This window comes from Moschus berezovskii, chromosome 24 (genome assembly GCF_049115385.1).
Source record: "Moschus berezovskii isolate FMDL1 chromosome 24, NW_MosBer_1.0, whole genome shotgun sequence".
Classification (NCBI taxonomy): Eukaryota; Metazoa; Chordata; class Mammalia; order Artiodactyla; family Moschidae; genus Moschus; species Moschus berezovskii.
In genome coordinates this window covers 53,480,726-53,624,904 of record NC_142483.1, presented here as the reverse complement: position 1 = coordinate 53,624,904, position 144,179 = coordinate 53,480,726, and the positions used below count along the sequence as shown (strand labels likewise).

Here is a 144,179-nt window from a genome sequence, read left to right as displayed (position 1 = left end):
GTGTGGGTCTGTAAAGACCTTTAATAAAATCTTTTTAAAAGAAAAAAAAAAAAAAAAGAATGAAACTAGAACACTTCCTAACACCAAACACAAAAGTAAACTCAAAATGGATTAAAGATCTAAAAAAAAAAAAAAAAGACTACAAAGGAAATCCCCTGATGGTCCAGTGATTAGGGCTTGATGCTTCCACTGCAAGGTGCCCAGGCTCAGGGAACTGAGGTCTTGAAAGCTGTGTGGCAAAAAAAAAAAAAGACTGCAGAGTATTTTCTATTAGTTATTACACCAATACCCTATTCATATCCTATTAATTGCAATTTGACTATTTCCAGGTTTGTTTTTTTTTTGCAACTATAAATGATGCTTTATTAAACACCTGTATACATCCTATCTTGATGAACTTTGGCAGGTATGACCTTATGGAATATTTCTAGTAGTGAGCTTGACAGACCAAGCGTATGTGCATTCTCTACTGACAGCAACCCTAAATCATTTACACAAAAGTCCAACTAGTTTTAATACCACCAATCCTACGTGAACATCCCCACCTTCCTACACTTTTGTTAGAACTAGATACCATTAAACTTACCAATTTTGCCAATCCAAAAGGTGTTAAATATCTTCCATTGTTTAGATTTGCATTTCTTTAACTGTGGCTGAAGTTAAGCCTTTCTTTATGAGTTTATTGATCGTTAGTATTTCTTTTTCTCTGAACGATCTGCAGTATAACAGCTCTTTGCAATTTGGACATTAGCTTGTCAAATATGTTGCTAATATTTTTCCTAGTCATTTGACCTTTGACTTTGTTTATGATTTATGGTTTTTGGACTTTAGGTACTACTTAGTAAGGCTTTCTTTATTCTACAATAGCAAATATATGCTCCCATGCTTTCTTCTAGAAGTTTCTGTTTTTTATTGGTTGCATAACATTTTTGCTCCCTCTGGAACTTATTTTGGGTTCAGTTCAGTTCAGTTCAGTAGCTCAGTCATGATTCAGTACTTCTCCCCCCAATATATATAGTAATCTAGTTGTTTTGATGCAATATATATAATTTCTCATTCCTCCTCAATTTGACATGATACCTTTATGACAAACTAACTCTCCGTGTGTATTTGGATCTATTTTGCACCCTTTTTTTCTGTTCCATAGATCTGCCTATTTCTTTTCAAGTTTTTAAGTACTTTCATTATTATAGTTCCAATTTGTGGTTGGACCAGTTCCCATCCAGACTTTGTTTTGAGTGTTCCTGGTTACCATGAATTATAGAATTATTTTTCAAGATTAAAAAAAAATCCACTGTATTTTAATTGGGATTGGATTGAATTGGGATGACAATTTAGAAAGAATTTCTATATTTAACATATTTAGTCCTTTGATCCAAAAAATGTTATGTCTTTCAATTTACTTATCTTTTTTTAAAATTTTTATTTAATAAATGGTACAAAGCACAATGCCATAAACATTAACAGTTAAAATTTCACCAAATGAAAAAAATACTGCAGAATACACAGTTGCAAAAAGCTACATTAAGTTATTTTACAACTGCCTCAAGCTGCAAAAAGAAAAAAAACCCAATGCCATACCTAAGTTATCCCTCTCTCAAAATAATGCCATTTATATTATAAACCACGAGCTCCCCATCAAAAGATGGGAACTGCTTTTGTTAATTCATATATATACATATATATGACTGTATCACTTTGCTATACACCTGAAACAAACACAACACTGTAAATAAAATATAGTACAATATAAAATAAAAATAAGTAACAGATCTTTGGGGCTTTACAATGAGTTAGAGTTCCTATCAGAGGGATAACAGCACCATAGCCGCACTGAATCCTCATGAAGGAGGCACACGAATGACTGGGTTACCAGAGTTACAGGAATGAGAGCTGCTCATTTCCCAGAAACTACAGCTCACAGAAAACCAACAAAGGCACGAGATACAGACCATTCACTTATGAATGTGTAAAGCTCAGGAAAATCCACATCACTCCTACGGCATTTAGAAAGAATTTCTATATTTAACATATTTAGTCCCTTGATCCAAAAAATGTTATGTCTTTCAATTTACTTATCTTCTTTCATGCCCCCAAATAGAATTTTGAAGTTTTCTTCACTCAAGTTTGTACATTTTTTATTTGTGAATGCTAAGACAGTTGATCAGTTTATAGTTTTTAAAATAAAATGGCTTCTTCCACTAAATTTTCTCAGAGTTATTGATTAGGGATATGTTGCTCATTTTTATATACAAAGTGTATAAACTTCCATTTTCATGAATTCTACAGTTGCTTCTAATAGTTTTTAGCAATTCTCTAAGTTTTTTTTTTCCTTCTAGATATATATTGTAATCATTGTTTTTAAAATATATTCATTTATTTGGTTGCACTGGGTCTTAGATGTGGCATTCAGGATGTAGTTCTCTGATCAGGGACTGAATCTGCCCCCTTCCCGTCCCCAATGCCCCCGCACAGGGAGCATGAACTCTTAACCACTGGATCATCAGGGAAGTCTCTGTCAACACTATTGGTGTCCCACTCAGATTCCCTTTACAAGTCCAGCACACTCACCCCCCGGGCTGTGAACGTTGATTACTAACTACTGACAGTTGGCCCCTTCTGTGGAGAACTGGGGGTTCCCAGGTGGCTTAATGGGTAAATAACCTGTCTGCCGATGCAGGAAACACAGGTTTGACCCCTGAGTCAGGAAGATCCACCAGAGGAGGGCTTGGCAACCCACTCCAGTACTCATGCTTGGAAAATTCCATGGACAGAGGAGCCTGACAAGCTACAGTGCATAGGGTCACAAAGGGTTGGACACAACTGAAGTCGGATGGGAATTGAGTTGCCTGGGAGATAACATTCTCTTCCACCTCAACCAAGCAGCTCATAGTCAATAACTAATGACTTCAATTCGGGTGAAAAATATAAGCTTACTCCCTTGTTTCAAAATGGTACCAACTCTGTGGTGCCATTTATGCGCCAGAGCTCTCCAGGGCAGGCCAAGTCTAGACTTCAGCTGAGACCACATCCCTCCTGAGTTCCTCTCCCTGCCTTACCCTGCTGCCCACATTACCTTTCTCCAAAGAGCATGCCTTCAATAAATAACATGCTTGTGCATCCCTGTCTCAGGATTTTCTTCTAGAAAACTTTATTGAAGACCATATACAATTCTATGGATTAAACAAATTTTTATTAAACCAATATTAATGGGCATTTGTAATGTGCTAGAACTTCTAGACAGGCATCTGAACAGACCAAGTTCCCTGTCTCAGGGAGCTTATATTTTGGTGGGAGACATTGACAGTGAACAAGTAAACGAAGATATAAATATATAACAAGGAGGATCAGGGTGCCTGTGATAGGGTAGGGGCACTATTTTTAAAAGAACAATGAAAGAAGTTGTATCAGTTATTTTACTTTTGGCACAAGTAAACAGAAAACCCAACTCAGTGTGATTGAAGCAAAAAAGGAAATTTATTATACCACATAACAAAAATTCTAGAGGCATGAGGGCTCCAAAGTTAGTGAAATAAAGACATCACCAAGGAACCAGGTTCCTTCTGTCTTCTTGCTATGCCATCCTCAGTGTACCACTTTTGACCTGCCCACCAAAGAAACGAACAGGGACTTCCCTGGCAGTCCAGTGGTTAAGACTTAGCTTTCCAATGCAGAGGGGAGGGGTTCAATCCCTAGTTGGGGAGCTAAGATGCCACATGCCTAGTGGCCAAAAAAAAAAACCCCAAACATTAAAAAAAAAGAAACAATACTGTAACTGTAATACTGTAATAAAGACTTTTAAAAAATTGTTTTAAAAAATGAAACAAAGATCCTGAGGCAGAGTGAAGTGTTCATACTTCAAAAATACTTTGGAGACAAATTTAGCATGAAGTCTTCAGGACTTACTCATTTAACAGGTATAAAAGGGAAAAAACAACTTTCTGAGACAGGGTCCCTTATCTCTCAGGGGCAAGGGCAGGACCTATAAAGGCAGAAGTCACAAGTTTTCACAGAGAATAATGGTTTCTTGGTTTCAACAACTCCTTTGATTGCAAGTTCTAACTTGGTTAGTTACAATAGAGCTTGGCACAGCTGATTGTTATGCCCCAAGTCAGTTTGTTGAGTTTAGATAGTACAGTCACAAATTCCTCACAAGGTAGCTTTTCTACTGATAGACTAGTTTTCTGAAAAACAGTTGCTCTGGTTCCTTTTTCTGGGGAAGCAGTTGCTCTGATTCCTTGCTAATATTACAGGCTCAGGGTCACACAGTGAGCAAGTCTGAATACATATATTCAAGATTCAACAAAAAAAAAAATTTTTTTTAAATCCCTTTCCTCATGATCACAAGATGGCTGCAGCAGTTCCAGAGGTCAGATCCAGGCATACAATATTAAAAGACTGTCTTAGTCATGCTGCAGCACAGCAATTTATCAAGCCTTCAATAACTTGTTTTAGTAGTATACTAGATAAAATGTGCTGGATTCACAATGCAATACTCATTTACCTCCAAGCAATGAAGCAGAAAAATGCTGGTCAGAATGAGAATCATGGTGACTCAGTTTTAAAAGGGCAGGTTGAATCATGAAAGGACCAAAGATTCTAAATAAATTGCTCAAAGAAACACCCAATTCTGTTTGCATCAGATTACCTTCTTGACTAAGTAAATGTTTTTGGAGCTGTTGATTACATATTGAAAAATCCCTGAACTCAAAGACTTCTTGTATGCCTGAACATTTTAAAGAGCTATCCTTCTCTGTGCTGCCTCCCTTAACCAATCCTTGTCAAGCTCTAACTACACTACCTAAGGAGGAAGCTGGGCTTTCAACAAGCAAACTTCTGGAAAACAGAGCAGGAAATAAAGGCCAGAAACCCCATCTCTTCTAGGAAAAATACTGGATTTTATTTCAAATCATTGGTGATGCATTCACGTTGATAGCCTGGGAAATCTGTCCTGAAGCCACTGCAATACAGGAATCAGAGGTATTTGGGAAGCTAATTTCTACCTACCACCACTGTATTTTCCTTGAAATGTAAAAAAAAGGGGGGGGGGTAGGGAGTGGAGAAAACTTGAGGGGATTGTCAGCCTGGAAAAGGGCTGAAGGAAAGAGCGGAGGTCTAGGGATCACACAGACAGACCAATCCAGTTTCACAATCTTTCCTGGGGCCAAGTCAAAATGGTTTACTTCAAAGCTCCTGAAACTAGCTGAACTACCTCTTCTCTGTCTTAACTCCATAATTTCTTTGGCTATAAACTTCATTCATAATTACCATGTGGCTTGTCATTAACTAATTTAATTGTTAAACTTTTTTTTTTAAACTTCTTAAAAGTTTCTTACCACCTCTACCTTCCTAGTTTGGTTCATGTTTTTGTCTTCTTTTCACATAAACAACACTATTTTTTCAAAAGATATAAGAGCTTTCCAGTCCAGTTCCAATGCTGGTTAACTAGTTACGGAGACTCCCCTGCTGGCTCAGACACTAAAGAATCCCTCTGCAGTGCAGGAGACCTGTGTTTGATCCCTGGGTTGGGAAGATCCCTTGGAGAAGGGCACGGCCACCTACTCCAGTATTCTTGCCTGGAGAATCCACCTGGACAGAGAAGCCTTGCGAGCTTTAGTCTACAGGATCTCAAAGAGTCGGACACTACTGAGTGACTAAGCACAGCATAGCTCGGAACAGTTACGGAGACTGTACTGGCAGAGCAGAAGAAATACCTGACCTAACATTTATTCATTCAAGAAATGTTTGCTGAGTGCCTGCTGTGTGTCAGCAGGGAATGAGATGAAGACAGCCTTTTCTTTAAAGAGTTTAGTGATTATTCTTTATAACTACTGGCTTCCCAGGTGGTACTAGTGGTAAAGAACCTGCCTGCCAATGCAGGGGATGTAAGAGATGTGGGTTTGATCCCTGGGTGGGGAAGATCCCCTGGAGTTGGCCATGGCAACCCACTCCAGTATTCTTTCCTGGAGAATCCCATGGACAGAGGAACGGGGCTATAGTCTATAGGATTGCAAAGAGTCAGACTTGACTGAGCTATTCAGCACACCTGAGAATTTATAGATACTAAATCATTTAGGTGACACCATTTCATAGTCAGTATCCATCCATTAATAAACTTCATTGTTTGGGGGCTAGAATTCAAAAGAAGAAACATAATGCCACCTCTTCAGTTTTCCAGGAGAACATGATACTTTTTCCCGAGGTATTCATCATCATACAGATGGGGCATAGCATCAGGAAGCTTGGGTCTGAATGGAAAGGCATCAGGCTGATATCCTGAAGAAGTCCCTATACATACCCTTGCTTGACTCAGTCTCCCACCAAATAACATAAAAACTTCAGTTCATATGTGGACACTTTCATTCATTATTTATTCATCTAAAAATAAATATTAAGCACCATTTGTAGATGGATGAGAACTATCAGGATTGTTCCCAAGATAGAGGCTTTGGGAAACTGATCATTTCATTCTGGTTCCTCCACAGGCTGACTGGCTTTAGCTTGAGAGGCTGTTTGCAATAAATGTCATCTCGGCAGGTCTGAGACTTGGGGTGGGTCCCCTCAGCTTCCCGCAAATGAGGACTATGGTTGTAGAGAGGAAAATGGGGTGTATCTGATGAAATCTTGAAAATAGGAGGACAATATATCTCTCACAACTACAAAGACATTCATAAGAAAGAAATGATGTGCTGGTTGTTGTGTATTTTCAGATATTGTCCCTTTTTAAAAATATTTATTTATTTGGCTACACCGGCTCTTAGTTGTGGCAGTTGGGATCTTCAGTCTTCATTGGGATCTAGTTCTCTGAAACGCTGTAACAGAAATGAAGAGTGCCTTTGATGGGCCCATTAGTGGACTGGACAGGGCTGAGGAAAGACTCTGAGCTTGAAAGAAAGTGAAAGTGAAAGTTGCTTCATCGTGTCCAACTCTTTGCGACCCCAAGGACCATACAGTCCATGGAATTCTCCAGGCCAGAATACTGGAGTCGGTAGCCTTTCCCTTCTCTGGGGGATCTTCCCAACCCAGGGATCGAACCCAGGCCTTTACCAGCTGAGCCACAATGGAAGACTAGGAACTAGTTCCCTGACCAAGGATCAAATCTAGACTAGGGCCCCCTCCATTGGGAGCATGGAGTCTTGGCCACTGGACCACCAGGGAAGTCCCTCAGGTATTACCTCTTGACTATGATGGACCTGGTGTCCTCCAAAGACCATTTTCCTTGATTACAACACCCCAAGACCGAAGCTACCAGGTGCTATGGAGACTTTCTGCCATATCTTCCTTCTATCTCTCCTTAGTGTAAAAACCTTTGATGATCAACCATCTTCCTCACTCCTGCTGACCACCATCCGAAAGACACAGATGGCCAAACTGTGCATTGTAACCAATCGGCATCCAAGCTCAGACCAAAAAAATAAAAAGGATTTATTCACTTAATTGTTTTCTTTTTAGGTTGTAAGAGTGAATCTTTATCTATTCAATTAATTATTGAGCATCTTGATGTATAAGGCAGAATGCTCTGCCTTTAGAAGCAGTTTCACTGTTAAAAGCATCTCTTCAGAACATTTACTCCTGTATGTGTGGGAGGGTAGCAAGCATTGAAGATGGCCTTCCAGTAATGCTCACCTCCAGGTATTCTCCCCTTTGTGTTGCCCCCTCCCACAATGTATCAGGCTTGGTCTGAATACAGAAGAAGTGATGGTACGTGATTCCCAAGCCTCAATCATAAAAAAAACCATGGTGACTCTTCCTGGCCACCCATAGGAACTGTAACATAATCAATTTAATTGTTTCAAGTCACTATATTTGGGGGTAATTTGTTATGCAGCAATAGTTACATCAATATGGTATGTGAGGCCAGGATTAATCCATCTGAAGCTTTAAAACAGGGTTTAGTGGACCAATATGATTTGTCAGAATAACAAGTTGATAATTGCTTATCACAAAAGTAGTTTAGCAAACTATAGCTTTGAAAAGGTAATTTACCTCTTAATGCTAAAGATATCATGAAAAAATATTTTTTCTCATAATAATCAATATACAGGAAGTACATAATGAAATTATATATGCCAATTTTATAGGAAAAATTACCTGAAGATTTTAGAAATTGTAATTAATGGATCCTCCTTTAATGGATTTTAAAAAGATTTTTAAAGCAGTTAATAGTAAATATGAAAGACCATCAAAAAAGAAAATTTAATTAAAGTGATTTTCAATTTTTCAAGATTTAAGAATCTATTTTCTTCTCTTAATAATAGCTGTCATTTTAATTAAGTCCTTAAAATAGTCTTGTGAGGAAAGTATTTCTATGCTCAAATTTTAGCTGAGGAAACTAAGGCTTGGACAACTTAAATAAAACCTGTTTAAAGTCACCCAGATAGTAGATAACTGAGTTGGAATTTGAACACAATTTTGCCTGTCTCCTAATCCTACACTTTTTTCATTATAAAGACATTTTTCTATGATTAGGTTTAAGGTTCAATATGTGCTGAGTATCATCTAGGCTACCACTACATATGGAAAATGAGTAGACTTAATTTCTTGTAATTTGGGTTTTTAAGAAAGTCTTTACTCTTAAATGAAAAGAAAGGGGTTGGTCTTTTCAGTTATTCAAAATGTTTCCATTTTTTATCCATTCCTTCCACTGGTTAATAGATTATTTTCTTGTTCACTATGGACAACTGCAAAAGTGATAAGAACTTGTCACATAGAGAGGAATTACCCCCTAATTAACATTCAGTTGATATTCTCTTATATAACATACATAACAAATGGCCTATAAGTAACAAGCAATTATTTCCCAGCTAACGTTTAGTTGATACAGTCACGCTATCTGCTTTTTTTTTTTTTTGATAGTAGATGTGATCTTTCGATGCTTGGTAATCCATGCACAAGGAAACCTCAGAAGTGGCCACCTTAACCATGACATATTCATGTAAAGTAACAAACTTTCTCTTACTTTATTAGTTTTTCTACTCTGAATATAATAAAACAATGTCCATTCTGTAAGTATTTTTGTCAGTAAAACTGTCTATTTAATAAATATAGCAAGACCATAGTATATATTTTGTGATTCTATTTCTACAGAGATCTTCTCCTCTTTCGATATGATGAAAACCCCCGGAAGATGATGTGCTTTGCTGAAATGTTTTGGTTTGTGCTCACGAATTAGCCTTTACTTTCTCTCAGTGTGTGGCACAGTCTTCTGTATATTTTCCCCACACTACTTTCTCTAGGAAGAGGGTTTATTTTTGTTTTTTTTAACATCAACCACAAGTAAGTACTTTGAAGTACAATATTATAACATAATGTTAGTATAGTTTAGAGAAATAAATGCATTTTCAAAGTGTATGAGACAATAAAATGTAATTTAAAGATTTTGTGTTGAATAATTAGAATGTTCATTTAACATGAAACTCTTTTTTTCTTCCTTCCTGCATACTTGATCCATGCCTTTCTGCGTGTTTGCTCAACACACAGATCTTTGTGCTTGGCCTCCCTTCTCCCTGTAGACTTTGGTTCATCAATTACTCCTTTCATTCCTTTGGCCTCCTTTTCTCTCTCTCTGCTAACTTTTGGTCTGCTGCTTATAGCTGAGCTCAAAATTCCCAGCCTGATATCAAAATCAAAACCCTCTCCAAAAATTAACCCAAGAAGATGTAAAAAAACATTAACAGGTCAATAACTAACAAAAGAAATGGAAAAAACCATTAAAGGAAAAAAATCATTAATTGATCATTAACGACAGTAACGACATTTAACGCCTTGCTAAACATTTACTATATTTACGTGCCATGCTGAACAGTTAACATAAATTATCTTATTTATTCCTCAACAACAGTATGAGTTAGATATTAACGCCGTTTTACAGAAAGGGAACTTGAGGTTCAAAGAAGTCATGTTTGTGCACTTCAGAGCCTGCACACCCCAACCAGAGAGTCTGTGCACCACAATGAAGACCCCGTGTGCCACAACCAAGACCCGAAGCAGCCAAATATACACATATAAATATACAAAAGAGGTAACGTTGCCCGGTGTCATACAGCTGTATGTATCTCAGTTACTGTGAAAGAGCTGGAGTAGGACTCAAGTTTGGTGGATTCTCTAAACTATTTCTTCACTCGGTCATCCAGTTTAATGAAAGATAACTTGGCACCTTTGTGTATCTTTTGAACATGTGTTGCTATTGCTCAGTTGCTCAGTTGTGTCCGACTCTTTGCTATCCCATGTCCTTCACCATCTCCCAGAGCTTGCCCAAACTCACACCCATTGAGTGGGCGATGCCATCCAACCATCCCATCCTCTGTTGCCCGCTTCTTCTCTTGTCCTCAATCTTTCTCAGCCTCTGCGTCTTTTCCAGTGAGTCGGCTCTTCACATCAGCTTCAGCTTCAGCTTCAGCATCAGTCCTTCCAATGAATATTCAGGGTTGATTTCCTTTAGGACTGACTGGTTTGATCTCCTTGCTGTCCAGGGGACTCAAGAGTCATCTCCAGCACCACATTTTGAAAGCATCAATTCTCTGGCGCTCAGCCTTCTTTGTAGTCCAACTCTTGTATCTGTACACAACTACAGGGAAAACCATAGCTTTGACTACACAGACCTTTGTCGGTAAAGTGATGTCTCTGCTTTTTAATATGTTGTCTAGGTTGATCACAGATTTTCATCCAAGAGCAAGAGTCTTTTAATTTCATGGCTGAAGTCACCATCCACAGTGATTTTGGAGCCCAAGAAAATGGAGTCTGTCACTGTTGTCATTTTTTCCCCATCTATTTGACACATAGTGTTGGGACCGGATGCCATGATGTTAGTTTTTTTGAAGTCTGAGTTTTAAGGCAACTTTTTCACTCTCCTTTTTCACCTTCCTCAAGAGGCTTTTTAGTTCCTCTTGGCTTTCTGCCATAAGGGTGGTGTCATTTGCATATCTAAGGTTGTTGTTGATATTTCTCCTGGCAATCTTGATTTCAGCTTGAGCTTCATCCAACCTGGCATTTCGTATGATGTAAATAAACAGGGTGACAATATACAGCCTGGACATGCTCCTTTCCCAATTTTGAACCAGTCCATTTTTCCGTGTCTGGTTCTAACTGTTGCTTCTTGACTTGCATATAGGTTTCTCAGGAGGCAGGTAAGGTGGTCCTGTATTCCCATCTCTTGAAGAATTTTCCACAGTTTGTTGTGATCCACACAGTCAAAGGCTTTAGTGTAGTCAAAGAAGCAGAAGTAGATGTTTTTCTGGAATTCCCTTGCTTTTGCTATGATCCAATGGATGTTGGCAATTTGATCTCTGGTTCCTCTGCCTTTTCTAAATACAGTTTGTATATCTGAAAGTTCTCTTTTGAACATAGAGGATAATAAATACATTTCTAATTTTCTTGGGAAAATTAGCTTATTTGTCCAAACCTATAGTATACATAGATGCAAAAAATATAAAATTTAACAAATTAAATATATTAAATTTATATTATTAATTTTAAAACAGAGGGTCATATTAAACGATTGTATGTGCATGCTAAGTCACTCAGTCATGTATGACTCTTTGTGACCCTATGGATCATAGCCTGCCAGGCTTCTCTGTCCATGGGATTTCACAGCCAAGAACACTGGAGTGGGTTGCCATGCCCTCCTCCAGGGATCTTCCCAATCCAGGGATTGAACCCACATCTCTTATGTCTCCTGCATTGGCAGGCGAGTTCTTTACCACTAGTGCCACCTGGGAAGTCTATTTTAGGCATGTGGGTGTGCATGCTAAGTTGCTTCAGTTGCATCCAATTCTTTGTAACCCTGTGGACTTAGCCGTCAGGGATGTCTATGGGATTACAAAATATCTCAAAATATGTATCTTGGTGTCTGCCCCCATTTCCTGACATGGAATTCCTAAAACTGTTGTAATTTCCTAAGTGGTAAGAACACTGGGAAATCCTAAAGGATTCATTGGAAGGACTGATGCTGAAGCTGAAATTCCAATACTTTGGCCACCTGATGCGAAGAGCTGACTCATTTGAAAAGACCCGGATGCTGGGAAAGATTGAAGGCAGGAGGAGAAGGGGATGACAGAGGATGAGATGGTTGGACGGCATCAGTGACTCAAAGGACGTGAGTTTGAGCAGGCTCCAGGAGTTGGTGATGGACCAGGAAGCCTGGTGTGCTGCAGTCCATGGGGTCGTAAAGAGTTGGACACGACTGAGCGACTGAACTGAAAAAGACTGGAAGCATCACTTTTGTTTTAAATTTTTTGGCCTCACAGCATCTTTGTTGCATTATGTGGGATCTTTTGTTGCAGCGCATGGATTTTCTAGTTGCGGCAAGCAGTCTTAGTTGCGCTGTGGCATGTGAGACAGTTCCCCAACCAGGGATCAAATCCATGTCCCCTCCATTGGAAGGTAGATTCTTCAGGATTTGAAACTTGTAATTTCCAGCCTCACCCCTCGGCCTCCAAAGAGGAGAACATAGCTAAAAACAATTATTTATTGATTATGCCTATAATATACATCAAGGCTGTATATTGTCACCCAGTTTAACTTAAATGTAGAGTACATCATGAGGAAAGCTCGGCTGAATGTAGCACAGGCTGGAATCAAGATTGCCAGGAGAAATATCAATAACCTCAGATATGCAGATGATACCACCCTTATGGCAGAAAGTGAAGAAGAACTAAAGAACTTCATGATGAAAGTGCAAGAAGAGAGTGAAAAAGTTGGCTTAAAGCTCAACATTCAGAAAATTAAGATCATGGCATCTGGTCCCATCACTTCATGGCAAACAGATAGGAAACAATGGAAACAAGGAAACAATGGAAACAGTGAGAGACTTAATTTTCTTGGGCTCCAAAATCACTGCAAATGATGAATGCAGCCATGAAATTAAAAGATGTTGCTCCTTGGAAGAAAAGCTATGACCAACCTAGATAGCATATTAAAAGCAGAGACATTACTTTGCCAACAAAGGTCCGTCTAGTCAAGGCTATGGTTTTTCCAGGGGTCATGTATGGCTGTGAGAGGTGGACTACAAAGAAAGCTGAGCACCAAAGAACTGATGCTTTTGAACTGTGGTGTTGGAGAAGACTCTTGAGAGTCCCTTGGATTGCAAGGAGATCCAACCAGTCCACCCTAAAGGAGATCAGTCCTGAATATTCATTGGAAGGACTGATGCTGAAGCTGAAACCCCAATACTTCGGTTATCTAATGTGAAAAACTGACTCATTTAAAAAGACCCTTATGCTGGGAAAGATTGACAGCAGGAGGAGAAGGGGATGACAGAGGATGAGATGGTTGGATGGCATCACTGAGTCGATAGACATGAGTTTGAGTAAGCTCTAGGAGTTGGTGATGGACAGGGAGGCCTGGCGTGCTGCAGTCCATGGGGTCACAAAGAGTTGGACATGACTGAGCAACTGAACTAATTGATGCCTACTTGAGAAAACCTCCATAAAATCCTGACAGTATGGGATTCAGAGAGCTTCCATGTTGGCAAACACATGTATACCTGGAGGATGACACATCCCAACTCCATGAAGACAGAAGGTGCTATGTTCTGGACCCTCTCAGACCGCATGTATAGCTCTTCATCTGCCTGTTCATCTGTATCCTTCATCATATCCTTTAATAAACTGGTAAAATTGTCTCCCTGATTTCTGGGACTTGCTGTGTCAAATTGATTGAACCCAAGGAGGGGATCATTGGAATCTCTGATCTACAGCTGGTTGGTCTGAAGAACTGGTGACTCTGTGGGCCTGCCCTGGTGTCTGAAGCGTGGGAATAGTGAAACGGGTAGGTGGTATGATTTTGTTGCTAAGCAAGCCTGCTTGGTTTTGTGATTAAGCAAACCTGCTTTCTTGAGTAATCCTTAACTCACAGGGGTCTCCCATATTTTCTTCTATGCACAATCCCCTAGTGGGATTAACTGTTTAATCACCTACTTTGTCCCTTTACTCTGTCCCTATTAATGGGACCAGTCTTATGGGACTGAGCCCTTGATATGTAGGATCTGACGCTATCTTCAGATAGATAGTGTTAGACCTAAGCTGTAGGACATACAGCTGTTGAAGACTGGCTTGTGGTGGGGAAAAGAACTCACATATCTGACGATCACAAGTGTCAGAAGTGAAGTGTTCTCTCTGAAGGTAAAGATGATGCAAGGAATAAGGACACGGTAGGGAAGAACTGGGTTTTCCCCTACATAGGAAAGAAAACAAGGCCGGAGTTTTTCCTTTTCAATACTACAAAAGCTTATGACAAAAATACAGCCCTTTTCCCATCTCTCTCTAGTTTCTTCATTCCTCTTCTCTAGGAGCAACTAATTTTTACCCCTTTAGCTGTCTTCTCTGCATTTAGGTCTGTACCTATTGGTAATAACATGCACGTTCCATTTTAATTTTTTAAAGATTTTTGTCAAGATTTAAAAAAAAATTTATATGGCTTTAAAAAAGACATTTTTAAAGTCTTTATTGAATTCGTTACAATATTACTTTTATGTTTTGTTTTTTTGGCCGAGAGGCATGTGGGATCTCAGCTCCCCAACCAGGGGTCAAACCCCTACTATCTGCATTGGAAGCAGAGTTGTAAGCACTGAACCGCCAGGGAAGTCCCTGAATGCTATTTTAGATATAATCTACCAAGTTCCATCTACTATGGTACATGCAAATTTATTCTCTGATAGTGTTATTCCCTTTCTTACTATCCTTCATCTTCTGAATATAGTTATAATATTTGGTCAAATCAACATTCAGTGTTTGTATTATTAGATATACACAAATGTAACTCCCAGCAGAGTGTTGTCATGTTTTATGATTAGGTTTTTAACATATCTTCCAGTTTATCTGCTTGTAAACACATTCATCTTAAATTTGTATTTTTCTCTTGTCAGATTTTATTTGGTTCTTTTATAAATGTGGCTTGTAACTTTTTAGAGTTTCCTGTTGAAAATTTCCGGTGTGGGTTTTGCATTCTTTAGCAGGTACACTTGTTTAGGAAGTACACTTGTTTCACTGTTTGTGTTTTTTGTTGTTTTTATTTTTGTCTTCATTTTAATATTTATTTTTATGTATTTATTTATTTGGCTGTGCCGGGTCTTAGTTGTGGTATTTGGGATCTTCAGTTGTGGCACTTGAGATCTAGTTCCCTAACCAGGAATCGAACACATGTTGCCTGCATTTGGAGCGAGGAGTCTTAGCCACTGGACCACCAGGGATGTCCCTTTGTTTTGATAATTCCAATATTTGGAAGCCTTGAGGGATGTGTCTGATGTCAGTTATTTCTGTTTGTTCTTGTCCATTTTATTTTGGCTCCTTTCACGTTGTTATATTTGATTGTGTGCTGAACAATGTATTTCAAAAATTAGTTATAGAAATAACATCAGGATTATGTTATCTAAGAGGATTTTCACTTGCTTCTTCAGGCTTCTGGTACCCCTGAGTAAACTAGGATCACTTTAATCTGACTTTAAAGCTATCAATTTGGTGTGTGTGTGTGCTCAGTCATGTCCCACTTTGTACGATCCCATGGACTGTAGCCTGCCAGGCTCCTCTGCCCATGGAATTCTCCAGGCAAGAGTACTGGAGTGGGTTGCCATTTCCTTTGATTGGGGGCCACCCATAATTAGAAGCTCATGACAAGCTGTTTGAAGGCTGGTTTATTGTCAATTTACTCTGACCTCTAGGGTGCAATCCTTTGAGGTCTTAATCCAAAGCAGGAGATTGTTTACCAGGGTACCTCACCCTCAATGGGTGGCCTCTAGTTCTGGGAAGCTTTCAAAAATGCAAAAACTTAGCCACTCCTTTAGATGAGCAAACGCCCACAATGTAAGTGACATAAATACTATGCTCACCTTCCAGGTTCCATTCTCTCCTGTGTCCTACCTTGGTATCTTGTTAGCTCATTAGTGCCCTAAGAAGAGTTGTTCAATATTCTGTGCAGCTGTTTTGTCTTTGGTGGTAGGGTTGGTCTGAATAAGCCAGTTCCATACTATCAGACAGTGAAGTTCTCATCTGGTTTCCCTTCTTTGCTTGTTTGTTTTGGCTGCGCCCCATGATTTTCAGGAACTTAGTTCCCCAATCCTGGGCCCCCAGCAGTGAAATCCCAGAATACCAACCACTGGACTACCAGGGAATTCCCTCTAGGTTTTTTTGTTGGATATGTTAATTGCTTGGAAATGTATTAGTTTCAGTCTTTTGGGAAATGTTTCCTCAAAACTTCCTTTTCTTGTCTCTGTTGGTTGCTCTCTGGATGTTCTGTACAACCATTATCCTAGGACTTTCTTCTGATGTCAGTCTTGGAAATCTTTTTCTTTTGGGTTAGAGTCCCTCGGCCCTTGACCTGTATTTCTATATTTAGATGTATTCTCTGCTTAGTGAAGTAGATCCTCTAGAAGTTCCATCCATTTAAAAGTAAGCTACATTGGCAGAACCATGGTGAGGACCACCATTGGTCCACCCGTCTCTCCTGTCATTGTGTCAATAGGTCTCTTGTGCACTTATCTGGACATTGTGGATTTATCATCATCACGGAGACTCCTTTCCTTTGCCATCCTCTGTTGAATCTCTTATTTCCTGTATTCCATGTCTTCCTCTTTCCCAGATTACTCCCTCATTTTAGTGGAAACAAGGTGATTGGTATAGTAGACAGAATAATGCTCCTCCCCCCAGATGACCACATTCTTATTATATATAAATGGAATGTTACCCAGACATATAAAAGAAGGAAATCTTGCCATCTGTGACAACATGGATGGACCTCAAGGACATTATCCTAAGTGGGGCAACTAAGACTGAAAAGGACCAATACTGCATGGAACCACTTTTATGTAGAATCTAATGCTGCTCTTCTCACCATGTCCTTTTGGTGCGAGGAGTTTGAAGGCTGAAGAGAAAGGGTCAGCAAATTTCCCCGAAGACTAAGGACTCTTCTGGGGAGGAAGTTACTGAGATCCTGACGCTGATTCTTTGGGAGGATCAGTTTTACTATTTCACCTCCGATGCTCTGAAGCATCCCCGACCTGGGATGGCAGCAAAAGACACCAGGGCCTACCCAGAAGAAATTCACCATGAAGGATGGGGAACCTGGGCCACTCACTTGTGCTTAACTTTGCTGGCTAGGAGGACAGGTTCTAGCTCCGCCCTTATACATTTCCCTGAAGCATCAGAGGTGTGTCCTAGGAAAAAGAGCCCTCTGAGTTTGCCACCTCAAACTATTAGAGCAAGTCAGGTTTTAGTAACTCCATCTTGTGACCAGTTGTGAGATAGCAGATCGTCTGTGTTTCAATAGTAACACCTTGTGGGGCAGAGGTAGGAGACTGGGGTCTGTGGGCACTGCAGCAGTTTTCTTTTATTCTGTTCTTTTAAAAACAAACAAACAAATTATTTATTGTTGGCTGTGCTGTGTCTTTGCTGCTGCACAGCCTTTTCTCCAGTTGCAGGGTGTGGGTTTCTCCTGTTGCTGAGCCCGGACTCTAGGGTGTCCGGGCTTCGGTGACTGCAGCATGTGGGCTCAGGTGCAGCCCCTGGGCTCCAGAGCACAGGCTCACCAGTTGTGGTGCATGGGGCTTAGTTGATCTGTGGCACGTGCGATCTTCAAGGACCAGGGATCCAACCTGTGTCTCCTGCATTGGCAGGCAGATACTTTTACCAGGGAAGCCCAATTCTGTCTTTTTTCATCTCCTACTTGTCAGTGTTTCCAGCCTTATTGAAAAATAATGACCAAATTCTAGTATTTTTAAAGTGTACAGTTTTATATACATATACACTGTGAGAAGTTTTTCACCATCTAGTTAATGAACAGTCATCTTTTTTTGCAGGGGGTGGGGGGGTGGCGTGAACACCTTAATTTTTACTCTCTTGACAGATTTCAATCATATAATACCATACAATTAACTGTAGTCACCATGCTGCACATGAGACCCTCAGGCCTTACTTTATAACTGAAATTTGCATCCTTTACCAATCTGTTCCTACTGGCCCCTTCTCTCTTAGCAATTGCCATTCTATTTTATGAGCCCAGCTCCTGTTAAATTTTTTAAATTTACATTTCACATAGAAGTGGTTCCGCGTAGTATTTGTGTTTGTCTGGCTTATTTTACCCTGCTTGGCTATTCAGGGTTTTTCGTGGTTCCACATTTTAGGATTTTCCATTTCTGTGAAAAATGCCACTGGAATTGCACTGAATCTATATCTCACTTTGGGCAGTATGGGCATTTTAGCAGTGTTAATTGTCCAACCCATGAACACCAAATATGTTTCCATTTATTTGTATCTTCCTATGCCTGGAAAATCCCATGGACAGAGGAGCCTGGTAGATTGCAGTTCATGGGGTCGCAAAGAGTCGGACATGACTGAGTGACTTCACTTAAGCTTTTTTTTATCAATGTTTAGTAGCTTTTAGTGTACAGATTATTCATCTTCTTCATTAAATTTATTTCCTAAGTATTTGTCTTTATGATAATCATAAAATGAGATTCTTAACCCATAGTTCATTGTTAGTGTACAGAAATGCAACTGATTTTTATATACTGATTTTGTATTTGCAACTTTGATGAATTTATCCATCTTCCATTATTAAAGTCAGTGATAAGCAAGATTAAACCTTTGGACTCTCTTCCTGAGCCTACCATGAAAGTGAAAGTTGCTCAGTGGTATCCGACTCTTTGTGACCCCATGGATTGTAGACTGCCAGGCTCCTCTGTCCATGGAATTTTCCAGACAAGAATACTGGAGTGGGTTGCCATTTCCTTCTCCAGGGGATCATCCCAGCCCAGGGATTGAACCCAGGTCTCCTGCATTTGCAGGAGAATTCTTTACCATCTGTGACACCAGTATACATAATTACTGTGTACATCTGCTTTATATGTGTATTATTAAAGGCCACAGTACTGGGCTTCCCTGGTGGCTGATCGGTAAAGAATCCACCTGTCAGTGCAGGAGACACAGGTTCAATCCCTGGTCTGGGATGATCCTGAGGCTCAACTAAGCCCGTGTGCCACATCTACTGAGCCTGTGCTTTAGAGCCTGGGAGCCAAAACTACTGAGCGCACGGGCTGCAACTGAAGCCCACATGCTCTAGAGCCCACGCTCTGCAACAAGAGAAGTCACCACAATGAGAAGCCCACCCATGGCAACTGGAGAGCAGCCCTTGCTCACTGCAACTCGAGAGAAGCCAGTGAAGCAGCGAAGACCCAGCACAGCCAATTAAAAAAAAATACAAGTATTAAAAAAAAATCTATAGTACCAGACATTCCCATGCATGAAGTGACCAGGCCCAACCCTGCTTAGCTTCTGAGATCAGGGCTGTGTGGCCAAAGACACACCAGGTTAATTTGAATATTAAAAACAGAGAAACATACCAAAAGACAAAATGATAATGCAAAACATACAACAAAAGAATGACTTTCTTAATAAACAAAGAATCATCATGTCAATAAAGAAAAAGATGAATAATTCAATAGAAAAATGGTCAAAGGATAAAAATCAGTATCTAACTTAGTTTTAATTTTACTTATTAAACACAAAAGACTAAAAGCGTAATGAATGAATGCTACTTTTCATTTAACAGGTTAATAAATATTTAAAAGTTGGATAAAACTTAGTGTTAGTGATGGTGTGAAGAAATTCTCATAAACTGTTAGTGGAAATAAACGTTAAAGTAAAATTTTGGAAGGTAATTTATTAACATACATCCACATGTAAAATGCACATACCCTGTAATCTAGTAATTCCATTGTTAAGAATTTAGGAATATTTTTCAATTATTTTTGTTTATACATAATTTTGGATGCATTTCTTTGTAAGTAACATGAAATTCAGTTTAAAGACTCCTGGGGGTTTACTAGGCCATGGACCTAGATCTCAAGACACAGGGTGGGCTTAGCTCTGGTTTGACTCAGCATCTCAGTGACATCACTGTTGACCGTTTCCCTCTAGCTCTCCTTTCTGATTTCTGGCAGGTCAGTTTCATCTGAAGGTTGATTCTCCATCAAGGCCATAAGATGGTTGCCAACAGCTTCCAAGGTATAGTGGACACATGCATTCTTTTTGGCTGCAAGGCACCTTTGAAACCTTTCCTGGGGTTGGCAGGAATTTCTCCATCTCTTGATTCCTGCTTCACCAATGCAGAATTCAGAAATTCTGTTTCCCAGCCTTTCTTGTAGCTCTGCCAATATATTCAAATGGTTCTTGGTGACATGAAGATGCAAAACCATGCAGAGACTCTTCTGGCAGAGGTGACAGCACTACCTTCAGAGGCAGCAGTGGGGGGGTTCAGGTGGGATCCCTAACAGCGCCACATTCTCTACCAGCAGGGTTGCGCACAGTGGGGAAGTAGTAGTGTTTCTCTGGAGCAATAGGACATATTCTGCCTTGTGTCCTAGGACTCTGGCTTTCTCAGAGATTCCATGAAGGTCCTGATATTCTTAAAAAAAAAATTATGTATTTGGCTGCACTGTGTCTTAGTTGCTGTCGGGACTGAACCCAGACCCCCTGCATTGGGAGTGTTAGCCACTGGATGTATCCTTCAATATATCTCGTAGAAAACAATAGAATGGGAAAGACTAGAGATCTCTTCAAGAAAATTAGAGATGACAAGGGAACATTTCACGCAAAGATGGGCACAATAAAGGACAGAAATAGTATGGACCCAACAGAAGTAGGAGATATTAAGAAGAGGTGGCAAGAATACACAGAAGAACTGTACAAAAAAGATCTTCACGACCCAGATAATCACGATGGTGTGATCATCAGATACAGAGGGTTGACTGCATGACCACACACTTTTCAGGAGTGACTCTCACCCTGGGTACAGCTGACATTTTGGGCAGGACACCTCTGTCGTGTGATGCTGTCTTGTGTGTTGGAGGTAACATCCCTGGCCTCCACCCACTATCCGGCAGTAGCACTCCCCTACCCTGAAAGTTGTGACAACCAAAAATGTGTCCAGACATTGCTAAACGTCTCCTGGGGGCAAAACTACCCGAAGTTGAGAACCACAGGGCTAGAGGAAGACCCTGGGAGGGAGTGTGGTGCGTGAGCGCAGGGTGGGGAACTTGGACTATTCAGATCCTACAAAGTACAAGGTAGGGGAATTAACTCGAGGTTACTCCAAGTTGTAGATGAGATTCTTTTTGTTTCTGTGAAAGGTGCTACAGGGGACTGTTGAATCACCATCTCCCAAAGGCAAATATTAATTTTTATAGAGAATACAGCCTAACCACAAAGTGGAAAATATATACTTTTTCATCTGCCCTATAATTTTCAAGGCCACATCTCTTATAATGAGGTTACTTTACATTACATAGTATTACATATTATTCAGAGTGGATTTAACCCACTTACCTTGCTTCCAAATGTATCTTTTTTTGCATCATCGCCGAGTGATGTTCCTTTCAATTCTCTTAACTTCTCAAGCATTTGACCAAAAGATTGGAATTTATTAGTTCGATACATAGATATTTTGGGCTACCTGATACACAGGTATTAAAAAGCTATATTGTAATTTTAGGTACTTTTTTTTTCTAGACAATTTTATCCTTTAGCATTATGAAGTGTCCTTAATCATATTTAAACCTTTTTTTTTTTGGCTTCAATTGTCTGATATCAAGATAAGAACTTCTGCATTCTTATTGTTTCCATGTGGCTGGTGTATCTTTGTCTATTTCTATTTATCCTTTCTGAACTACTTTGTTTCAGGTGTATTGCTTGTATGTGGCATGTTGGTGTATCAGTTAGCTTTTGCTGCACAACAAACTGTAATGAAACTTGGTAGCTTAAAACAAGAGTCATTTGTTTAGCTCATGGTTCTGTGGGTTGGGTATTTGCTGTCCAGGCTGGCTCAGCAAAACTGATGGGCTTGGTCTCCTAACTAAGATCAGCTGGGGGTTGGCTGGTGGCCAAATGATCTAAAATACCCTAATTCACCAGGTGGCGCTAATTGTAAAGAACCCAACTGTCAAAGCAGGAGATGTAAGAGACTTGGGTAAAATCCCTGGGTCGGAAAGATCCCCCGGAGGAGGAAAGGGCAACCTACTTCAGTACTCTTGCCTGGAGAATCCTATGGACAGAGGAGTTTGGCAGGTTACAGTCCACGGAGTAGCAGAGTCAGACAAAACTGAAGTGACTTAGCACACCACACCTGGTGATTAGCAGACCATTGGTGAGGGCTAGGGGATGACCGGGCCAACCTCTCATAATCCAGCAGGTTAGCCTACACACAGGGAGAACACTGTTTTTAGTGCAGTCAGAAAGGACAAACTCTGAGGGCTGATGTGTCTGTTTGCATCACAATTACTAATGCTCTATTGGCTGAAGCAATTTACATCAACAACCCAGACTTAAGGATAGAGAAGTGAAGAGAAAGTTGCTGAGTCATGTCCGACTCTTTGCAACCCCATGGACTATACAGTCCATGGAATTCTCCAGGCCAGAATACTGGAGTGGGTAGCCTTTTCCTTCTCCAGAAGGATGGAGAAACAGACTCCAGTTCTTGATGAGATGATCTATAACATCACCCCGTAGAGTCATAGCCGAAGGGAGAAGAAGTTGTAGCCAGTTTTTACAATCTATCAAATTTGGGTTTTCCTTTTAATTCAATCTATAAGTTTTTTCGTTCAATGTCGATTTAAACCCAATTACATTTATACATGACTGTTAGGTTTGATCTCAATTTGCCATATCATTCTGTGCTATATTTATTCTGTTGTTATTTTTATTATGTTCTGCTTGTGTGGTTGGTTTGCTCTTTTAACTTATTAATTTTTTTAGTTTTAGGAAAAATAAAATATTTTTTGGTCATGCCACGGGGCTTGTGGGATCTTAGTTCCCTGACCAGGGATCGAACTTATGCCCCCTGAAGTGGAAGTGATAAGTCTTTAACCTCCGGACTGCCAGGGAAGTTCCCTCCATCCTTAATGTTACTGATTTCAGCAAGTCTATTTGAACGTTTCTATTCCATGCCTCCTTCCCTCTAAGTTAACTCCTGTGACCCCCCCCCACCCCCCACAAAGCTTTTAAGTTTACCCTGAGAGTGTTGAGTAAGGAAGTGAGGACACCTCATTTACCTTCTGTCCTTCAATTTCTTAGATTCTTCCTCTCAGCAACAAAAAGGGCTTTCTCTTTCTTGCATTGCATGGACTTTCCTTACATCAAATCCTTGTCCTATTTACTCTCTCATTTACTGTAAAAACTCTTTCTTACAGTCTTCTGGGCTTGGCTTTTATAAGCTGCTTTTCTCCTCCACAAGGCTTCCACTTCTTCCAAAAACCACAAGCACTTACTTTCAGGCTATTGTTTCAGCATGGACTTGAAAGACTCTATTTTGAAACTCAAAGCTTTTTTCAGCAGGATTCTGTCGATCCAGAGGATGATTTCCGTTAGTTCAGCAGTGGGGGTAATGATGGGCCAGACCAGAACCAGGGATTATCAGGGAGGAAAAATTTATTGATTTAATATTCCCCAAAATGTTACACTGTGGATACACGGTAAGAAATTTTATGGAGTTTCATTACATAGAGGGCTTCCCAGGTGGCCCTAGTGGTAAAGAACCTGCCTGCCAATGCACGCAACATTAGAGACAACAGGTTCGATCCCTGGGTTGGGAAGATCCCCTGGAGGAGGGCATGGCAAGCCACTCCAGTATTCTTGCCTGGAGAATCCCATGGACAGAGGAGCCTGGCAGGCTACAGTCCAGTGGTTGCCAAGAGTCGGACATGACTGAAGCGACCTAGCATTACACAGATGGAAAATCAGTGTTATCATAAGCGAGTTTGGAAGCAGAGAAACATCTTCGGAAAGCATCACTAGGGCTCCCTAACATTCTGGGCCCTCATGGGCATGCAGAAGACCACCAGTCCTGGTGTGATGGAGTCATGTGAGGAGTTCTAACCAGTGAAAGGTAATGGAAGTGAAAGGGCTGAGGCAGTGAACAACTGCTGATGTGACAGGTTCCCTCTGCCTCTTTGAAACTGGAGTTTTATGATGAGACGGATGAGCTGCAGGATCAAGCTAGTCTGAACTATAGAGACACTGCTTAGAAGACAGCTACCTACCCTGGAGAGTTGCTGGTCCCACAGAAGACTCCACATGAGCAAGGAACAAATGTTTATTATGTTAAGATGCTGAGATTTTTGAAATTGTTTATTATCAGATCATGAGCTGGCCTATCCTTATATACCCTCCTTCTTTGGCCACTGGCCTAATGCCTAATAAATGAGGGTACAAGCTATTGAGGGGAAAGTGTGTGTGTGTGTGTTTAATCGTTTTCTAAGTCTTTACTGAATTTGTTAAAATATTGTTTCTGTTTTATGTTCTGGTTCTTTGGCCAAGAGGCATGTCAGAATCTTAGTTCTCAGATCAGGGATCAAACTTGCACTCCCTGCATTGGAAGATGAAGTCCCATCTTGTTCACTCATTCAAAAATATTCACTGAGTTGCCTACCAAGTGCTAAGAGCTGAAGATTAATAGTACACAAACAAACACAAAAATTTTTTCTCTTAAAGAGCTTATATAATAGAAAAAATTAAATTAACAAAATACTTGCTATGAGGTAAGTGTTAGGAAGCAAATAAACGATGGCTGAGTTGGACGTTAACAAGGGGTGCGGGTTCTACTTTAGATGGCATGCTGGAGAGAAGACATTTCTTCCAGAATATGAAGAAAGGGGTCAAGTATTCCAGGTCATATGAGGAAAGAAAGATCTTAGAGTCTGAGGAACTAAGACCAATGTGACCGGGCAGGAATAAATGAGGACCGAGAAGCAAACATGAAGTTGGAGAGATACACGGAGATAGATCAGGTTCTATCAGATAAGACCACTTTAATCTCCCTGGGATCAATGCCAGACAACCGCACCAACGTTCATTTCCTTTTTCCCTCCATCTGCCTCAACGAAGGACACATCCCTCATCTTTCTGAGAGTTAATCCCTCTTCTTAGACCCTCCCTGCTCTGGTCACACTTCCCTCTCCTCTTTTCATGCACTTGGCTCCTTTGGTCATCCTCAGCTCTTCCGAATCTTCATCCTCTCCCCAGTGCATCAGTCCTGTCAGCCAGCGTACAAAATACTCTATTTCTGTCTTAAGAAAATCATAATTTGGTATTATATTTCCTGACAGGTTCTGATCTATTTTGATTTCTTTTGTGTTCCTTCCTGGGCTTGCCTGGTTTCTCAGACAGTAAAGAATCCACCTGCAATGCAGGAGACCTGGGTTCAGTCCCTGGGTTGGGGAGATCCCCTGGAGGAGGGCATAGCAACCCACTCCAGTATTCTTGGCAGGAGAATTCCCATAGACAGAGGAGTGTATTGAGCTACAGTTCATGGGGTCTCAAAGAGTTGGACATGACTGAGCGACTAAGCACAGCCCAGCACAGCTTCCAATCTATTTCAATTTCTTTGTGTTCCTTTCTAGTCCCAGAGGTTTACAATTAATTGGTATGTTGTTGATTCCCAAATAAGATGTCTTCTTGGAGCTCAAATCTCATATACCCAATTGTCAGTTTAGGGACTCCATTTGAAGGCTTGATATAAACACTTAACCATTTTCTGAGCCCATCAGTGGATTATCCATCAGTTTTTTATTTGTTTTTCTCTTTGGTCACGTCATGGGGTTTCTGGGATCTTCCTTCTCTGACCAGGGAAAGAACTCGGGACCTAGGCAGTGAGAGCAGAGTACTAACCACGGGACTGCCAAGAAATTTCTCACTTGTTTTTTAATATATCAGGCAATAATCCCACTGACAGTTCAGAGGTTCAGGCCCCAAATCTGGGAGCCTGGCTGACTACTGCTAATGCTAGTTCTCATTATCTCGTGCCTGAATTTCTGAAATGGTCTTATGATTTGGCTCCCTGCTTCTATCGTGCCTTCCTCTAATGCATTATCTACATGGCTATTTTATTTTAACCTGGAACATTTTAACTGAAATACATTTAAAAAAATTAAAATACTGTGGCCAAACAAACTTCTATAACAAAAGCAGTATTTATGTTGTAAAATTTATACAAACAGGGACTTGCCTGGTGGTACAGTGACTGGAAGGAAAATTTCCTTGGAAGGAAAGTTTTGACCAACCTAGATAGCATATTAAAAAGCAGAGACATTACTTTGTCAACAAAGGTCTGTCTAGTCAAGGCTATGGTTTTTCCAGTAGTCATGTATGGATGTGAGAGTTGGGCTATAAAGAAAGCTGAGCGCAGAAAAATCGATGCTTTTGAACTGTGATGTTGGAGAAGACTCTTGAGAGTCCCTTGGACTGCAAGGAGATCCAACCAGTCCATCCTAAAGGAGATCAGTCCTGGGTGTTCATTGGAAGGACTGATGTTGAAGCTGAAACTCTAATATTTTGGCCACCTGATGCAAAAAGCTGACTCATTTGAAAAGACCCTGATGCTGGGAAAGATTGAGGGCGGGAGGAGAAGGGGATGACAGAGGATGAGATGGTTGGATGGCATCACTGACTCGATTGACATGAGTTTGGGTGGACTCTGGGAGTTGTGATGGACAGTGAGGCCTGGTGTGCTGTGGTTCATGGGGTTGCAAAGAGTCGGACATGACTGAGCGACTGAATTGAACAGGGACTGAAACTGTGCTTCCAGTGCATGGTGCCCGGGTTTGATCCCTGGTCAGGAAACTAGATCCCACATGTCACAACTAAAACTATGGATGCCACAGCTAAAGATCCCAAAATAAGACCCAGCACAATCAGATAAATCAATGACTTTAAAAATATTACACAAAAAGACAGGCAAAAATACAGAAAAAAAATAAACAAAAATATACATACATTTTCACTTCCAAAGAGTACAGCTGCTAATGAAATCATGTACAAGCCCTTGCATCGTTTTCTTTTGAAGTAAAAGGCTGACTCAAGAGTTAATGATTGGGAAACGTGACGATGTAGAAACAAAGAATAGCTACTGGGCTGAGGAACGGGTCACAATTTAGACTATAATTCAGCCACATGACAAAATCACTCAACTCACAGTTTCCTGAAAAATATAGATAAAGGCCTGACACATATTCCTAAGTTTTGTAACAGGAAGCAGACCCCCTCCAGATGAAACTGCCGATCACAAGAACATGGACTCTAGACTGATGATGCTTGAAATTTCACCTTGATGTCAACTAGTCCAAGAACTATCCATGAGCTGATCACACCCTGCTCCCTGACCACTATGAAGTTCCTCACTACTCCCTCCACAGTGTGTCACACAGTCTTGATGGCAGAAACCCACTTTGGCTCCTTCTGCCTGGCAAAGCAATAAAAGCTACTCTACTTCACCCAACACTCTGTCTCCCTGTCTCTGTGAAGAGATGGCCAAGTTTTGGCAACACTAACAACTTAGGTAAAATCCTTCTAGATCTTTTTTCACACTACATAAATATACATATGTACATTTTGTAATCAAAATGAGGTGTTGTAACATACGTATTGTTTTGTGACCTGCCCTTTTCAGTTAACAAACTCCACCTTTCCATGGCACTGTGTTTCCAGCTCATGTTCAATCCATCCATATTCACATTTCTTCAGTTGTCCTGAAAAGAAATTTCATAGGTAGTCTGTCCAAATCAGGATTCAATCGAGACTCTATGTCCCTCACGTTGTTTTTTTTTTTAAAGAGCAGGGGCTTTTTCCCCTCAACGCTAAATTTTTAAAAGAGATGGGACCAGTTTTTCTGCACAATGTTCCACCTTCTGGATTTGCTTGGTTACTTCGTATGGTATCATTTAGTTTGCTCTTTTATCCCCTGCATTTCTCATAAATTGTGTTAGATGCAAAGAACTGACAGAGTCAAGTTAAACATTTTTGACTGGACTAGATCACAGATGATGATATTGTATGCTTCATACGATACCCCACGAGGTTGATGCACAGGGTGGTCTTTTAAACATGAACAGTATCAGTTGCTGCTGCTGCTGCTAAGTCACTTCAGTCGTGTCCGACTCTGTGTGACCCCATAGACGGAAGCCCACCAGGCTCATGTTACCATTGCTTAAATGCCATTTATAGCTTCCTATTTATTCTACATTGCCAACTCTTCGACTTGGCTTACAATGGTCTAAGAGATTTGATGCCTTACTCTTTCAATTTCATTTCATCCAGTCTCTACTTGCTTTTTAAAATTTTTCCCTGAACACGGGAAGTGGAAGTGCTTGTCTTCTAAGGCCTTTCCCCCTTAGTCTGGGAGACTCTCCCCATGCACTACTTTCTCCGCTTCTCTTCCTTCCTCCTAACGTCAAGTATCTTATCAGACTGCAGGTCTTTTATTTTTTTTAAATATAATTTATATAACTATTATTAACTTTTTTTTGCCACTTGGCTTGGCATCTTCCATCCAACCTGAGCCCCCTGTAGTGGAAGCATGCAGTCTTTAACCACCGGACCACCAGGGAAGTGCCTCAAACTGCAGGTCTTTTAAAGTTCACTTCCTCAGAAAAGCTGTCTCTAATTATTTAATAATTGTAATTATTTAATCTAGCTTCGTTGGAGGGACCCTCATACGCTACATCCCAAGCACCCTGCTTTTTTGTACCAAGATACTTTTTTCGCATTGACAGGTGATTCTTTACCACTAGCGCCACCTGGGAAGACCCCCAAGATACTTTTGGTCCACCTAAGTATCTGTGTCCATACCTGACAGAACGCTGCACAAGAGCAGGGGCCTTGCCTGTTCGACTCACTGTGAACACAGCATCTGTGCACAGCACCCCGCCTAATGAATCACCATAGGTCACAATAACCCTGAAGCAGCCAGGATCTTGGGCAGGTGGCTGCAGACTTGCGCCAGTGCCAGTAATGGGAGTACTTCCCTGGGAAATTGTTTGAGTGCAGGAAGTTATTTTTACGCAAGCGCTCGGTCCAACTGCCGATTTGCCGAAGCGGTAGAAGGAAAGAGAAAATTCCACAGGTGGAGCAGACTGCCACCTCAAGGTTCAGCCCGGGGCGCGTGTGGCCCAGGTGAGCAGCCCGCTCCTCGACTGCCTCACGTGACCGCGGGCGGCGCGCCGAGTGCGCCTGCGCCGGGGCTCCCGGAAGTGGCCGGACCCGAAACGCCAGCGGAGCGCGCGTCCGTCAGCCCGTCAGTCCGCCCGTCCGCCTGCCCGGTACTCCGCGCGCCTCGGCCCTCGTCGCCGTCCCGTGGTGTCTTCGGCCCGAAGGGCGGCCGAGGCGCTCGCCATGGCGACGTTCATCTCAGTACAGCTGAAAAAGACCTCGGAGGTGGACCTGGCCAAGCCGCTGGTGAAGTTCATCCAGCAGACGTACCCGAGCGGCGGGGAGGAGCAGGCCCAGTACTGCCGCGCGGCGGAGGAGCTCAGCAAGCTGCGGCGCGCCGCGCTCGGCCGCCCGCTGGACAAGCACGAGGGCGCGCTCGAGACGCTGCTGAGGTGGGCCCGGGGCCGGGTGCGGGAGGCGGTCGGCGGCCGGCCGCTTGCCTTGCTCCCTCCGCCCTTCCTGACTGCTTCACACGCGCGGCCGGGCAGCCCGCCCCACCCCGGCTTGGCCCGGCGCGTAGGTGTGGTCTGCATTCCTTCCTGCTGCAGGCCCCGGTGACCCTACCCGCTTCCCCTGGCTGCCCGCCGCGGTCCGCGGTCCTCCGGGGCCCGGTCGACCGGCCACCTGGGAGGGACGGTCCACCACGTATTCGATCTCTCTTGCCACATTTACCCAGAACTAGTTTTTTTCACTTGTCTTTTTTTTTTTTTTTGGGGGGGGGGTCTGTCTGTGAGACTCCTCCCTTCCTCCATTTTTGCACCACGGCAAAACTTTGTTGGGCAAGTTGGAATTTCATAATGGTAATTGATTGAGGGAAGTGGCAGAATTGGGGCTCTAGAACACATGTTTGTTACTTACTCCATACTGTCCACTTTGAAATGAACCCTCTTCCTAAGTTCATCGCAACCTAACGACAGATGGAGAATTCCATTGGTTAGGATCTGCCATTATTTAAAATTTAAACTTGATTGACAGAATGTTCCAGATAGGTTCCTTTTAATCAGTTTGTTCGCAAACAGGTATGCACATAATGGAGTAAATTTGTTATCTTAGTAAATGTTTATTGAACTCAGGATGTATTTAATGAGAGTTTCTTCTGTAGTACTTTCCAGTTAGGATGGCAGGACATTTTTATAGCACTTTATAGTTAAAAAAAATTCTTTCGCCCACCTTTTTAATGATCACATTTCCTGTAGACTCATTTCACAGGGAAAACAGCTATATTAGGATGCAAGTAGGAGCTGCTCAGGTTAAACTCACTAACTGAAAAGGCAATGAATATTGCTTCCTTAATTTTAGGCATTCCTGGAGATGATTCTGCCTCCAGGATGTTTCCCTCTTGGGAGAGCTTTGTTCCTGTAATCCAGAGAGATGGCCACTGGCTCTCCTGTAATTCCGGTGGTCTTAACAGTCAGGATCTTACCCAAGAGTGCTTTTCTCCTGCGCCCTGGCAAAGGTCCACGGAAGCCTCTGATTGGATTGGCTTGTGCCCATGTGCAGTGGTGGCAATGGCCTAATCGCCCTCCTCTGAGTCACTCTGCTGGTTTAACTTCTCCGTGCAGCATGGATTAAAGTAGCATTAGTATGGAGTCAGTTTTCCAGAAGGAGGATACTGAATAGATTACGACCCCCTTGGTGGTAAATTTTAAAAGATAAGACTTGGGTTTCGAAGATCATTAGCTTGATACTTAGTATAAGCTTTTTGAAAAGTTAACCTATGAATACTTAGACATTCTTTTTATTAACGTACTTAAGACTATTTCCAAAGCAATTCTTACCTAGACCTGAGTAGCGTTCAGTGAAGATTTTTCACTAGTAGTATTTAAAAAGCATGAGTCATGGTATAATGAAAACAAGAATGCATTAGGTTTGCTCTCAACACTTAAGAAGCAGTGGAGTCTTCAGAGACTTGATCGACAAGAAGGGATAGTGAATACTGGTAATGTGAGGTTTAAAACTTTTTTTTTTATTTGTGCATTCTTTTAGTAGTTTCCCAGGCGTAAATGTGAGAACTGTTCCTAGGTTTTAGGGCTCTTGCAGAGATAGTTTGTTTGAAACTGTTTCTTTAGTCGTCACTGCATTATCCTCACGTAAGCACATTCTTACTTTTGAGTGGAGTTAGGGTAAGCTGATTAGTAGAGTGTATTATATTTTATGGGCTTCCCTGGTGGCTCAGAGGTTAAATCGTCTGCCTCCAATGCGGGAGACCCGGGTTCGATCCCTGGGTTGGGAAGATCCCCTGGAGAAGGAGATGGTAACCCACTCCAGTATTCTTGCCTGGAGAATCCCATGGACGGAGAAGCCTGGTAGGCTACAGTCCATGGGGTCGCAAAGAGTCGGACACGACTGAGCGACTGAACAGAACGGAACGGAATTATATTTTATAATGGAGGTGTGTACAAAAGTATCTTTGGTATGCATCCTGTTATGGGGAGGGGTTCATCCAATTATGCAGAATGTTTTACTTTTAATAATTACATTTCGATAATTGTATAAACTGAGCATTAGTTTACATATTTTAACTTAATGAACTTTCTGAAAAAGAAGATTTAAGTTAATTCCTAAAAAGAATAGAAACTAGCTTGGTAAGTACTGGCACACAGCTCTACATATATAGGCCAGTGATGGACTTGCCATTTTGTTTTTAGACAAACTCTTAAAATTTCCTGAAATACACGTTTATGTGTTGTAATATTAAAAGTGAATGTTATCCTTTGTAAAGTGACTTTACAAATTGGTTAGGAGTGCCTCAGTAACTATTGAATCTTACACTAGGTGATCAGATGGGATGGTTTTTTGGGCAGGGAAGCTCCAGATAACCAGCTTATACCAGTCTTTTGTGGTGATTAATTTCTTTGTAGAGAAAGCTTACAGTCTCCTTCCATGAAAAAGCCTGGTTGGCAGCTTTCTGAAATTTGATCAAAAAAATGGAGGGTGAGCAGCATTCATGTATGGAGTTTTCTGTGTCAGCCTATTTTAGCTTTATATCATCTTTGTTGCTGTGAAGTGAAGTCACTTAGTCGTGTGCGACTCTTTGCGACCCCATGGCCTGTAGCCTACTAGGCTTCTCGGTCCATGGAATTTTCCAGGCAAGAATACTGGAGTGGGATACCATTTCCTTCTCCAGTGTTGCTGTATGATGGTTGAATTTAGCTGTATGTAGGATATTTCAGATTATCAGTGAGTTAAATTATGATTTTAGTCTTGTGTAAAAAGTTGGTAGAGGGGTAGTTTAGATAGCTTAGGGATGGTATGGGCTTCCCGGGTAGCTCAGCAATTCAGGAGACCCCGGTTTGATTCATGGGGCAGGAAGATCCCCTGGAGAAGGGATCGGATACCCACTCCAGTATCCTTGGGCTTCCCTTGTGGCTCAGACTGTACTGAATCCACCTGCAATGCAGGAGACTAGGTTTTGATTCCTGGGTTGGGACGATCCCGTGGAGGAGGGCACTACTCCAGGATTCTTGGCTGGAGAATCCCCAAGAACAGAAGAACCTGTCAGGCTACAGTCCGTGGGGTCACAAAGAGTCAGACATGACTGAAGGACTAAGTACAGCACAGCATAGGGATGGTGCTGTGAAATTCACCAGGCTCAGGCTCCTTTCAGCTCCCTGCTCTGTAAAAGCTAGAGTCCTTGTTCCCAGGGTCCAGATAGCAGTTATACTCAACTTTTAGACAAGAGAATGGAGGGAGGGAGGGGGGAGGCAGAAGGCTCAGCCTTTAGGATGTTACCTGAAAACTGCCCCACAACACCCTGCTCATATCTTATTAGCCATTATGTATGTCCACATCTCAGAAGGGTAGGAGAGGTAAAGGAATTTTTATTAAGGGCTTGCATATACCCAGCTAAAATATGTGACTTTCTTAGGAAGGAAGGAGAGGTAATAATGTAGGTGGTTAGCACCATCAATAGGCTCTCTGGTGGCTTAGCCGGTAAAGAATCTGCCTGCAATATGGGAGACCTGGGTTCAGTCTGTGGGTCAGGAAGATCCCCTGGAGAAGGGAATGGCAACCCACTCCAGTATTCTTGCCTGGAGAATCCCATGGATAGAGGACCTAAGAGAACACGTTTGAGAAGCTAACACTTTGACTTCACTTTCAATAGGCTCTCAGTTCCTTTGTCCTCACCTAGCTGTGCTCAGTGCCCCACTGAGCTGTGCTTGCTGTCCTGAACATTTTCCTGAGGGTGAGCCTATCCTCATAGAGGAGAGTCTGGGAGCCTCAAGATTTCTTCCAAAGATCTTCAAATGACCAGGGATGGAACCCACATCCCCTACAGTGGAGCAAAGTCTTAACCACTGGGCCACCAAGGAAGTCCCCTCAAGTTTCCTGTCTGGCTTCTTTGCACAATTTGCCTGCTTTCTCTCTAGGTAGTTAGATTTTCAGCTTTTTCTGCTTCATTTATTCACTGTTCTTTCACCTTTTAGAAAATTTCATTGGAACTTCTTGTATGCTGTTGTGCCCTTTCCCATTCTTTTTGTCCTAGTGCAGTTACATCTTTTTAATTTTTATTGCCTTTCCAGTGGAAGTTTGAGAGAGGGAGCAGAGAAGGTTGTTTATTCAGTTCTCTTTGTTTAACAAATAGGATATTTGCATTTTCAGCTTTCTTCTGTGTTTATATCAATATGTAGTCTCCTTGGCAAGTAATTTTTTTCCCTCCAAATCTTCAGGAATACTCACTGATTAATAATTTAAATAAGTTGCTTTTTGCTGAATTGATGGGTTGGAAATGATACTCAGTTTTAGGTTGCATTGCCTTGATATCTCTTAGGTCCAGCATTTTCTGTTTGCTGGCTGGCCACTTTCTTTTTCTGTAAATTGCATGTCCTTTTTTTTGGCCCATTTTCTACAGTGTGTTTTCCTTACTGATTTTTAAGAGTTGTGTACATTTTCTGGCAGTTTATCCTTTTTCTATTATTTATAGTACAAATATCATCTTTAAATCTGGCTTTTGTCTCTTACGTTTATGGTATCTTTTGTCACACAAAAGTCCTTACAATTTTTTTTTTTTTGGTCTTGCCTCCTGTCATGTGGGATCTTAGTTCCCCAAACGGGGATCAACCCTCACCCTCTGCAGTGGAAGCTCAGTTTTAAAGAGTAATGAAATCCTGAAAAGTGTTTTATTCTCCTCAGAATATATTGTTACAATTCTTTTCTTATTTCTGATGTTGCATATGATTACCCCCCACCCCCCAGTCAGATCTCTTGAAAGTTCAGAGCCATCTTTTTTTTTTTTAACCACGTCTGCTTAATTTTTTGGTTTTCTGCTGTCATTCATTTGTTTCTTTTTGTATGGAATGATTAACTTCTCATCTTTTTTTGTTTTTCTAATACATCTGTTTTAGGACTATATGTTTTTTCTGAATCTGCTTTCAGTTGCATCAAGCTGGTTTTGGTATGCAGTATTCTTGTTGACATTTTCTTAATAATTTGTTATTTTAGTTTTCTTTAATGTGAGTCTTTTATATAGATTTTGTAAAATTTCTAAATTTGTGTGTCACTTTTTTGTGGGTTAATAGTAGTTTGCTGCATTATAGTACTGTCTTTTTCTTTGTAAAATAAAGTTGATGGAACTAGTTTCATAATTTCTGGAAATTTTCCCAAGCACTAGTGTTTTATAAATCAAGAAAGAAAATATTGCTGTTCCATTTAACTTCTCAGCTGTTGCTTTCATTCTGATTGGTGGTGAAGATATTGAGATAATATTAGCCCTAGTGACATTGCTGCTGCTGCTGCTGCTACAATTTGTTAATCAAATAGAGTATGGTGGATATAAAGATAAATAATACTTGACCTTTGATCTCAAGGAGTACCTGTAGTTGCCAGACCTGAGTTTGGCTGAGTTAATGTTATTTATTCTACATAAATGAATAAACATAAATTTAATAGGAAGAGTTAAAATCTTTGTTTGATAAATAAAATGACTTATCAGGACTGTCTTCATTTTTTGTAATCCTGGAGGGAATTTGCTGCCATACTCTACTGCAGCACTCCTTCTGTGAGTGATTCTTCATGAGATAGATTGGGCAAAGAAGGAAGTGTGAAAATAAGGTGTCCAGCTCTCTGGTCTCCTGTCTCTGGTTGGTGGGCTTGGAGTTGCCCAGCCCTAGTACTGACTGGAACTGGATGGCTTACGTGAGTTTGTGCTGCAGTGTCACTTTCCTAATGTGGATTGGTTGTTCTTGGTCTCCATACCATCCCCCTAAAATTTTTTTTTTAATTAGAATTTTTGGAGAAGACTCTTAAGAGTCCCTTGGACTGCAAGGAGATTCAGCCAGTCCATCCTAAAGGAGATCAGTCCTGGGTGTTCATTGGAACAACTGATGTTGAAGCTGAAACTCCAATACTTTGGCCACCTGATGCGAAGAGCTGACTTGTTTGAAAAGACCCTGATGAAGGCAGGAGGAGAAGGGGATAACAGATGAGATGGTTGGATGGCATCACCGACTCAACGGACATGAGTTTGAGTAAACTCTGGGAGTTGGTGATGGACAGGGAGGCCTGGTGTGCTGAAGTCCATGGGGTCGCAGAGTCGGACACGACGGAGCGACTGAATTGAACTGAATGGAAATTTGTTTTATCTTTGGTATATTAAAAGATATATACTCATTTGCTATTTTTTTTTAATCCCCATGAGATTTAAAAAGTTGAGTTCTTAGATATTTGCTGTAGAGCTATTGAGTTTTTAAAGTACTGGAGACTGTAAAAAACACTTCTGCACGTTTGCAAAATAAGAATCTGTAGCTCCTGTTTTTCCAACATGTGCTGTGTGTCTGAAACCATTTATCTCAGGCTGGGACTAGAACCCATGTGCTGGGCCTCGAACCCAGCCAAAATCCACACTGCCTGGTTTCAGTGCCTAGTGAAGTTGAGATTCTTGATGTGTCATTGCAGAAAAAATACAGTGAGAGACAAAGTGACAGGTAAGAAATGGATTTTCTTGGATTCAGAGAGAAGCACACTCCACAGACAGAGTGTAGGCCTTTGAAGAGAGCAAGTGCCGCAAAATGTAGCGTGGTTAGTTTTTGATAGGCTGGGTAATTTCATATACTAATGAGTAATCTCATATCCTAAAAGATGACGCTGTGAAAGTGCTGCACTCAATATGTCAGCAAATTTGGAAAACTCAGCAGTGGCCACAGAACTGGAAAAGGTCAGTTTTCATTCCAATCCCAAAGGAAGGCAATGTCAAAAAATGCTCAAACTAACACATACTTGCAATCATCTCACACGCTTGCAAAGTAACACTCAAAATTCTCCAAATGAGACTCCAACGATATGTGAACTAAGAACTTCCAGATGTTCAAGTTGGATTTAGAAAAGGCAGAGGAACCAGAGATCAAATTGCCAACATCTGTTGGATCATAGAAGAAGCAAAGGAATTCCAAAAAAACATGTACTTCTACATTATTGACTACACCAAAACCTTTGACTGTGTGGATCACAACAAACTGTGGAAAATTCTTAAAGAGATGGGAATACCAGACCACGTTACCTCCCTCCTGAAAAATCTGTATGCAGGTCAAGAAGCAACAGTTAGAACCAGACATGGAACAGCAGACTGGTTCCAGATCAGGAAAGGAGTACATCAAGGTTGTATATTGTCATCCTGCTTATTTAACTTATATGCAGAGTACATCATGAGGAATGCTGGGCTGGAAGAAGCACAAGCTGGAATCAAGATTGCTGGGAGAAATATCAATAACCTCAGATATGCAGATGACACCACCCTTATGGCAGAAAGTGAAGAACTAAACAGCCTCTTGATGAAAGTGAAAGGGGAGAGTGAAAAAGTTGGCTTGAAACTCAGCATTCAGAAAACTAAGATCATGGCATCCAGTCCCATCACTTCATGGCAAATAGATGGGGAAACAATGGAAACAGAGATTTTATTTTTTGGGGCTCCCAAATCACTGCAGATGGTGACTGCAGCCATGACATTAAAAGACACTTGCACCTTGGAAGAAAAGTTATGACCAACCTAGACAACATATTAAAAAGCAGTGACATTACCTTGCCAACATAGGTGCATCTAGTCAAAGCTATGGTTTTTCCAGTAGTCATGTATGGATGTGAGAGTTGGACTATAAAGAAAGCTGAGTGCCGAAGAATTGATGCTTTTGAACTGTGCTGTTGGAGAAGACTCTAGAGAGTCCCTTGGACAGCAAGGAGATCCAACCAGTCCATCCTAAAGGAAATCAGTTCTGAATATTCATTTGAAGGACTGATGTTGAAGCTGAAACTCCAATACTTTGGCCACCTGATACGAAGAACTGACTCATTGGAAAAGACCCTGATGCTGGGAAAGATTGAAGGCTGGAGGAGAAGGGGACAACAGAGGATGAGATGATTGGATAGTATCACCGAGTCAATGGACATGAGTTTGAGTAAGCTCTGGGCTTTGGTGATGGACAGGGAAGCCTGGCCTGCTGCATTCCTTGGGGTCCCAAAGAGTTGGATACAACAGCAACTGAACTGAACCTGTTTTTAGCAGTGTCTCCTTTCTTTTGAAAAGAGTTAGTTTCTTTGTGGAGTTTGCTCCATACTATGAAATCAGGTATTAATGATTTCCAGTGACTGCTGTACTTATGTTTCATTTTTTCATACTTATATTTCATGTTATATAACCTATCCTAAAGTGAAAGTTGCTCAGTCATGTCCGAGTCTTTGTGACCCCATGGACTATACAGTCCATGGAATTCTCCACGTCAGAATACTGAAGTGGGTAGGTCTCCAGGGGAATCTCCCCAACCCAGGGATCGAACCCAGGTCTCCTGCATTACAGGTGGATTCTTTACCAGCTGAGCCACCAGGGAAGCCCTTCCTCCCTTGCCAGAGAGTCCAGCCATCTCAACCTGGACAGCTGGTAGGAGATAAGGCAACTTTCTGAGTCACCAGTTCCTGATTCAAGTCAGAGTCATGTCACTGTCTGTGACACCATGGACTTTATCTTGCCAGGCTCCTCTGTCCATGGAATTTTCTAAACAAGAAAACTGGAGTGGATTGTCATTTCCTTTTCCAGGGGATCTTCCCCACCCAAGGATCGAACCTGGGTCTCCTGTATTGCAGGCAGATTCTTTACCATCTCAACCACAAAGGAAGCCAACCTGTCCTAAGACACTTATTTTACTTTGAGAAATCCATCTCGTAGCTTTTAGGCATTTAAATGTAGGATATAAATGTACTGTTACCCCACAACAAGTAAAATTTTGAGAGTTAACCCCAAAAGCTTTGGAGTAAATAGGATAAATATAAAAAAATTTGGTACGTTCTGTATAGCCTTTCTTTTCCTTGATTCATTTGCAGAGCGAGTATTTTCGTCTCCTCCTACTTCCTTCCTGTTCAGAGCAGAGGTCAGCAAACGAAGGCCTGGCCAGCTGCCTGCTTTTGTATGGTCTGGGGACTCTCTAGCGGGTTGGTACTAGGTGCCTTGGAGAGCTGGCTGGGGTGCTCCCCTCTGACCCATCCTCCCTTTTATTTTCAGTGTCCGCCTCCCTGGCTGGTAGCCAGGCCTCGCTGCTGCCCAGGACTTGCTTAGGTGTCACTACACACTGGGTGTTCTGCTTGGCAGTGGCTGATGTAATCTCGAACCAGGAATTGGTGACTCAGCAAGTTGCCTTATCTCTTGCCAGCTGTCCAGGTTGAGATGGCTGTACTCTCTGGCAAGGGAGGAAGGCGTGCCAGAATTTGAGTGTCACTGGGGCAGAGAGCGAAACTGACTGCATTGACTACTACCCACCTCCATCTCGTGGGCTTCTCACCGCCTGACCAAATACTCTTCCTTCGGAGACCTTCAGCTGGTGGTAGTTTGGTAACTGTCCCTAGAGTTCCCTTCATCTGAGGTGGCCCAGCCAGGTAGAAAGGGTACAGGGCAGGGCAGATGTTTTCTCTTTTGTTATGTTGTAACAGGTACCTGCATATTATCCTTGATTTTTGCCTTTTTTCTGGCAAGGCCTAGGATGTGCTCAGTCATGTCCAACTCTTTGCAACCCCGTGGACTGCAGCCCGCCACGCTCCTCTCTCTGTGGAATTCTCCAGGCAAGAATACCTGAGAGGGTTGCCATGTCCTCCTCCATGGGATCTTCCCTACTCAGGGATCGAACTCACGTCTCTTGCACTGGCAGGTGGATTCTTTACCGCTGAGCCACCTGGGAAGCCCAAAGACAAAATGTGGGGATCCCTGCCCTGTAGCCCTGTTGCCCCCCCTTGCCCTTAGGGGCTCTGTGGCCTCAGAGTCTGTTCTTGCTTGTCTCTCTTTATGGACACATTCTTTAGTAGTTCCTGTTTGTTCTCAAAACAGAATCTCAGGTTTTACTTTTCAGAGATAAAAAAGTTGCTTTTTGAAAACTTTGCATTTTGCTTATTCATTTGTTTGGAGCTAGCAATGAAGCTTAGCAAATAAGACCCAGTTCCTGCTCTCAGGGAGTATAGAACGGATTAATACATAACTGACTGTGGTAAGTTGTGAAGGGAAAATTCCGGGCCCTAAGAGATTGTAGATGGAGAGGCATTTAGAAAAGGCATGACACTGACTGCCGCTGTTGCTTCTGCCACCCCCGTGCATCACCTCCTGACTGGCTCAGTGTAGGAGCTTTCTGACTTCTCTGGACTTCTGCCCTTTGCACACCTGTGAGTCAGTTTCTACAGAGCCTCTGGGTTGACTCTGAAAATAGATTAGCTCGTGTTCCTCTTGTCCAAACCCTTTGGTGTTTCCTCCTCTTACTCAGTAGTAGAAGCCACACGTCTTACAGATTGCACTTGAGGCGTCGTTACTTCCTTGATTTCATCTCCTGCTGCTTTCTCCTGTGCTTGCTCTCCAGCCATATCCTCCTCATTGTGCAGAGGTATTTTCAGGCATACGTTTGTCTCGGAGTCCTGGCAGTTGTTCTGCCCTTGACTGGTGATACTTTTCTCCACATCCCATCACTTCCTTCTTGCCCTCTCTATTATACATGACATTTAATTTTTTTGTTTTGTTTTACTTTTATGTAGTCCAATGACCATGTTATTAAAAATAAAAAACAGTAGCTTTCTCGTGTCATCCCATACACATGACCTTATCCCTCTCATCTCTTTATTTCTCCTGTTGCATTTAGCACTGTCTCCTGTTCTGCATTTTTACTTAATTTTGTTTTGCCTCCACCTCTAAAAGTAAGCTTTACAAGGGTGAAGATTTTTTAATATTTATGTACTGCTGAATTCTTATGTTGTAGAATTGTGTTTGGTGCATAGCAGACTGTTAGTATGGGCTTCCCAGGTAGTGCTAGTGGTAAAGAATCTGAATGCCAATGCAGGTGTCATAAGAGGCTCGGGTAGTAGTGCTAGTGGTAAAGAATCTGAATGCCAATGCAGGTGTCATAAGAGACTCGGGTTCGATCCCTGGGTTGGGAAGATCCCCTGGAGGGAGGGCATGGCAATCCAGTTGCCTGGGAAATCCCACGGACAGAGGAGTCTGGCAGGTTAGAGTCTATAGGGTTGCAAAGAGTCGGATATGACTCAAGCGACTGAGCATGCATGCAAACCATTAGTATGTCTTTGTTGAAAAAGTAGAATGAGGACTAGAAAAATGGGAAATTGTGATGGGAAAGTTTCCGGGTGAAGGGGAAAAAAAATGGGTGAATGCCCTGAGCCAGGAGAGAGCACAGAATCTTAATGCCTACAGTATGTAGTGAATATTCTTAGTTGAGGCTGGAAAATTGGGTAATGATTGATGTCACAATTTTTGGATGGAATTATAAGTATAGTGGGAATCCAAGAATACTCTCCTACATAACCGCAGTACAACTTTCAGAGTCAGGAAATTGACCTTGATGAAATATTACCATTTAATCTGTTGTACTCATTCAGATTTTGCTGACTTTCCCATTAATGTTTACAAGTCCAATATCTAATCCCAGATCTTGCATTTAACTGCCTTTTTAGTCTCCTTCAATATGGAACAGTTCATCAGTTTTTCCTTGTTTTTCAAAACGTTGGCATTTTTGAAGAGTAGTACAGTCTGCTTACTTTGTAGAATGTCCCTTAGTAAAAGGGCTTGCCTCTTATTTTCTTGGATTTTATGCATCTTGGGGCTGTAGTACCAACCCAAGTGATGCTGTGTTCTTTTTAATGCACATTGAGAAAAGCATGAGGTTGGTTTGTCCCATTGCTGGTAATGTTTGATATTTATCACTTTGTTAAGATGGCGTCTGCCAAATTTTTTGACCTTTCAGTTAATAAGTTATACTAAGTAGTAAGTACATTGTGGGGAGATACTTTGAGATTTTGTAATATCCTGTTTCTATCAAACTTATGTTTTAGTTTCTGTTAATGATTTTACCTGAATCAGATATTATATTATGAAAGGGGCCACATCGTGACTTTGCTCACTTCATTGTTTCTTCTAGATTCATTAGTTGGCATTGTTTATTAGGGTAGAGTTTCCCTGTTAACTTGTTTGTTTTGTTTACTTTAGAATGATCTTATTTTCCTCAGTGGAGTATGATTTGCTGTTTATTTGAATTATTCTGGACTTGGCTAGTGGGAGCTGCTTTCAGCTAATTCCTGTGTACTTTTGACATTTCCTTCTCATGTTTTAAGTACTTCCTTAATTTTCTGGTGTAGCTGGATGTTTAGGCTTGACTTGAGTTTTCTCATTCTCAGCGGTGGAGTCAGCATTTCTCTAAGGAGCACTGGCTCTGTTTATTTATTAATTATTAATTAATTCATTTATTTATTGGCTCTACCACACAGCTTATGGGATCTTAGTTCCCGGACCAGGGATGGAACCCGTGCCCCCTGCAGTTTATTGCAGAGACCTAAACACTGGCCCACCAGGGAAGTCCCAACACTGGCTCCCTTTAATGCAGAGCATTATTTATCTGGACTCTAGGTGTGCTTATTGCTACTTAGTATTATTGTTGCTAGAACATCTCAGCATATACATTTAGGAAACACACACAGTTTATACCACTTTTTGTATCTATATTACACTGTGTTAAAAATGAGTTCACACTGATACCTCCAGTTCCAGTCCAAAGCCAGTTTCTTCTAGCTGTCCATCCCATATTTGTAACTCTTTTTTCCCAAGGCAGTTAGAAACCTGACTCCCATTATCTTCAGTGTATTGATTTAATTGTTCTGTTCTTCCTGTTTGTAACCAAACTGGTAGCCATGGCAGCCATACTTGATCTCTGACTTGTCCTGTCTGCTCCCACCCCTCCTGAAAACTAGGCTTCAGAAATAACAATTGCAATCAGTGGTGGGAGGGGATGGGCAGGGAGGTGATGAGGGGAGGAAGAAAGATTAGAGGCCAGTTAGAAGCTTGGCCTTGGACACCCCCTAACTCCCACCTTGCTAGCTCAAAGGTCAGTGTGATAGGGGAGGGCTGTGTCACATTTCATGGTCGTTCTGGCGGCTGTGTGGAGAACAGGTTGAAGAGAATGAGAAGAGATGGGGTGACTGGCTGGGGAGCTTGTGGATTTGTTGCTTTCAGGGGAGAGGGGAAACGTTGACAAACTGTGTAGCACTGGTGGAAATGGACAGGGCGCACATACTGAAATCACTTTTGAAAGCTGGTAAACCTGTTTTTAATCAGTAGTTTACCAGAGGTGTTAATTTGTTCAGTGGATGTAAACAGTTACCTTAATAAGAAATAGTATTTTAAGAAATGCATTGGTTACCTAGGCAGAGGTTAGTTTGCTTTTAGCCAATAATAGTAGACAAATATTTTTCTTTGGTGCTAAGAGTTTTTTGTTAATAGTTTTTTCATTGCATGCATTTTAGCTACAGGTTTACACATTAAAAGACCATGTTAATTAATTTTAAAATGGCTGATTGAAATCTAATTTGTGGGCCACTCAAAGTAAGCATGCATAATTTTAAGTATACTCTTAAACCAGTTGTAGCTAAAGCTGAAACTGCAATACTTTGGCCACCTCATGTGACGAGTTGACTCACTGGAAAAGACTGATGGCAGGAAAAGTTGGGGGCGGGAGGAGAAGGGGAAGACAGAGAATGAGATGGCTGGATGGCATCACCGACTCTGTGGACATGAGTTTGAGTGAACTCCGGGAGTTGGTGATGGACAGGGAGGCCTGGCGTGCTGTGATTCATGGGGTCGCGGAGAGTCGGACACGACTGAGCGACTGAACTGAACTGAACTGAATTTTAGGTTTTGACTGGTTTTTATATTGATGGATTATTTTTTATCGTTTGCTTTTCTTCTTGATTTATGGAGATGTAATTGACACTTAGCTCTGTGAGTTTAAGGTGTAGTAAGCCTAAGGATTTGACGTTAAGTCATGAACTGGTGAGAACTGTAAGTTTAGTGAATTTCCATCATCTTATATAGATACAAAATTAAAGAAATAGAAATCTTTTTCCTGAGCACTTAGGATTTACTGTCTTGTCAACTTTCATATATAATATAAAGCAATGTTAATTATATGTATCGTACTGTGTTTGACAGCCCTGGTATCAGTACTTAGTTACCTTATGACTAGAAGTTTGTACCGTTTGACTGCCTTTGTCCTGTTCTTCTTCTGCTCAAGTCCCCACCTCTCATAACTGAGAATTGGATCTCTTTTTCTGTGTGTGTGTGTGTTTTTGAAGTAGAATTGACCCACAACACTGTGTTAGTTTCTGTCACACAGCATAGTGATTCAGTATTTCCCAGTATGTTTAGATGCCATTCGTCACCATACAAAGATAGCACATAATTATTGACCACATTCCCCACACTGTACATTCCATGTCTGTGGCTCATTTATTTTCTATTAGACATTTGTGCGCCTAATCTCCTATACAGTAGGAAAAAGACAGCTTCTAAAGTAAATGGTGTTGGGAAAACTGGACTACTTCTCATACCATGAACAAAAATAAATTCAAAATGGATTAAAGACTTTCAGATGTAAGACCTGAAGCCGTAAAACTTGTAGAAGAAAACAAAATAGACTGTTTGATATGACTCTTAGTAATATCTTTTTATGTCGCTGCAGTCAAGGGAAACAAAAGCAAAAATAAACAAATTTGCTCTCTTTTTCAGGTACTATGATCAGATCTGTTCCATTGAACCCAAATTTCCATTTTCTGAAAACCAGGTAAGTCATTAATTTTGTTTTAAAGTTACGTGTGATAATGGTAAATCACCCATTTCCTCTTACCCATGGTATTTTATTTAAATGGTGTCTCTTCACTATCTCTAGGTTTTTGTAACACTTTTAAAATGAGAAACTTTTAAGCCCATCTGTTATGAATCTGTGCTGCTTTGAAGTGTCTCTTGGAAATTCTGTTCACGCCGTTCCTCAGTCATTTCTGTGATCATGTAGTACATTGGATTGCATTTTTCTTCCTGCATTTTTTATCTGTAGGAAGTATTGACCAAGATAATCTGTGATGTCCTTTCCTTTGGTTTTTGCAGAATAAAGTAGGAAACTATATGATTCAGGACATATTTAGTGTCAGTTTATGTGCTTTAAAAATTATTTGCCCAAGTTGCGTTTTCATATAAATTTTCAAATACTGTTAAGATTAGGTGTTACACTGTAAGAATGTCAGTCTTTTAAAAGATAGATATTGAAAGTGCTGATGATTTCTTGCAGTTATATTTGGGAGACTTGTTAAAAGTTTCTGTGTGACATTTCTAAATTTTAAAATAGTTTGTACAAAATACTTTAAGCATAAAGTTTTTACAAGTCAAGTAATGTGGTGAGACTTGCTTTAAAATACCCCAGGAGAAACAGTGTGTGTGTGTGTTGGTGTTTGGATTGGAAAGTGTGGGTGGATGAACGGGGAAGGGTAGAAGACTGATAGGTGTCTGGGAGTTTCTTGTGTTATTGTCTCTGCCTCTGGGAGTATTGAAATTTTCTCTCAGCCATAGTTGAAAAAGTTTGTATTGGATTGCAATACATAATTTAAAAGAGGCTAAGTTCTTTTTAACCTTCACATTGTGGAATAGGTTAGAGTGAGATGCAGTTTTTAATTAAGTAAACTTTTTATGCGTGTGTAACACACACACAGAACAGTTAACAAACGGTGTATAGCTTGAGTTGTCACGAAGTGAATATACACGTCTAGCCATCACCCAAATCAAGAAATAAAATTTTATCTCATCCTGGAAATTCTCCTACTTAAGCGCCTATTCTATTCAGGTCATTGTGTATTTGTAAAGATGAGCAGGACCGTGTTTTCTGAAGAAGATAGTATGTGTATAATTACTGAGGGACAATGACATTGCAAATACCCTAGTGTCAGTATTTTACTTTCAGAAAAGAAAATTTTATGGTTCACAAAAAGGAAAAGGAGCTGCTTGGTTAGAGAAGATAGTGCTTTGGACAGATTGAAGATTTTGTCCTTTTCTTCACTGTGGATTTTTCTTTGAAAGAGACTTAATAGTTAATGAGATTCAGGAAGGTAACATAATTTTCTTTTTTCCCCCTCTTTCTATCAAGATCTGCTTGACATTTACCTGGAAGGATGCTTTTGATAAAGGTTCACTTTTTGGAGGATCAGTAAAATTGGGTATGTAATTTTTAAATAAAAACGACAGTAAATTTGTTCTAACTATTTTGTATTGTTTCATTCTCCAAAATTGCTCTCCTAATGATTCTTGGTAAATAATGAAAATTTTTATGTTTCGTTTTTTTTTTTTTTAACTTCAACTTTTAATGAAATTTCCAAATACTTGTAGAGAGCCTACGTCTTGCCAGGCACTGTCCTAGTTTTAAAACTGAACAAGATAGTTGTATTCAGTCTGGTTGGAAGATAGCTGATCATTTTAAAGTATAGCGGGAAGTATATTAATCTCTGAAGAAACTTATGGGCACCTAGACAAGGAAGTAGTTAATTCTGCCCTTGAATGCACATGATGTTTGAATGAATCCTTGAAGGATCAATTTGTTTTTTCCAGGTAGAAAATAATGTTACAGGTAGAATATCGTAACCAAAAGTATAAGAGTGAAGGCATTTTTACCTCCCAGCTCATCATGTCAGCCTTTCTGTGTGTTAATTTTCTCATCTCTGAAGTGGGATTATTAAATGAGTGGGATACATGTAAAGTCCTTAGAACAAGGCTCAATAAGTATTAGCTACAATGAATAATATTAGTATTCCATATAGCTATAATATATATAATGTGTGTGCATTTTATACTATTATGTAACAGTGTCATATGGTATAAGTTACCATATTAGTACATGTTAATATAATTATTGGTAAGCGTTGAAACTATGGGTGATTTGGGGATTTTGAAGGGTGAAGACATTGGAGAGTAGATTGTGAAGAGTTGCAAGTGTGCTATCAATTTGTGTTCTTCCCTCATAGCTTACTCCACCTGGGCACTGTGAAAGGGCTTTACACATATTATGTAACTAAATTCTCTCTCAGCACAGTGAGAAAAGGCACTATTCTTACTAAAACTGGTTTAGAAAGATAAGTGACTTTCTAAGATTTAATGAAACTGGATATGACTCAAAAAGCCTAAATCCAGAGACTAGAGAGAAACAGACCCATTAAACTAGTGAGAGATGAAGAGATTAGACTAAGTATCCTGTCTGTGGGTTGGGGAAAGGATGGTTTTGAGAGAGGGTTCAGAGGTGAAACTGATGGATCTGCTGGGTCTCTGTCAGAAGGAGGAGTAGGAGTTGATTGACTTTAAGACTTGTAACTTGGTTTGACCTGTGGATAATTATTCCTTTCTATAGACAGGTCAAGTTTGACTTTTCTGTGTTATATCTAGGTAGAAATTTCTCTTTGGCATTTAGATGTAATGTATCTAAAACTCAAAAGAGGTGGAGATGTAGATTTAGGAACAGTTTCCTTAAAAGATAATAAATTTAACTTCTCTGGTAGACTGTAGGTTGGGAAAAGTATGAAAGCCAAACTAGGGAGTATAACTTTCAGGGGAAATAAGAGGAAGAGTTTCCTGTGAATGAGGTTGAGAAAAGGCTTTCAGATTGCGGAAGAACCAGGGAAAACTAGAGACGGGGTTGAATTCCAGAAGACTTTCAGAGGTTGTGCAGTCCAGTGGTTCCCAAACCTGGCTGCACGTTGCAGTTACCTGGGGAAAATGTTAGAAATACTGATTGTATTTACAGATAAAGATGCAGTGTGCCAGATGTGAAAGGAGAACATTGCAGGGTGGGCCACTGGAATTCATCTCTTTGAAAATGCCTGCATGTGACTTTGATGTTGAAACATCGTTGACAGAGTCGTTGTGGCGGAGGTCAAAGAAGGTTGTAAAATTCGCTAGATTCCCATTAGCTCAGTCAATAAAGAATCCACCTGCAATGCTGGAGACCTGGCTTCGATCCATGGGTTGGAAGATCCCTGGAGGAGGGCATGGCAACCCACTCCAGTATTTTTGCCTGGAGAATCCCCATGGACAGAGGAGCCTGGCAGGCTACAGTCCACAGGGTCACAAAGAGTTGGACAAGACTGAGGGACTAAGCACAGCACAGGAGGAGAAAGAAGTTTCCCTAGGGCAGGCTGGAGTCAAGTTGTGTTGGGTTGAGGAGTGGACCGGCATGTGGGTGCTGAACAGCTCGGTTCAGAAAATATGCAGTGACGATTTGGGGACAAAGGGATCATTATGCTGAGAGAAAGGCAATATCAAGAAAAGGACTTCCAGTGCTGCTGTGACAAGCAGATTCTTTGGCTGAGAGTAAGAAGCAGATATTGATAGAACTAGAAGACACTGAAGTGAGATTGGTAAAGTTGATGAACCGAGATCCTAGAGGAACTGGGATGGAAAAGAATTGGGCGCATATATAAAACAGGTAGGTATTTCTAGTAGCACTTATGGGGGATTAAATGTCCATCAATAATGTTTAGGGTAAATGAAGCATGTGCTGCCCATTCCTTAGAATATTGTGTAATTTAAAGCATTAAGAATGATAATACAAATATATATTTGTTGTCATGTAGACCTGTGTCCACTGAATATCCAATAAAAGACGTGTTACAGGTGACAGCTGCGATGTAAGTAGGGGCTCCACCTTTTATATAAAACCCAAGGTGATTGCTACTTCCTGGATGAGAAATTGTCAAAATAAAATGGCAGACCAAGATCTGGGATGATAATGTTTATGGGAAATATAATAGGCTGGGATATATATTTTGTATATAAAAAGTTTACTTTTGTCTGTTGCTTGGAGTATATTTCATTCTTCTTGAAGTCTACTGATTGTCATATATTGGATGAGCTGTTTTCATATTTACACTGTCACTTTCTTGTACGGCTCTGTGTGTGCATTTACAAGTTTTAATTGCTCCACCAACACATACATTCTGTGCTTTTATCATATTATCAAGATTTTCAAAACTGTCAGTCTTATTATTTATCTCTCTCGACGACTCCCCTTTTTCTGAGTGACTCTTCTATTCCCTTTGGCCTCTTTTATTCTTTCTTGAGTCTGAGCTACTTGCTGTCTAAAGCTGCTCCATAAGTATTATCCTTTAGGTTAGAATCATTGTTTCCTGAATATCGTGTCTTCCTCCTTCACTGGAGTATATTCTTTTTTTTTTTTTTTAATTTTAGTTTTAGTTTTGACTGTGCTGGGTCCTGCTGTGTGCGGGCTTTTTATCGCTCTAGTTGCGTGCGCGGGTTTCTCCTTGCTGTGGCTTCTCCCATTGTGGGTCACCGGCTCTAAGATGTGCAGGCTGTAGTAGCTGTGGCCACGGACTTGGTTGCCCCCGTGGCATGTGGGATCTTCCCAGACCAGGGATCAAACCCGTGTCCTCTGCATTGGCAGGTGGATTCTTAACCAGTGGACCACCAGGGAAGTCCCTGGAATATATTCTTAGATAGCTGTCTTAGGAAAGGTCACATTTCTGCATCTCCCTTGGGTGACAATGTCTGTGTTTTGTTCTCACGTGGATTTGGTTTGAAACACTGGCACGTAGTGCTCGGTCAGGAATCTTGGAATCATTCTTGATGTTGTTTCACTTCGTTGCCCACATTCAGTGAATTCATCAGCAGATCCTGTCAGGTTTTCTGTGACAGTTTTTCAAAGTGCAGTCACTTCTCAGCACTTCTGCTGTTGCCTTTGTAGTCTGAGCCCCCTTCACCGCTTGCACCTGCTGCAGCAGCTGACTGTCCTCGTTCCTGGCTTCCCCCAGTGCTGCTTCCCTGCAGCCTGCTGTCCACCAGGTGGGCTCAGCGGATCTCTCTTCAAAACTGTTTATTTACTTCCCGCCTCACTCAGAGTAAATGCTAAAGCATTGTGGCAAAAGTTGACTCTCTTACCTCCCTGACAGCATTGCCTCACATTTTGTCCCTTGTTTCCCCTTTTTTCAGCTATACTGGCTTGAATATATATTAATATTTGTTGAATTTATTAGAATTATGTTTCTTCTTTGATAATTTCTTCATTTCTTCATCTCTTCTCTTTGGGATACTGAATTAACTGAGCCTTCTTTTCTGAGCTGCTCACTCACTTTTTCCTTTCTTTCCCTCTTTATGCCTAGATATTTTCTAACCTTTCTTTTGAAAAACTTTCAGTGATCAAATTTTCATTTCCAGGGGCTTTTTCTTACTCATGGATTGTTCTTTTCAATGACATCCTGTACTTGTTTTATGGACATACTGTCTTTGAGTCTCTTTTAAGGATGCTCATGAGGATCTTGGAAATGTTGCTATTACTGGAACTGTTTTTGTTTATTCTGGGTTCAGATTTTCAGTTCACCTTGATCTTTATTTTTTTGCGTGTTCTACTCCTGGTTATTGTAGATTGTTAATACATTTATTTAAGAAAGTAGCTTAGAGTGTTCTTCAGTATTCTTGCCTTGAGAACCCCATGAACAGTATGAGAAGGCAAAAAAATATGACACTGAAAGATGAACTCCTCAGGTTGGCGGGTGCCCAGTATGCTACTGGAGATCAGTGGAGAAGTAACTCCAGAAAGAGTGAAGAGACAGAGCCAAAGCAAAAACAGCACCCAGGTGTGGATGTGACTGGTGATGGAAGTAAAGTCCAATGCTGTAAAGAACATTATTGCATAGGAACCTGGAATGCTAGGTCCACGAATCAAGGCAAATTGGCAGTGGTCAGATAGGAAATGGCAAGAGTGAATGTTGATATTTTAGGAATCAGTGAACTAAAATGGACTGGAGTGGGTGAATTTAATTCAAATGGCCATTGTATCTACTACTGTGGGCAAGAATCCCTTAGAAGAAATGAAATAGCCCTCATAGTCAACAAGAGTCCGAAATGCAGTACTTGAGTGCATTCTCAAAAATGACAGAATGATCTCTGTTCGTTTCCAAGGCAAACCATTCAGTATCACAGTAATCCAAGTCTATGCCCCAACCACTAATGCCAAAGAAGCTGAAGTTGAGTGGTTCTGTGAAGACCTACAAGACCTTCTAGAACTAACACCCCAAAAAGATGTCCTTTCTTCATAGGGGACTGGAATGCAAAAGTAGGAAGTCAAGAGATACCTGGAGTAACAGGCAGGTTTGACCTTGGAGTGCAAAATGCAGCAGGGAAAGGCTAACAGTTTTGCCAAGAGAACACACTGGTCATAGCAAACACCCTCTTCCAACAACACAAGAGAAGACTCTACACGTGGACATCACCAGATGGTCAACACTGAAATCAGATTGATTATATTCTTTGCAGCCAAAGATGGAGAAGCTCTATATGGTCAGCACAAACAAGACTGGGAGCTGACTGTGGCTCAGATCATGAACTCCTTATTGCCAAATTCATACTCAGATTGAAGAAAGTAGGGAAAACCACTAGACCTTTCAGATATGACCTAAAGCAAATCCCTTACGATTATACAATGGAAGTGAGAAATAGATTCAAGGGATTAGATCTGATAGACAGAGTGCCTGAAGAACTATGAGTGGAGGTTCGTAACACTGTACAGGAAGCAGTGATCAAGACCATCCCCATGAAAAAGAAATGCAAAAAGGCAAAATGGTAGTCTGAGGAGGCCTCACAAATAGCTGAGAAAAGAAGAGAAGTGAAAGGCAAAGGAGAAAAGGAAAGATATGCCCATTTGAATGCAGAGTTCCAAAGAATAGCAAGGAGAGATAAGAAAGCCTTAAGTGAATAGTGCAGAGAAATAGAGGAAAGCAATAGAAGGGAAAGACTAGCGATCTAGTCTTCAAGAAAGTTAGAGATATCAAGGGAACATTTCATGCAAAGATGGGCTCGATAAAGGACAGAAATGGTATGGACCTAACAGAAGCAGAGATATTAAGAAGAGGTGGCAAGAATACACAGAAGAACTATGCAAAAAAGATCTTCATGACCCAGATAATCATGATGGTGTGATCACTCACCTAGAGCCAGACATCCTGGAATGCGAAGTCAAGTTGGCCTTAGGAAGCATCACTATGAACAAAGCTAGTGGAGGTGACGGAATTCCAGTTGATCTATTTCGATTCCTAAAAGTTGATGCTGTGAAAGTGCTGCACTCAATATGCCAACAAATTTGGAAAACTCAGCAGTGACCACAGGACTGGAAAGGTCAGTTTTCATTCCAATTCCAAAGAAAGGCAATGCCAAGGAATGTTCAAACTACTGCATAATTGCACTCATCTCACACACTTAGTAATGCTCAGAATTCTTCAAGCCAGGATTCAACAGAATGTTGAACCGAGAACTTGCAGATGTTCAAGCTGAATTTAGAAAAGGCAGAGGAACCAGAGATCAAATTGCCAACATCTGTTGAATCATCAAAAAAGCGAGAGTTCGAGAAAAACATCTACTTCTGCTTTATTGACTAGGCCAGCACCTTTGAATGTGTGAATCTCAACAAACTGCAAAATTCTTAAAGAGATGGGAATACCAGACCACCTTACCTGCCTCCTGAGAAATCTGTATGCAGGTCAGGATGCTTGCTCCTTGGAAGAAAAGCTATTACCAACCTAGACAGCATATTAGAAAGCAGAGACATTACCTTGCTGACAAAAGTCCGTCTAGTCAAAGCTATGGTTTTTCCAAGTCATGTATGGATGTGAAAGTTGAACCATAAAGAAAGCTGAGTGTCGAAGAATTGATGCTTTTGAACTGTGGTGTTGGAGAAAACTCTTGAGAGTCCCTTGGACTGCAAGGTGATCCAACCAGCCCATCCTAAAGGAAATCGGTCCTGAATATTCATTGGAAGGACTGATGGTGAAGCTGAAACTCCAATGCTTTGGCCACCTGATGTGAAGAACCGACTCATTGGAAAAGACCCTGATGCTGGGAAAGATTGAAGGCAGGAGGAGAAGGGGACGACAGAGGATGAGATGGTTGGATGGCATCACTGTCTCTATGGACATGACTTTGAGCACGCTCTTGGGAGTTGGTGATGGACAGGAAAGTCTGGCGTGCTGCAGTCCATGGGTTCCTAAATAGTCGGCCATGACTGAGTGACTGAATTGAACTGAGGTTAGAGTAGCTGGTGTGTATGTCTGCTCTATGCTGCAGAGGCAATAGTTAGGTTGGGGGCAAGCTAAAAGCTGGCTATAATTACAGGGGAGAGTACTAAAGTGCTGCATAGCAACAAGTGTTTTACTTTATGACACTTCTGTATGGCACAAACACACAACTGTAATGTTATTCTGATTTTCCTGGGTGGTTTGTTCAGTGGTTTTGTCAGAAGCCTTATGATTATTTTGCTTGGTTTTGAATATCTGGCACATTATTTGAGATCTTGAATGTCACTATGATTGAATTTGTTCTTCCGTTTGTGTGTGTGTATGTGTGTTTAAAAAAACTCATAAAATATACTATCTTAACCAGTTAAAAAAAATTTTTTTTCCCCCTCATTGTGTGGCTTGTGGGCTCTTAGTTCCCTCGCTAGGGGCTGAACCTGGGCCCCAGCAGTGAAAGCACTGAGTCCTAACCATTGGACTACCAGGGAATTCCCTGTCTTAACCAATGTTAAGTGTATAGTTCAGAGTTGTTAGGTGTACTCACATTGTGAGACATCTCTGGAACGTTCTGATCTTGCCAGTCTGAAACTCGGTGTCCTTTGAATAACAGCTTCCCTTTTCGCCCTCTCCCCAGTACTTGGTGGGGAGAAGGCAATGGCAAGCCACTCCAGTACTCTTGCCTAGAAAATCCAATGGACGGAGGAGCCTGGTAGGCTGCAGTTCATGGGGTTGCTACAAGTCAGATGACTGAGCGACTTCATTTTCACTTTTCACTTTCACATTGGAGAAGGAAATGGCAACCCACTACAGTGTTCTTGCCTGGAGAATCCCAGGGACGGGGGAGCCTGGTGGGCTTCCGTCTATGGGGTCACACATAGTCGGACACGACTGAAGTGACTTAGTAGCAGCCAGTACTTGGCGACTGCCTTTCTGCCTTCTGTCTCTGTGAGTTTGACTGCTTTAGACGCCTCACGTGGGTGGGACCGTAGAGTGTTTGTCTTTTTGTGACTAGCATGTTCTGCTTAGTGTAATGTCCTCAAGGCTCATCCATCTTACGGTATGTGATCAGAATTCCCTACTTTTTAAGCCGAATGATACTCCATTGTAAGTATACCATGTTTTGCTTCTGTTCATGGATCAGTGAATGTGTGAGTTGCTTCCTCCTTTTGGCTACTGTGAATCATTCTGATAAGAACATGGATGTTCAGATATCCCTGAGACTAAACCCTGCTTGCGTGTCTTCTGGGATTATACTCAGAAGTGGGATGGTAGGATTATGCAGTGATTTTATTTCTAACTTTTTGAGGGGTCTTCGTATTGTTCTCCAGAGGGCTGCGACATTTTACGCCTCCACCGGCAGTACACAGCGGCCCTAGTCTCTCCACGTGCCCACCGACAGCTGTCCCGTTCACCTTTGTCTCTCTTTACTCAGTTTTGGTTGTGCTGGGTCTTTGTTGCTGTGCGGGGGTTACTCTCCATTGGCTGAGTGGGCTTCTCACTGCGGGGGCTCCGGGTGCGTGGGCTTCGGGAGCTGCAGCCCTCAGGCTCAGTCGTTGTGGCTCGTGGGCTTAGTTGCTCCACCAGTGGCGTGTGGAATCTTCCCGGACCAGGGATCGAACCTGTGTGTTCTCTGCATTGGCAGGCAGATTCTTATCCACTGTACCGTTAGGGAAGTCCTCTATTTTGTTTGATAGTAGCTGTCCCAATTGATGTGTAGATTCTTAGTCAGAATTGTATTTTAACCAGATAGTCTTCTAGTCCTCTGAGAGATACATTATTAATGTAAGGAAGTGAGACACAGAAGGCCAGGTGGGAGGTTCTTCACATGGCATAGGTTTGTAGCAAGTGAGAAACTGGTTTGAATGTCATGGGAAGGTATCATGTTGAGAGAGCTGATGGAAAAATGGGAAGAATTTATTTGAATTGAATTTGAAATGACGTGAAAATAACTTTTCATTTTGAATCTAACAGTGTGGATGTAAAGGGAAGGAAAGATGAATTTATTGATCCTTGAGTTTTAGGTGATGAGAATATTGTTGTGAAAATAGATGCCTGGAAGGGCAGCTAGAAATATGGGAGTAGATTATGGGTGAAAAAACAGGTCTGGAAACTTGTTTTTGTGAGAGCCAGTGGGATAGAGAACATAGTATTTCTCTTTGAAGCATTCATTTTCTTTAGGAAAAAAAAAATAATCTGATGAATTTTTCCTTCTTAATCTTTTACAGCTCTTGCAAGTTTAGGATATGAAAAGAGCTGTGTGTTGTTCAATTGTGCAGCCTTAGCTAGCCAGATTGCAGCAGAACAGAACCTGGATAATGATGAAGGATTGAAAATCGCTGCTAAACATTATCAGGTATGCAGAACAGTAGTTACTACCTGTCAACATTGAGTTGGATTGAATTGAAAATCATTTGTGTTTAGGGTTTATAAATGTTTCTTTACATACAGATGCTTCCTTGAAAAATAATGTACTTTTTAATGAATTGATACATTTTTTTGAAGTCCTCAGATAAAAGAACGTACTTGTAAACCCAGCTCTGTTTCCTAACCGTTGTTCACCCAGCACCTAGCACAGTGCCTGGCACATAATAAAGGCTCAATAAATGTTGGGAGAAGAAATGATTGTTTGAGATAAAATCTTTGGCAAGTGCCTTTTAAATGCATGACCTCATTTAAAATATTTGGACATTATTTTTGCATAATATTTCTTAGTGAGACATAGTTAAAATTTCGCCAGTGTCACAAAAATTAAGGCCTCTTGGCAAGAAAATTTTACCTCCGAGACTTGTGAAGAGGTCATTGTTAAATGTGGTCAGATATGTAATGTTCTTAACTAAATGTAGGCTTTACATACAGTCAGTTACTAATAGGGCATCTTTTTTGGAGACAGTGTATTGTTGACTTAGCTTTTTTTGCTTCAGTTTAAGGAAAAATAAGTGATTATTGTGAAGTGGTAATCTATAATTATGTTTTCACGTTTTATATTGCTTTATCATTTACACAGTACGTTCATGTTCTCTTGCGCACTTGGTGATGGATGCTGCGTAATGTCATCCTCGTTTCCAGATGAGGGGACTAGAGGGCAGAACTGTTAATGCAGTGGTCCCATGGGGTTTCAGGCATTCTAAGTTTTAGGGAATCCCAAATGGTCCTTGCACTGTCTCTCATGGTTCTGAAGTTTGCTTTTCCACTGTTTAAGTTTAGGGGAGGTGAAGAATGCTGTTCTAAGAAAGTGAGAGGAAAATGTGCTTTAAGCACACAACATGCTCCCAGTTTTGGATGGGCGCAGATGACAATCCTGATGCAAATACCTTTCCTCTGTGAGGCTCTAAGTGGCAAGTTTTTTAAAATGTGAAAATTAAAATTTTATTTAGTTTTCTATTCATTGTAAACTCCAGTTGTTGGCATGTGAGATCTTAGAGGGCATCCTGAATTACTGAGGATACATTCCACTCTTACTCACAGCAAAGTCCCTAGTGTGAGAGAAAGAGATTCTAAGTCTCTTTCCAAGCCATTTGCTGCCAAGACACTCTGTGCCCTTGGGTAAGTGCTTTAATCTCTGTAGCTCTCCACTCCTTATTTGTGATCCGTGCGTTTGTAGTGTGTGATTCTGTTAGTTTACTGAGCGAGTCAGCTGATGACTCCTTGCAGACATTCATCTAGTTTTATGGTGCTTTCTGACTGCAGCAAATGTGATGTTCACTTCATTGCAGCTTAACCTTGAGTTAGCTCTGTGTAGCTTAACTCCATAAGCCACAGCTCCTTTTAATCCCAGATTGATGTCTTTCTTTTTCCCAGGGTCAGTTATTTCATAAAAGCAAAGTTATTTTAGTGTTAACCTCAGTGCAGTGCTTAGTTGTGTCTGACCTTGTGACCCCATGGCCTGCAACCCACCAGGCTCCTCTCTCTGTGGGATTCCCAGGCAAGATTTATGGGAGTGGGTAGCCATTTCCTTCTCTAGGGGATCTTCTGACCCAGGGATGGAACCCATGTCTCTTGTGCCTCCTGCATTGGCAGGTGGATTCTTTACCACTGTGCCACCTGGGAAGTGAAGCAAAATATAATTGAGAAGAAAAATCTGATGGGAAACGTTTTACCAGGGAGCTCTGAAAGCCAAATAAAAAAATCCTTAGCCATGGATTGACCTGTTCCCCAGAGGACTCGGTTTCATTACTCATTAATTATTTGAGAGATGAATTTGGGACCAAAGCAAGAATATTTTAGGACTAAAAGCATTTTAATAATATCCCTGCCTCTGTTCACATGTCGGATTTTGAGGAAGTATTTGCAAAAGTTGAATCAATTTGTCACATCAGTTTACTTTGTTGCTGTTGAATGTCTAATGCATGTTAAATCTTATTCTGTAGTGTTTTTAGAAAAAATATTGTTGGTAGGTGAGATGTCTCAGGTCTGTTTTTCATAATATAAGAATTTAAGTACGGTAACTTGAACTGAGTTAACATTTGAAGTGGGTTTGTGTGTAACAGTAGAAAATAGTCTTGCTGAGTTCTTACAGATTTTAATGAAATTCTCCTTTTCCTTCCTCTAGTTTGCTAGTGGTGCCTTTTTACACATTAAAGAGACCGTTTTATCTGCCTTGAATAGAGAGCCCACTGTGGACATATCTCCAGACACTGTTGGGACCCTTAGCCTTATCATGCTGGCCCAGGCCCAAGAAGTGTTTTTTTTAAAAGCCACAAGAGGTAATTCCACTTTGTTCTCCATTTTGTTGCTTGGGAAAAGAAGTTACAGGCTTTTAAAATAAGGCGATTGTAATATGCTCAATGTGGAACTTTTATCTTTGCATCTTTGACCCGTGGTTCATCGAAAAATTCCAACTTTCCTTTTCTGACCTGAAGGTGGTACAGACACACAACTCAGAATATAGGCTGTTTTTGAAGTCCTTTATGAAATGTATAGTTATCATCTTAAAATACTGAACCCTGGAGTAGTAGTTACATAGGTTTGTAACATCTAAAATTCATTCATTCATCAAATATTGTAATTATTGGGTACAGCTGTATGCTGTTCCCTGTGATAGGCTCTAGATGGAGTCAGCAGACAGAAAAGATTTCTGTTTTTAGGAAGCTTGCAGTTTATCGTGGGGGAGATGATAAACAAGAAATTAAGTAGCCAAGGTAATTTTCAGTTCAGTCCAGTTCAGTCGCTCAGTCGTGTCCGACTCTCCGCGACCCCATGAATCACAGCACACCAGGCCTCCCTGTCCATCACCAACTCCCGGAGTTCACTCAAACTCATGTCCACAGAGTCGGTGATGCCATCCAGCCATCTCATTCTCTGTCGTCCCCTTCTCCTCCCGCCCCCAACCTTTCCCAGCATCAGAGTCTTTTCCAGTGAGTCAACTCGTCGCATGAGGTGGCCAAAGTATTGGAGTTTCAGCTTTAGCATCAGTCCTTCCAATGAACACCCAGGATTGATCTCCTTTAGAATGGACTGGTTAGATCTCCTTGCAGTCCAAGGGACTCTGAAGAGTCTTCTCCAACACCACAGTTCAAAAGCATCCATTCTTCGGCGATCAGCTCTCTTCACAGTCCAACTCTCACATCCATACATGACCACTGGAAAAACCATAGTCTTGACTAGACGGACCTTTGTTGGCAAAGTAATGTCTACAAAGATCATGGCATCTAGTCCCATCACTTCATGGGAAATAGATGGAAAAACAGTGGAAACAGTTTCAGATTTTATTTTTTGGGCTCCAAAATCACTGCAGATGCTGATTGCAGCCATGAAATTAAAAGATGCTTACTCCTTGGAAGGAAAGTTATAACCAACCTTGATACTATATTAAAAAAAAAAGTAATTTTAGAGAGAGATAATTGCTATAAACAAAATAAGATGTGATGCTGACTGGTGTTCTGGCTGTGGGATAAGGATGTAGGGGGGTAGTCATGCTGTTCTTAGATTGTTCAGTCAAGAAGAATTTCCTTGAGGAGGTCTTGTTTAAACTAGACTTCAACTAACAAGGAGGAGCTATCCCAGCAGAGTCACTGGCCCTGTGAATGAGGGAATAAGGACACTTGTTCTAAGGCATGTAAGTGAGTATTGAACATGAGAGCAGTCCAGCAGGTGGAAGATAAATGAACTGGAAAAGTTTTTCTTTTAAAATAACAGCTTATGCTGAGATAGAATTCATGTACAACAACATTTACCCTTTTTACATATACATTTCATTAGTTTTTAACGTATTCAGAGTTTTGCAACCATCCCTAACTGTCTTATTTTAGAACATTCCCACCCCCAAAAGAAATGACACAGCTACTGTCAGTCACTCTCCACTCTTGTACCTTGGCTTCTGACAACTGCTCATTTATTCTAACTCTCTGGATCTGCCTATGGAATAATTAAGTTGTACACAGGAGACTCAGTTTCATCAGCAAGGATTTTGTAAGAGGAATATATAAACTTGTGATCTCAATGTCTTCACTGAGTTACCATGACATACCAGATTATATTTATTTTCATTGAAATGATCAATTTAATATTTTATTCCAGATAAAATGAAAGATGCCATCATAGCTAAATTGGCTAATCAGGCTGCAGATTATTTTGGTGATGCTTTTAAACAATGTCAATACAAAGATACTCTCCCCAAGGTCAGTTATTGTTTTTTGTAAATACTTGGTTGTTTTGCATGTGGAACTATTCGGACATTTTTGTGTCTTAAGCAAGTTGAAAATTACGATTTCTAAAGAAATTTGAAATTTAAGGGGAGGCATTTGAACAATATGTTTGTAGAAATAGTTTTTAATTTAAGATGCATGACACTTTCTCTTTCATATTTAGTGAATGCTTTTGCTTCTGTTCTTTACTAAATTTATTTTTCCAAGCTAAAACTCTTTCTGGAAAATTGTGAATACCTGTCTCCAGTATTTTTATCAGATGAGGGCATTGTTTTGAATCATTGGTCCTTTGGTACAGCATGATACTTGAGCATGTTGATTATTCACTCTTTTAATTATTGTCCTGTTTTCTTAAAGATGAATCTTAAAGCACACAAACAGACATAAAGACAAAAGGAAAAGGAAACTTAACAAATTCACCCCGTACTTTGATTAGAATTGAGTTTGCCAACAGGGACAGAGAATTGGGCTGCTGTTGTACAGCTCAGGAAAACCGCCGTCTAAAACCTCGTGTCACAGGAAGTATTAATTGTTTTAATGTTAACCTTTCTGAAGTAGCATTTGAAGAGACTAGTCAGTGATGAGCATTTGTAAATGATAAAGCAGATGATTAGACTGAGAAGTAAATTCAGTTTGCTTAAAAACAGAAGCTTACAGATTGAAATGTCGTAAGAGTCAACTGCTCTCTTTCAGAAATGTTCAAGGAATTCATTTTGTCTGTATGCTAGCAAATGGTATTTGTTACATGCTTTTTATTTTAGGGAAAATGATTTATAAGTTGTTCAGGAATCTTTATAAATTATGAAATTGCAGACAATTTTGTGGCAAAATAAAAAAGCATGAACGTGCATCAACACATGAGTGTTGAGCATGAGCAGAATATGAGCACCAAGGAATTTGAAGTGTGCTGGAGATGTAAGATTCACCAAGAGATCAGTAGAGGAATTTGCCTAGGACTCTTGGGTAGTAATAGTGTTGCTGTTAAGAGACTTGGGATCTCCTCTCACCTTTTCTTCATCTGAAAGACCTCATGATCAACTGCACAGTGTACTGTTAAATCCTGTGGGGCCTTTAGTTCAGTCCTGTCCTGGCGAGAAGACACTGTCACCTACAAAGACTTGGAAACTACCTCTGCACCACTCCTGGTATTCCTTGAAAAATCTCCTGTTTAAGTACTCAGTTGCTCCAGACTTAACCTTGAGAACTGGCATGAGTGCAGTTTGAGATTTTAGATGTCTTTTATTTTTGCCTTTTGACTAATAAAGCTCATCAGGTATTTTCATATTCTAGTTATAAAACTGGAATATCTGCAAGTAGTGACCCAGGAAGCTAGGAAATTATTCACTGGGAGACAGGAAAGCAAACAAGGTAGTAATTCAGTTTTCATTTCTCTTATTATTATTTTTTTTGTCTAGACAGTAATTGTCTAGTATTAAATGGCATGTACTTCCTAAAAACATTGAGCTTATAGGGTAGGATTTGATATTTTGGAAGACCCTCTACTGCTTTTTTGGTTCATGTTTTTGGATCTTCTAAAATCAGTTTTGGCTGGAACTTCTTTCAAAACAAATTAGGGCAAAGTAACACTTTATCATTTTAGTTATTAGCTCAGTGCATTTGTCTGTCTGCTATGTGTTTTTGAGTGACTGGTATTGAAACGTTAGTCTTTATGTGGTGTTGAGTAATTTTTATATGGCTGAAAATTATTGTTATTAAAAGTCTCTTAGATTGTGAATTTAAGTGGGAACTTACTTCACTGTCTTTTGTCTTTTAAACATGATGAAACAGTCAGCTATAGAGCAGTTTCATTAGTATATGTGAGTAATGGTGTCTTAGTTAACTGAGAGCTGGGTAAGGGCTCACAAGAAAGCTGCTAAAGCCCTGTGCTTGATGTTCCTCTGTGAATGTCCATTCTACTTCTCTTTCTAATGCATGCTTTCCTTTTTTCTTTGTAAACAAAATGTTGACTTCATGGCTTAAAGAAAATTGTGAAAACCTAAATTGGCTACATTTAACTGTTAAAAAACCCAATTGTTAATTCTAATTGGAAGAAAAAAAAACCCTGTATTCATTGAATCCAGTCCACGCAAAATCATGTGGTCTTCTCTGTTTACGCCTAATGACTAACCTACCTCTAAACAATTAATGGGGTGATTCTAATTTCTGTCTCCTTTTCCTTTTTCTTCCTGCATCCCATGTTGTCTGTGGTGGTTTGTGTGGTTGGACTCTCCCTGGTCAGTATTTTTATTTCCAGGAGGTGTTCCCTGTCTTGGCTGCAAAGCACTGTATCATGCAGGCCTATGCTGAGTACCACCAGTCTGTCCTGGCAAAACAGCAGAAGAAATTTGGAGAAGAGATTGCACGGCTACAGGTGAGTTTCTTAGAATAAGTATTTAAGTCACTTGAATACTTGGATTTCCTTTTTCTTCTTTTTTTTAGTGAGATTCCAGCGTTTGCTCATAAAAAGCTTTCCCACTCATTTCACCTGTCTGTGAAGATGGGTGATTGTTTTTATTTTTTAGGCTATGAAGGAAATGGCAACCCACTCCAGTGTTCTTGCCTGGGAAATCCCATGGACAGAGGAGCCTGGTGGGCTGCAGAACATTGCATCACAAAGAGTCTGATGTGACAAAGCAACTGAGCACAGCACAGCATACCTACTCTGCTTTTTGAAGTTTCCTATTTTATCTAAAAATTTCACGTTAACTTTACATTCAGTTCTCTTTTATTTACTCATGCTTATTTTAGTATAAAATACTCTAAATTAATTTTCATGCTCCAGAAAGGATGTGGAGTGCTTAACTTATGGCATAGCTTTGGTCTATATTGGGTCATACAATTCCATAGTTTTAGAAGGACAGTGGTAATCTATATAAATAGATCTTGTAATCAGCAGACTGCCTTCTATGCTGTTGTATCTGCCCTAGGTGTGTGAGTAACTTGCTATGACATCTGGGGCAGCTTTGCAGCAGGGGTGAGCGCTGTTATATGAATTGTTTGTATTTTGAGAGTTGGTCAGCAGATGGTAGGAAGAGGACTGTTAAGGAAATTTAAGTATGGACTAGTATTAGAAGATACAATGCAAATCTTACTTAGGAAGTTCAGTGTAATTAGTCTTTTAATGGAAGAGAAACCCAAGTTTTATTAAAAAAAAAAAAAATATGTGCTTGTATTATACTCCACACTGACAAAATCACAGAAGGACACACTCAGATTATCAAACATTTATTTGTCCAGGGATTCACTTTGCTTGTAGTAACTTAGCATCATGAAAACATATGCTTCTGAGAAAGGGGTTTCTCGGGAAAGTGTTTTTCAGAGTAGCGTATTTAAAGTATCAGGAGTATCGACTGAAAGAAAAGCACACAGCATAAGAGTTGGCATGTAAGTTTTATTCAGGGACGTTACTGAGGACGGTGGCCTGGGAGACGGCCTCTCAGTAGCTCCGAGGAACCTTTCTGAAGAGGTAGGGGAGAAACCAGCTCATACTTGATTTTGATGAGAGAATGCCTCCAGTCAAGCATACCTTTCAGTAAAAGATTACTGCTAGTCACAAAGAACAGATATCCCAGGTTAATGATGTTAGTGCTTTTCTGTGTATGGGAAGATACAGGAATCTGGACTCATTAAAATTCTTCCTGAGATATACATCTGTCTAAGGGGCCTGTTTTTCCAGAGCGTGAAGAGTGCCTCATCTTGTTTTTCATCCTGAGTTCCTCTCTCAGGGTCCACTGTTGCTCAGCTAGATGGTAAACTGGTCTTTGTTTTACAGAAGTGTAGCTTTTTTATTTGGGGGGAATTCTGGAACTTTCTTATTCAAATGAGTATTCTCTGTAAACCAGTTATACAAGATCTCCTTTTGAAATTTTAATCTAATTTTTAAAACATCTTTGGAAAAAGGAAGCTATTTCAAATTCACATAGGAGATAAAGACTTCTTTCACTTTTAGACACTTTTTTCAGCTATACACCTGAAGAGTATATAGCTTCAATTACACAGCTTTAGTCAGCAGAGACATTACTTTGCCAACAAAGGTCCGTCTAGTCAAGGCTGTGGTTTTTCCCGTGGTCATGTATGGATGTGAGAGTTGGACTGTGAAGAAAGCTGATCGCCGAAGAATGGATGCTTTTGAACTGTGGTGCTGGAGAAGACTCCTGAGAGTCCCTTGGACTGCAAGGAGATCCAACCAGTCCATTCTGAAGGAGATCAATCCTGGGTGTTCATTGGAAGGACTGATGCTAAAGCTGAAACTGCAATCCTTTGGCCACCTCATGCAATGAGTTGACTCACTGGAAAAGACTCTGATGCTGAGAGTGATTGGGGGCAGGAGGAGAGGGGACAACAGAGAATGAGATGGCTGGATGGCATCACCGACTCGATGGACATGAGTTTGAGTGAACTCCGGGAGTTGGTGATGGACAGGGAGGCCTGGCGTGCTGTGATTCATGGGGTCGCAGAGAGTCGGACGAGACTGAACTGACTGACTGACTGACTGAGTCATAGGTCAGAAGTTAGCAACATGAATACTTACTGATTCATGTCTCCAGGGGCTGTTCCTCTTTCCATTAGTCATGAGATTTTTTTTTTTTTTACTTGATTTGAGCTCAGACATAGGCAAAGAGAAAAAAACAGACAAAAACGATGAACAGTAAGTCATATTCTCTGCAGTCTTTTGCTCAGAATGCCCCAGGTACCTGATGGTCGCACCACTCGTTCAGTTTTGCAGTCATTGTTAACAGTAATGGGGGAAAGCTTGTTAGTCATGAGCAAGCCAGAAATAAAAAACAAAATCACAGGACTCAGGAATATCACAGGAATAGGTAAGATAGCAAAGGGAAAATTGCTGTGGGTGATTCACTTCTGGGGCCAAGACAAATTGTACCTGGGCTTACACAGCTCATGAAGTGCGCTTCTTGGACAATGTAGTTCATTAGGCTCCAGGAGGTGGGTGGACTTGATCATCCCGGTGAGTCTCTAAAGCTGCTGCTGCTGCTGCTAAGTCACTTCAGTCGTGTCTGACTCTGTGTGACCCCATAGACGGAAGCCCACCAGGCTCCCCCGTCCCTGGGATTCTCCAGGCAAGAACACTGGAGTGGGTTGCCATTTCCTTCTTCAATGTGTGAAAGTGAAAAGTGAAAGTGAAGTCACTCAGTCGTGTTCGACCCATAGCGACCCCACGGACTGCAGCCTTCCAGGCTCCTCTATCCATGGGATTTTCTAGGCAAGAGTACTGGAGTGGCTTGCCATTGCCTTCTCCGTCTCTAAAGCTACCAAGGCTCAATTTTTAAAAAGACATAAAAATACAGTTTACCCTTGAACAACACAGATTTGAACTGTCCAAGTCAACTTATATGCAGGTGTGTTTCAATGAATAAATATTCGGCTCTCCATACTGGCAGCTTCTGAATTTGTGGAGTCAACCAACTGCTCTTCGTGTACTATGTTTAATCTGCAGACACAGAATCTGTAGGTATGGAGGGCCAGCTGTAGGACTTGAGCATTCAGATTTTAGTGCCTGTGAGGAGTCCTGGAACCAATCCCCCACAGATACTGAGGGATGCCTCTATATAGATATAAAATTGTGCCTCAGATAAAATGGATACATACCAGATACTTATTTATTTCATTAATGAGGAGTCTAATAAGATGATAAACCTGATTTTATGAAAGTATTGCTTTTTCTTTGTTAGATACTAGTTGTAGGTATTAAGGAGAGTGTCCTCATTAGATACGTGCTGAGATATTTAGGGATGAAGGGTTGTGATGTCTGAACTTCAGTTTCAAATAGTTATGTAAAAAGAAAAGGTCTGTGTTTGTGTGCGAAAGAGAGCAAATATGACAAAATTGGTAACAGTTGTTAAACTTACCAGAGGAGGTGTTTTTTCTCAGTTGTTCTGTTCTTTTAATTTTTCTGTGAACTTGAACATTTTCAATATAAGAATTGGGGGAAAACAGGCATACACTTAGCCGATCTCTACCTTTTCCCTTCTGTTGTATTCCCTACAGCCTTTTCCCCCATTGCCTCATAAGTAATTTTCATTTATTTCTTGTTTAATCCTTTCAATGTTGTTTTTTTAATTCTCTTTGAAAATTTAAGCAGATATGTACACACATGCATGCACACAGTGCACATTCTTAACTCTCTGGTTCTTTATATAAGAGATCATATGCCATGGGTGGCACATTGGTAAAGAATCCACCTGCCAGTGCAGGAGACACGAGAATTGCGGGTTGGATCTCTGGGTTGGGAAGATCCCTTGGAGTAGGAAATGCCAATCCACTCCAGTATTCTTGCCTGGGAAGTCCCGTGGACCGAGGAGCCTGGCGGGCTGCAGTCCTTAGGGTTGTAAAGAGTCAGACCTGACTGAGCAGCTGAGCACACACAGGCTGTGTATAGTGTTGTGTGTCTTATTTTTCTCGTATAGCATATTGAAAACCTCTCCATTTTATCCAGCAGCAAAGAGACCTTTCTCATTTCTCTTCAGAGCTGCATTGTACTTCATTATATAAAGCACATGTTGTTGCTGGGTACTTGCGTGTTTCCAAGATTTGTTATTACAAACCACACTGCAGTGATTAATTATGTGAATGTGGCATTTTGTATTTCAGTAGTTGTCTTAGCTCAGGCTTCCATAACAAAATACCATAGACTGGGTGGTTTAAACAACAGAAATTTATTTTCTCATAGTTCAGGAGGCTGGAATTCTGAGGGTGTCAGGATAGTGGGCTTACATACTGCTATCCTGGCTTCTTGCTGTGTACTTTTATGGTAGGGAGAGACAGCCTGCTTTCAAGTGTCTCTTCTTACAAGGGCACTAATCCTTTCACGAGAGCCTCACCCTCGTGACTTCTCCATGATCTCCCGAAGGCCCCATGTCCAAGTACCATCTCTTGGAAAGTTAGAGCATCAACATACAAATTTTGAGGGGGTGGGGGTGGGGACACAGTTCAGTCCATTTCAGCAGGTATATCTTAAATTCCTGGAAATGGGATTGCTGATATCAGAGTATAAGTACATCTGTAATTCATTGTTTATTATATTCAGTTCTTGGATCTTTGATCCACTTGGAGTTTATCCTGATAGGTAATGTGAAGGATGGATCCAATTTTTATTTTTTCAAATGACTACTCAGTTGTCTTCAGATCATTTACTGCAATGACTTTCTTTACCCCACTGCATTGAGATTTTGACTTTATCACTTACTAAATCCTTTGTATGTATTTGGGTCTATTTTTATTCCGCTACATTGGCCCGTTTTATCTGTTTATGTTCCAGCTAGTGATGGACAGGGAGTCCTGGCGTGCTGTGATTCATGGGGTCGCAAAGAGTCGGACATGACTGAGTGACTGAACTGAACTGAACAGATACCATTTGAATGATTGACAGTTTAGACTGTTTTAATACCTAATTGGTAGTGAATCATCTCTCATTCCCTGAATTTTCTTGATTGTTCCTGCTTATGCATCTGTATGAATTTTATTTAAGTATTATGGAAAGCTTCAAACCTATATATAAAAATAAGAATCATCAAGTATCTATTACCCAGTTTCAGTGATTATCAATATTTTCTCTGTGTCTCATCTGTTCCCCCTTCCTCTTATTTTTTTGATGTATTTACGGCTATCTCACGTATCATTTCATCCTTAAGTTACTTCAGTATATGCTTCTAATAGGTAAGACTTAAAAAAATTAAAACCACAATGTCATCCTATCTACTCCAGTTAGTACCAGTTCGTAAGCTAGTAACCTAATATTACCCAAACCTAGTTTAGTTTTCTTTGATTTTTTTCTAAAACGTGCTTTTATAGTTTGTTCAAATAAGGATTCATGTACAGTCCTCACGTTGCATGTGGTTGATCCGTCTGTTGAATTTTCAGTCTGTAATGGCCTCTGCTCCCCAACTGCTGTGGAGAATTGTCTGTGCATTTTCCTGTTTTGTGTGTTTCTTACAGTGGTTTCTGTGATACCTGTTATCCCTTTCATGTTCTTTGCATAAATATTCGTCTTTCTTTTCTTAAATGATTTCATATTTGTCTTCACTGAGTTCTTCGGGTCTCGTTTCACATTCTGTTGCTTTCAGAATATCATCCACTGTCACCTGAGTATTAACCTGCTGTTATCTTGCTATCTGAATATCATCTCTTCATATTTTGTGTCTTTTGGTACTGTGATTGCATCCTTACATCTTTTAGCTTATTTTATCTTTTTTAGTTGGCAGTGTTCTTTCGTCTGTCGCAACATTTCGTTTTCTTTTTTCTTTTGGCTGTGCTGCATGGCTTGCGCGATCTTAGTTCCCTGACCAGGGATTGAACCTGGGGCCACAGCAGTGAAAGTGCAGCGTCCTAACCACTGGATGGCCAGTGTTTCCCTGTGGCAACATTTTCTTTGGTGAATTTTCGTTATCTGTTGAAAAGTTACACTGCTCATTTTCACCTTTTTCCTTGTGGTTTCTTTGTGTTGAGGCAGATGGAATGCTTTTTGACTTACTTGTGTTTGAATGAGCTTGATTTTAGTTGAAGAGGTTCCTGGGTCGGGGGAACACGGGGTATCTTTCCAAGCCTTCTTGTGTAGGGCCCTTCCCCTCTGGTTCGCAAAGCCTGGTGTAGGAAGGATTCCACTTTTGTGCCTATATTTCCTCGACTTCTGCACAGCCTTTGCTTTTCCAGGTGATTTGTCTGCAGCGACAGTTTGTATTTTGTGGGTGTTTTCTGAGTGCTCATCCCTTTTCCTCCTGCCCACTTTTCTGCCCTCTTTTCTGCTTACCCAGTATCCCTGCTCTTGTCGTTATCTTCCTTCTTGGGACGAGGTCCCTCAGTATTCCATTTTTCCTTTGACCCTTGTGTGGCTCCAGGAGGCCATTTGGCTTTCCCTTTATCATCAGCTGGCAGCTGTCACCTCATTGCATTTCATTGTTTTCAGATTTGCTTAACTAAGCACTTTCCCCTCAGGGTGGGCCCTTAGCCTTCCCTTGTTTCTCCTGCTCTGTTCAGCATTTCTTTTGCTCCTGCTACCTACGTATTTTGCTATCTAGGAGAGTGTTCACATTTACAAGTCAGATTTGATGTGCACATTTAAAACGTCGTTTAAATTTGTATGTTTTCCCATCTCCTGCTGCTGCTACTGCTGCTAAGTCACTTCAGTCGTGTCCGATGCTGTGTGACCCCATAGACGGAAGCCTACCAGGCTCCCCCTTCCCTGGGATTTTCCAGGCAAGAACACTGGAGTGGGTTGCCATTTCCTTCTGCAGTGTGTGAAAGGGAAAAGTGAAAGTGAAGTTGCTCGGTCGTGTCCGACCCTTAGCGACCCCACGGACTGCAGCCTACCAGGCTCCTTCATCCATGGGGTTTTCTAGGCAAGAGTACTGGAGTGGCTTGTCATTCCCATCTCCTAGTTTACACTAACGATGTAGCTTTTGTTTGTTTTGATTATCTTTATTTCTTTTTCATATTAATCTTGCACAAATATTTTAAAATATCTGTTTTTCTTTCCATTGCTAGTAACTGAATTATATTTTTTGGTTATCTTTTCAGATTGGTGGTGGTTTATCTGCATTTTCTATGTTGATTTTGTATCTAAACTACCTCTTAGAATAGTCGGTTTTTTAAGATTTTTCTGGTATGCAAATAAATATATCACCTGTAAATAATAAATTGTTCCTTTTCTTTTCTAAATTTTAAACCTCTAATTTCATTGTTTTGTCTGGTTATTTTTACATGGTCAGTGTTCATTATGATACTGGTGATCTTTGTTTTATTTCAACTCTAGGAATATTTTATTTTTCTGCTAAGCATGATATCAGCGCTGAGGGTTAAGATTTTAACGTATTAAGGAACTGGATATTTATTTTTATTTTACTAAGATTTAAGAAATGTCAAGAGTGAATATTTTATCAAACGCTTTTGCAGCATCTATGAGATAATTTGATTTTTTAAAACTTAAATTTATTATTTGGAGAATTATATAAATAGGTTTTCTAACATTAAGCCATCCTTATAATCTTGTAATTTTGGTGTTTTTACTTTCTCTTTTGGTGTTTTTGCTTAATGTCTTCATGTGGTCACTACAAATGTTCTTTATAAGCCTGAGACTATTATGTATTCTCTAATTGTGGAGTCCAGGGTTCTCCATGTCTGGTAAATCAAACTCATTAATTGTGTTGTTCAGAACTTCTGTAATCTTAAACATTTCTGGTTTACTTGGTCTGTTTATTGCTGAGACAAAGAGTGTTAAAATCATCCACTCTAATGATAATAAAATGGATAGATTTATTAGTTTTTTATTATAATTGTTTATATAGATAAAGGCTTTCAAATAAAACATTTGTGAAGTTTATATCTTTCTTGGAAACTGTCGGATGTTAAACATTATATTACTGAATTTATCCTCAATAGCTTTTGACTTGATTATCTATTTTATTTCGTGAGGCCTAAATTTATGTAAGGCTTATGTTCGTCTCTTGTATCACGAGGGCAACTTCTAAAGAAAAAATTCCGATTGTTGCTGACATGACATACTTCCTTGTTTTCCTGTGTTGCAGAGTTTTTTTCTGACCCACCATTTTCATCCCTTTGAGGTTTCTGCCTTCACGTGGGGGTGGGGCGGTGAAGGGGATGTTTCTTTCTACTTTGCTGTCTTAGGTAGTTTCAAGACCCCTGTCTTAAGCCTCCCTGGGGGATTTTAATGCATTTTAATTGCTAGTCCTTTGGATACAGAAATAGCCAACAGCCAGAGACAACTTTCAGTTTATAGTTTTGATAGTCAGTTTATAGTTTTGATTTCTTTTACTCTCTTGGTAATTCATTCATGTCTTAGAGGGGTGTCTGCTATGTATTCTTCACTTTTGATATTTTGGTATTTGATAAGAGAATTGCTAGGTTGTTCTGCTGATTACAGTGCTAGTAATGCTAGTCTTTTAAAGATTTTTTTAAAAAAACCAAAGCTTGGATATTTGTTGGGAAAAAAAGAAAACTTTTTTTTTCTCTTTTTTAACATTTTCTTGCTAGCATGCAGCAGAATTGATAAAAACAGTGGCATCTCGCTATGATGAATATGTCAATGTGAAGGAATTTTCTGACAAAATCAACCGTGCCCTTACTGCAGCAAAGAAGGATAATGACTTCATCTATCACGATCGAGTTCCAGACCTTAAAGATCTAGACCCTATTGGCAAAGCCACACTTGTGAAATCTACTCCAGTCAATGTACCCATCAGCCAGAAATTCACTGGTATGTCAGCTATTCAGAGGCACTTTAGTGTTATTTATTTTTTCTCCAGTTTAATCTATTTTTTTGTAGTGAAAATCACATAGTTGCAATTGTATGCTTTGAATATAATTTTATTCATGTTCAAAATGAATTTTATTCATGTTAACAGTGAAATTTTAAGATGGACAGTAAATGGTGGTAAAGCATAAAGTGTACAACAGAGTCAGAAAACTTGAAACCGAGTAATTATAAAGACTTAAATGAGCACTTGTCTTTTTGTTAACATTTGTTATTTAAGATTCTGGTATTAAAAATAAACATATATAAGTGTGACTTTAAACATATAAGATTCTGGAGTCGTGGTTGTATCAGATAAATAAATGTCATAATATCTTTGACTATTGTAGGTCTATGCAATATATGGTAGCCTCCAGCTGAGACCCCAGGGATCTAATATTTCAGAGTTATTGGATGGTTATTTTAGAGTTGGCCATCTGTATCTGTGGTTCCACAACCATGAATTCAAAGCAACTGCTGACTGAAAATATTCACAGAAAAAATTTCCGGAAAGTTCCAAAAAGAGCAAAACTTGAATTTGCAGTACTCTGGCAACTGTTCACATAGCATTTACATTGTATTAAGTATTATAAATAAGCTAGAAATGATTTAAAGTGTTTGAGAGAATACGTGTAAGTTATATGCAAACACTGTGCCATTTTATGTAAGATATTTGAGCATCCTTGAAGTTTGGGGTCCACTGAGGGTCCTGGAACCAGTCCCCTGAGGATACCATGGGACTGTTGTACTTACTTCTGTTTAATAAGCTCAAAGTGTTTACCATGTGCCAGAAACTCTTTTAAGCACTTTAAAATATTAGTTCATTTACTTCTCACAGCAGCTACGTGAGGTGGGTGTGGTTATTATCCCTATTTGACTGCTGAGTATACTGATGCAGAGTGGTGAAGTCATTTGCTCAAGGTTGCAGAGCCAGGAAGTGGTAGAGCTGGAAACCATGGTACTATGGTCAGTTTTATCAGTGAATGAGTATTGTTTTCTCTTGTGTAGATCTTCTTCACCAAAGATCCCTTAAACTTAATGATAAACACATCTTTAAGAAAATTAAGTTCAGGGGAAAAGCCTTCATTATCATTGCCCGTGAATACAGTGTTCTAAAAATTCTCTTTATCATTGTCCTTCCAATAGATTTAGTTTTGTTCTTTAAATGTTTGAAGACTTTTAATGTGAATATTGGGAAGGAGATATGAATAGTCACTTTACAGTTTGAGTTTTCATCTTAAAATTTTGTTGAAATTGATTCCTCATTTTAGATCTGTTTGAGAAGATGGTTCCTGTGTCAGTCCAGCAGTCTTTGGCTGCCTATAATCAGAGGAAAGCTGATTTAGTTAACAGATCAATTGCTCAGATGAGGGAAGCCACCACTTTGGCAAATGGGTAAGTAGGGCATAACTTTCATAAATTTATCTAAATTTCTGATGTTTCCTGATGGATTATTTATGAACATTGTACTTTTCTGAGCTTAGAACTGAATGTTAAGGATATTTGAAATAGCAAATATAGACACACACACATTTCTTGGGGATACTATATTTACTGAGCCCCAACAACAAAGCAGATATAACTGGAAGAAATTTATTTATTTATTTATTTTTGGAAGAAATTTAATTACTGAAACAAAGTGAAAATATGTGGCCACTGATTTGTATTTTGGGGATATTGAGGGAAATGGGAAGTAGAAATGAACTTTTAAAGTTCAGATACATGTACATTCAGTATTCTGAACAAGTTCTTGTTTTTGGAGGATTGAAGACAAAATAATTTATCGTTTTAAAAAATATATTAAGTATAATTTTACACAACAAAATAAATCCATTTTAAGTGTATAGTTCTTTTTTGATAAGTCTGTGTGGCCATGTTACTACCCATCATGATCAAGATAGAGAACATTTCTATCACCTGAGAAAAATTCCCTCATGCCTTTCCATTCAGGGTCTTTTCCTTCACCCTCTTAGCCACTTCTGATCTGCTCCCTGTCACCATAGGTTAGTTTTACCTTTTATATAATTTTAATATAAATGTAATCATTATAGTGTGTGCAATATGTAGATTTTACAGTGTGATAGTACATTGCATTGAGAAGGCAATGGCAAGCCACTCCAGTACTCTTGCCTAGAAAATCCCATGGATGGAGGAGCCTGGTAGGCTGCAGTCTGTGGGGTCACTAAGGGTCAGACACGACTGAGCGACTTGACTTTCACTTTTCACTTTCACACATTGGAGAAGGAAATGGCAACCCACTCCAGTGTCCTTGCCGGGAGAATCCCAAGGACGGGGGAGCCTGGTGGGCTTCCGTCTATGGGGTCATACAGAGTCGGACACGACTGAAGTGACTTAGCAGCAGCAACAGTACATTGCATATATATAGTATGCTATATGCAGTGTATGGTATTGTTATAGTAATGTATCATGTATGCTACAGCATGTAACAGTATATATTAAAAATGTCTTGGGCTTCTTTCACCTGGCATAATCATGATATATGTATCAGTTTGATCCTTTTTATTGCTTAGCAGTATTCTTTTTTATGGTCAAATAGTTTGTTACGTTTACCTACTGATGGACATTTTGGTTGTTACGAACATTGAGGTACACATCTTCGTGTGGACATGTTTTATTTCTCATGAGCGAATAACCTAGGATATAGTTGGTTAGTGTATGTTTACTTCACGTGAAATGGCCACATGGTTTTCCAGAGTCACTGTTCCTACGCTGTTTGAGAAGTGCACTTTCTTGGCACATTGTCAGAACTTAACATTGTCAGTCGCTCTGATTTTAGCTATTTTAGTGTATATGTAGCAGTGTCTCATTGTCGTTTAGTTTGCATTCCCCCGATGACTAATGATGTTGAGCAACTCTTCATGTGCTTATTAGCCCTTCATGTCTTTCGTGAAGTGTTGAAATCTATTGCTCATTTTTCTTCTTAATAATCTTTAAAGAGTTCTTTAAATAATCTAGAGGTAAATATTCTAGAGGTAAATCTTTTGTCAGATATGTTACTGAGGTTTTTTTTCCCCTAGTCTTGTTTGCTTTTTCATGTTTTTAATTTTGATGAATGAATGAGTTTTGACCTCATTATTCTTTTTCCAGCAGGAAGGCAGCGTAAGTTTACCTTAGTATTCCTCCCATTATGTAAATGAAATAATTGAATAATAGTTATTGTGCCACAAAACAAAACAAATGGAAATTCTGTATTAATATGTACATCAATTATGTCCTCTTGACATTATGTCTAGAGGATGTGAAATTGGGTGTTCTAGAAGGTCTTGTAGGTCTTCATAAAAGCATTTAACTTCAGCTTCTTCAGCATTAGTGGTCGAGGCACAGACTTGGATTACTGTGATATTGAATGGTTGCCTTGAAATGAACAGAGATCATTCTCTCGTTTTTGAGATTGCATCCAAGTACTGCATTTTGGACTCTTCTGTTTACTATGAGGACTATTCCATTTTTTCTAAGGGACTCTTGTCCACAGTAGTAGATATAATGGTCATCTGAGTTAAATTCACCCATTCCAGTCCATCTTAGTTCACTGGTTCCTAAAATGTTGATGTTCACACTTGCCATCTCCTGTTTGACCACTTCCAATTTGCCTTGGTTCATGGACGTAGCATTCCAGGTTCCTACACAATATTGCTCTTTATAGCATCGGACTTTACTTCCATCACCAGTCACATCCACAACTGGGTGTTGTTTTTGTTTTGGCGCCCTCTCCATTGTTTCTGGAGTTATTTCTCTACCAATCTCCAGTAGCATGTTGGGCACCTACCGACTTGGGAGGTTCATCTTTCAGTGTCCTGTCTTTTTGCATTTTCATGCTGTTCATGGGGTTCTCAAGGCAAGAATACTGAAGTGGTTTGCCATTCCCTTCTGCAGTGGACCACATTTTGTCAGAACTCTCCATCATGACGCTTCCATCTTGGGTGGCCCTACATGGCATGGCTCATAGTTTCACTGAGTCAGACAAGGCTGTGGTCCATGCGATCAGTTTTGTTAGTTTTCTGTGACTGTGGTTTTCATTCTGTCTGCCCTCTGATGGAGGAGGATAAGAGGCTTATGGAAGCTTCCTGATGGGAGAGACTGACTGAGGGGGAAACTGGGTCTTGCTCTGATGGCTGGGGCCACGCTCAGTAAATCTTTAATCCAGTTTTCTGTTGATGGTGGGGCTGTGTTCCCTCCCTGTTGTTTGACCCGAGACCAAACTGTGGTGGAGGTGATGAGGATGATGGCTGCCTCCTTCACAAGGTCCCGTGCACACTGCCACGCTCAGTGCCCCCAGCCCCGCAGCAGGCCACTGCTGACCCACGCCTCTGCTGGAGACTCCTGGACACTCACGGGCCAGTCTGAGTCAGTCTCCTGTGGGGTCACTGGGCCTTTCTCCTGGGTCCTGGTGTGTACAAGGTTTCGTCTGTACCCTCCAAGAGTCTGTTTCCCCAGTCCTGTTTAAGTTCTGCTGTAAGTCCCTGGGTCCTGGTGTGCACAAGGTTTGTTTGAGCCCTCTGAGTGTGTCTGGTGGGTATGGGGTTTGATTCTAAATGCTATTTTGTCTCTCCTGCCATCTTGCTCGGGCTTCTCCTTTGCCCTTGGACGTGGGATATCTTTTTTTGGTGGGATCCAACATTCTTCCGTCGACAGTTGTTCAGCAGTGAGTTGTAATTTTGGAGTTCTTGGAGGACTGGAATGTAAAAGTAGGAAGTCATGAGATACCTGGAGTAACAGGAAAATTTGGCTTTGGAGTACAAAACGAAGCAGGTCAAAGGCTAACAGAGTTTTGCCAAAAGAACGCCCTGGTCATAGGAAACACCCTCTTCAAACAACACAAGAGAAGACTCTACACATGCATATCACCAGATGGTCAATACCAAAATCAAATTGATTATATTCTTTGCAGCCAAAGATGGAGAAGCTCTATACAGTAAGTGAAAACAAGACTGGGAGCTGACTGTGGCTCAGATCTTGAACTCCTTATTGCCAAATCAGACTTAAATTGAAGAAAGTAGGGAAAACCACCAGACCGTTCAGATATGACCTAAATCAAATCCCTTATGACTATACAGTGGAAGTGACAAATAGATTCAAGGGATTAGATCTGATAGAGTGCCTGAAGAACTATGGATGGAGGTTCGTGACATTGTACAGGAGACAGTGATCAAGACCATCCCCATGAAAAAGAAATGCAAAAAGGCAAAATGGTAGTCTGAGGAGACCTTACAAATACCTGAGAAAAGAGAAGTGAAAGGCAAAGGAGAAAAGGAAAGATACACCCATTTGAATGCAGAGTTCCAGAGAGTAGCAGGGAGAGATAAGAAAGCCTTCCTCAGTGATCAGTGCAAAGAAATAGAGGAAAACAATAGAACGGGAAAACTAGAGATCGCTTCAAGAAAATTAGAGCTATCAAGGGAACATTTTATGCAAAGATGGGCACAAAGAGGACAGAAGTGGTATGGACCAAACAGAAGCAGAAGATATTAAGAAGAGGTGGCAAGAATACACAGAAAAACTGTACAAAAAAACATCTTCATGACCCAGATAACTGCAGTGGTGGTGTGATCACTCACCCAGAGCCAGGCATCCTGGAATGTGAAGTCAAGTGGGCCTTAGGAAGCATCACTGCGAACAAAGCTAGTGAAGATGATGGAATTCCAGTCGAGCTGTTTCAAATCCTAAAAGTTGATGCTGTGAAAGTTCTGCACTCAATATGCCAGCAAATTTGGAAAACTCAGCAGTGGCCACAGGACTGGAAAAAGTCAGTTTCCATTCCAATCCCAAAGAAAGGCAATGCCAAAGAATGTTCAAACTACCACACAGTTACACTCATCTCCCATGCTAGCAAAGTATGCTCAGAATTCTCCAAGCCAGATTTCAACAGTACGTGAACTGTGAACTTGCAGATGTTCAAGCTGGATTTAGAAAAGGCAGAGGAACCATTGATCAAATTGACAACATCCGTTGGATCATTGCAAAGCAAGAGAGTTCCAGAAAAACATCTATTTCTGCTTCATTGACTATGCCAAAGCCTTTGACTGTGTGGATCACAACAAACTGTGGAACATTCTTAAAGAGATGGGAATGCCAGATAACCTGACCTGCCTCTGGAGAAACCTGTATGCAGGTCAGGAAGCAACAGTTAGAACTGGACATGGAACAACAGACTGGTTCCAAATAGGAAAAGGAGTATGTCAAGGCTGTATATTGTCACCCTGCTTATTTAACTTACGCAGAGTATATCAGGAGAAAAGCTGGGTTTTGTGAAGCACAAGCTGGAATCAAGATTGCTGAGAGAAATATCAATAACCTCAGTTATGCAGATGATACCACCCTTATGGCAGAAGGCGAAGAAGATCTAAAGATCCTTTGAATGCACGTGAAAGACAAGAGTGAAAAAACTAGCTTAAAGCTCAACATTCAGAAAACTTAAGATCATGGCATCCAGTCCCATCACTTCATGGCGAATAGATGGGGAAACAGTGGAAAGAGTGGCTGACTTTATTTTTTGGGGCTCCAAAATCACTGCAGATGGTGACTGCAGCCATGAAATTAAAAAGACACTTGCTCCTTGGAAGGAAAGCTGTGAGCAACCTAGACAGCATATTAAAAAGCAGAGACATTACTTCGCCAACAAAGATCTGTCTAGTCAAAGCTATGGTTTTTCCAGTAGTCATGTGAGAGTTGAACTGTAAAGAAAGCGGAGCGCCAGAGAATTGATTCTTTTGAACTGTGGTGTTGGAGAAGACTTTTAAGAGAGTCCCTTGGACTGCAAGGAGATCCAACCAGTCCATCCTAAAGGAGATCAGTCCTGGGTGTTCACTGGAAGGACTGATGCTGAAGCTGAAACTCCATAACTTTGGCCACCTGATGTGGAGAACTGACTCACTGGAAAAGACCCTGATGCTGGGAAAGATTGAGGGCAGGAGGAGGAGACAACAGAGGATGAGATGGGTGGATGGCATCACCTACTCGGTGGACGTGAGTTTTGAGTAAGCTCCGCAAGTTGGTGATGGACAGGGAGGCCTGACGTGCTGCAATCTGTGGCATCACAAAGAGTCGGACACTACTGAGCAACTGAACTGATTTGAAATTATAACTATTTAGTGTATTACTTCTCTTTTGTCACTGACAGTATAACAATCAGGAGTGTGATAAAAGATCGCATTTTTAAAATAGAATTTTTGACTTTTAATTAAAGTGAAAGAAGTAAAGTTTAACCGGTGAGCCAAAGGTATCTATCTAGTATATTTTAATGTAACTTTTTAACATTTTGGCTCTCAATTCTGAACTGTGAATCTAACTTAATTCTCTAATGATTTTTTTTTGTTTAATTTTATCAGTTCCTGATTTTCTGTTTATCCTTTGTCTTTGCTTTATGTTTCCATTTACAGGGCTTATCCACTTTTTTGTTGTGATAACTCCGCTGCTAGTGTTTGAAAGAAGGATTAAACCTTTAGATGACATAGTATCTCATTTTTTCAGGGTGTTAGCTTCCCTTAATCTTCCAGCAGCAATTGAAGATATATCTGGAGATACCGTACCTCAGTCTATATTGACCAAGTCCACATCTGTGATTGAACAGGGAGGCATCCAGACTGTTGATCAGTTGATCAAAGAGCTACCTGAACTTCTGCAAAGAAATAGAGAAATCCTTGATGAGGTATGTTTTAAGAGGTTTGCTTTTCAGGTAAATAAAATACTCTTTGGCCCCTTGGTGTCCAGCAGGGATTGGTATAGGAGGCTTCTTCCTCTGGTTTCACAGGGTAGCACTCATCATTCAGATGAATTTATTGTGGCTCATAGTCTGCCCTTCAGCCTCAAGAGGAGTTCTGAGTGAGAATGGGTTCATACGTCTTAAGGGTATATAAGTGCACATTAATGAAACTTACATGACCATTGTGTGAAACTAGTATACTGTGAGAAAAGTATATCAAACTGTTCAGACTGTTTCATTATTAAGGACTTTTTTTTTCTTGTGAAAGATTCAATCTCTGGTGAACAAGGAATCAGACTAAGGAAGTTAGGCCATCATATGTTTTCCAAGCCCACCATGCTCATCTTTAGGTGGCAAGGGCATTTTATCAATAGGAATGTAGCACTGAAGTTTGTTGGGTAAAGTCAACTATTTGCCAGTGTTATTCTGCTTTTAAGGTGCTTTCACCTCTTTCTACTAATTGATACATTTATTTCTTTAACTATAAATGTGTTCATACTGGTTATTTTGGTTTTTGACAGTTTAGGAGTCATGTCTCTTTTAGGTGACTTCTGGTATCAATGCTTTTAATCCATGATGTTTCAGTCTTTCAGTTAACTATCAGAGGAAGTTGTATTTACACTGTTGCCAAAAACTTTGGGGCAAAGACAGAGTCCTTACGTACTATGACAGTGTGAACCTTGGGAATGAGAATATATACTTGAGGGCTTAACTAAAATGAAACAAATATTAATGTGAAAAATCTCATCTCATAATTAAGGAAAAACTGGCTTTATTAGTGTGTATGGTATGTCTGTTGTCTGCCTCTCTTATGAGGTATTTTTATTTATTTTATCTTCTTAAAAGCCTTTGAGTTAGACTCATTATTCTCTTCTTGGTTGTACTTTAGTCTCATTTTAAGTTATTAAGTTGTGAAGCTGATACTGTTTTTGAGTGTTTATGTCTCTGGTAGCAAATTTAATTCCAGTCTTGGTTTTCAGATAATTTGAAGTGTCCACTAATTTATTTTTTAAATGATAAATTTATCTTGCTTGGGATCTGTTGGACCCTTTCTATCTTAGGTTCATGGGTTCTGTTTCTTCAGGTATTCTTTTTTCTCCATTCTCTCCTAATGAATTCCTGTTAGATTGATGGTAGTGCTTCTGAGTCAGTTCTTCACGTCTCTTCAGTTCAATTCAGTTCAGTCGCTCAGTCATGTCCGACTCTTTGCGACCCCATGAATCACAGCACTCCAGGCCTTCCTGTCCATCACCAACTCCCGGAGTTCACTCAAACTCATGTCCATCGAGTCACATCTCTTAACATTTCTATTACTTTTTCTCTATGTGGGAGACTGTCTGAGGCTAGCCTTCCAGCTCATTAATTGGCTATTTAGCTCGGCCTTTTGTGTTCTTCAGCCATTCTATTGCATTTTCCCCCCATATATTTCATTTCCAGAATAAGGATATTTAATTGGTTCCTTTCATAAATCACCTACATTTATTTTACATGTGTCTTTTTTTCTTTTTTTTTGAGGTAAAATTCACATAATTTAAAATTTCCCCATTTTGACCTCTTTTAAGTGTACGGTCCAGTGGTTTTAGTACATTCACAGTATTGTGTGAATACCAACACAGTCTAATTCTGGAGCATTTTCATCACCTCCAAAAGAAAGCCTGTCCTAGTTAACAGTCACTCCTCTTTCTCTCATTCCCCTTGCTCTTGGCAACTACAAATCTGATTTCTGTTTGTATAGATTTATTCATTCTGGACATTGCAGATAAATGAAATCATGCCTGTGAAGTTTGCCTTTTTCACTTAGCATCTTTTCAAGGTTCATTCATGGCACAGCATGTGTCAGTACTTCATTTCTTGCTGTGGCTAAATATTCCATTGTGTGGCTGTATCATTGAGTATTTTATTTATCCATTCATCAGGGATAGATACTTGGGATGTTTCCACTTTTTGGTTATTCAGCATAATGCTGTTACTTGTGAACAGGTTATGTTTGAACACCTGTTTTCAGTTCTCTTGGGTTATATACATAGGAGTGGAATTACTGGGTTGTACAGTAATATTGTGTTTAACTTTTTGAGGAACTGTGAAACTGGTTTGCAAAAGTAGCTGTGCCCTTTTACATTTTAGCAACAGTGTATGAAGGTTCCAAATTTCTCCACATCCTTGCTTAACCTGAACAACTGTCTTAAAAAAAAAAAGCCATCCTTGTGGCTGTGAAGTGGTATGATTTGATTTGAGCTTATATGTAGAAAATCCTAAAATTAGTAGGAGTTTATGAGGATTGTATTGAATGTTTAGATCAATTTGAGGAATATTACTGATCTTTAACAGTATTACGGCTTCCAGTCCATGGACAGAGGGTGTCTTACCATTTAATTTCTTTCAGCAGTGTTTTATACTTTTCACTGTACAAGTATTTTACTTCCTTGATTAAACTGATTCTTAGTTATTTTATTCTTTTTGATGCTGTTATAATGGAATTATCTTTTTTTCCTATTTGGATTCTTCATTGCTATAGAAATACAGCTGATTTTGTGTGTTGATTTTGTTTTCTGCAACTCTGCTAAATTTGTTTATTATCTCTAATAGTTATTTTATGGATTGCTTGGGATTTTTCTTATAAAAAGTCATAACACTTGCAACTAGAGGTAGTTCTTCCTTTCCACTTTTGGATGCCCTTTTTTTCTTACTCTAATTGCACCAGCCAGTTCAAATCCTGGTTTAAGCAGTGAGAGTCCACAGACTTGTGTTGTTCGTTATCTTAGGGGAAAACCTTTCAGTTTTTCACTGTTAAGCTGTTAAGTTTTTCATAGATGGCTGTTCTCAGATTGAGGAAGTTCCTTTCTGTTCTTAATTTGTTGAGTGCTTTTTTATCATAAAAGGGTGTTGGATTTTGTCACATGTTTTTTCTGTATCTCAAGATAATCACATGGATTTTCTCCCTTCATTGTACTAAAACGGAGTATTACATTAACTGATTCCTCAGTGTGAAGTGAAGTCACTCAGTCGTGTCTGACTCTTTGTGACCCCGTGGACTGTAGCCCACCAGGCTCCTCCGCCCATGAGATTCTCCAGGCAAGAATACTGGAGTGGGCTGCCATTTCCTTCTCCAGTGTGAACCACCCTTGTATTCCTAGGTTATCCCACTTTGTCATGGTGTAGAATTCTTTTAATGTGCTGCTAGATTTAGTTTGGTAGTATTTTGTTAAGCATTTTGCAATTATATTCATAAGGGATACTGGTCTGTAGTTTTTGTGTTGTGTGTTTGACTTTCAACTTGTGTGTTTTTGTGATTGTGTCTTTTGTAAACAGCATATGGTAATAAGGTTTTTCCTTTACTAGCTTGACAGTCTTCATCTCTTCCTGGAGGGTTGTTATATATTTGGAACCGTATTTTTCTGTAACGCTTATCTTATTCTTTTGATTTCTCTCTGTCTTCTTTCTTTGGTTCCTCTCCACCCTCACTTGTTATGGTTTTATTGAGTTCCCTCCATTTTTCCCCCCCTGTTTAACAGCATGAAAGTTGTATACTTACTTTTCTTTTTTATAGTTTATTATGATGTGTCTGGGTATGGGTTTTCTTTTATTTAAGTTGCTTGATATTCCATTGGATTCAGTGAATTTGAGAAATTGTGTCTTTCATCCATCCTGGAAAGTTCTTAGTTTTCACTTCTTTGAATATTGCGTTTTCCTCATTCTCATTATTATGTCTTTCTCCGTCTCTGATGTTGAGTCTTTTCAGTTTATTTTCTGGGTCTTCCAGCCACTTGTGTTTCCTGTTGCTCTGTGCTTCCTTCTGCCTGATTTCTTCTGGTCTGTCTTCACTAGTTCTCCAGTTCACTAGTTCTCTTCAGTTACATCCCAGCAGTTTTTTAACTATCCATTGGCTTCCTAATTTTATAATTTCTTTAATTTCCAGAAATTTTATTTGGTTCTTTTCAGTTCTTCTCCTTTTCTTTCTCCTGTCATACTTTTACTCTAAAACATATTAAACATGTTTAGTTTATATTGTTTATCTTATCTCAGGGTCCGTAGTCTTTGTGGTTTGGTTCTGTGGTTTGTTGTTTTTTCCTGATTTTTTCCTCATACCGGTTTGTTTCCTCTTATTTCAGTGTTTTTGTTTGTGTGTTTCCTGTATTTTAAAACTTTTTTGGAGGGGTGTGTGTATGTGTGTGGTTAATCTTTTATTCTGAAATTCATTTTAGGAGTTTGTGTCATATAGGTAGTCATTTCCAGTCTTAAGTTCAGGCTTTTGATTAGGAATCTTAGGGTGATACTTCTTTTCTTTTCTATATAGAACCAGGGTTCAGATGGGCAAATTCCCTTCAGTTGGTCAATTTTCCTTTAAATACTCATCCACTGAGTGTCACCCATTTGGAAGTCCCCATTTGAGGGAAGATAGTGCCTTTGATCTGATCTCCTACTCATATGAGCCCCACCTGTGTTTCTTGTCTCCTGTTAAATGCACATTCTGAGCCACTCGAGAATGTGTAGTTGGTGAACCATGGACAGTAGGCCAGCTCCACCTTGTGGCCTGTTTTATATGGTTCACTAGTTAAGGATGATTTTTACCACTTTTAGAAAATTGTTATAAAAAAAAAAGAATATGTGAGACTGTAGTCCCCAATCCTAAAATATTTACTCTAACGTTTGACACAAAGCTTGCAGATCTCTGCTCTAAACTGTCAGGCATTAACAGGTACCATTGACTCTAGCACTTAGTCCATTGGTGGATTAGCACTTATGTTTCTGCCTCTACTATCTTGTTTTCTCAGCTCTGCATTCGAAAGCCTTTTTTTTAATGTTAATTTTCAGTTTGTTGTATTGGGTTGACGTCTAAATCTTTTATTTGTATGAGTTATTCAGTTTTCTCTTTGTTTTGTTTATGGCTTCAAAGTTCTAAAGGCTGTTTATTTTATCTTAAAAAAATCTTTGTTTAAAAGTAGTTTTGGTATATGGATGTACATAATCTCTTAGTCATCTTAATTTTACTGAGTAAGGTAATGGCTAACTTAGCCTTAAATTTTGCAAGATGTTTGGTTAAGTATATTATGACTTGGATTTCTACAATGGAAATTATTGTACTAATTTATATTCTAACCAGTACTGTAGGAATAGTCCTAGCTCACTAATTCTCACCTATATTGAGTATGATCATTTAAAAAATGTTTTAAAGTTTTTTACACCAGAAATGGTATTTCACTGTTGCTTTGCCTCCTTTTTAAAAGTCATTAAGGTTGTTGGATGAAGAAGAAGCGACTGACAATGATTTAAGGGCAAAATTCAAGGAACGTTGGCAAAGGACGCCATCCAATGAACTTTATAAGCCTTTAAGAACAGGTAAAAATGTCCCTAAATGACTTTCACGTGAGTAAGTTGTCATTTTGTATACACAGTTTTTGCTTGAATGAATTAGGCTCCATATGAAAATCCAGGTGTTTTTCTTCAGTTCCATGGAAGATAAAAAATAACAAGGATGATCATCATGATGAAGGTGAAAATTAAAATGATCCTGTAACTCTTACTTCCTGTTCCAAGCTCTCTACATATTGTAAAGAAAGATAAATGAGATATTATATAAGTATATGGTGTTGTGATTTCATTTAGTAGTGATACTACCAGGTAGTAAAAGATGAGTTTTAAAATTAACCTGAAGCCAAATTATTATTTTTAAGACTTTGATTATGAAGATTTTGTGCTTGTTCAGATAAACGATATCTAGACTTGCTTTATTTCTCTGTAAAAAGTATTTAATACTATTGTGATTTTTCTAAAAATATATTTGCTTTTCTTATAAGTCAAATTTAAAGAGTGATCCTTTGAGACAGGAACATTTTTGAAATAAGTTGTAACAGTTTTTGGAGTGAATGTTATCTTTCTATATTCATGAGTTGTAGAAAAAGATTAATGTCAATTGGCTTTTATTTAGTGGACTGTAACCACAAAGGTGTTTTAAGGTTATAAAACACTAAAGATGCAAAGGCTGATAGAAGCTCAGTTTCTGTCATCTAGTGCTTTGGGGCTGACAGGGAGACAAGTAAAATTGGAGAACAAAATTGAAAGTATAACCAGCTTATATACTTCACTGTTAAAATCATTACTGTGCTCTGGTAACATTTTTTTCTTCTTCCACAGAGGGAAACAACTTCAGAACCGTTTTGGATAAAGCTGTGCAAGCAGATGGACAGGTGAAAGATCGTTACCAGGCTCACCGAGACACCATTGCACTTCTGTGTAAGCCGGAGCCGGAGCTGAACGCCGCCATCCCTTCTGCTAACCCGGCAAAGACAATGCAGGGCAGTGAGGTGAGGATGTGCGTTTTGATGTGGGTGGTCAGCTGCTTCTGAAAACTATGTTCAAGCCATTCAGTTCAGTTTAGTTGCTCAGTCGTGTCCGACTCTTTGCGACCCCATGAATCACAGCACGCCAGGCCTCCCTGTGCATCACGAACTCCTGGAGTTCACTCAAACTCATGTCCATCGAGTTGGTCTCTTCTTGGTCGTCCCCTTCTCCTCCTGCCCCCAATCGCTCCCAGCATCAGAGTCTTTTCCAGTGAGTCAACTCGTCGCATGAGGTGGCCAAAGTATTGGAGCTTCAACTTCAGCATCAGTCCTTCCAGTGAACACCCAGGACTGATCTCCCTTAGCCATTACATATAATGAATTGCCCAGTTTTTTTCTTCCTGACCTTTTTTTTAAAAAAATGATGTACATTGAGGCGGTTGTATTGAGAGCAGCATGATATATATATACTGTGTGAACATTATATTACTCTCCATTTATTGAATGCTTGCTGTATGAACTTGGTACTGTATATATTCACAGTGTTTAATTCAAATTTGATGAAAGGGAGCAATTTGGAAGTAAAGGTGGAAGGACTGCTTTGGCCAGATACTCCTCTGACCACAGATTCTTTGTTTCTGGCATCTTTCTGTATGCCACCTTCTACCATATTCCCCTGGGACTACCTCTGAAGGGACAGTTGTCAAGGTGTGTATGTTAATAAGTGGATCTCATTGGCATGATACTTCTACTGGTTACAGGCTCATGGGAGTGTGATTGGCTGAGACCCTAAGGGGATGGGTGTGGCTGATCACTGTGACGTGGGATAGGGGCCCTGAAGCACACAGGAAAGTAAGCCAAAGGTCAAGAGATAGTGCCGAAAGCTTCTTGAAAAAGGTGAATTTCCTGTGACAGTAGTTCTCAGAAGTTATCATCGTCATTTCTTGTTTGTCTTTGCTCAGAAGCATTTCATGTATTTATTATCCAAGACCTAATGGATAGGCATCTACTGTGTAAGGCACTGTGCTCGGTACACACGATGGCCAGCCCTTACTCCCCATTCACAAGCAGGTAGGTGTAGAAGAGGAGACACACACAGAGATAACTGGGATACATGGTAGAAACTAAGTGTGAGGGCCTTAGGTGACGGACTACTGCCTAGGAGGCTTCTGAAGATGTTGGCACATTGTGAGAACAGTGGACAGGCAGAAAGGTGAGCAGGAGTAGGATCCGAGAATATTGAGTGAGTGTGTGCAGAGCAGCTACCAGAGGCTGAGTGGAAACTGGCCCCTGAAGTGAAGGGAAAACAGCGTCAGGGAATATGCACAGAACCTGCGTCTCTGGTTGGGGGCCAGAGAGAATGACAACTGTGAAGTCAGATGCTTTGAGGGCATCGGGGAGAAAAGAAAGGTGGTTGAAAGACTAAATTTGTAAAGAAGACACTGCACATCCACAGGACAGCAACATGTTCTGGCCTCTTGATTTTAGGAGAACTCTCTTTAATGTCCCCCCCTTTTTCTTTTTAGTTACATACATGACTCAGAACTTACATGGCTTTCGTTCTTTGGTTCTGCTTTCTATAGAAAAGGAAAAATGTTTTTTGTTTTTAATTTGTAACAGCTGCTCTGTTAATCCAGAATGGTATTACATAGGGGAAGAAAAGTTTACCAATCAATGTGAAGTTGTTTTATTGAAAATAGATTTTCTGCATGGAGGTAACCAACAATTTCCAGTGCTCTGTATATTCATTCATCATGTGTCTTTATCAGAAAAAGCAAGCATCATTTGTTTATTAAAGCTCCTTCAGATAGTTGTCACCATAGTTGATGACACATTAGCCAGAGTTTTTATGAGAAACACCCTGCCATTTGAATTGCTGATATTAACGTGATACAACGTACATGTCTTATTAAGAGGTCCAAGCATAATGGGTAGGGCTGTTTTTTCTTTCATTCCGAAGAGGTTAAGTATCTAGTTATTTATCTTTGTTCTGTTTGGGCAGCTGTTTTTAGGTACTGAGAGGATGTTAGTTTCTATACTATATAAGACAGTCTGTTTCAAGATAGTCCTGACTTTCAGCTTTGTTTATTACTAGACTGTTTTTTAAAAAATTAATTCTGCATATTCCTATTTCTTCCCTAGCTTTATTTCACTTGACTTCTATAAAATTTTCAAACTTCTGTTAGGCATAACATACGTACAGAAGAAAATGACATTTCTTACTTTCCTAATGGCCAAGCAACCTGCACCTAGGGTTAAAGTCAAGCTTGAGGTTCCATTATCAATTTAAATTTACCAACAGGCAGAGCTATCAAAACCTTTTCAAATTTATATGCTACTGTATTCCCCAACACAAACTGTGTTACATGATTATGGAAATCCTTATAATGCAGCAGAATAAAGGCTGCTTTAATTCTTGGTCTGTTCCTCATTTTTCCTCTGTTCCTGTCTGAGTGCTTGTATGCTTAAGCCTCTGTAGTCCACGGTGCACGCAGAGTAGAGAGTTATACCATGAGAAATCACCAACAGCTAATAATAATGGCTCCTACTTAGGGAGCACTTAGCCTGTGTTAGAAGTTACATTAAGCGTTTATATGGACTTAGTTCAGTCTTTACAACTGTCCTGACATACAGGTACTATGTACTATGATTACTCTTGTTTTGCAGATGAGTTCTCCAGGTAAACTGCCCTTGGTTACACAGTAACTAAGCCCATAAGGGAGTATAATCAGAGTAAAATTATAAATATAATAAAATATATAAAAACATAAATAAAATATAAATATATTAAAGAGTGAAATATAATCAGGGAGTAAAATCAAGTATTTTTTCCTATGTCATCATGTTTCACTTTGCTGGACAGCTAGATTCCTTCGTTTCTATATTGAAGTTTTGATTTAATTTTGTGTTTTGGATGGGTAGAATGTTCATGGTTCAGAAAGTTCCTGCAGACAACTCCCACCCCTGTTCTTTCCACCTTGTTCCCATCTGCTCTGTATATGTAACAGTATTCCTTAGTGTCTGGTCTATGTTTAGTGCTTTTATTTTTGTGAAAAATACATATGCACACAGATATACATAATATATTATGTGTGTGTATAGCTTTATATTCTGATTTCCCTTCTCATTCAAAATGAGACATACAGTGTATATGCTTTTGTACCTTTTTTCATTTAACAATATGTCCTGGAAGTCATTTGCAAGCAAGACTTTGACCTGCTTTGTCTAACATCAGATTCTACTAGGCCCCTTTAATAGACTTTGCTGTGTCCATCCAGCCGTGATTCTTTGTCCTCTTCTTCCTTTTAGAGTGTCTGTGGTTTGATGCTTCTTGGACCTCTGGGAGTCATGTTAGAACATGTTAAGAGACTCTGCATTTAAGATAGGATGCCTAGGTGGTTACCAGAGGCTGAAATGTAGAAGAAACTTGAGGCTTTTCCTCAGGTTTTGGTTTTCACATGGGAAAGGCGCTCTGGACCCTCTTGTCAAGGAGCTGATGACTAAGGCCGTGGACTGCGTAGCAGGACAGAGCTTCTTTCTTAGGCACGGGCAGTAGGTGAGGAGATCTTTGGAGCTGAAATTGCTGCTGGTCAGGAGTGGAGATGGCGTTCTTGGACTGTCCCTTCTCTGCCCACTTTCTTGCTCTGAGCATTCTTGGTCAAGCAGAATGGGGGCTAGGGGTTGCCCAGGTGAAGTGTGAAGAGCTGTGAGTGAAGGGAGCAGCTCACAAGCGGCCTTAGAGGGCCCTTGAACCCTGAAACACTTACCACATAGGTGTGTTAGGCATTTATGAATCATGTGGCTGTTAGGCAGAGACTGCCTGGACTGAATGAGAGGCAGAGCTCATGATGTGAGGAGAGACAGGACCTGCTTCTTTCTCTCCCAGGATTTACAGTCAGCCTGTGACTTAGAGCTTTCTGTCTCTCTGAGTGCTGTCTCCATGTGTCTTTATCTCTGTTCTCATCTCCGTGTCTCCCTCTCTCGATTGTGTTGGCAAAATAGGGTATCTCTTGAAAAACACACCTTCCTCTGCATCACTGAGGACGCAGTCAGGTGTGAGCGTGGGTAGGAGTCAGGCAGGCCTAGCTTAGGTCTCACCTCTGCTCCTTTAGTAGCTGTGTGACCTCAGACAGGCGACTTAATCTTTCTGAGACTCAGCTTCTCCATCTGTGGAATAGAGGTGATAAATACTTACTCTGTGGGATATGGTAAGGAGTATATTAAATCTGTGACGTGTTTAGGACCGTGCCTGGCACATGATAAATGTTCAGTAAATCTGTTTTTGTTATTGCTGCTGCCGTTGCAGGCTGAATCCACTACAGGTACAGCAGTGTCTGTATCTAAGTACACCTGATGTCTGAATTATACTTGGCTCTCCGAGAAATCATCTCCCTGACCCTGGTGAACCTTTGTGTAATTCCCTTCTGGTAATTGGCTTCTGGTTTTTTGGGCAATGCAGCTAAAAGTTTTTTAAAATTGTATAGGTGGTGAATGTCTTAAAATCCTTATTGACAAATCTTGATGAAGTAAAGAAGGAAAGAGAGGGGCTGGAGAACGACCTGAAATCAGTCAATTTTGACATGACAAGCAAGTTTCTGACTGCTCTGGCTCAAGATGGTGTGATAAACGAAGAAGCTATTTCTGTTACTGAACTGGATCGAATCTATGGGGGTCTCACAACCAAAGTCCAGGAATCTCTAAAGAAACAGGAAGGACTTCTTAAAAATATTCAGGTAAAGTCTATATACTTCAGTAAGATTTTTATTTAAAAAATTACAGAAGGGATCATCTGTATATAGGAGGGATAATCTGGACTAAATCTATCCATTTAGGATTGTGTTTTTGGCAGGTATTCCGTATTAATAGCCTGTAAACTATTGGTTATATTTTCATGCCCACTGAATTTGGGATAATTTTACTAGTGGAAAGCTATAAAGTACTGTGCTACTCCAAAGGGAATAAATATATTAGGTAAATATCTAATAATAACTCAGTGTAATCATAGATGATTTTCATAATTGGGAAAGTATCAATAAAAATGTCATGAGCTGTATTAATTTCATACATTTATATAACTGCATAAAACTTTCTTTTCATAAGGTCTCACACCAGGAATTTTCAAAAATGAAACAATCTAACAATGAAGCCAATTTAAGAGAAGAAGTCTTGAAGAATTTAGCTGCTGCGTATGACAACTTTGTTGAACTTGTGGCTAATTTGAAGGAGGGCACAAAGGTATGAAGCACCAAAAAAGTAAGAGCTAACTGACCAGTGTGGACGTGAGGATATAGTTTGCGAAGTTAATTGGTATTTCCAGTTGGACCAAATCATTCTTCATCTTGAATTCCTTAGCTTTCATGACTGGCCTCTGAGAGCTTTGTTATAAGTGGGAGAAAGCTTAATGAAGGTGGTAAATTTCATGGGAACTTTGCAGAATGAGTTTGCATAGACATTCATTTCAGGTAGCAAGAATTAGCAAAAATCAGCAATACTTCGTTACATGATAGAAAATCAGCCAATCTGAGTGAATTATGAGGGAATAGGAGTAGTAGTCAGAGCTGATACGTGATGGGGAAGGGGAATGGTATGACTTTCATAGTCTCTGCTGATGGTTTCGATGATGATAGATTTGTGATATGCTTGTATCTTAGAGTGCTTATTGAATATGTTTCAGTACTTTCTAGCCTTTCCTTTACATTTTTTGGGAAAATGCTTATATTTGGTTTGACCAATTTTGAGCAAGTGATTTTTTAAGTTTTTCAAATATGTAATTCCTTTTGGTACTTTAACTCCACAATGATGACTGAATAAAGTTATCTTGATTTTAATACAGTAGGTATAATGTAAAACCCTCTAAAGAGAGTATAGAAATACTGCCAAAACCTTCCAAAGAGAGAGGATAGTAAAATGCCATTTTAATTTGGTTTAAAATGCTTTGTTGAAATGGGTAAGCTGAGAAAACTCTCCAGAGTACTTTGGAAATTCTTCAAAAAGTTTCTGAAATGATGCCTGCATTTCTGAAGTGAATGTGCAAATCTAGTGCTTCCACTTAAATAGGTTGTTTTTATTAAGTAGTTGATTTTTCTCTAGGAATTGGGAACTTGTTCACAATCATGAAATTTAACTTGTCACTGAATTTTTGGTGACAGCACTTTCTAATGATTATTTATTTATTTTTTAAAGAATATTTTAGGTTATATTTAACAATAGGGTACTGGACTTAAGTGGTATGATTGTCTCTCATGAGAGGGTTTTAGTTCTTTAATTGTTATTGACAAATGAGCTTTAAATTGTGTTCCTCTTAGATTAAAAATTGTCCTGGTTTATCACTTATGTTTGTTCTTCGCTTGTAGTTTTACAATGAGCTGACTGAAATACTTGTCAGGTTCCAGAACAAATGCAGTGATATAGTGTTTGCACGGAAGACAGAAAGGGATGAACTCTTAAAGTAAGTTTATTTTCTATATCAAATTGTACTTTTGAAGTATTTTTCTTTAAAAAAAGAAATCATATTCTTGCTACCTCTTTTAGAAAAATCACATGTGGATACTCTCATGGTGGGTTGGCAGTGTGAGTTAGCAATTTCCTTCATTTCCTTTGTGGTGGTTTACAAAGCAACAAGCAACCAGCTGCATGATTCAAGAACAACAGGATGTAAAGGAGCACAAACTCTAGATGAAGGGAGAATAGCGGTGTCACGGAAGTGATGACGCACAGCTCATGGTGACAGATCTCAGGAAATGCCAATAAACACGAGCGGTTTACCTTGAAGTGGCAGATGGGTTCCTTAAGTGAAACTGCAGGCACAGAGCACGAGGGAGAGGATTTATAGCTCAGAAAATGTCAGCAGAATCACTTTCTATAGGGGCCTACTGGGCAAGCAACATAGGCCTTACTCAGTGTGGAGTAATGGAGAGCTGACTCAGCATTGATACCCATTAAGACGAGAAAGAGAACAAAATTTAACAGAACTAGTAGATGAGGGACATTCACCAGAATAACATTGTCATAGAACAGGGGAAGATTTTACTGTGAATTAAAAAAAAAGGTTAGGAAAGGATTGCCACAAACAAAGCCAGTACTCAAGGAAGATGGTAGGAAAACAAGAGGTCATAAAATGTGAAGTGTCAGGATTTAGGACACAATTGGAAGAGAACAAAGCCATCACAGATGTGAGATGAAATGAGAAGGAGCCAAAGCAAGAAAAGACAGTGAAGAAAACACAGGAGCAAAGAGTAGCAAAGAAGAAATCAAAGAAAATGAAACCAAAGCAAGGAGAGCAGGATTGAAAAAAAGTAGAGACGGTGGGCACAGAACATCTAACATGTAAAACTGAATTCCCTTCAAAGAAGAGAATCCCAAACAGTGAACAGAACAGATACTTAATGATATTACTCAAGAATATTCTTAGAATAAGTCCTGTTGAAAGGGTATACATCGTTTGGTCAGGAAAAATGAGCAAGAACTGTTAACACTTATTTGTATTAAGGCATATACATTATTAGCTTTCAAAGATAATGACAAAAACTTCCCTGGTGGCCCAGTGGTCAATACTCTGGGCTCCCAACACAAGGGGAGTGGGTTTGATCCCTGGTTGGGGATCTAAGATCTCACATACACATGGTCTGGCCAAATAAATATTCTTTAAAAAAGAAAATGGCAGAATACTCTTAAGGCAGTCAGATCAGCTCAGTTTATAAAAAGGTGAAAAAAACTTAGGCTGGCAGCACTGCATGCTAGAAGAGAATGGAATGATTGCTGTTGAAACTCAAGGAAAGCAAATATAAGACAAAGATTTTCTATCCGGGCAGCCTGTCCTTCAGGTATATTCAAAGTCAGGTGGTCATTAGTGATGAATATGAAGAACCCAGAGCCTATTGTACTCAGGAGCCTTTCTTGAGCCCCTCAGTTGACCTGACCATTATTCTCATCTGTCCATGCTTAGAACAGTTTCCTGTAGAAGAATGGGGAGAACTTAAGAGCTATTTCCTTCCAGCCCCAAGATAGAGCAAGGCCATTTGTTACCAGTTTTTCTACTAAACCTTCAAAAAGCAAATAATTAAAATCTTTAAAAAATGGTTTTAGAGGTTAAAAGCAAACCTAGATTAGTTTTACTAGTAAGTAAATCTGAAAAGATTAAAACAGAGCAGTCTTCGGACCAGTTTTATTTATGAATATGGATGTGAAAGTTCTAAATAAAATGCTTGCCGTTCATATTCTCCATATATCAATAAAGGAACATGACCATGACCAAGGAGGAGTGGGTGGTTATTCCATGAATACAGTGATTGGTTTAGTATTTTTATATCTAAGGAGAAAAAGATGATCTTCACTGATGAGGAAAAAGCATGAGAAAGTTAATGGAGAAGCTCTATAAACATTCCCCCTAAAGACAAGTGCCAGCTATCAGTGCTGTTATTCAGTATTACATTGGCAGTACCAGCCAGCACCGTTAGACAGAAGGCAATTAGAGATACAAAAACTGTAAACTGTCACTACGTACAGACTTTATGATTGTACGTCTTGGAAATCTAAAAGAATCAGCAGCCAAACGCTGCAAATTGGTAATTATAAAAATAATTTGTAGCAATCAGTAGCTTTCATACAAATAAAGACATAGAAGATACAATGGAGGAAAAGACCTTGGTTATATAGTCACGAGAAAGTAAAATACATAAGAATAAATTTGTCATATATGAGATCTGTATGAAGAAAGCTTTGAAACACTATTCAAGGACATGAGAGGATTTGAGCAAGTTATAAGACATATCATGTCCTTAGATAGGATGAGACAACTTCATGAAGATGTCAGTTCTAAATAAATTTATGCATTCAACATAATTTTGATTAAAAAGAAACAGATTTTTATTTAAAAGTAGACAAGTTCTAAAGCTCAAGGTGAAAAAAGTTAAGCAAGAATAGCCAGAAAAACTGCATAAAAATAACAGTAATGGAAACTAATTTACCAGATTTTAATATATGTAATATTGTCTCTAATTAAAATACAGTGGTACCGGCACATGGTTAGACCAAAGACAGAAGACAGGAATAGATTTAAATCCTTATGTGAATTTAGTGTTTAAAGAAAAAAAAAACCCAAATCAGAGAAGTTAAGAGACAAGTGCCTAGTCATTTAGGAAACAAAAGTTATTTTTACAACAGAGTAAGTTCCAAACAGATCATACTTGAAATGTATAAAATGAAAAGAAAATCAAAGAAATTTTTAGTAAAGCTGAAATAGGAAAGGTCTTTGTAATTCTGACTTAAAATCCAGAAGCCATTAAAGAAAAAAGAGTAAGTTCATCATAACATGATCAGCAGAGTCAAAATGTAATAAGCTGGTGGAAACTGTTTGAAACTTATTCTCAGGACAAAAGGCACATTTACCAAATTTATAAAGAACTCTGAGATACTTAATGAAGAGGAAAAAAAACCCAATAGAAAAATTGGCAAAGGATGTGAACAGAAATTCTGCAGATGAAATGAAAGTGGCTGTTAAGCATATGAAAAAATACCTCCCCTCATTCAATATAAATATGAGTTAAAATTACTCTGAAATGGCATTTTTCAGATTGTCAAAAATTTGGACATTTGATAGCATGCCTTATCAGCACACTTTGGGGAGCAAGTCTCATTCTGCTGTGGGAGTGCACTGTGGGGCAGCCCTTTTGTGGGACCCGGAAAGGTCTGAACTGCAGACCGACTCGTTATTTAATCCAGCTTTTTTTTTTTTAAAGGATGTTTTCTGTTTACCAATATACAAAAAATCTCTAAGATGAATAATTTATGGTAAAAAAAAAAAGGTTACAGACTAGTGTAAAAAAGGGAGAAAATAAAAATGAACATTTGGATTGGTTTATTTCTGATCAGGAAGCTCTGGACAGGTTCATAAGAAAGAATAGTATAGTGTCTGTGTGTTTGTAGGAGTGAATGGTGGAATGAGAATTTGAAGATAGTGGTCTGTCAGTTTTTGAATCAAGTGAATATATTTCCGTTTTGTAAAATTATATCAAATTTAAATAATTATGGAGATTCTGAATTTTTTTTATAGTCACCACCAAGTAGTCTATAATTTTATTTTTCAGATTGTGTTCCCATCCTTGGCCCTCCAAGGATGTTGAACCCTTTGTTCAAATTCAGTCTTGTAGAGAAGCCCAGTTCATGAAACAGATAAAAATGGATCTGTGATTTAATAGCTTTGTTTTATATAATGGCTAGGAAATTTATATAGTGGCTAGGAAATTCTCATTTGTCCTATAAATGTGTTATTTACTGCAACCGTGTCTGGTTTTTCAAAGGAAAGAAAGATATCTATATCTATATTCTGTGAATATCTATATTCATGTTAGGTACTGTATTTGTGATTAAATATACTCAACTAATTAGATAATTATTAAGATAATTATAAATGAGTAAAATACTTAAAATATTAAATGTGTTATATTTTCTGTATATAGGATACGTATACACACACATATACTAAATGTTTTAGAATCTGACCTTTTAAAATTTTAATATGGGCTAAAACTTGTAGTTTATATTGTGAGCATTTATTATGGATTTATGTTGTGATTCATGGGGTCGCAAAGAGTCGGACACGACTGAGCGACTGAACTGAACTGAAGAAGTATTTTTGATTTCTTGATGAATGTGTGTTCATTTTCTTTGTATATGGAGTATCTAATTTATCTTTCAACTGGGATTGTTTTTGAGAGTGAAAGTGTGGTCTGGGGAAACTTGCTGGAATTGTTCTATCAGAACAGCAGGGCCTGCCCCAGACACTTGAGGGCATGTCATGTTGTTCCGTGCTTGTGAATCAGCACAGTGAGAAGTTGATCAGTACCAAATATTTCATAAGACTGTATTTTAGTTTAGGGTTTTGTTTAGCGGGATTTTGGGACAGATTCCAATTTACTGTCAGAGGAGTCTTTAAATTGTTTTTTTAAAATTTCGATACTGTATTTTAATGGTGCTTTCAACATCTGTCTTTAATGAGATTACCTTATGTGAGGTATCTTTTAACAAAATATCTCAGTGCCACGTTTTGGATATATTCAGAAAATTTTCATCAAGAAATTTCCATTGTTTTCTGTAAACACTGATATACAGTGATTAAAATATTAAGTAGGTGACTATGAACAGTTGTAGTTTTCTGATCATTTTTAGATTTTTATGTTAGGAGTTTCTCATCTAGGGGCTGACCTCTTACTAGAGAGAGGGCAGTTTCTTAGGACCACTTGCTCAGTTTAACATGTTCCTTAATCTGTCTGTAATTATGATCTCTGGAAAAGTTTACCTTTTCCCCTTGTCTTCAGAAATAGAATAATAACTAATTTTATTGTATTCAGTAGTAGGAAGAAAGATGGTTTCAATTAGTTCTTGCCGAGAACAGAAATATATTTAAAAATACTATCATTGTTTTGATTCTATTTTCTGTGTTTCATACATGAAGAAAAGAAAAATATCTGGTATTTTGCAGGTGTTGGTTTTCAAAATTGTGTTAATTTCTAATGCTTCTGTCTTTAATAAGGGACTTGCAGCAAAGCATTGCCAGAGAACCTAGTGCTCCTTCAATCCCAACACCCACATATCAGTCCTCTCCAGCTGGGGGGCACGCACCAACGCCACCAACTCCAGCACCGAGAACCATGCCGGTCAGTAAGCAACATACTTTTTAAGATTGAAGTTTTACGTGTTTGTGACACTTTGCTAGCTGTAAAGGGTAACACAGACTTTACATTGTAGAGGTCTGGTGGTCACCACTTTGATTGGGTGACGAGCCTTCTGATGTTTTGCAGTATAAAGAATACGCATTCTTTATTCATGGATCACTTCTGAATTTTTGCTAAAAAATGTTTATCTTGAGTCTAATAAAGTCTTTAGAACCAACTTCCAGTTTATAGGAAGTGAAGTGAAGTCGCTCAGTCGTGTCCGACTCTTTGCGACCCCATGGACTGTAGCCCACCAGGCTCCTCCATCCATGGGATTTTCCAGGCAAGAATATTGGAGTGGGTTGCCATTTCCTTCTCCAAGACAGTGATAAAATCATAACTTAAATCGTGCTATTAGGAAACACTTGGACAACCTAGAACAGGAACATTCTTTGAGACACTTGGCTTGGTTTTCTAAAGGGGAATATTATAGAAAGAAAAAAGATAGATGGAGAGGGCTTCTAGATTAAAAGAGAGGAAAGACTCATAGTAATCAAATGCAGTACATGAACCTTGATTGGATCTTGGTTAAGACTCTTATAGGTGTTTTTATGAAAAATAAGGACACTTGAATGTAGGGTGTATACTCAGTAATACTAGGGAATAATTACTAATTTTGGAGTAACTATTAATTTTCTCAGGGTGAAATGGTATTGTGATTATGTAGGAGAATATTAGGAGTTGTATACTGAAATCTTTTAAGGCCAGTGTCCTTAAGTTTGCAGCTTAACATTCAAATAGTTCTGCAAATATGTAGAGATAAAGAATATAATTATAGATAAAGCAAAAGTGGCCAAATGTTAATACTTAATGAATTTAATTGGTAAATATGTGATTATTTATGATAGTGCTCTTTTAAGTTTTCTGGTGTTTGAAATTTTAATATGAAAAAGCATGGGGCCAGGAGGAGATAAGAGATAGAAACACTGTCTGACTCCTTCCTTCCTCCTCCCTCAAATGTCTGACCACGGATGGGAGCAGTAAATGATTAAATATTGGGCATCAGGAAAAGAGCAGTGCTATGGAATATCCACAAATTGGAGAATTATTTTTCAGCTACGGTACATTCCTGGAGTGGTGAGCCCACATTTAAGAATGGGAATTAGAAATACATTCGGTTGGATTCTGGAGTTTTTCGTACGCTCTCATTCATTTTAATTGATAGCAATTTGACAGAAACCTGACATGTGTTGTAGTCACTGCCGATTTTTTCTTACAGCCTACTAAGCCCCAGCCCCCAGCCCGGCCTCCACCTCCTGTGTTGCCAGCAAATCGAACTCCTGCTTCAGCTCCGGCTGCGGCTCTAGCTCCAGCCCCGGCTCCGGCAGGCACTGGGACCACTGTACCAGCTCCATCACAGACTCCTGGTTCAGCTCCCCTGCCACAGGCCCAGGGACCCCCATACCCCACCTATCCAGGGTATCCCGGGTAAGACTGAAACTCTGTATGTCCTAATAAATTGGCTAATGTTTCTAACTCTGGTTAGTCTTTTAAAAACAAGGTCACGCATTCTCTGAATGGAGGTGTCATATAGGCTACATTGTCAGCTCACATAGAAATACAGTATAGTCACTTTGAGCAGTTGAATAGCCATTTCCCAGGTTTATTTAATTTGTTTTTAGTTTTTACATGTTGGGTTTATAGTAAACATACCTTCTGTATGGAATTCAGAATGTGTTTCCTTGGTCATCTTTATTTAGGTGATAAATAGGTAGGTGCCTTTTCTGGACTTAGCAAGACTGATAAGGCCTTCTTCACATACCTGTACTCTTGACGTCTTGGCATTCCGATCAACTCTTGAACCAGGAATCTATCTAATTATGGCATATACTTAAAGATCAGCTGTCTTTGTTATTTTTATAATCTTAAAAATCCAGACATTTAACTTCCTTTTAAGATGTCAAGACTTAGTAAGTAAATTGTATCTTCCAAATGTTAAAGCTGTGAAAACAGTATAAATCTATGAGCATTACCGTAAACATTGAATCTTGTAAAACAGAAATGTACTTAGATTGCCACAGTAAAATGAAGAGTCTCTGTTTTTATTCTTGGTAATGGTTGAATATTTAATCTTATTTCCTTCAAGAATCTTTATTTGGGTAGTATTAAATACTTTTTTCTTTCATTTCAATTAATAACAGGATAGAACTCTTTTCTCTAGCAAGTACCTTGGAACAACTTTTTTCTCTCTCCACTGTTCTCTAATAGACTGAGAAATAGAGGAAAATGTGGTTTTCTTGAAAAAAACTTCGTTTTAGAATAATTAGTGTATGGTTCATTTTCTAGTATTTGATTTACCAATCTAGCTATTTTTTTGTTCTTCCCATCAGGTATTGCCAAATGCCCATGCCCATGGGCTACAATCCTTATGCGTATGGCCAGTATAATATGCCGTATCCACCAGTGTATCACCAGAGCCCTGGGCAGGCTCCGTACCCGGGACCCCAGCAGCCTTCATACCCCTTCCCTCAGCCCCCACAGCAGTCTTACTATCCACAGCAGTAATATGTCAGCTCAGAAGCTCAGCTGGTTCCGTTCAAAGGGAAAGAAATACCAGCCCTGCAATACGTGTACTAAACTACGCTCTGGTTACTGTCACGTCCTCTGCTGTACTGAATGCAGTGTATAATTTCTGTCTGCGGCTCGAAGCTGTGCCCCAGCTCCACACTTGATTGTACTTGGGCGATTTGCTGCTGTTGCAGTGTAAACACTAAGTATAACAGAATTTGAAGTAAATTGCATTACAGTTCATAAAAGTTGAAAATGAGAAATTAAACCCACCAGTGCAACATTTGAAATTATTACACTTAAGTCTACGTGATTGGAACATCAGATGCTTACAACGATGGTTTCAGTATGGATATACAAGAAAACTAAGTTATCTTTCTCTTTTGGTTTATTGATTTGGTTTGATTTTCCTTACGCTATTTTGCATAATCAAAACATTGTAAATCTTTTAATTTAAAAATAAATTCCTTAAGAACAGTTGTCATTGTTATGTTTTGTCATTGATTCTCATTGCTGTCTAATTTCTTCCTGGCACTAGTCTCTCATTTTATGTGTACATGAATTAGATCCTGTGTTAAGTGCATGATTAATTCAAGTTAATAGGTTCAGTATATCTTTTAGGAAAACCAAAAGAATAATAACCATAGTTTATCTTTCATATGCGGATTAGTAAATTAATTTTGACATTTACTTTGAAAAATCTTACAATGTGGAAGAAACACAATTGCTACCAAAGATTCTTCAAATATTCGTGAAAATGTATATTTAATGTTTTATTACTAACCTTTCCAAGAAATCAAATTCTGGTAATAATTTTTTTCTTTTTTTCATAATCTGGTTAAAATAAATACATGTCATTAACAGTACTGTCTAATGTAATGGAATTGTTTAAAGAAAATTTACTGTACCCTTCTGTTCGGTTTTTTCACCTTACTGTCTTAACCTAGTAACATTTAATACACAATGTGTATGAATAGATATGATAAGCCCTTTCGTTTTTATGCTCCTCAAAGATTGGAGTATTTTATAATTCAGGGAGTGCAGAAAACAATTGTTGGGAGCATATGCCAATTGTGGAATCGGCTGTGTATTTAATACTGGTCTGTGCTGTTGGGATAACTAAGCGCTGTATGAACCTTGGTGAGACTTGCCTGGTGGAATGTGCAGATCAGCACTGTGGAATGAGAAAGTGAGGAAGGAGTGAGTTGTCTGAGATCCCAGTGGGGTCTGTTCTTTGTGAGGCTCGTATCTGAACATACCAGACATCCGAGCAGAGTTCCAATGAATCTGTTTATGCTTATTTTCAAAGTTTTAATGCTAACCTTTTCTTGAATTGTTGTTTTCATTTAAATGATGCTGTCAGTCGGTCCACTGTTGTTTTCATTCGACAGTTTGGGTTTATATTTTTAAATGTGGGGCTGAAGGTGTGATTGTAAAGGGAGCTAACTGGTTTAAAATATATGTATATTTTAAAAAATCTTACTTTGTTGTTGTATGTAGAAAACATGAAGGCATGTTACTTCAGTATAAATGACTTTTACATGCAATAACTGAAATTGCTTTAAAATTCAGTAGTTGAAACCTTGGCAAAATAGTTTTTTACATATCATAGCTGACTTCTATTAATATGGAATCATCAGAATATGACATGGACTTGTTTGACTCTTGTGTAAATGGCACTTAAGTTCCTCCTCCTTATTATTCAAGGTACCATCACCAACAGAAGATACTCAGTGAGATTAGGGGTATCCCAAATTGCTAGTTTATAATTCTCACTAATACAGAAAAAAACAAATACAGAACAAAATTGGCCTGAATATTCTCTTGGGGAAAGAAGGCACTATTGGAGAAGAGTAAGTGCACCACAGGGCCAAAAGAGGAGTTACAGGGCTCATTTTCTCTGCTAGGCTGGGCTTGTTCTCAGAGCCACAGGAAGATGGTTCAGAAACTTTAGGAAAGGAGCCTTGTGGCAGCCTACCCAACCTACCCGGCTCCCTCAGCTCTAGCAAACCCAAGGCCATTTCCTCTTGTCTGTTCCCTCATCCCTTAAAGGATGCACGGTGCTTTCTTTAGGTCACCTGTGTCCACAGATGACCAAGTTTTCACAGTCCTTCATTGCTCGATGTGTCTTCATGGGGCTGTCTAGTTCCACTAAGGTGGCACATGGAAAGTTTTTCTTTCGTCTTATTTTGCATCCTAACAAGAAGGAAGCCCTCACTTGAATTATTTTTGTTGCCAAACTTTTTTATCCTTTGCTTTCTGTGCTCCAGAAAATACCCTGCAAAGTTATGGATAATACTTTTTATTTAAAGGAAGGAGAGTGTCATTCTGATTCAGGTATGTTGTACCTATGTTTATAGTTAGGCTATTTGATTTCCTAAAGCACACTATTCCTGTTTTATTTCTTTATATTGGGCTTTGGAATGCTATTTTAAAATGAACTGTAAGTAATGTTCTGAAAAGCTGGTCTGAAGTGGGGAAAAAAACTAACGTATTTCTTACTCTTAGTTTGAGACAGATGGCTTGATTTCTGAGTCTGGTGTCAAATAATGGTGTCCTCCTGTGCCCCTCCGTCTTTATTCTCATTTAAGAATAGTCATATGCCATGGCAAGCCAGTCAATCTGTGAGATCTGTGTACCCAACTTCTTTGCAATTTCTAGTCTCCCTCTCCCCAAATCTAAGTAGTTAGAGAAAAAGAGTCACTGATTTTCTATGCCAGACAGCAACCTTTCTAGTCACATTTCAACAATGTTTTCCATTAGAGCTTTACAGTTTGCAAAAGTGCATTGTACACAATTTCTAGTTTCATAAACATGGGAGAATGCACTTCGTTAGTAGGTTTCAGTTTGTTAATGGGGAATTTTCTTTCTTTTTTTTTAATTGTCTTAGAAGAATCTGGCTACAACCTAGTGCCATCTCTTTTTTTTTTTTGGTGACACTTCTGCATTTATTAGTTGCTTCACAGTACAGAACAGGATACAAAGTAGGAGAAAAACTGCATTTTAATTACAAGTTTAAAAATAGACTTTAGAACTCAATGGTTGATTATAAGATATACATGGAAAGGCAAAGAAGGAAAAATTATATTTTTAAAGAAAAAGAGAATATTCAGGCTTTATTTCTGGTATGAAGTTTATATTTTTTAAAAAAATCCTATATTATCACGCCAGAGATTTTAGATTCTTTTCTGGTTACAAACATTGCTGGTAGTTGGATTATATTTTTTATTGTATTCATTTCTCTTAGGGGGAAAATTGTAAAGAAAAGGGTCCAGATGAAATGTATCCTAGAAATAAAAGTTGAAAGATTTTTACTTCCTTGTAGTATGAATTCTTATTTAAAATATTTATCCTTCAGATTTTATATTTCTCTTAATTTCTTCATTGAACAGTGGGTTGGGAAATTAAAAAATAACCCACTTGAACTAACTGCATGAGACTTATAAAAAAGATGACAGTGTTTAAGTGTTTTCTTACAGCTGTCAACCCTGTAGATGATCATGGTTTTCAAATGTCCCTTATGATTGAACCCGGATTTTTCAGATGAGTAATCTCTTCTTCGGGCTTCCTTGGTAGCTCAGCTGATAAAGAATCCTCCTGCAATCCAGGAGACCTGGATTCGATCCTGGGGTTGGGAAGATCCTCTGGAGGAGGGCATGGCAGCCCACTCCAGTATTCTTGCCTGGAGAATCCCCATGGACAGGAACCTGGTATGCTGCAGTCCATGGGATTGCAAAGAGTCAGACATTACTGAGTGACTAAGCACAGCATAGCACAGTCTCTTCCTCAGGTGTCATTTTGGGGGTTAATTTTTAGAACTGTTTGGCACGATTTCCATGGTCATTGGTCAGGGAAAGGGGGATGGTGAAATGTGTTCATCTTTTAAAACATTTGTATTTTCTTATTTTCTTCCTGCTGCTTCCTTGTTTCGAGATCAGATGCAGCTGTTTTACTGTGTAGCTCAGAAAATTTATCAGAGGATGTATTGATCTTGTATGTTTCTCAAGTATGTTGGAGTTGAACAAACTAGCTCTAGGAATGAGTTGAGAGTCTGAATCCCTAATATGTTTTAAATCTTTGTTGGTTGGTTTTCACTTACCTGGCATCTAGGTTGGAGACTACGGAGTTCTCACTGAGGGACTTGGGAACCTAGATGCGTGGTGGGGGAGGACAATGGGATCTAATGGACCCTCCCTGGAACTGGGGTTCACTTGCAGCTGAACGACAGCAGCTCTGCGCTGGGGCTGTTAGGACTGCAGGGCGGGTGGGCTTGGCCTGAGCACTGCCTGTGCCGAGATGTGAACTTGCCTGGAGTCAGCGCCCCAGAGAGCTCCTGGCCCCTGCTAATGAGGGTCCCCATCCACTGACTGATCTTGCCTTTGTAGTTAATTATCCATCTGGGTCACATCCAAGTCATCTGCCTCAGCACTCTGCCCACAAGGGACCCTGGCTTGTGTCAGCTCTGTGGCTCCTGAAGTGAAGTCGTTCAGTCGTGTCCGACTCTTTACGACCCTATGGACTGTAGTCTACCAGGCTCCTAAGTCCATGGGATTTTCCAGGCAAGAATACTGGAGTGGGTTGCCATTTCCTTTTCGCTTAAAAGTTGCTTATGTCCTTTTTAACCAATGACACCAAGTGAAGCAGGTCAATAGGTCAAGTCTATTACCTTTGTGTTTCTTTTTAAGTTTTCCTGTATTTATAACTGTTTTAGTCTCTACATATTTTTAAGCCATGTGGTTCATATGTAATGACCATCTTCCATTTTCACTTTTTAATATATTTTACTATTAATACCACTGCTTTTTTCTTTCTGGATGTATTATGTTTTTTTTTTTGTAATCCAAGAGGAAGATTTAATTTACAACTTGGTTAAAGTTATTAATATAGTTATGTGGTCTGACATTTTGTGTGTTCGGAGTAAATATTTTTTCTGTTTCTTTTAACTGTCTTTCATTGCTTGGATTATGTTTTCTTTTTTCTAGTAATTTGGAACACTACTACTATTATTTTCTTCCCTCCCATCCCCAGCCAGATTTTTTTTTTAGTGTATGTTTGTAAACAGTGTTTGGACTTAGTGTTAATGTAGTAGTATTCTTACATTATGACCTTTGGATTGTTAGCTTTGTTGCTTCTGGTTTTTGTTGATGATGAATAAAGCTGTTTTGTGCTCAAGTTTGGTTTCCTCCCAGATTTTGGCTCCAGTGGCTTCTGCTCCCAGTAACCTATGATGCTGTGTCTTCACCTGTGTCTCCAGTTTGGGGAACTTTGTCCCGTGATTTCAGGTCTCATCTTTTCTTTCTGATGCAGTCGTTAGTAATTCACCTTTCTGTCTTGAGTCCACTGCTGCTGTGTTCCATCGATGTCATGGTTGCCGCCTCTTATTTCATGTATCAACTTGCTCAGCATCAGCTATGTGCTTACTGGTTCTAAGGACTGTACTGAGTCTTTAAATAAGAATTCATTTGTTGCAGAAGAACCCCATGAAATTGGTATTTTTATTCATACTCACTCTACACAGAGAAGTCAACTTGGAGAAGTTGGGCAACTTGTCTGTGGTGTCACGGTTGCCGAGTAGCTGAGCTGGGGCTCTTTCAGCAGCCGCCTGTGATCCGAACAACTAATGACAGCCTCTTCTTGTGTGCTGTCACTACTGCTGGAAAGAGCCCACATCTACTGAGTGCTCGCCACATTCCAGGTCCTCTTCTATGCATTTCAAATCCATCAACTTATTCTAGTTGAGCAGTCAATATTGAGGTGGCCACTAATTTCATTACATTTTGCAGGACAGGAGGAAATAGGGCACAGAAGGATTGAATTCCTGGGACTGGCTGGTGATGGAGCTGGGATCTCACTGAGATGAAAAGTTAAAGGCAAAAAAAAAATCCATAAAAACAGGGTCATATTCCATTGTATATATGTGCCACATCTTTATCCATTCCTCTGTTGATGGAGGTTTAGATTGCTGCCATGTCCTGGCCATTGTAAACTGTCGCTGTGAACATTGGGGTGCACGTATCTTTTTGAACTGTGGTTTTCTCTAGGTATATGCCCAGGGGTGGGTTTACTGCGTCATACAGTAGCGACCAGCACAACTACATATTTCAGTAAGAATCAATTTAAAAAAACCCAAAAAGGTAAAGGCTTTCTGGAGTTTCTCCTGTCCCTTGGAGTATTTATTTTTAAATTTCTTTATTTGACTGCACTGGGTCTTCAGTCTTCGTTGCGGGATCTAGTTCCCTGACCAGAGATGGAACCTGGGTCCCCTGCATTGGAGGAGCTCAGAGTCTCAGCCATAGGACCATCAGGGAGGTCTGACATCTTTGTTTTATAGGGCATTTGCTCTCATTTCTTCCATCCATCTATCCATTCACCTATTCATTTTTCTCTCCCCAATAGTTAAAAATTAAATATCAAAAGGCTATTGACTAGGTGCTGGGAATACAGCTGTGCCCTCAAGGAATTTATATTCCAGGAAAGAATGAAATTGAACTGGGAACAACTATAGGTTTAAGTGTGCATTTGTGGGAATTCTCCCATTTCCTTCTTCCTCCTCTCAATGCCAACAAGGTAACTTAAACACTTTGCATGTTTCTGACCCAGAGGTTGTTTGCTGGGTGGGGAGCAGAAGCTGGAGTGTCTGGGGCCAGGAGTTAAAGGAAGCAGCAACAGCCCCGAGGGGATAGGTTTTAGGACAGCATTTTTAGAAAGGTCACAGTGGGCCCGGAGGGTATCATGTTCTACATGAGGCGAAGCTTCCGTATTTGAAGGGACGGTGAGGCTGGACAGCATGGGATGGTAACCCAGGACCTGCCACTGCCTTGGGTGTTAGTGTGGGAAGGCAGTTATGACTGAGACTGAATTTCTCATCACCCTGTGGGATGGGCCTCAGAGTCGGAAATGGACTTCAGTCAATCAATCTGTGTCTCCTCTGTACCTGAGCTGTTCAGCTTCAATTCATAGCTGCCTGCTGCATGCGGGCTGTCTCTGGGAGAGCAAAGGATGTTGATGCCACTCATACTTGCACCCATGGTCTGAGTGTCCAGGTTCGTGAAGTCTAGAACTCTAGGAAAGGCTCTTCTGATATAACAACACTACATTCATCTGGTTGGATTGGCTGAGGCCCCACTGGAGAACTGGTGAGCAGAAACAGCAGGCCTCCTGGAAGCTTCTTGTTCAATCGTGTCTGACTTTTTGAGACCCCCCCCTGGACTGTAGCCCACCAGGTTCCTCTGTCCATGGGGTACTCTAGACAAGAATACTGGAGTGGGTTTGCCATTTCCTCCTCCAGGGGATCTTCCCGACCCAGGGATTGCACCCACATTTCCTGCATTGGCAGGCAAATTCTTTACCTTTGAGTCACCTGGCAAGTCCCAGGAAGCCTCTATTGGTGTTCAAAGAGTGATCTGAATGCTTTCACCTGCTGGTCAGATATGCGGTTGGCAGGATGGAGAGAAGGTAAAGCACCCATGAGGCAGTGCTGAGGAGATTGATGTTTCTCTGCTTGAATCCTAAAGTGGCCCCAGCCTAGTCATGCCATCTAAGGCCCAGGCCAAGGGGTTGCCTCAGTTGTGGGGAAGCCTGTCATGCTATGGTAGAAATGAGCCCACTAGAAGCTGTGGATTTTGAAGGATGAAGCTCCAACTTGGTCCCAGGAGAAGAGTCTGCCTCTCCTCGTGCGTGGCTGATTCCTGTGAGGCGGCAGGTTGGTGGCTGAGAAACCATAGGCTTGAATGAAATCCCAGGGCTGTGCTCTCAGAACAAAGGAGACTCAGTGGGTGAGGCGGACTCCCCATCAGCTTCCAGGGGCTGCACCCTTGCAAACACAACAGCAGGCTGCTGGAAAGTGTCCACACCCACCGGTCAGGAGAGGTCAGAAGGGCCTTCCCGAGAGAGTTCTGGACTTCATAGGCAAACCTGGCCACTCAGAACAGGTGCTGACAGACGTGAGCAGCACCTCCCATCCCAAGCTCTGTGTGACACCCTCACACCTTCTCCAAGCACCGATGCTGTAAAAGCTGGCACTGGTGAGTGAGGGGAACCAGGCTCTGCCACTGAAGCCGACACACGGGGATGTGTCTCAGACCCTTGGGAAATGGGATGGAGCCTGCATCCCAAGTGTAAGGGTGACCCTCGGTCCCTGCTCATGGGGTGGCCTGGGCACCCTGGGGAGAGACCTGCTCAGGAAGGACAGTGAGGAGAGGCAGGTAAGGGACGCCCTGCTTCAGGAAGAGTGTCCTGACCACTGCATGCTGTGGGGGAGACCTGGGACATTAAACAGGTTTTCAGCCATAGACAGAGCTTGCAGTTGGTGAGATGGCCGAGGAGGGCTTGGAATGGGTCAAGAATCCAGGAGGAGCCTGCAGAGCGGAGGCCATGGGACACCACTGCTGGTTCTTCCCACTGTGTTCATCCAAGATCTCGGCTCAGATCTTTACGATCATTGCTCTTACCTTTTTGTCAGGTAGATTGCCTGTGTCCACCTCAGTCAGTTCTTCTGGGGTTTTACCCCGTGCCTTTGTCAGGAACATATTTCCCTGCGGTGTTTTGCTTCACTTCTTGGGTTTGTGGACTCTGTCTGCAGGGCGCAGGATGGTGGCTCCTCTGGCTCTGGTGACCACTCCGGGGTGGGTGGGCGTGGCCGGGGCTCCTGCACACCTCCTGGTGGGCGGGGCCCGGGCGTCAGATACGTTTGTTCAGAGAGGGCTGTGGGGTCAGGACGGCTTTAGGCAGGCTGTTTGCTGATGGATGGAGCTGTGTTCCCGTCCTCTTGCTTGTTGGGCCTGAGGGCTCCCGCTAAGTAAGGGCTGTAGAGGTCCGCCAGATCGCAGCGCCACAACGGCGGCCTGCGGAGAGCTCACGCTGAGGAAGCTTCCCCGTGGCTCCACCACCAGTGTCTGCTCGCGCCTTCCCAGGACACCTTCCAAGACTCGAGGGAGGCGCTGCCCAGGCTTCTGTGGAGTCACTGCTTTTGCCCTGAGTCCCAGCGCACAAGACGCCTTGTATGCCCTCCAAGTGTGGAGCCTCTGGCGACTTCCCTGGCCGTCCAGTGTTTAGGGTTTCTTGCTGCCACTGTAGGGGTTGTGGGTTCAATCCCTTGGTTGCCCTGGTTGTTGGGGAACTAAAATCTCACAAGCCAGGCAGTGTGGCAAAAAACAAACGAACAACAACCAAAAAAAACCCCATAAAAAGCAAAACCAAAAAACCAATGAAGTCTCTCAACCTGCTTCCCCTAGCCCTGTGTGGCACTGAAGCCGCCCTGGCCTTCAAAGTCAGATGCTCTCGGGGTTCCTCCTCCCGATGCCAGACCCCCAGGTCCCTGGAGTGTGACATGGGACTCAGAGCTCTCACTCCTGTGGGAGAACCTCAGCGACAGAATTCTTTTCCAGTTTGCAGGTCATCCATCCAGTGGGTGTGGGTTCTGTTTGTATTGTGAAAGCACCCCTTCTACTGTCTCATTGTGGCTTTTTGCCTTTGGAGTTAGGGGATCTTTTCTGGTAGGTTCCAGCCTTTTTTTGTCTGTGGTTGTTCAGTGGTTAGTTGTCACTTGGGGGTTTTCCTGGCAGGAGATGAGCTCAAGTCTTGCTATCAGCCACTTTGTCTCCTCCACCCCTTCCTGCTGTGTCTAGATGGCCAAGGGAGACCCCTCTTCACCTGTGTGTGTGTGTGTAGCAGGGAGACAGTGGCGGGGCCGGTTGGGCAGTGAAGTGTTTATTTATTCATTTTTTGGTCACTGTGTGACATTCAGGATCTTAGTTCTCCCACCAGGGATTGAACCCATGACCTCTGCAATGAAAGCCCGGATTCTTTTTTTTAAAGATGTTCTTTATTTCCTTCTAAATTATATTATTCCTCATGATTCTTTTGTTTTCTTTTCTTTTTCATTTTGGCTGCGTTGAGTCTTCATTGCTGCACTCAGGCTTTCTCTAGGTGCATCGAGAGGGGACAGCTGTTTGTGGTGGCATGGAGGCGTCTCACTGTGGTGGCTTCTCGTTGCAGAGCACTGGCTCTAGGCACTCTGGATCACTAGGTGTGGCTTGCAGGCTCTAGAGCATGGGCTCTGCAGTTGTGGCTCACAGAAAGCCTGGATTTTTAACTGTTAGACCACCAGAGAAGTCCCAGCAGTGAAGTGTTTAGACAAAGGCCATGTATGGGGAGTCCAGGGGTGTGAAAGGGTGGCAGCGAGAGAGCCCCGCTGGCAACAGACATCCCAAGAGGGTTTGTGTAGGAGAGGTGCAGCCACGTGAGGTTTGGGGAGCCCAGCAGGGAGAAGGGATGCGTCTGGATGTGCTGTGGAACTGCTTGGTAGATGAGAGGCTTGTGGAAAGCGGGTCAGACACTCTGGATTAGGGGTCCTTTGTTGTCATGCTCTTGGGTCATTCTCCACGATTGGGGGTGGGGGTCCTTGGCTAACCCCTGGGTCCTGCTCACAGCTGCCCTTTCCAGAGGACAGGCTTCCCCTTCAACATTTCATTCCAAGTTGGGGTTTCACTGGGGTCTCCTGGGGTCAGGGGACCTCCCACAGTGGCTGTTGCTTTCACCCTGAAAGTCCCCAATTTACAAGCCACCGGCAGCACTGAGCGGAGGTTGAAGACTGGTTGGTAGAAGCAGCCTGACCTGGGCTGGTCCTGTGTGATTCTGGGCGGGACCCCGGGCTGTAAGCCTCTGCCTCCCTGATGGCAGGAAAGGAGCAGTGTCCCCAGCACCTGCTGGGGTAGGTGCTCAGGGCTGCTGGCTGTTGTAATGGTTTCGAGCACAAACTCTCCATCACTTGGGGAGAATTTGGTGAAAGTGTTGGCACTTCTGTGGCTTCAGGCTTATTTCTGTTTGGCAGTAATTCACTTCCATTTCTGGCGTATTTAGCCAGGGTGCAACAGGAAGCTGGTGTCCTGATTTTCAGAGCAGTATTTCAGTTTTGGACTGGCCATTTCATCCAGATTCCTCAGTTCTCACGCTCTGGAGCTGACACTAGCGTTTCTCCTGAAATACTACAAAATTGGCAAACTCCTGAGGGTAGACTGCTCCATGAATAAATTAAGGTACCCATAACCCCAAGGGTCCTCAAGGGGATGGAATTCAGGAAGTCGAATCCTCTACTAGAATGAGAAAAATTTGGAACTTTGTATTTCCTAAGCTCTCACTGAAATATGGCTTCCCAGGTGGCTCTATGAGATGCAAGAGATGGGGTTCTATCCCAGGGTCAGCAAGATCCCCTGGAGAAGGGAATGGCAACCCACTCCGGTATTCTTGCTTGGAGAACCCTGTAGACAGCAGAGCCTGGCAGCTACAGTCCATAAGACAGCAAAGGGTTGGACACGACTGAGCGTGCACACAACTGAAATACAGAATTTCCTTCAATTATAAATGACAACAAAAGGTCAAATCCTGATCAGTGTGGTGTTACTGGTACCTGTGATGTATCGCTTCTCGAAATCCTAGGTATTTGTATATCATATTACAGTTGCCACTGATTTTTCAAAATGTCATTTATACTCATCACAACTTTGCATTTATGATAAATAGACCTGCCACGAGGTCTTGTTATTTACTGTCAGAAAAACAGTATCGACCCCACGTGCTTATAATAATTGGAAAATAAATCTAAATATAATTGGTTCCCTTTGTAATTTTATATATTTTGCTCTATGAATTTAAGCTGATGGGGAGTCTGCCTCACCCACTGAATTTAGGAAGAGGTCCATAGGCTTTACCTAACTGCCCATTTGGTTCACAGCAGCACTGCTGCTGCTGCTGCTGCTAAGTCACTTCAGTCGTGTCCGACTCTGTGACCCCATAGACGGAAGCCAGCAGCACAAGAAAGTGTATTAACCTCTAGACACAAGAGAACTTTCTGGGTAAGAGCGGCAATTTCCACTTAGACCACAGGAGGGAACTATTTCCCAACTAATGCTTTAAAAGATCACAGCAGGGATTTTTCTTATTCCTCTTTTAACTCTTGTTCTAAAATTGGTTCCAGTTTCTTTCGTTACTGTTAACAATGTAACTGAGGCCCCGTGATGAGGCTCTGAAGCTGATATCCTGCCATGAGCTGAGGCATCTACGCGTTGTGAGTCTAGGAAGATGTGATAAGAAAAACCGAGTCTCCTAGACACCAGATGAGAACTTGTTTAGTACCCACAGCTCGTTTGCTGTCTCTCCCTATTCACAACCCTGCAAACAAAACAAAACAAAACACACAACCAAATTTGTGAAGCAGAGAGTATACTTGTCTTGTTGTTCTGGTAGGAACAGACTCTCCATTAGGACAGAAACAAAGCTGAAGGGTTTTCATAAGTCAGCAGCTGTCAGAAGTGGCTGCACTTGTGTGGGGAAGGGGGGAGGGCAGAGGCGGGAGATGGAGTAGGAGGGAGGGACTTCATTATTTATTGTTTTTAAACTTTTTTATTTTATATTGGAGTATAGCTGATTAACAATGTTGTGGTGGCTTCAGGTGCAGAGCAGAGCAACTCAGCCACACATAAACGTGTATCCATTTTCCCCCAGACTCTGAGAGGGTCTTTATACAACCGGAACTTTAGAGGCACAGAGAGACTGTGATTCTATAACAAACCCCAGGACCCAGCCAGGCCTGCAACTTGGTGACATGGTGGTTACCCCAGGGCTGATTTTAGTGGCAACAATCTTACACTATGTCCTTTGACCACACATCAGCACGTAGGTCACTGTATGTATTTAAGGGCTCAGAATGGAGGTCTGAGAGTGTCTCACTGCAAAGGGCAGCAGCCACTTTTACAAATGAGCCTGGGGCAGAGGAACAGCTCTGTGAATCCTCACTTGCTCCCACATAGAAGTAGGGTGGGACCAGAGGAAAATGATGTGGTGGGTGGGGTCCCTACTGCAGAGGCTGGTTCTGGGTTCCAACCACCTGCCACAGGGACTCTAAAATTAATGTGTTTACTCTCTCTCCCTGCTCTTCGGACTTTTAAGGATTGTTAGCTATTATTATATTTTTAAATTATAAAATATTGCTGTTCTGTGCTAAATCGTTTCAGTCGTGTCCGACTCCTTGCAACCCTGCATGGACTGTAGCCCACCAGGCTCCTCTGTCCATGGAATTCTCCAGGCAAGAATCCTGGAGTGGGTAGCCTCTCCCTTCTCCAGTGAACCTTCCCAACCCAAGGATCAAACCCAGGTCTCCCACATTGTAGGCAGGTTCTTTACTGTCTGAGCCACCAGGGAAGCCCTGTAAAATATTAGCTTTATTTAATATCACAATATTGAATAATCTCTAGGCATATGGGCACTTCATCCTTTTTGGTTCAATATAAGCATGATGTTTAAAAATTTTTTTGGGGGGTATAGTTGATTTACAAGGTTGTGTTAGGTTCAGGTGTACAGCAAAGTGAATTAGTTATGCATATACACATAACCACTCTTAAGACTCTTTTTCCGTAAATGTCATTACGAGTATTGAGTAATAAGTGGAGTGCCATACAGTAGGTCCTTATTAGTTACCTATTTTATTTATAGCAGTGTGTATATGTCAATCCCAATCTCTCAGTTTATCCCTCACCCTCGTTTCCTCCCTGGTAACCATAAGACTGTTTTCTACACCTGTAACTATTTCTGTTTTGTAAATAAGTTCATTTGTACCATTTTTTGGGGTTCTGCATACGTGATACCATATGATACTTGGCTTTCTCTGACTTCACTCAGTGTGACAATCTCTAGATTCATTCATGTCATTGCAAATGACATTGTTATTATTTTTTTATAGCTGAGGAATATTCTATTGTCTATACATACCACACCTTCTTTATCCATCCCTCTGTCTGTGGACATTTAGGTTGCATCCATGTCCCAGTTCTTGTAAACAGTGCTGCAGTGAACAGTGGGGTGCGTGTGTTTTTTCAAATTATGGTTTTCTGTGGGTATCAGTTGAATTCAGTTCAGTCGCTCAGTCGTGTCTGACACTTTGCGACCCCATGAACCGCAGCACACCAGGCCTCCCTGTCCATAACCAACTCGTGGAGTCCACCCAAACCCATGTCCAATAAGTCAGTGATGCCATCCAATCATCTCATCCTCTGTCACCCCCTTCTCCTCCCGCCCTTAATCTTTCCCAGCATCAGGGTCTTTTCCAATGAGTCAGTTATTTGCATCAGGTGGCCAAAGTTTTGGAGTTTCAGCTTCAACATCGGTCCTTCCAATGAACACCCAGCACTGATCTCCTTTAGGATGGACTGGTTGGATCTCCTTGCAGTCCAAGGGGCTCTCAAGAGTCTTCTCCAACACCACAGTTCAAAAGCATCAGTTCTTTGGCGCTCAGCTTTCTTTGTAGTACAACTCTCACATCCATACGTGATCACTGGAAAAACCATAGCAATCACCATCTGCAGTGATTTAGGAGCCCAGAAAAATAAAGTCAGTCACTGTTTCCCCATCTATTTGCCATGAAGTGATGGGACCAGATGCCATGATTGATTTCTGAATGTTGAGCTTTAAGCCACCTTTTTCACTCTCCTCTTTCACTTTCATCAAGAGGCTCTTTAGTTCTTCTTCACTTTCTGCCATAAGGGTGGTGTCACGTGCATATCTGAGGTTACTGATTTCTCCCAGCAATCTTGATTCCAGCTTGTGCTTCCTCCAGCCCAGCATTTCTCATGATGTACTCTGCATATAAGTTAAATAAGCCAGGTGATAATATACAGCCTTGACATACCCCTTTTCCTATTTGGAACCAGTCCGTTTTTCTGTGTCCTGAATATATTTGGCTGTTATTTTGATGACGAGCACTGCTGTTTCTTTCAGTCATTCCTTCCTTCAGGCACACATGGGGTGTCTCCTTCTACTGCAGCTGACCTTTCAGGCTCCATCCTAGGTGCTGAGACCACAGCAGAGACCCAAGAGCTGCGGCTTCTAGTCTTTACAGAACTCTGCACACTGGGTCCAGGTGACCACTCTGAACATGGTTCTTTCAGGTGTATTACCGCATGCCAGTCAGACAGGTTGTAGATTTGCTCTGAGTCTCAGTTTCCTCTTGTATAAAATGAGAAAGATATTATACCTACCTCAGGAGATTCTTGTGAGAATGAAGAAAATCAAGGGTGTGCATGGCTAGCACCATGCCTGGCTGTTATCACTGAGGACCACAGCTTTGTCCTTGAGTGTGTGGTGTACTTGGGGTCAGCAAATAGCTCAGAGTATGAACGGCTGCAGCTTCAGCTGGGCTTTCTGGCCCGGCTGCCCCAGTAACCCGGGGAACTTAACCAGTGACCTTCACTGGTGTGCCCTGGATTTATTTTGTGAAATAGCAGTGTGACATGGTGGTCATGGGCTCTGGGTGGGTCTGACACTTACTTGCTGTAGGACTTGAGGCAGATCACCTGGCCTCTGTGATTCAGCTCCCCCAGATGGAAAATAGGTGCAGTAACACTTCCTGCATGAAGTGATTATGAGCTGACACCACGAAAAGCTCTTAGAATGGTCTCTGGTATGCAGTGAGCACTCAGAATTATGAGCTATAATGATTATTACTGTTATTGTCCTAGGCGACTTGCTAAATGTTCTTTGAAGACAAATATAAAGGTTTGCGTGGATCTATTGGACAGTCCAGACCAGGAGTCTCAGCTCTGTGGATCCTGTCTCCTTGCAGGTTGACCTGAGAACTGCCACTGCCTCCTGTCTTCCCCGTCCTTGGGATGTACGTTCCGCCCACGGCCCCACAGTAGAGCCAGTTACAAAGACACAGCATTGAGTGAGAGGGCTTCCCTGGTGGCTCAGAGGTTAAAGCGTCTGCCTCCAATGCGGGAGACCCGGGTTCGATCCCTGGGTCGGGAAGATCCCCTGGAGAAGGAAACGGTAACCCACTCCAGTATTCTTGCCTGGAGAATCCTGTGGACGGAGAAGCCTGGTAGGCCACAGTCCACAGGGTCACATAGAGTCGGACACGACTGAGCGACGGAACGGAACGGAAGGTATCGGGATCATCTGGACGGTGTCTGTGACTGAACCCAGTTAAGGCCTCTGTTTAAACCTGGAAGATTCTGGCAGGTGGGCGGGGAGATGCCCTCGACGTGCGGTGCCCCAGACCAGCCTCACGTGTAAGTTCCCTGGCTTGCCACACCTGCCTCCTCCCCATCTGGGTGGCTGCCTCTTTCCTTGGTCTTTCTCTGCCCTCTGTGTAGAAGGTTAGTCTTCGAGGGAGACAGGCCTGGGACCCTTTGCTGCAGTGCTTGCACCTGGTCGGGCTTCCTAGGTGGCGCCAGTGGTAACGAATCTGCGCATCAATGCAGGAGACGCAGGTTTGGTCCCTGGATCGGGAAGATCACCTGGAGGAGGAAATGGTAACTCACTGAAGTATTCTTGCCTGGGATAACCCATGGACAGGGCAACCTGGAGGGCTACAGTCTGTGGGTTGGAAAGAGTTGGACATGACTGAGCACACATGCACGTTTGTACCTGGTCACACTCTCCTCCAGCATCAAAATACAAAGAAACTCTATGGGGCTAAAAATAACTGTGTTGCACATGCAGTTAGGGCAAATTGTGGATAAAAGATACAAAGAGACTAAAAAACCCAACCGCCACTTTTGAAGAGCCTGGAGCAAAAGCAGGTACTGTGCATGCCCCCTGCACACACCACCTAAGGGGTGGGCAAACCATCTAAGCACTCCTCTGGTCTGACCCCTGGCCACACCCCTATCCTCACCCCATGTAAGGAATGAGCTTGCCTCCCTCCGCCACCCCACCGCCCCACCAAGGGAGAGAGAGAGCAAGGGACTGCTGCTTGTTCTTGCCCCACCGCTTCTGCAGGAAGGGCCCCAATAGAACCTTGCCTGAATTTCTTGTCTGGTCTCCGATCGACTTCTGTTGATTGAGGAAGGCTGAGAACCCTGGTTGGTAACACTGGCACGTGCTCGTGGGGGCGGGAGGGTGATGGTGGTCCGGTGGGGGATGTTGGGTATGAGTTGAGTGATGGAGGTCTAGGCAGGGAGTGGTGATGAGCAGCTGGTGATGATGGTGGGGCGATGGGTTGGCAGCGATGGTGCTCGGGCTCCAGGAGGACTGCGCGGTGGGGTAGGAGGACCGCGCGGTGGGGTAGGAGGACCGCCCCTTCCCTCTGACTCCCTGGAGGCCCTCCACACTGTGAGATAAAACAGGACCGAGTTCAGGAGCCAGTGCAGGTCAGGCGCAGAGAAACACACGACACCGGGCAGTTTCCGCTCAGGAGCCCAGTGTTCCCCCCGCCACCATCAGTCCTGGCCGGGCTGGCATTCTGAGCAGCACGGCAAGTTGCGGTTTGAGGGCGAAGACTTGTTTCATTCACTTTTGGACATGCCTACACTGTATTTGACAGTCTCACCTCATATGCAGTTTTTTTTCCTCTGAGAAATCACAGGGACTTTAAAATATATTGTATGAATGTTTCTTATAACATCCCTTTGATGTTAAGGTCAGATAAGAGAACCCTACTTTCCAGGTGACAAAATTGAGGTGATTCTGCAGGTCAGATGTTTCTTAAACTGTTGAAAGGCGGCGTCTGGTTTACAACCCTTCCTGTGGCTGCAGAATTAATTTTTGTTGGAAAAAAAAGGAAAGGGGCCATTTTGTTCTATTTCAACCTTCCCTCAACTATGGCAAAAGAGACGACAAGAAAAAGTTTCTTGTCTTCCAGAGAGTCCTGCTGGGCCCCTTCTCTCCTGTGTGTGACCCTGTTTCCTTTCTGATGAGAGCGAGGTGCTGGGGTCTGGGGTCTGATATTGTACGAGGGAGTGGGGAAATGGGAGCAGAGGAGACATTTTCTTTTTTTAAAAAATATGTTATTGAGGTGTAGTCAGTTTACAAGGTTGTGTTAATTTCAGGCATCCAGCAAGGTGATTCAGTCATGCGTATATTTACATATTCTTTTCATACTCTTTTCCATTGTAGCTTATTATGAGATCTTGAGCAGAGTTCTCTGTGCTATATAGTAGGTCTTTGCTGACTATCTATTTTATATATATTAGTGTGTATCTGTTAATCCTAACCTCCTAATTTATCTCTCCCCTAGTCCCTTTCACCCTTGGTAACCACAGTCCATTCTTTATGTCTGTGAGTCTCTTTCTATTTGGTATATAAGCTCACTTGTATCACCCTTTTAAGAGCCCACATATATGCAATGTCATATGATATTTGTCTCTCTGTCTGACTTAACAAGTTTTCATTTTTAAGTTTTTGTGAGTGAGTGGTGTTTGTATTAACCCTTGTCATCTAGGGAACCATTTCAGAGATGGGAAAGAAAAAAACCCCACCTGAGCTGTCTTTGAAAAAAATATTTGCTCCATATTCCAAAAGGCTGAGCAAAATCACATTTTCCTTGTGAAAGCAGTTGCAGTTTTGTGCAGAGAACCTTGGAAGGTGGACTGTGGCCGCCCTTCCTGGCAGTGTCCTGTTGTGCCAGGGCCAGGAGACGTGAAGCTGGCCTGCACGTCTGTGCATTTAAACTGGAAAAGAAATAGGTGCACTTCAGCAAACGCTGCTCTCCACAAGCTTGCTTCGTGGGACTGCTGCTGGTGCATGTTAAACCTCAACCCTGGGCTGCCAGCAGCCCCTCTGACGCCTCTTTGCAGACGCTTTATGGATGGGATTTAATCCTCAGGACGCTGCCTTTCTTTCCTCTGCTAAAGGAGCTCGGTGCTCTCAGCTCATTAACTGTGCTCCTGTTATTTGCCTGCCGTTGCAGTCCTCTTCTTGCAATAACGTGGCGTCTCGCTGTCAGGGGAGGTTCCAGCCACAGAGGTAGCCTCGACGGGCCATCGGCAGTGATGGCAAATTTAAGAACAGCACACACGGCAAAAATGAGAAGCAGCGGGGCAAGTGCTGATGAAGAAAGACTTTCTAATACTCCCGTCCTGCGGTTCCATGTGATGTGTGTGCCAGGAAGGGGGAAGGGTTAGGAACATTTTGGTGCGTAGGGTTGAGATTCTTAGAGGCCTAGCCATGCTGCTTTGTGATGTGGAGTCTTTTAAAAGAATATTTATTAAAAAATTTTTTTTGGCCATGCTGTGGCACTTGTAGGGTGTTGCTTCCCCGACCAAGGATTGAACCCGGGCCACTGCATTGGAAGCACCAAGTCCTAACCACTTGGCTGCCAGGGAACTCCCAGTGGTGGTCGGTCTTGGGGTATTTGTTCCAAAGACACCCAAGGGACCCGTTCAGTGCAGAGGAAGACATGGACCCCATCACAAGGGAATGAGCAGGCCTTTTGGGAGAGAGGTAGCAAGATGGTGGAACCAAGGAGAAATGTTACAGCAGTATGTTCCAGATAGTAGATGTCCATGGGAGGGGAGATTAGCTCTGCTGGATTGGAGCAGATCAAAGAGGAAGAGGTTGTCACCAACCACTTGCCAAGGGCCCCAGGAATGCACATGGGGTTGGACTTGGGTTCGTAAGCTGCTACGGGAAGTGAGAATGCTGGGTAAGAATGGCTCGGAGGGGCTTCGCAGTGGCTTTGGGCTCATGTTTGGCGATTTGAGTATGAGGCAGTGGGGTCTATTCTGGGATAGTGTTTTTAGAAAGAGGGGCAATTTGATGACTGGGCGTCTTAATACCTTTCGTCTAGGAGATGGGAGGAATGGAGTGGGGAATAGAGACATTCTTGAAAAAGAAGCCATGGCAGCTGTCTCCAACCCCGGGAGGGGAGATGTGGTCCTTTTCCTGGTGGCACAGTGTCTCTGTTTCTCTCTCTGTTCAGGTGTGATATCCATGTGGTATCATTGTCAGAGTTCTCAACTGGTGATGATATTCTATGAAATTGTTTATCGAGGGGACATCACAACCTAGCTGGCAGCAGCTGGGCCAGTGACTAGCTGAAAGCTCCCAGGGCTGCTTTTATTTTTCTCATAATAAAAATCTGGGCCCCGAAGGATGGGTAGGAGCTTTCCAGGTCAAAGAGGGAAGCCATCTCCTACAGGGAGAGGGTGGAGGAGGAAAGAGAGGGCAGTGTGGAGTATCACCAGGGGCTGAGGACTCTGTGGGTGGCTTGGGAACCAGGCATGAGGATGTGTGTGGGAAACAGGGGAAGAAAGGCCCTGAGTCTAAGCCGGCCAGGTGGGAAAGGCTTTGGGGAAGCTACAGAGCTACGGCTGCAGAGCTCAGCTGTAGCCCAGCTACAGAGCTTCGACTTCTCTTTTGGCCATCTTCATCAGATTGCTCAACTCAGAGTGGCTGGTGGACAGGTGTTCATGACTTAGGATGACCTTCATTCTTTCTGCACATGGTTCTTTCCTTCACACCCTGTACAGCCATCAAAGCCAAAAAGGAACGCTACCCAAAGCAGGGATATCCTTCCAGGAGTCCAGGTATGCTCTCTTGCAGTAACTCTTGGGCTACTATAGGCACTGAGCTGAAAGGCTTCTCCCCGCACATTTGGTCTGCTCCCCTTTTCCCCAAGGGGAGCCTGAAGCCACAAATGGCAGCGTACTGGCTTGAGATTCCATAGCGAATCATGAAAGAATGAAGACTTGACCTCACATCTCCTGCTGCCTTGTCTCTGCTCTTTCAGAATGTGCCTGAATTGATGCTTATTCACCAGAGTAAATATTGGGGCTCCACCTGGCTGGGTCACTGCAGAGACACTCTTCCCCCTACTATTCACAAAGATAAAATGCAGCAGCCAGAGGTAATTGAGAAGGAATTCCACTGTGACAGGACCCTGCTGGCGACCTTTCAGGGGCTGTGATTCCTAAGCTCTAATAACACTTCCAAAGGCCTGTTCCTCTCACCTGATCTCTATGCCGGCACCTACCTGGCTCCCTCATCACAGTCCGGGGCTGGGTCTTCTCCTGCTCCTTCCTTCCTCCCATCTACTTCTTTCTGCAGTGGACTGGCCTGGCCTTTCTGTCCGAAGCCCTCGTTCCATCCTCCTTTTTCTCAGCACCTGTCCCACCTTTTTATCAGTCATGATTGTGTCTGGTTACATGTTGTAGAAACCTCACTACAGGGGCTAAAACAAGTACAAGGTTTCTTTTTCTCCCTCCAGAAAAGTCCATCGCAAGGTGTTTCGCAGCTGGAACAGCAGCTCCTTCTGCTTTTCTGCTCTGCCATTGAGGCCGTGTAGCTTTCTTCATTCTCACAGATAGACGCTGCACCTTTAGGCATTGTATTCCAGGTCAGAGGAGGGAAATGGCCGAAGGCAGAAGACATATGCCTGATGAATGATTTCTTTATTCATTTTTTTATTGAAGTATAGTTGGTTACAATATTGCATTAGTTTCTGGTGTACAGCAAAGTGATTCAGATACACACACACTCAGACACACAGACACACACACAGACACACACAGATACACACACACCGACACACACACTGACACACACACAGACACAGACACACACACACATAGAGAGAGCTTCCCAGGTGGCTCAGTGGTAAAGACTCCACCTGAGAACATAGGAGATGCAGGAGACCTGGGTTCGATCACTGGGTTGGGAAGATGTCCTGGAGGAGGAAATGGCAACCCACTCCAATATTCTTGCCTGAAGAATCCCATGGATGGAGGAGCCTGGGGGGGGTCACAGTCCATAGGGTCACAGAGTTGGACATGACTGAGCAACTAAACATGCTTGTTTATAAATATAAATACATAAACATATAAGTATATATATGTAAGAATAAGTGTATATATATATATATATATATATAGATAGATATACACACTTACTCTTCCACTATGGTTTATTACAGGCTGTTGAATAAAGTTCCCTGTGCTATACAATAGAACCTTGTTGTCTATGCATTTTATATATAGTAGTTTGTGGGAAAAGGCAACAGCACCCCACTCCAGTACTCTTCCCTGGAAAATCCCATGGCAAGGAGGAGCCTGGTGGGCTGCAGTCCATGGGGTTGCTGAGTCAGACACGACTGAGCTACTTCACTTTCACTTTTCACTTTCATGCATTGGAGAAGGAAATGGCAACCCACTCCGGTGTTCATGCCTGGAGAATCCCAGGGACGGGGGAGCCTGGTGGACTGCTGTCTATGGGGTCGCACAGAGCCGGACACGACTGAAGCGACTTAGCAGCAGTAGCAGCAGTTTGTACCTACTAATTCCAAATTCCTCCTAATTTATTGCTTTCCAACCTCCTTCCTTCTTTGGTAACGGTAAGTTTTTTTCTACCTCAGTGAATCTGTTTCTGCTTTGTTCCCAGGTGGCGCTAGTGGTAAAGAACCCACTGCCAGTGCAGGAGACATAAGAGACATGGGTTCGACCCCTGGGTTGGAAAGATCCCCCTGGAGGAGGACACAGCAACCCACTCCTGTATTCTTGCCTGGAGAATCCCATGGACAGAGGAACCTGGTGGGCTACATAGTGTTGCAAAAAGTCAGAGTCAACTGTTGCAAAGAGCCCAGTGTTGCAAAGAGTTGCAAAGTGTTGCAAAGTGTTGCAAAGAGTCCATAGTGTTGCCAAGAGTCAGACTCAACTGAAGTGGCATAGCTCCTGGCATTGTATTTTAGATTCTACCTATAAGTGTTATTGGCCACCTCATGCGAAGAGTTGACTCACTGGAAAAGACTCTGATGCTGAGAAAGATTGGGGGCGGGAGGAGAAGGGGACGACAGAGAGTGAGATGGCTGGATGGCATCACCGACTCGATGGACATGAGTTTGAGTGAACTCCGGGAGTTGGTGATGGACAGGGAGGCCTAGCATGCTGTGATTCATGGGATCGCAAAGAGTCAGTCACGACTGAGCGACTGAACTGAACTGGTAAGTGTTATTATATGAAATTTGTCTTTCTCTGTCTGACTTCTTCACTTAGTATGATCATCTCTAGGTCCATTCATGTCAATGCAGATGGCATTATTTTGTTCTTTTTGTTGGCTGAATAATAGTTCATTGTATATATGTACTACATCTTCTTTATTTCTTAGAATAAAGCATATAGGAACTCGATGAGTCATTGGTCCACGTTCTAAAATTCAAACTTTATTTCTTCAAAATTATCTGATGTCCTTTTAATTCTTGTTTGTTCAATCAAGCTCCTATGCACTCAGCAAAAACAATGTAGAGGAGAACTTTAAAATAGTGATGAAGTCCTTATCCTCAAAAAGTTCACTACAATTACAAAGTTATGACACAAAACTTCACACAAAACTTCTTTATTTCTTTATATCAGGAAAACAATTACTTTCCCAGAAGCCCCACGCATTAGATTGCCACTTGCCTCTCATTAGCCAGAAATGGTCACATGGCCATCACTAGTAGCAAGGGATCCTGGGGAAGTAAGTTGTCACCTTCCAACCCTGAGAAAAAAATCAGCGTCATGTTAATAAAGACAGAAAGAATAGATATTGTATAAGAATTTGGCAATGTCTGGAATACACATCCTCTAGATTTTGTATCACAAGAATTTGGGCATCTAGTTTGGCAGAAACAGGGCACTTGTCTATGTTGGGTTGGGGGAGAGAAGCTGATGGAGCAAAGTTAACCCACATGTGAATTAGTATTTACTTAAACAAGCATGATTCTTTCTAGAACTCATTGATTTGTTCTTATTTTGTAACTTCTTAACCTTTTAAAAAATCACTTTATGTTTTTATTTTTTAAAGAGAGCTTGGAAATAGGCTAATTAATTAATTGATTTATTATAGCTGTGCCCTGTGGCATGTGGGATCTTATGCCTCCACCAAGGACTGAATCTGCACCCCCTGCTTTGGAAGCAGGAAGTCTTAACCACTGGACTGCAAAGGAAGTCCTCTTTAAAAACAAGTTAGAAATCTAAATAGACATTTAGGATATGTTGCCTATACGAAATGAAATAGTTCATCCTAATGCATTCTACCCAACATCAGGGCTTTGCTCTGAGATAATTCAGTTCCAAGAAGACAAGTTGCCAAATGTATTCTACTTAGAGTTGCCTTTCTCTTATTATGCACTAAAATAAAATAGTTGCAAAGAACAAAAACACCCGGCTCTTGGTACTATAATGTCGATTCTCTTTTTCGTCACTGAGCACGTAGGCATTTGATGTTACTACAGTGGGTACATGCCAGTTGGTAGCGATCTGTTCGTTTCCACCTAACATTATCTTATTGACAGGGCTTTATGGAGTGACAGTTCATATGATTAATTTTAGTGACAATGTAATATTCTGATATGCTAGAGCTTGTTTAGCTATTCCCCTTTGATCAGATGTTATTTGAAAAATCTTTAACGACTGATAGCTCATTAATATTGTTTAGCCAGGAGAGACCAGGCTATAGAAAGAGAGTATGTACTTAAGACCCCTGCTGGGCCTGGCATTTGCCCTTGTTGCTGGTTTGTAGAGTAGCCAGGGGTCTCTTTGCTGCTGGTGGGGGATTTGGTATGAATATTTAGTAACTGGTATAGAAGGATGCCAGCAATTCAATGCTGTGCTTAGTTGCTCAGTCGTGTCTGACTCTTTGCGATCCCATAGACTGTAGCCTGCCAGCTTCCTCTGTTTATGGGGATTCTCCAGGCAAGAATACTGGAGTAGGTTGCATGCTGCCATGCCCTCCTCTGGAGGGATTCCCCCAACACAGGGATCCAACCAGGTCTCCTGCATTTGCAGGCGGATTCTTTACCATCTGAGCCACCAGGGAAGCCCAACAATTCAATAACCAGTTGTAAACAGGGCTACACTAGGTCTTCGTTGCAGTCCACTTCTCTTGTGCTGAGAGGGCTTCTCTTGTTGCAGTGCTTGGGCCCTAGAGTGCACAGGCTCAGACTGTGGCTCTCCGTCTCTCTGGTTTCCGTGCATGAGATTAGCTGCCCCACGGCAGGTGGGATCTTAGTTCCCTGACCAGGGATAGTGGTTAAGAATCTGCCTTGCAATGCAGGGGACCAGAGAAGTCCCCTGTAAACTAGCTTTAAGTGCGTAGCAAGTCATTCCAAAGCATGCTGCTGCTGCTAAGTCACTTCAGTCATGTCCGACTCTGTGTGACCCCATTAGGCTCCCCCGTCCCTGGGATTCTCCAGGCAAGAACACTGGAGTGGGTTGCCATTTCCTTCTCCAATGTGTGAAAGTGAAAAGGGAAGTGAAGTCTCTCAGTCATGTCTGACTCATAGCGACCCCATGGACTGAAGCCTACCAGGCTCCTCCGTCCATGGGATTTTCTAGGCAAGAGTACTGGAGTGGCTTGCCATTGCCTTCTCCGAAAGCATAGTGACTTAAAAAAATACATCCCAACACATTAAGCTCACGAGTCTGTGGTTCTGTATTTTGTGCTGGGGTTTGAGCGGTTCTACTGGTCCTGACTTGGGTCAGTCATGTGCTTGTGGTTTGCTGCCGGTCAGTTAGACTGTCTGCTTCTGGGTGTTGCAGGTCCCCTTGGGTGATAGAGGTGACTTGACCGTATGCATTTTATCTTCCAGAAGGCTAGATGGAACTTTCCACATGGCTGGATGAGCATTCCATAAAAAAGGAGCAAAAGGACTCCTGAGGCCCAGGCTTGGAATGGGAACAGTGTCAATTCTGCCACACTTAATTGGCCAAAGCAGTTCCCAAGGTCAGCCTCCAGGACAAAGAAATACTCTCCACCTCTGGAAGGAAGGTGCTACACAGTCACACTCAGAAGAGGTATGGATCCAGGGAGGAGCATGCTTGGGCCATTTTTGCCAAAACCAACAGGCTGTTGTGCAGCAGAATGGCAGACCAAGTGTCACTCTGTTAGAAATGAAGCACTTATAGTATGTATTATTCTGGACATTGTGTATTTTACTGCTGTGAATATATTGTATTCTTCCTGATGATTTTAGCATTCTTGACATTAGAAGAATGCTCCTCAAGGGGAGCAGGGTTGGAAGACCTTCACTCATTCTGGAATCATTCATTCGGCATCTCTGTGCACAGGTTGGGGGGAGGGTGGAAGCATTGCGCTCATTTGTCTGGAGTCCAGGAGGGAAGATTCACTGCGGAGGACAGGCCAGTGTGGACTGTGGTTTCTGCTCTGGCAGTGATATGTGTGGAGGGGTCTTGGCCCAGGGGGAGGGATGTGGGTGGAGCGTGTGTGTGTGTGTGTGTGTGTGTGTGTGTCTTGTGTAAGGCAAGGCATCCCAGGGGTAGGTAGTGACTGACTTTATTTTGTTTATTTCTTTTTATTTCTGACTGATTGATTCTGACTGATTAATTAGCCGAGTCGTGAGCCTTGCGGGATCTCAGTTCCCTGACCAGGGATCGAACATGTGCCCCCTGTAATGACAGTGTGGAGTCCTCACCGCAGAACCACCAGGGAGTTCCCTGTAATGACTGGCTTTTTAGATTTGAAAAATGAGTCAGTCAGATGAAGAATGTGGTGAAGAGTGAATTTCAGTATGCACAAGGCATTTATTTCACCCAGATAATCAGTGAGGGCACTCTGGGGCAGGGAGTGAGCCAGAGGGGGATTGCACTGAAAAGCCAGGCCAGGTCCCAAGTGTCTTCAGCCTGCCTTTGACATTTATGGAGGCAGCGCAGGGCTGCTGGTGACTGCATGTTTTATTGTGAGGGTTCTCAGGACTGGAACTGAAGAAGTGACTTTGACCAGTGCAAGCTATTAGATTCCCTGCAGTTGGGAGCTAGCTCTTGTCCTAGAAGCAAAGGAAGAATCACTTTTTTTTTCTTTTTCTTTTTTTGTGGCCATGCCTCGAGGCATGAAGGATCTTAGTTACCCAACCAGGGACTGAACCCATGTCTGCTGCAGTTCTGCAGTGGAAACATGGAGTTCTAACCACCAGACCACCAGGGAAATCCCTAGACTCACTTAGCTTCTCTGAACACACCTTGGTTCTCTGAGAAATCACATCAGGAGAAATAAACTTGGCCTCACTCTCACATCTTCCATCAAGATAAGATCTAGATGGAACAGTGATTTAAGTATTAAAAAAATAAGGTCATAAAGTATTAGTAGAAAATATGAAAATGATTTTAATCTCAAAGTGGACAAGACTTTCCCAGAAGTCATAATAAAAGAGATAGATGCATTTAACTACATAAAGCAAAAATAGAAATAAAAAAACCACCTGCATTGCAAAAAAAACACCATATGCAATGTAAAAAAAATACCAGCAAATTAGGAAAAAAATATTTGCAGGCAGCCCTGCTATCTGGTAATTTAGTTTTTCCTCCCTGGGTCACGAAGATCCCTGGAGTAGGAAATGGCAACCCACTCCAGTATTCTTGCCTGGAGAATCTCATGGACAGAGGAGCCTGGTGTGCTACATAGAGTCCATGGGGTCACAAAGAGTCAGACACGATTAACATGTAACATTATTTTGTTGAAAAAATTTTTTTCTTACTATTTCAAAATATCATCTTCATTGTATGTTAAATGTTTATTTACTTGTGAATCTTTTGGGGAGGGGGCTTTAAATTCTGTTCCTTTAGTCTATCTGTCTATCCTTTCATGTGCCAGTACCATATTAACTTAATCACTGTACTATTTGTGTGTGTGTGTGTGTGTGTGTGCACGCTAGGTCATGTCCAGCTCCTTGTGGCTCCATGGTCTATAGCCCACCATGCTCCTTTGTCCATTTGGAATTTTCCAGGTTAGAATATTGGAGTGGACTGGCATTTCCTACTCCAGGGGATCTTTCTGACCCAGGGATCGAATCCAGGTTTCTTACAACTCCTGCACTGGTGGGCGGATTCTTTACCACTAGCACCACCTGGGAAGCCCCGTAGTATAATGTATCTTAATATCTGGCAGTCCTCTCACATTACTTTTATTTTTTTTATTGAAGTAGAGTTGATTTACAGTGTTGTGTTAATTTTAGTTGCACAGTGCAGTGATTCAGTTAAACATATATGTGTGTGTGTGTTTCTTATAGGTTACTACAAAATATTGAATATGGTTCCCTGTGCTATACAGTAAGTCCTTTTTGGTTCTCTGTTTTATATATAACAGTGAGTGCATATTAGTCTCCAAATCCTAATTTATCCCTCTCCCCTCTTTCCCCTTTTGATGACCATAAGTTCGTTTTCTGTGTCTGTGTATCTATTTCTGTTTTCACGTGCTTTTTAAAAACTTTAGATTATTTTTGTCTGCGCTGGGGCTTCGTTGCTGCACATGTGCTTTCTCTGGCTGTGGCGAGCGAGGGCTATGCTTTGTTGGGGGCACGGGCTTCTCATTGCAGTGGCTTCTCTTGTTGCAGAGCATGGGCCTTAGCACATGGGCTTAGTAGTCATGGAGCACCAACTTAGTTACTCCGAGGCGTGTGGGATCGAACCCATGGCCCCTGCATTGCAAGGCAGACTCTTAACCACTGGACCACCAGGGAAGTCTTTTCAAATGTCTACTTTTATAAAGTCTTTTCAAAAGTCTGCTTTTAAAAGTAGACTTTTCTTGAACAGTTCGCTTGGATTTTGTCTTTGTTTTTTGCATATGAGGGATTTCCTTTGAGAATATGGTGCACCTTCTCATTCCTGCAAGTCCTTTTTCGCTGTGCATCCCTCAGGGGCAATTTAAATTTTTTTCACATCAGCTTTGCACATTTAGGTTATTTCTGTATATTTTATCCTTTTTGGTTATTACAAATGAGATTTTCTTCCTTAATAATCTAACTGGCTATTAAATTCTTTATATTAATTTTGTAGTCATCCAACCTACAAAAAATTTGTATTGTTTTGGGCTTTTATTAGTTAGTAATCATACCAACTACAAAGACAAATAACTTTGCTTCCACCTTTAAATTCTTTGTACTTTCCATTTCTGTTTATCGTTGATTGCATTGGTTAGTATTTTCAGAACCACTGTAAATAATGGGCTTCCCAGGTAATGTTAGTATTAAAGAACCTGCCTGCCAATGCAGGAGATGTAAGAGACTCAGGTTCGATTCCCTGGGTCGGGAAGATCCCCTGGAGGGAGGGCATGGCAACACACTCCAGGATTCTAGACTGGAGAATCCCATAGACAGAGGAGCCTGGAGGGTTACCATCCAGGGGTCACAAAATCTCATAAGCCACTAATCGACTTAGCACGCATGTACTGTGGTGGACATTCTTGTTTTGTTCCTGGCTTTCATGGAGTGCTTCTTGTGTTTTCCCATTAAACAGGAGGCTGGTTTAAAAATTGAAATATATATATATATATATTATAATACATTAGGGAAGCATCCATCATTAATAGCCTTTGGTATAGCCAATTCCTTTGGCTACTCAAGTATCTGTGTACCTTTTCACTATACAGTGCCTCCCCACCCCTTAACTGGGGTCAGAGTCCCATTTGGTTCTGCTTCTGTGTAAAAGGCCAGGATCTCTGGGTGAGGCATGGTCCTGCCCATCAGATCAAGACAGTCTTCCCTTGGGACTTCCTTTGTGGTCCAATGGCTAAGACTCTGTACTCCCCATGCAGGGGTCCCGGGTTCAACCCCTGGTCAGGGAACTAGATCCTGCATGCTGCAACTAAAGACCCTGTGTGCCACAACTAAGCCCAGGAACAACCAAAGAAATAAACATGAAAAAAGAGAAGATAGTCTTCTCCTGATTTGTTTTTCAGAAATTTCAGATGGTCTGATCTTCATTTTATAAGAGATTATGTTTTCAATCCATAATATAAGAAAAAGTTTAGAATCATAATTTATTTTGTCAAATTTCTGTTTTCTTAAAAAAAAATAAAATTATTATTGAGGTTAGTTGTATCAGAGAGGTAACAATATACACTAGGAGTGAAAATAATGAAGAACTTTAAACGTTTTACAAATAAAATATTCAGCTCTTTGTTGAAGAACCTTGGCTCTGAATGTCACAGTATGAATCATACAGAGTCACTTGGTGGAGATATCTGAGGACCAACAGAAAACAGGCTGTTTCTTCAGAGCATTTGCCCCCACACTAGCAAAAAAAGATAGTCTTCCTTGATCTGGTGGTCTTTGAACTAAAAGGGAAGTGATTAATCACAGCATGGCCAATATGTAGTAACTCAGTTCACACAAGTTAATCACAGCGTGAACCCCGTGTTGGAAAGGGAAAATGGGGAACATGATAGACACTGGTCCATGGCAGAGATTACACCGGACTTCAGGGTTCCCAGGTGGCTCGGGGTAAAGAACCTGTTTGCCAGTGCAGGCGATGTAAGAGACTTGAGTTTCATCCCTGGGTCGGGAAGATCCCCTGGAGAAGGGAATGGCTATGTACCCGAGTATTCTTGCCTGGAGAATCCCCATGGACAGAGGAGCCTGGTGGGCTACAGTCAACAGGGTCACAGAGAGTCGGACATGACTGAGCGACTGAATGTTCTCTTTCCTGTCTGCAGAACACATTTCATTGGTGAGTCCATTTGGACCACCTTTTTCTACTCTCTGGAAAAATTCACTGTCTTCTGAAATTCCCACTTCTGCCTAGGGAAACTTTCTTTCTTATCTTTTATTCTTCAAGGCCATAAAAGTACTGATTTCCAGTCAACTTCAATTGCTGTCCACAGACCAAAAGTCCCTCTCCTAGCAGAATTATATCCCCTTCCATCTGTGTTTGTGACTGGCTGGCTCCCTACTGAGTTAATCACTCTTGTAACATTAGATGGAAGGAAAGAAAAAGACAGCATGTTTTTTTCCCCCATAGTTTGTATATTAACACATATATATGGAATCTGCAAAGATAGTTCTGATGATTCTATGTGCAGGGCAGCAAAGGAAACACAGACATAAAGAACAGACTTTTGGACACAGTGAAGGAAGGAGAGGGTGGGATGATTTGAGAGAACAGCATTGAAGCACACACATTCAGTTCAGTTCAGTTCATTTCAGTCGCTCAGTCGTGTCCGACTCTTTGCGACCCCATGAATCACAGCACACCAGGCCTCCCTGTCCATCACCAACTCCCGGAGTTCACTCAAACTCATGTCCATCAAGTCGCTGATGCCATCCAGCCATCTCATTCTCTGTCGTCCCCGTCTCCTCCCACCCCCAATCCCTCCCAGCATCAGACTCTTTTCCAGTGAGTCAACTCGTCGCATAAGGTGGCCAAAGTATTGGAGTTTCAGCTTGAGCATCAGTCCTTCCAATGAACACCCAGGATTGATCTCCTTTAGAATGGACTGGTTGGATCTCCTTGCAGTCCAAGGGACTCTCAAGAGTCTTCTCCAGCACCACAGTTCAAAAGCATCAATTCTTCGGTGATCAGCTTTCTTCACAGTCCAACTCTCACATCCATACATGACCACTGGAAAAACCATAGCCTTGACTAGGCGGACCTTGGTTGGTAATGTCTCTGCTTTTTAATATGCTATCTAAGTTGGTCATAACTTTCCTTCCATTACCATCTGTAAAATAGATAGCCAGTGGGAGTTTGCAGTATGACGCAAGGAGCCCAAAACCAGTGCTCTGTGACAACCTAGAGGGGTGGAGGGTGAGGGAGGTGGGAAGAGTTACAAGAGGGAGGGGACGTATGTATACCTATGGCCGATTCATGTTGATACGTGGCAAAAACCATCACAATATTAAAGTATTACAACTTAAAGATAAAATATAAATTTCATACAAAGGTAATAGATACTCAAAATAAAAAAAAAAAAAAATTGGAATTTTCCCCATTGCTTCACCTTCACTGGCAGGTTGTCTGTCTTCCAAGGAACCACCAGTGAGGGTTTAATGAAGAACATTGCATTAAACAAAGTTTGTGGAACAGCAAAGCATCAGATGACCAGATTGTGAGGCCATATTTTATGCAAGATGTTCATCATTGCTGGGTACCTGTTTTACTCAACAGTGTTCCAATGTAAAATAGGACACGTGGCGATTGTAGTGCGCCCTTGTTGTAAGATGAAAATCAATTTCAGAGATGTTAAAATGGGCAAAAAGTGTGCACCTTAGAATGTGAGAAGATGCCATGTCTGCACCTTTAAAAAAATTCTTTATTAAAAAGCATCCATTTCTGTATTCGGCTGTGCCGGGCATTGGTTGTAGCGCAGACCTCCGTTGCCTCATGCGGACCTCGCTGGTGGGCAGCCTCTCTCGTTGCGAGGCACAGGCTCAACCGTTGTGATGTGAGGGCTTAGTCGCCTTGTGGCACATGGAATCCTCCCGGACCAGGAATCGAACCCGTGTCCCCTGCACTGCAAGGCAGATTCTCATCTACTAGCCCACCAGGAAAGGCCCTCAGGTCTGCCCCTTTGCCGTGGGCTGTCCCACCAGCTCTGCCTGGACAGCATCTCACTCGCGCTCTGCTACCTGAGGCCTCCCACCTGCGGGCACCAAGTTCTGTTTCGGTTAGGGTGGATTGTTATTGTTCTGTCATCTCTTCAGTTCCTTTTCCACTTGTGTCCCAGGTGGCTGCTCCAGCACCGGGAGCCATAAGCACTTTTCAAGTAGCAGAAAGGAGGGAAGGGACTACACATGGACATTCTCCTTCCCTGTAAGTGTATGTCCAGGAAGTTGCTCAGACCATTTCAGCTTTATATCCCATTGCGTGCAGCTTAGTTACACACTCACCTGGGAGAATGGGATTTTGTTCTAGGTTTCCAAGTCCTCTGCTAATATTCAGGTATTTGATTACTGTAGAAGGAAAGGATGAGACTTGGGGACAGCTATTTCTTATGGAGTATTTTATCACTGACCTTGTTTATTTTTTTTATTTTTTGACTGTGGAGCACAACTTATGTGTTCTTAGTTCCCTGATCAGGGATCCAACTTGGGATTCCCACAGTGAGAGCACCGAATTCCAACCAGTGGATGGCCAGGGAAGCCTCTCAACTAACTGTTTCTAAAGGTTTATAAGATAGTCTGTGAAAAAGTTCCTCTCTTTATTAAGAATGAAATCATCCTAAGAATGTACGCGTGTATGTGTGCTTAGTCGCTCAGGCATGTCCCACTCTTTGTGATCCTTTGGACTCCAGCCTTCCGTGTTCCTCTATCCATGGAATTTTTCAGGCAAGAATACTTGAGTGGGTTGCCATTTCCTCCTCCAGGGGATCTTCCCAACCCTGGGATCGAACCTGTGCCTCCCATGCCTCCTGACTTGTAGGCAGATTCTTTACCTGCTGAGCCATCATTAAATGCCTTTCAAGCATCTCTGGAGATGATTAACCCCCAGCCCCCAACTCAGTCTGAGCCCCTTCTCCATAGGACATGGACTGTCACTCTGGAGTCTGTAGCAACTTTGTACAGCAGAATCAAGCATTCATTTCTGTGATTCCGTAGTTCAAATCTGGCCCCAGTAGCAGCGGATCCCACCAGGGTGACCACCGGGAGTCTAGCACCTAACTCGGAACCTGATACTTAGTGGGCACTCAGTAAATTCCCAAAGAATACCCGAGCGAACGAGTAGTTTGTATTTTGTGTGAGGTTTGTCAAGAAAATAACGAATCTTTCTCTGCCCTCTTCCACCCAGCCCCTGGCTCCCTCCCATACATACGCAGCAGCTTGGTTGAGATAGTTAACAGGATGGGTGGGCAGCTTCTGGTGTAAAGCCTGCAACTTCTCGGCTCACCTCCTGGAGTCTGTGTGGACGCGAGGAGCTTTACATTTGCTGTCTGGCTTTTCAGACAGCTCTGTGTGGGGGAGCCCACAAAACTGCTGGCGGGGCCAGGCTGGGGGCCTTTATACCAGGGACAGGGCCAGCTCGAGAGCCCTCGCCAGTTATGGCCAGTGCAGGTGGTGGGAGGGTGCGCCCCGGTTCACACGAGTCCCAGGTGGCTGGCGTGTTAGCTCACATGGCAGGCCCGGCGTGACCCTCCTGCCTGGTGGGGCAGAGAGAGGCTGTTTAGCATTTTTTGATGCTGGCGGGAGCAGCAACCTGAGCTGAGACATCTTTTCTTGCCAACTCATTAAGGATTGGGCTGGAGCCGCAGGAAACCTGCAAACTCAGGCCACTTAGCAGCAGAGAGGCCCCGAGGCGTGTTCTCACCTGCTGGGACTCTCACTTCTCTGTGGCTTCCTTCTTGTTCTCTGGGGATTGGGGTGGTGAGGCCAGGGGTTACTGGAGGAAAGAGGGTGGGTGGCAGGGAGAAGGCAGCGCCCAGGCTGCCTGCCTCCTTGAAGCCTCAGTGACTCCCTGCCTTTCTCAGAGACCCTCAGGGCCGAGGGGGTGCAGATCTGCAGCTGTAGACCTCCTATCAATCCAGAATGTTCTCTGGCCAAGTTGGTTCGGTGTCACCAGCATTTTTTTTTTTTAGGTCTTTTAAAAACATTTGAAATTTTATGTATGGCTGCACGGGATCTTTGTCGCTGCACGTGGGCTTTCTCTAGTTGCGGCAAGCAGGAGCCCCTCTTCACTGTGGTGTGTGGGATTCTCGCTGCAGTGGCCTCTCTCGTGGCACACTGGCTCTAGAGCATGGGCTCAGTCGTTGAGGGGCACAGGCTTAGCTGGCCTGCATCACGTGGGGTCTTCCCGGACTGAGGATGGAACCCATGTCCCCTGTATTGGCAGGCAGATTCTTAACCTCTGGACCACCTGGGAAATTCACCAGCAGTTATGGAACTTCTGCTCCATTCTAGGACCTGTGTGTGGAGATCAGAGACGTAAACAGGTGCCCTGGATGTGAAGAGACCCAGAGCGATAGAAACGTGTCCTTCACAGCAGGTGTGCCCAGCAGAGGGTGCTTGGGCCGAGACAAGCATCTGGGAAACTTCTAGGGGGAACAGAGGCTTGCACAGGCTTCACAGATGACTGATGCTTGACAAATGGACAAGGGTTTCTGCGCAGAAAAGTCACAGAGGAGCCAAGTAGCATGGCACAGTTTGAGAGCTTCCATCCCTCACACTGCTCCTGGTTAAAGCATGCTGCTCACTTATCAAGCTCCAGGGAAGGTTCTCCGTGTTTTCAATGGTCCACCTTAGTCCTTAGAGAATCTCTGAGAATGAACAACCAGTGTCACATCTCACCATTCGGGGCCTGGGGCACTGGGAGTTCAAATGACATATCCAGGATTCACCTAAGTAGGTGAATGTGTAATTAAGGGACTTACCTATCTAAGTAGTTAGTAAGTAGTTTAGAGACTTCCCCAGCAGTCCAGGGGTTAAAGCTCTGTGCTTCCAATTCAGGGAGTGTGGATTTGGTCCCTGGTCAGCAAACTAAGATCCCTTATGCCACACAGTGCAGCCAAAAAAAAAAAAAAAAAAAAATTGCAAAAATATTAAATAAATAAAATAGCTTGAAATGGATATGAATATTCTAAAAAAATTAGTTAATAAGCAGTGGACCAGGTTTGTTGAATCTAAAGCTCACAGTGATGATAATGACGATAGCAAGAATTAATCATCCCACTCACTGCATCCTCACTAAGTGCCGGATACTGTGCTAAGCATTATTTCAGTTAGTTTTCAACAGAGGCAAGTCTGCCCTGTTTTGTCCCCACCTCATGGATGAGGACACTGGGAAATGGTTAAATGACTTGTCCTGGAAGAGATGCCCTTGACTAGTTGGTGAAGGTTTGCTCCCAGGCAGCCTTAAGGCAAAGCCCATGTTCCTAATCGTTGTCCTTTTCTGATTTCTTTTCCTGGAGGGGTGGAGTGAGGGAAGGCGAGTGGAGCAGCAGGCAGAGAGGCCCCAGACCCTGGAGCACCCAGGCCCATGGCCATGAGGTGGGGCAGTAACAGAGTTGGGCTGCCCACTGCAAGAGCTGCAGTGGAGCCTGCTTTGGAAGGGTGGCCCCAGGGTCTCCTCCATGAGTCCAGCTGGAATCCATTCTCCTTGAGTTTCATTTTCCTCCTCTAACTGGACTGTTCAAATCTCTAGATGGGTGCTGTGCCATCCGCCTCTCCATGGTCTCTTCAGGGTCACATCACGATCCAATGGTAGAATGATGGTGGGGTGGGAGGAACTAGTCTCATTGCTCAGGCATCCCTTGGTGGCCTTGGTCCCATCCAGAGCAGCCTCTGTCCAATGAACCTCGTGCTTCCTGAGTTTGGCACCTTAGCCCGCAAGCCTGCCCCTCTCAGCCTCCCTGTCTCAGTAACTGGCAGTACCAGTGCTATGGTTAATTTTAAGTTCCAATTTGACCTGATCACAGGGCACCCAGATATTTGGCCAGTCATTTTTCTGGATGTTTCTGCAAGAGTGTTTTTGGATGAGATGAACATTTTCATTGGTAAAGCCGATTGCCCTCCGTAATGTGGGTGGCCTCATCCAACCGGTTAAAGGTCCAGGGAATAAAAAGGATGGGCGTGTCCCTGAGTAAAAAAATTCTCCAACAGATGGCTTTGGACTTCATCACATTGTCAGCTCTCCTGGGTCTCAGGTCTGCCCAACCACACTGCAGATCTGTACTGCAGTTCTTATAATTTCATGCTCCAGTTCCTTATAGTAAATTTCTTTCTCTCTCTCTCTATATATACACATTCTATTAATTCTGTTTCTCCAGAGAAGCCTGACTAATACAGTTGCCTTCCTAGCTGCTTAAGTAGAGATGGAGACGTCATCCCCTCTCATTACCCCCGTTACTGAATCAACCACCAAATCCTTGGATGTCACTTCCTGAGGTACCCTTGTGCGCATCGTCTTCTCATCAAATCACCACCACCTCCAAGGTCATCCCCACGCCCCGGGTGGCAGCAGCACCCACGAACTGGCCTCTGAGCTGGCCCTGCCCCTTCTCCACCCACTGCTCATATAGCAGCCAGAGGAGTTCTTACAAAGGCACATCTTACCCTGGCACTCAGCTGTTGAGTCTCTTCAGAGGTGTCCCTTGGTTCTCAGGAGAAAGCCGTGATATCACTTAGGTTTTGCTGCCTAACAAACGATGCCAAACGTAGCAGCTGTAACTAACAGGCCTTTATGGCTTATGATTGGTAACTTGGTTTGGACTCACTTGAGTGGTTCTTCTGGACTTGTCTGGGCTCACTCATAATTCTGGGCATTGAACATGATGAGTTTAGGGTAACTTGGAGATAATCAAAGTTTCTCTCGAGCAGGTATTTTTTTCAGGTTTGGCATTCAGAGGAGAGGTCTGAGCTAAAGACCTGTGTGAGATGGTGGTAACTAAAGCCACGGTCATACGTTAGTCCACCAAGGGTGGCAGCGCTTCATTTTCTGTGTGCCTTGGATTCCTTTGGCAGTCTGGGTATGCCTATGATTTTAAATGTGTGACATAACATGTAGAAGGTAACAATGGAAACCAATTATGTTGAAACACAGCTATCAAAATAACTAAAAATAAGTTTGTGATATAGAAGTATAGATGTTTCTTTATTAACTCACTAAATAACGATACCCAGTGGCAGTTCTAATAATTGCTCTAATTGCAGAGTAGTGATGGGTACAGATTTTGAGACAACCGCAACAACTGTTGTGTGGGATGCAGATCCCTGGGATTTTTCTTGGGGATAGGGTGACAGGTCCTGCTAATTTGCATTCAGAATGGAAAGAATTGCTAACTTTCAGTAAGAGGAGAGTGAAAAGGAAGATGCAGTTTTTTTTCACATTCAGGTTCACTGACCCCACCCCTGCAAGGAGCTTGGGGACCCCAGGGTAAGACCCTTGGTCTAGAGCTAGAGGAAGAGAGTACGTAGGATGTTAGGGTAGTGTCTTGGGCTAAGCAAAGGAGGAAAAGGCTGAAAAGGCCTAGAAGGGAGTCCTGGGAGGTAGGGAAAATGAGTTTTGTCTGTAAAAATCTATGGAAAACCAGTGATCCATGAAAGGGCTGGTCAATTGCATCAAATACTGAGAAACTCCGTGACATGAGGACTAATAAGTGTCTGTTGGATTTGGTGGCTTTGCAAAGAATATTTGTCTTGTTTGTGGCTTAATTCCTGGCACATGTCAGGGCACGTGGTGGGCATTCAGCCTCTATTGAAGGAGGAGAGGAGTCTCTCCTCGTCGTATCCTGTGGAAACTTGTTTGCCTGGTGGAACAGTAGTGGAGCCTGCAGACAGTTTCCTGACCAAGGGCTCCGTAATCTTCGGAGACTCTGTAGGATCAATGGACCCCCAGAATTTTGGAGGCTCTCGTTGGTCCACTGTGCCCTTGGGATGGAAAGTACAGTGGCCCCGCCCCCTCCAGGAGAGTTGGCTTTGAGACTCTGGACCTCAGGATGGTCTTCACCCTGCCCACCCCAAGTCACTGGGTCTTCCCATCAGAACTGATACTCAGAGCTGAATGCATCCCACTGGAGGTGACTTCCTCTGGGAACTCACCTGAGTCTTTGGGTTCTCTGCTAGTGCCTGGCAGCAGTGGGGTGAACCCCTGTATTTGAGAGGTGCTCTTTGTTTGTGGGGAGGTCTGGATTATCACTGCAGATCTCAAGTCACTTGCCCAAGTCTCCCCACTCGACAGCAGCTTCCTGTGAAGTGGGTCACTTCTGCTCCAGCGCCGTGGGAGCTTGTCTAAAGTGAAGTGATCATTATGAATTTTTGTCAGGAAGGTCTCACTATTGTATGTCTGACATGTTTAAAACAGTGAAACAGCCTGTGATGGTGGCTGAGCTGATGGAAGCAAGAACTTGGCAATGACAATAACATAGCTTGTGATTCAGTGAGGATTTAATACTCTCAGTTCAAGGGGTTTCAGCCTGTGTTCCAGTGATCCCAAAGGGCTCCAGAATGGAGAAAAGGGAGGCCCACCAGGTGGGACTCAGGACCTGCACAACCCACCGGAGCATCTCCCTTATATACTGGAGCATCTCTTCTGTGCACTGAGCCCCTCTCTGGTATCATTGGTCTGAAGAAGCAATTCTGCTGCTCAAAAGTTTGAAAGTCACTGATTTAGCCCAACTCTGTTATTTGATACAACTAAACTCAAAGAGGGAGAAAGCTGAGCCCAAGGGAGTGTAGATAGTTGGAAGCATAGCTAACATTGGAATTCAGATCACACAGATAGTCTTTTTTTGTGATTTGATTGCAGAAATACTTATGAAGTCATGCATATTACTGTTTATTCGTGTATGTAGACACCATGCTTATACTTGACACATGCACTGTTTCTCCTAATTGCACATCTCCATGGTGAGTTTGTTTGCTCTGAAAGGTGTTTGGGGAAGGGTGTGCTTAGGATTATTAAAATCCAGTAGGTTTTTTTTTTTTTTAATTATTTTATTTGGCTGCACTGAGTCTTAGTTGCAGCATGTGGGATCTTTATTTGCAGCATGTGAACTCTTAATTGTGGCATGTGGGGTCTAGTTTCCCGAACCCAGGCCCCCTGCATTGAGAGCTCAGAGTCTTAGCCACCGTACTACCAGGTAGGTCCCTGGAAGCTCTTTTTGACCTTTCTGGCTGAAGAAGCACAGGTAAATTGAGCTGATCTATGAAGATGTCAAATGTTTTCCACATACAGAGAAAAGAACCCCCAAAGAAAATAGTCTAACTGGATTAATAAAGGTCCAGCATTCCTTGGGGACCTTGGAAATTAATCTGACAGCTAAAACCTCAGAGAAATGAGTGAAAATTGTGAAGCAACAGCTCTGAATATTGAAAAGTCTATAAACAGCTCCTGAGACATCTCCTGAAGCTGTGACAGTCTCCATGCTAACTTCAGCTGGAGTTTGTGCCAGGCTGGCCCAACCTGGATTTCTTCCAGCTTACATGCAGAAAAACCCTGCAGTGCCTTCAGCCATGACCAAGAGTGGGGGGTGGGGGCAGACACTAAATGGAAGGTGCCTGGTTGTGAATTATGCACCAAATCCCCTCCCCCAGCAAGGGGTGTGTGTCTGTGAGAGAGAGAGAGAATGTTTCAATGTGTGTGGCATCTCAGTTGGGCTGGAGCATACAGGCATCCTGAGTCTTACAATGTTTTTCTTTTGTAATGGGATTTGGAGTAATAGCACCTAGCAGGCTCATTTATAAGCCTAGGGTTTGTCTTGTTCAAGTCCCTCACTTTTCACACCAGGCCCTCTGTGGACCAGAGAGAGCTTACAGAGTTGGCCCCTTCCTGTCTTGCTCCATCAAAGCCCCATCTTGGCAGGTACTTGTCTATTTTCCCATGATCTTGAGAGCAGGGGCTTCTCTCATCCAACTTTTTTTTTTTAAGTTAATTTTTATTGGAGTATAGTTGATTTGGAAAAAGTGGACAATGTTAGTCTCTCAGTCATGTCCAGCTCTTTGTGACCCCATGGAATGTAGCCCACCAAGCTCCTCTGACCATGGAATTCTCCAGGCAAGAATACTGGAGTGGGTAGCCATTCCCATCTCCAGGGAATCTTCCAGACTCAGGGATTGAACCTGTGTCTCCTGCATCGCAGGCAGATTCTTTACTGTCTGAGCCCCCAGGGCAGCCCAATGGGTTAATTTCTGCTGTACAGCAAAGTGATTCAGTTATATATATCTATATATTTAGTTTTATATGTCAATATGTATGTGTCTTCATTCTTTTTTAGATTCTGTTCCCGTATAGGTCATTACAGAATATTGAGTAGAGTTCCCTGTGCTATACAATAGGGTCTTATTCGTTATCTATTTTATATATAGTAATGTGTATATGTCAATCCCAGTCTCCCAATTTATCCTCTTCTCCCTTCCCCCTTGGTAATCATAAATTTATTTTCTACATCTGACTCTATTTCTGTTTTGTAAATAGGTTCATTTGTACTGATTTTTTAGATTCCACATGTAAGTGATACTGCATTATTTTGTTTTTCTTTGACTTACTTCACTCAGTGTGAAAATCTCTAGATTCATCCATGCTACTGCAAATGGCATTATTTTGTTCTTTTTTATAGCTGAGTAATATTCCATTGTCTATATATGCTACATCTTCTTCATCCATTCATCTGTCGATGGACATTTAGGTTGCTTCCGTGTCCTGGCTATTGTATATAGTGTTGCAATGAACACTGAGGTACATGCATGCTTTTGAATTATGGTTTTCTCTGGGTATATGCCCAGGAGTGGGATTGCTAAGTCATATGGCGCTTCTATTTTTACTCTTTTAAGGAATCCTCATACCCTTCTCCATAGGGACTGTTACCAATTTACATTTCCACCAACAGGATAGGAGGGCTCCCTTTTCTCCACACTCTCTCCAGCATTTACTGTTTGTAGGTTTTTTGGTGATGGCCATTCTCATTAGTGTGAGATGGCTCCTCATTGTAGTTTTGATTTGTATCTCTCTAATACTTAGTGATATGGAGGATTTTTTTCATTGCTTATTGGTCATCTGTGTGTCTTCTTTGGAGAAATGTCTATTCAGAGCTTCTGCCCGCTTTATGAGTGGATTGTGTCTCATTCAGCTTTGATGCCCAGCGCCTGGCAGAGGGTCTTGGCACACTGCAGGTGTTCAGGAAATTTTTGTTGATGGATTGATTGAATGAGTGAACGAATGAATGAGATTTCTTAGGAGAAATCTTCTGAGTCAGATTTTCCATAAGGAAAGGCAAGAGGTCATGGGAAAAATTTCTGAGCAAAAGTCAAGCACTGTTTCCCCTTTCCAAGTTAAGAAATAATAAAGCTTTTCATTTTATGATTTCAGAAAATGTTCATTTGATCCTCATGATAACTTGCGAGAAATATTGGGAGGTGTTTGTTATTCATACTTTCTGATGAGGAAACTGAGGTTCTGGGAGGCTCAACACTTGCTCAAGGCCAGGGTCAAGTTTTCTAGGCATCAGTTGAAGCCATCTTCCTTATTCTAGAAGCAAGTGTCCTGTTGGACTTTCTTAGGAAAACCTTGCCAGAAACCTCTGAGTGAGAGAAATGATGGCTAGGCGTTCGGTAAAAGAAAACCAGAGTCAGCATCTGTTTAATGCTTTCCAGACCCTTTGATGTGCTTTTCTCACAAGTCATGTCATTGGTCCCCACTGCACCCCTGAGATATGTCACTCGCTTTGCATAGGCAAGGTGACAGGATCAAAGTCATTGATTTGCTTCTATCATCTTATTGATAAATGAAGGGGTTGGAGCTGTGCCCAGGTCCAGTCACCTGAGCCCTAGCTCCAACAACTGTAGGCCAGGCAATCAGTCCAGAGGTTGACAGGGCAGGTCTGAGAGCAAGAAGACCGCCTATCTAAGGAACCTGGAGCCCATTTACAAGGTGGTGGACACTCCTGGACTAACAGCTTGATGCTGGGAGACTGAGGGGCAGGTTTAGAAGCTGAAGATGGAAGTTGAGAGAAGACAAATCCTGCAGATGATGGGAAAGCAAGCAAAACTGGAGGGACAGGAAAGAAATCAGTGAATTTTTTCAGCAGGGCATGGGTGGGAAAAGAAGATGTAAGCTAAACATATGTAGAGAAACAGAACATATATTTCCCCCTGTGAAATGCCTTTAAGTGGCAGAATGTAAAGAGATGTTATTTTTGTATTTGTGACATTTTAGGCTTCAGCTACTTGCAATTGAAAATGAAAAGAGAAAATCTCAATGCAGCCTAACTTATTCGTTACCAAGTTAAGGAAAATGACAGAGGAAGGACACGATCAGTCAGTTCAGTTCAGTCACTCAGTCGTGTCTGACTCTTTGCGACCCCATGAATCACAGCACGCCAGGCCTCCCTGTCCATCACCAACTCCCGGAGTTCACTCAAACTCATGTCCACAGAGTCGGTGATGCCATCCAGCCATCTCATTCTCTGTCGTCCCCATCTCCTCCCGCCCCCAATCCCTCCCAGCATCAGAGTCGTTTCCAGTGAGTCAACTCTTTGCATGAGGTGGCCAAAGTATTGGAGTTTCAGTTTTAGCATCACTTGGAGAAGGAAATGGCAACCCACTCCAGTGTTCTTGCCTGGAGAATCCCAGGGATGGGGTAGCCTGGTGGACTTCCGTCTATGGGGTCTCACAGAGTCGGACACGACTGAAGTGACTCAGCAGCTGCTAATTACCGTTCTTTGACAACCCATGGAGACCATCCTTAGCTTATTTCAAATAAGCATTCCCAGCTAGTCATTTATATCACTGACATCACTGCTGAGGGAAAGGTGGTGAGAAAAGACCATGAAAACACATCAGGAACCATGAATCACAGCAAGTTGAAGAAAATTGGCAGTATCTCAGAGTGCCAGCCCTGGACCTAACACACAGCTTCGAGCATTGATTCAGGGCCAGGGCTGGGGCCTCTGTGGGGCTTCCTGGCTGTTGAGTCCCCTCCATCTCCAGATGGGAAGCAAGGCTCCCTCCAGGCCTCAACCGTGCAATCTAGTTTTTCTCTTTGTTTGAGTTTCTGACTGATCTCAGGTTTAATTTTGTCTTCTAGAACTTCTGATAAGTCTCTGAGCAGGAAATAATACATTTTCCCCCCCTTTTTTCTCTGTGAGATGAGAGCAGGACCTTACAATAAATACTTTTGTGAAAAAGGATAGAACCAGATGTTTGGAGTGTAGGAAAGAATTCAAAAGTGATGTCACTCGGTTGTGTCCAACTCTTTGAGACCCCATGCACTGTAGCCTACCAGGCTCCTCCACCCACAGGATTTTCCAGGAAAGAGTACTGGAGTGGGTTGCCATTTCCTTCTCCAGGGGATCTTCCAGACCCAGGGATTGAACCCAGGTCTCCCGCATTGTAGGCAGACGCTTTACAGTCTGAACCACCAGGGAAGGAATTAAAGGATGATGATAAATAAAATGAGCTTGGTAGCACCTAATGAGTGAATCTCAAACTATCGTGAATAGCTGCTATGGTTAATTACTGTCCCCCCCAACCCCCAGTCATGTATTTCGGCTGCATCCCCACCAACACCTCTTCCACCAAGAAATATTCCTGACTCCTTGGATTTCCCTGGCGGGCCAGTGGTTAAGACTTCACACTTCAAATGCAGGTTTGATCGATGGTCGAGGAACTAAGATCCGAAATACCATGTGGTGCGGCCAAATAAGAAAAAAACAAAAGCAATATTCTCATACCTTCACGTGAATGGGTTCAGATGCAGACTGGAACATAAATGCTGTCTAATGCTATTGAATTTGTCAAATATATAATCTTCAAAATGCTAAAAATGCCAGTCATACCAGTATAGAAGGAATATGTGTCAAAGATTGATTGAACTCATTAATTAATAAGGAAATCGAAGGTTGTTAAGGATGTTCCCAAGAGAGGCTGATGATCTCGAGGTCTACAACTTCCCAAGGAAGGACCCTCCTTGATGACGAGGCTCTGCAGTGTGGTCACAGCTTCTGTCTTTTGCTGTCTTGACCCCTGAGGAGGGGGCAGCTGGGTGGAGGCAGTATCCCCCTACCCCCTGCCCCAGGGTGCAGAGGGCTGCGGGCACCCAGCTTTACTGTCCTTAGATTTGAGAGGAGCCCTGGCTCCCCTTACAGCTCTGTGCAGTTGTTACATATACGAGGTAACAGATTCTTCCGAGAGGCAGATGAGGCTGTTCTCTCGGGGAACCTGAGTTGAATGGGATTGATTTTTAGGTGGCAGCTCTTTCTCAGGTGGGTTGCAGATGAAAACAGTCAAGAGATGAGCTTGTGAGTAAGCATTTGGAAGTCAGACTTGAGTGCCTTGCAGAGACTTTTAGACACCCACTTGATTCATCTGCACACGTAGTAGGTGTTCAGAACGTGCTGAATGAATCATTTCAAGACTGTCCCTCAGGGCAGCAAAGATCCCTTTGTTGGGAGGGGGTGCAGAAGGGCAGGGAGGAAACGGGGGAAGTGTCATGCTCACTGTTTGAGCAATTTCTTGTCCTCTCACCCCCATTTCATATTCCACCTCTTTTAAGAAGATGGATTCGGGAGTATTTCCTCCTATTTTCCTCTCTTTATGATGACATCACTGTCATGATCCCCATGGCTGGCAGTTCTCGGTGACTCACTGCTTTGCTATTTTGGTAGCTGTACATTTCAGGGGATAATTGCCTCCCCCTCCTCTTGAGCACCACACCTGCTCACATTTGGAGGCTTCCAGAACAGCAGCGCCGTGCCAGGCAGCAGCTCCTGGAGCCCGGTGATGAAGGTGAGAGTGATTATGAATGAAGGAGGGAAGTGACACAGTGGGTGACAAGACAGGCCTGCTCCCCCAGCCAGCACCTGTCAGTCAGTCCCGACATCACCCCGAGGCACACGAGGACAAGAGGGAATCTGTCTGGGAATGAAGGCTGCTGCCCCAAAACCAAGCTTGGCGTGGGTGCTCCAAGTGTTGAAATTCTCACAGTGCTCCTGCGAGAGAGAGGGGACCTCTGAGGGAAACTATCAGAGCGTGGTGTCCTGGAGTTTGGTGATGTCCTTCGTGGGAGGGAGGGTTCCTTCCCTTTCTGGGGAATCCCTCCACTTTCAATGGAGCCCAGGTCTCTCGGTAGGCTGTGTTCAAGTTGGCTCCGTGACCCGAAACTCTGGCTCAAATGTGTTTCCTTTCTGACCTGTCCTGCTTGAAGTGACACCAAGTGACCCCTGCTGCCTCCAACTCTCTTGTAATAACCTTCTCCAGAGGCCACAGAAGTAGATGTTTTTCTGGAATTCCCTTGCTTTTTCTATGATCCAACTAAATAACAACAAAGAGGCCACAGGGTGACTTTAAACATACCTGCTCATGGTATATCTTTTATTGTTGTTGAGTTGCTCAGTTGTGTCCGACTTTTTGTGATCTCATGGACTGAAGCACGCCAGGCTTCCTTGTCCTTTACTATCTCTCAAAGTTTGTTAAAACTCATGTCCATTGAGTCAGTGATGCCATCTAACCATCCCATCCTCTGTCATCCCCCTCTCCTCCTGCCCTCAATCTTTCCCAGCATCAGGGTCTTTTCCAATGAGTCAGTTCTTCTCATCAGGTGGCCAAAGTATTGTAGCTTCAATTTCAGCATCACTCCTTCCAATGAATATACAGGTTTGATTTCCTTTAGGATTGACTGGTTTGGTCTCTTTGCTGACCAAGGGACTCTCAAGAGTCTTCTCTAGCACCACAATTCAAAAGCATCAATTCTTTGGTGCTTAGCCTTCTTTATGGTCCAACTCTCACATCCATATATCTTTTCTAATGATTTAAAATTCTCATTTAATTTATTTTCTTTTACTG

The 144,179-nt window shown here is 41.6% G+C and overlaps 1 protein-coding gene and 1 pseudogene across 2 annotated transcripts; both read left to right on the top strand.

Moving 5' to 3' along the window:
* The window catches only part of LOC129547636 (small ribosomal subunit protein uS3 pseudogene), an 854-nt pseudogene extending 789 nt beyond the window's left edge, over positions 1-65 (top strand).
* Positions 66-28,999: 28,934 nt separating this feature from the next.
* Positions 29,000-98,914, top strand: PDCD6IP (programmed cell death 6 interacting protein). Of its 2 annotated transcripts, none has more exons than XM_055414696.2 (18): positions 29,000-29,356; positions 43,990-44,044; positions 45,395-45,464; positions 54,539-54,666; positions 56,863-57,016; positions 58,830-58,930; positions 61,212-61,328; positions 69,962-70,184; positions 71,492-71,615; positions 77,709-77,886; positions 83,166-83,277; positions 84,073-84,242; positions 88,703-88,951; positions 89,319-89,453; positions 90,572-90,666; positions 95,749-95,872; positions 97,149-97,357; positions 98,260-98,914. In XM_055414696.2, exons 1-18 carry the CDS (start codon positions 29,148-29,150, stop codon positions 98,432-98,434), a joined length of 2,628 nt encoding a protein of 875 aa, XP_055270671.1. In that variant the 5' UTR covers positions 29,000-29,147; the 3' UTR covers positions 98,435-98,914. The 2 variants fall into 2 exon arrangements, with proteins under 2 accessions (XP_055270671.1, XP_055270670.1); XM_055414695.2 differs by having other exon boundaries at positions 61,197-61,328.
* The last annotated feature ends 45,265 nt before the right edge of the window (positions 98,915-144,179 follow it).

Coding starts and splice junctions, on each gene's coding strand:
- PDCD6IP (XM_055414695.2), top strand. CDS start 29,148: ATGGCGACGTTCATCTCAGTACAGCTGAAAAAGACCTCGGAGGTGGAC. Junction 45,465..54,538: donor TGGAGGATCAGTAAAATTGG/GTATGTAATTTT, acceptor AATCTTTTACAG/CTCTTGCAAGTTTAGGATAT. Junction 57,017..58,829: donor TTTTTTAAAAGCCACAAGAG/GTAATTCCACTT, acceptor ATTTTATTCCAG/ATAAAATGAAAGATGCCATC.